This window comes from Amblyomma mixtum, chromosome 1, assembly GCF_055824585.1.
Source record: "Amblyomma mixtum isolate Tamu chromosome 1, ASM5582458v1, whole genome shotgun sequence".
NCBI classification, from domain to species: domain Eukaryota; kingdom Metazoa; phylum Arthropoda; class Arachnida; order Ixodida; family Ixodidae; genus Amblyomma; species Amblyomma mixtum.
Window position 1 is genome coordinate 250,527,769 of NC_143012.1, and position 121,896 is coordinate 250,649,664.

The window sequence follows — 121,896 nt, forward strand, 5'->3', positions numbered from 1 at the left end:
AACAATCAATTCAGTTTCGCGTACACAGCTGGAATGAAAATGAAACAATAACGAGGTTTGTGGAGGTTCGCTTGGTTGAACTTGCTGAGGCTTCCACCGATCTGGAAATCTTGCTTACTGAGGCGCCTGCCCTTTAGGAAGAAAGAAAAAATGAGAAATAAAAAGCGCCCAACACAAGAATCATTTGAAGTTTCCGGAAGTCGTATAACCTCTATCGCGAAAGAGAACTCGCTTCGTGTAGGAAAGCCAACAAGTCACTAAAAGAAAGAAGCCTTTGTACTGCAGTCGTTCTTTTACTTTTTGATCATTATTTGAAAGTATGTGATATCGTTAAGATTTCCACTGGCGGTTCCTTACCTTGAAATAACTAACGGACGTCCCGTTCTTCGCCTTAATTCAGAACATCAGTTTAGGGTCAAGCAGAAAAAATTGAAACCTTCAAGCTTAAATGCCTAAATGTCAGTGAGATTAGTGAATCTTCCAAATGGTAGAAAACTCTCCCTTCCTCCTGCGTTGACCAGGAAGTTCTGTTTATGTTTTGTTTATCGTCATCTGTAACATTGTCTATCGCCTTGTGTATAGCTGCATGCGGCATCTGGAGGATCAACGGGTTTAGCCTATAGTCAGGGCCATGCTCGACGTCGCCGCTCCAGCGCATTGCCGCCGCTGGTCATCTAGGAGACTAAATTATGGTGCGATCCACTGGTTTCCTCGTTTTATGTAGTGTACTTGAATGTTCCAAGACGAACGGCTGTTTAGGCTAGAGTTCAAACTTGCTGGAGGTGGAATTAGCTTACACAAGACTCGAACCAGATGCAACTTAGTCGCGGCTACAAGTATGCGATGTAAACCTTGAGATCGAGTATTTTGCTATAAAAGTTGTTCCGGGAAAACGATTTCTGTCACATTTGCATCTTGTCCGCTGAAATAGAACGCGGCTCATCGATGCAATTATTAAAGTACTTAATTTAAGCACGACAACATTAATTTTAGCTGCTGAACACCACCTTTCGTGAAACGTACTGGTCATTCTACACTTATGAGCACGTGCAAGTCTTCCCGAATTAAATTGTCACTTCCCGAGAACGTCTACAGGAGAAATCAACCCGTAAGAAGAAAAGAAAAATAATAAAGCCTTTGCTTGATTAGGTCTAATGGAATGCAAAATATGAAATATGTAAAAACACAACTCTGCGGCAGTATTTAGCCTGTTGTCACCAAAAAAATGGGTTAGGCTGCAATTTGAGACAACCTGAGGAATGAAAATTGGAACGAATTATGTAATACCAGAAGAAATATCAAACGTCTTCTCGAATGGCCTCAGGTACTGACCATTCACCCATTATTCGTGGTTCTCTATGAACCAGTAAATCAGTTGTACCTTACGCTAAGGTGTGCTACCCGGCAGCCTTTAAAGTGGAGTCAGCACCAACAGATAATAGGATTTGAACATTTTTTAATACTGTTGCAACATAGATTCAATGCTCTACTACCGTTTAGGCAAGCATTTAGCTGGTTAATTTTGGTTAGATTGTTTGAAATCGGCATTAAGAGCGTTACAAATAAAACTATTCCTAAAACGCAATGCGTTTATGCTCACTCTCCTCATTAGAACAAAATGATACGAGCACAATGCATCAAAGACCCTATGTGGAATTTGTCCCCTATAAATACCAATTAAAAGTTTCAAGTCATCGTGCGCTCAAGAGAAATTCGCGGCATAGTGATGATACCTGACTGGCGCTCAAAAAAGCAACGCTGGGCTATGTGGCCGCTAATTAGAAGCGTCAGGGATTCGAAAGTATGCTCACTCCTTCAAAAAAAAACAAAAAAAAAACAGATAATTTCGAATGTTGTATGGCAAGCAAATCCAAAAACTTGTCAGCATACGTCAAACACGAATCCATAGCATTACCTTTTTTATGACAGATAAAGTGAAGGAAGTAAAACCTTATTAGGTGTCACCGTCGGTAGTAAAAAAATTTAAATTATGACAAAACGAGGTTGTTTATGATAAATAAAGTATTCGCCATATATTTAGGCTATTGCAGCACGACGAAAATGCAAAAAATGGCTTTGTGCTCTTGGGTTTCCTTTGTGCAATGCACTGGTTGTCTCTTTCTTCTCGTCAGCACACGGAAGGGAATTGCTGGCGAGGGGAAGCGAACCTTTCTCTTGTAACTGCGCTTCATTCGTTAACGAACATAGCACTTCAACTATAGCTAGGAAAGAGAGATTATTAGTTTTTCCATGTCGCTGTCTAACTATTAAATTCTCTTATAGTATTATTCTGGTCGTAATGATTAATGTAGCATAATCAGTGGGCGCAAACTGGCTAAAATGTGCCTTTGAGCGCTTTCATTTCTGTACACACATGCTGAAGCACATATTTTAGAACGTCCGCCATTCAATGAGCCTAATTGCAAATTCCAAAGCTACATGCTATCCTTAAACCCCCATCTCTTGTTCTGCCAGACCCCTTTCTTTTCCCGGCTTAGCTCAGTCAGCCTGATACGCTGTCATGTTTCTTAGTCTGTTTGCAGAGCAAGATTTTGCGGGGACTTTTAGAGCCAGCATCCTCTCTACAAGAGTCTGAAATGGCCGAAAAAATGCATTAGCATAACTCGTAACATGCCGGCATGTGATGTTGCCAAGAAACACAAACGTATTCGAAATATCTATATCAGCATATCTACAATGAACACATACGCACAAACATTAATGTTCTAAAAGTTATTCAGCCAGTTAAGCTCAGTACAGACCGCGATCGATCGCGAATGTGGCTGCAGCTGATAGCTGTGAAGGGATGAAAACTAAGAGAAAAATGCAAGCCAAACATTAATTTAATTTCTCCTGAAAATCGTTAAAAAAAACACCCTTTTACGTAAGTCCAAGAACACAAGAAAACTTTAAAAAATGAAGAAATATTTTTGTTCCCGTCACGCACTGGGTCGCTTTAAAAAACATTTTCTTTCGAGAGGATTTGTTGACAAGCAAAACTGCTTAACAGTAAAAAAAAAAGCAACTGCGAGATTCGTTTAGGAACCATAATGATCTGACCTGAAAATTTTACTGGGGAAAAAAAGGGCGCATTTCATTTTTACGACCTGAAATTTGGAAGTTTGAAGTTTAACCGGCATAGTCAACTAGACCTCAGCGGTGATCGTGAAATATGTTTAGTTTCAGCGCATTTTCGCGAGTATTCTGAACATTTTGCAAAGGCTGACCTATATAAGGTAAGAAACGAAATGAGAAACGAAATGTTGACAATCTTGGGTTCTTTAACGTGCACTGACATCGCCCAGTAAACAGGCCTCAAGAATTTCGCCTCCATGGAAATTCGATCGCCGCGTCCGGGATCAAACCCACGTCTCTCGGGTCGGCAGCAGTGCGCCATAGCCACTGAGCGACCGCAGCGGCTCGAGCGTACTGCTGTTTGTACACGAACCAATGGCGACGGCCCTGAAGTCTATAGCTGCAAAGCTGGCTCCGGGAATCACGTGACCATGGCAGGGGATAAACAGTGTAAACAGGAATGCTAGTCGAATGCTGATCCTGGTCGAATTTCGGTCGAACATTTGATGAAACTTCATATCATAACATTTGCAAAGAGTAGCAGCTGGTTTGGCATGCCGCCTGAGCTGGCTCCGCCGAGCCCTCGGGGGTTGGTAGGGAGGATCGGTGACACTGTTTGCGCAAAAAAAAAAAACATGCTCCACCTCATTGTTGACTAAGGTGGCGGTTACAGGTAAATCATTCTTTATTTTTTATTCAGTTTATACCCCGCTTAGCCCGAAGGCGTTACAGCAGGGGGGTTACAGTGTTGAAAAAAACAAATCTTCATTCATACAGCACACTTGTTGACATGAAAGGCGATTCCATTCACTTATAGAACGCACAAAAAATGCATTTGCGTACATATTAGTTCTGGTACGGTATTCCAAAATCTTAAAGCAATAATCAACACGAGAAGAGACATAATGGGGCGTGTGTAAATATTTTTCCTTTTGAATGCCGGTTTTATCATGAAATATTTGATACAGCAGTTTAAGGCGCAATTTTCTTCTTCGAGAAGAAAGACTTTCCCACCCTAATTCGTTTTTCATGTCGGTGCAGCTATCACCTCTGTAGTATCGACGTAGGACGAACCCTGCAGCTCTGTTGTGGATTTTTTCCAGCTTATCGCACAATGTTGTTTGCCATGGGTCCCACACCGCAAGTGCGTAATCGAGCATGGGTCGAACGTATGTGACAAAAGCAGTTGGTTTTAGGTGAGGCGGCGCATGACCCAGATTTCGTTCTAAAAAGTTTAGGATGTTTGCAGCCTTCGCGACCACCGTGCCAATATGAGCATTCCAAGGACAATCAGCTGTGAATGTCACACCCAAATATTTATACTGCGATTTTTGCATCACTGTATTGTATCAATACAGTATCATCTTGTATCATCACTGTATCATCTTGAAGCATCAAAGAAAAGTAATGGTGTTTTTTTTTTAAATTTTGAACACTTGGGACGTACGTGATATTGCGACCTAAAATCGTCAATTGTTTCTGTGTTCATAAGTTCTGAGCCTTTCTCGTGTACAAGGGCTGCTCCTGACGCTGTTTGCTGTACAGAAACACTGAAATTGACCCTTAACGCTCGACTAATAATCAGACACTGCGGACAAACTAAAGTTACATCTTATTGATAGATCATGGCGTTCTAACGAAAAACAGACCACCCTCACTGAAAGCGGAACAATCATGAGTTTTAAAGGCCGAGAAACGAAACACAGGTGTCACCGTCACCGGCTAATTACGGCAACCAGTCGTTCTTGGTGTAGACGGCACGAGTTCTAGCTTGAAGACGTGGAAATATAGAAATTAAATCTTATCATTCATCAAATCAAATATCAAATCTTTTACAGCCGATCGAAAGTTAACGTAGTAAAAAAAAGGCTAAAACACAGCAAGTACCCATTTTTGCGGAAGTATACGGTACCCACTCAAAACCGGAACATATTTCATAAAAGTGTTCGATCAGCAGCTCCTTTGTTCTAATCTCCGAAGTATTTACCTTTTAAGCTGCAGTATTATATAGCTTCAAAAGGCTTTTATTTCTTAGAAATTGTTGAACAATAGGGGGAGTGTCGCTTATTTTTACTACCATAAGAGAAACTAGCAAAGCCTGTAGGTGCAAGCAGCACACATGAACTGTCGGTAAGAATAATTTTTGCTTCTTTAATATCAGTGGTTATAAACGATCATGCAAGAAGAATGGGAAAAGAAGCATAAAAGTAATTGTGAGCACCTAAAAAAAAAACTTAAGTATGTTGCATGCCGGCAGTTTATAGTAATACAGGCAGGTTCTTGAAATGTGCAAAGAAGTGCATGTCAAAATAAAACTAGCTGCGCTGATGTTCCAGCTCTGGTAGGTGCGCTTAAAATTGCATTCATTGTTCAGAAATAATGAGAGACAAACCTTCATTGCTCAGTTAACGTGATATACAAAAAAAAAAGCAAGTATTCAAAAGCGCGAGTGCCCGCCCTGTGCAGAATTACTGAACAGTACAAGATAACGTTCAGTGTTGTAAGCATATTTAAAGTGACAAGCGTCGTGTCCACAACAAAAAAATTGTAATAACTGGTTAATGCATTTTCTCTTGACATGGTAATGGCATCGACTACGAGGGACGCCGTGATTGAGAGGTGTGCATTACTTTTGACCAGCAGGCCTCTTTAGCAAGCACCCACATCCAAGCATACATGTTTCGCCTTTCACTTCTAAGCGAAAGGGGAAGCTGCCCTCAGACTGGACCCTCCGCTTTGATCGCAGGTATTTCGACACTACTGCAATATGTTTATTGCGTAGTATAAACGTAGGACGTGATAAATTTAATAAATCACACAATGCGAAACAGGGTAAATGTTTATGTATTGTGTAATGTCCTCTAGTGCAGATTTAGTGAAGACCCCTATGCAGTGCCTGATATGATAAGTTAGTTCTCACATAACGACAGTTATTCAAGATGTTGCGCGCAAAGTGCGCCAAATAAGCGCAGACACATTGACAGCATATACGAGTTATCGCAGGATTTCTAGGTAAGAGTCTTTAATTATGCCAAAAAGTTGAAGTTATGGAATAAATTACTGTGTCAATTATTCCGCACAGAACGCGGAATCTTTGCTTTGTTTATTTCTTGACAACCATGCATTCTTGCCTACAATTTGTTGGGTGAGGCGGCGACACTAAATAGCCTTTTGCTGGAACTATGCTGAACACTGAAACCGGCATACTGGGACAGTAAAGTATGGCTATTTTATTTCTAAATAAAATGCATGATTTAGTTTAAATATATGTGTACATCTTGTCAAGTTGGTTGTTTCAGATATGAAAAACATTTGAGTGCCAATTTTTTAAGGCACACACCAATGAGAAAAAGACGGGATGCCATATGATCTTTTACTTTTCCCTAGTTTCTTCTGCCTCCTAAGAATTTGGCCTAATGCATGTTTTAATATTTTGTTTATGTTTGTTCGCAAAATATTCGTACCCAGTAATTTCAAGATTTCATTATTATAGGTCTTGCACTAGGAATGCACTAGGCATGGGAATAATATAGCTGTATTACCACTGTATTATCTCTGACGAGAATTTATGTAGCAATTCGACATTTTCGCGAGCGTTAGCACAGTTTGGGAAAAATGATTTCCTTCTGAAAGAGGCATTTGCAGATGCGAAACATTTCTCGGTTACTGTTGCATGGCAGCGTTTTGAGGTTTTCTAACATGACGGTATTGGTCGGCCATTGGTTTTGGTACTTGATGCTGCAAATCTATGTTTGATTCGAAGTCTTGATTTGGCAGAATGCAGGCCACACATTTGTAGCGTACAGATAAAGCTTGTCAATTCAGTGCCGCGATTACCATGCACTATATAGACTCTAGAACAAATGCGAAAAGCGTCCTGTCAGGCTGTCAGAAGATGGCGCATTATGGAATGCGGGATTCACACCGATAAGTTGCTCATCTAAACAAAACGGCATTATGGAGGTCTTCGAATTAAACTTGACCTTTTGGTTATTTTCAATGTGCAATGCAACCGCAAAGCCCACGGGTTAGAAAGAGAGCATGAAACCCTGAAAGTATTCCACAAGGTGGCCTTGCTAAGTATATCTTTTAGCATATGCCAGAGTCAGCTTTCACAGGTCCAGAATCCACAACGTTATATTGCTCGCTGAAAAAATGAATTCTTTCGACGAAGGATTTCAAGCTTAACAGGCACATTATTATATCCGCAGGCGACAAATGACTTAAATTCAGCTATTATGTCACTGTATATTCCTGAAGATGCGTACGCACTTATGTCGTTTTCGAACGCGTATATTATTATCAGAAACGCTAATTTATCATTAATTTGTTTACAACAGTACTGTGGATCATGACAGGCCCATCACAATGTGCATTACTTCGTACAGGATACTAGCACATCTGCGTAATAATCAAGCAAGCGCATCATTCCTTTCAGTGTTAAAAAAAAAGTCTTCCGCCTTACGGAACAGAATAGAAAAAAGATTCTAATGCCACAGAGATTTTATGCCATCTTTTTTTTCTGTAACATACTAGCTGTTTTGAACCGCAACAGCAAGCTAGCATTTGAGAACCTCTGTGCAGAATTTTGAAATTTTACTGCATGAATTTTGAAACACCTGGTTAATACTTTCAGCAGGCAAAAATGCATATCAAGCACAGGTGCTTCACACCTCCTTCTCGAAATGAAAAAAAAAACAAGGGATAAAATCTAATAAAAGAAAAGTCATCATTGTCACTACAGTGGCTGGGCTCATACAGCGCAGAGCTCAATAGCGTAAACGCGCAAACGAGCTTCGCTAAAATGTTTGTTTTCGTTTGAGAATAGTTCTATTCTGTATGTTAGCCAATAACAGTTCTTACGGCATTTTTAAACATGTTTAGTTATGAACAAAAACTGTTCAATTGCTTCATTTTGCCGCCTAATTGACACCAATGGCAGCAACCTAATCAGGTGGTACATCCTGCCTTCACAGGAAAACAGCTGTTCTTTAGCTTCAGCACCATAAACATTGCCCAAAAATGTAGGAGAGTAGTGTTTACTTAGAGATCTAACTTTTTTTTTTTGGCTGCGTGAAGGACTGAAATAGTGAAAAAAATTGACGTCTTCTTTTGTTGCGCTTGCAGTTATGAACATATGAACGTTATGAACGTGAAGCAGTTATGAACGTGAAGGAACATTATTTGCAGCCAAAAAAGCGAAAAAGAATGGCCAACCCATAAACTTAAGAAAGTGATTAGAAAGTTTGGGACCTACCTTGGAAAGGTGCCAGCAACTTTTTTCTGGACGACGTAAATCCCACTCGAGACGGGAGACAAATACAACAAAAACATGGAATAAAGTTGCCCAGTTCCCGTTCACTGAAGTCAGTCTTATGTCAACGCCAACACCAGTGCGACAGCAGGAGGTGTATGATCGAAGCGAAGATGTGGAGAGCCGCTGGTCTGCCGACCACCGATCCGCGCGCGTACCAAATCGCTTCTGAGGTTCTCAGACCCTGGCACGGCGCGGAGGCGGCGGTAGCGGTGGCGCTCTTTCGCGCTCTTGATTCGCGCGCCAACGCAAGTGGCGCGCAGGTCCGGGCAGCTCTGTTGCCATGGCGACGTCAAGGAGCGTGGACGCTGAATTATGCTGGTCCTCACTTGACTTTCGCTTTCCGTGGTCTATGTCATGGCAATCATCAAGGCTTTATAATGATGTGCCTGCAAGGGAAAGATAATTTGCGAAATTTAAACTTTTTCAATGTCAATGTGTAATTACTGTCAATGAGTAATTCATTGGCGATGTCAATGGAAATGTCAATGAGTAATGAGGCGATGTGAATGAGTAATTACTCCCTTATTACAAAATCTACTCCACCTTGGGGGATTCCCCTAAACATTTGACCAACACAGTTCCCACTTCGAGTTATTGATCAATTCGCTCTCGCCCTACCATAAGCTTGCCGTCCCGGTTAGCTCAGTTAATAAAGAAAAAAAAGTCCCGGTTAGCTCAGTTGGTAGAGCGACTGCTCCGGTGAAGCGGTGGTCCCGGGTTCGAACCCCGGACCGGGACGAATTTTTCTTTAACTGCGAAGTTTCTGAGAAAGCTGTATAGCTTTTCTTTGTAGCCTTATGGCTGCGCTTGGGTGGATGTCAATGAGTAATTACTCCCTTATTACGAAATTTAAAAGAACAGCCACGGTGCTTGTAAACTACTTTGTTTCAGAAAAAACTACCTAAAAGATTTGCTGTGCTGCTCCCCACTTGACTTTCGCTTTCCATGGGCTATATCGAGCCAGTCATGAAAGCGTTGTAGTGGTGTGCCTGCAAGGGAACAATAATAGGGACTCGAACAGGAGAGCCGCGGGGCTCGCAAACTCTTTTATTTATGAGAAACGATTACAAAACACGTAGTGCTTCTTCTGACTTGACTTTCGCTTTCCGTTGGCTAGATCGTGCCAATCATTAAAGCGTTGTAATGGTGTGCCTGCCATAGAAACTGACGCGCGAAACATAAAAGAGGAGCCACGGTGCTTGTAATCGCCTTTATTTGAGAAAATTATTCAAAGAACCCTTCGAAATGTGAGATGTGCGACAACCTATTAAACTTCACTGGTAGCAGTGCTTCGCGTTTTCGGATTTCTGCTGCGTTTTTCTTAAATACATATTTGAGCTAGAGCCATGAGGTCATAACTACGCGTCCCGAGATCTACTGAAAAGGAAACAGCTGTGTCTGTAAGAGTCGTGTTTTGATTTCGGGGCATTTAGTACGTAGCTTCTTGCTTATTCCTCCCGCTGTGTAGTTAGCCACTTAACTAATGCTTTCATGATATTTACTACCCTTTTCTCGACCCCTTTTACACGCCGTTTTGTGTTATGCCTACATCCTTGCACCTGTGGACCCAAGGCAGCGTCTTTCAGTTATAGGTTTATTATCTTTGAAGGCACGAAGAAGGAAAATTTGAGCTGTGCACGGATGAGTCAAGTTTCATAACCTTCGCAATTTTACAGAAGTTTAGAGAGAGAGAGAGAGAGACTCTTTAATGAAGAGCAGAGAATTTAGCCGGCGTTTAAAAATCACTGGCATGCTACTCTGCGTAGGGAGGGGAATTTGGGAGATAAAGACAGAAGGAGAGCAGTGTGGAAGAGGTAAAAAAGAAAAAAACGAAGATAAAATGCGGTCATGAAATGGGTACTAAGGATGCAATGGCGAGTATTGATGTAACCTATGGAGTGATGGAGCATATAGTCCGTCAAATGGGCTGACGAAGTACACTGCATGAAGAATGCATGAAGGTGACGTGCAAGTGAATTTAAAGCTTATCGAGATGTCCAATGTCTTTTAAATATGTGAATAGAAAGTTCATTGCAAGTCTCTGTTGCCTAAGGCAGGCTAAGGGACCTAAAACTTTGTCCATTGTTAGGGGCACCGAGCAGATCTTCTGCATGCAATGTTCATAGTACGCACGCTCGTTAGCATACGCAGGGCACTCAAGCAAGATATGTTACAGAAGTTTAGATTTCGGTTCAGGCACTAAGGAGACCTGTGACTTTAATTATGCTGTTCAGCAATAACGATCATCAATTTGTGCGTTCGCATCACTGAGAACCTGTTCTTATCGTCCATCTCGTAAAGACCTTATCGTCCATCTCATTCTTTACGGGGAAACCATCTGGCAGAAAGGCTTTTCCAGCAGAGAGAAAATTCTTCAGTTTCTTCAAGAACGCGGTTCTTTATCCTCTCAGCTCCTTGAAAGATTATTACAAGAAGAATTGAAAGTTACTTAAGCTACGGGCGCCTCGCAACGAAATGAACAAAAGCGGTATAATTTGTAACTTTCTGTACGAATATTTTTTCTTTATGAAAAAATGACCACATCATTCTCTGTTCATTGTTATCTTCTATGGGCGAGTAATTCCCATAAAAGAATAAAAGCGCCAGCGTCGCCTTGTTGCATGCAGCTTACTACCATGTCACTTTATCAGCATGATGATCAGCCTAACTGCGTCCACTGCAAGAAACACCTCTACCTTATCCCTCGAATTAACGCTGTCTTGAACCAGTTGTACCCCCCTTGTTCGTTCAAACTGCTTAATATTATCCGTCTACCTGACCGTCCGCAACCCCAGTCCACCTCTGCCATCTCCTGGAATCAGCTGCATGTACCCCAGTAGATTATCGTTTATTTTTGCTTTGCAGTACAGTTGCTGTTTACGTTTATATTGTTACGAGGTGGCAAGCCTAGGAAAAGGACGACATGATGACAGGTGATAATATGGTTTAATGGCTGCGGGCCTACCGCGAGCGCTCCGTCCCGCGTCACTCCCCTCTTCTTCGTCTTCGTAACATGACCCGGGTACTCCGAGCGATCGTCCCGACCGATTGCTAAAATTTTCAATGATGAGGTGGCGATGACCATGATCACAAAGGATAGAAGAAGATGAAAGGCTTGCCATCAAGATGAACGAGATGACCTGGTGAACGGTTGTCCTTGGAGCTTCAGGTCCAGCGGTTGGTCGCCCACAGCCGAAGGTCAGTGATTAAGGACTCGTCGGACAGCTTGGGCGGGGGTGGCATCTTGATTCGGGTCGTCGTCGGGTCATGCTGCGTCTGGTCCTGGTCGTCCTGTCTTGTGGTCGGGGCTGGGGACGGGGCTGGGAAAGCGGCTGGTCGGTTCTGGTCAGGTCGGGCTCGGGTTGAGCTGGCGGCGGAGTCCAGGTCCCCTCGGCCAACGACGAAGGCGAGCAGAAGGCGGCGATGCTCCAGGGACCAGGATGACGAGGAGGAACCCGCACCTCACAACAAATGTTACGAGGTGACAAGCCTAGGAGAAGGACGACATGATGACAGATGATAATATGGTTTAATGGCTGCGGGCCTACCGCGAGCGCTCCGTCCCGCGTCACTGCCCTCTTCTTCGTCTTCGTAACAATATATTCTCCTTGTTTTAGCTAGGCGATCAACAACTACCTTTATTCTAAGACCTATTCAACTCTCTTCGTGGCTCTTAGTGTTACACGTATAATTTTCCTTTCTTTTAGCTTGCTGCTAATTCTTTAGCTAGGGTGGAAGCGTCATCGATAGCCTCCAAGTTTCTGGTCCGCATTTGATTACCGGCAAGATACGCCAGATTTATACGTTCCTCTGGAGGAATACTGGTAATTGCTGTTCAGCACCTGCGACTACCTGCCAGATGCCCTACGCCAATTTTTAAACTCTTTTAGCCCAGATCTACAGTTGCTGTCAGCCCTAACCAGATGCATTCCTTTACCACTAATGCTTCACTGCCCACTGGAAACTTTTGTTATCTTGCCCCATGGCCGAACATTACGTGTTATCTTCTAGAACGACTGTACTGGTATGTTGTTTGAAGTCTCAGTCCTCCTCTGCAGTTTGTCCCTTATTTACTTAGCAGGCCAATGACGTGCTGATCGCAGATTACGCTGGTACGTATTCTTAGTTTTCTTTACCCGGATCCGCTTCTCTGAATATCACCGGTAAACACGCTATGAAGAGTAGAACATATAATTTGTATCCATGTCTGACACCATTTTCAACTAGGGTTTTACCACTTCTCTTGTGGAGAATTATGGTATTTTTGCAGTACTTAAAAATAAATTAAGGATGAATTAATGTGGTCATGTGGAATGCTAATTAGGTGCACTCGCACGTCGATTTTCACTTCGGCTTCGGCTCGAGGCTCGATTTAAGAGGGAAATACGATAGCGGCGTGTTCTCGATCCATTGCAGACGGATGAAAGCTAATGAGGACGACGACATCCAAAGCACAGTTCGAGAGACTGGAAGATAAGCACGCTGGATTGTCGGCTGCAGCGATGACGTAGCGGTCTACTGCAATTTCCAGCGATGCTGTTCTTTTCGCGCCGCGGCGCGTTCGGAACCACTTGCGACCATAAAGTGTTTTGCCATAAAGTGTTTTGCATAACCTGCCATAAGGCCTGCTGACAGGTTGGCCACCACCCGATTCGTAAGTTGCCACCTGCCCGCTGAGTTAGGCGAGCCACCTGCTAGAGGCTTCAAAGATCCAAGCACCGGTGAAATTTGAGGTTAAGGGTTTGTTTTAGTGCGAGAACACTAAAATATTTTATTGTAAGCTAGCATTTGTCTCTTCTACACCCTGGCTATCATCTTTCGACGGAATCTATTGCTTTATGGTAATCTATGGAGGCGATATATGGGGATAGGTTATATTCAGCGCATTTCCCTGTCACCTCAATAACGTAATTAAAAAATGGGGAATAAGAATTATTGCCTCCCTAATTGGGTAACTCAAATTTTAAAATTTCTTGGTCATCTCCTTGGTAGTCTGTAGAACTGACACTAGTAGGAAAAACGAATACTCCTCTAACAACATGACAGTTTCACTATTAATAGAAAAACCGTTCAGTCTTTCACCTTTGCCGGACCGAAAGGCAACAACCATTTTGCCCTTGTAGCCTGGTTTCGGTGCCGTACGCCGCTATCGGCTTTGCGAAAGAGTAATGTCTAAACAACATTCTATTAAATTTGTGAAGCTAGGCTGAAGTTACGTGGGGTACTCAGCATACGCTTTAATGAAGACTCATAGCGCCGGAGGCTAATCCAAGAGCGGAAACACTTAAGGTCGAGGCTATTGTTCCAGTGCACAGAGCCTCGTCCGAAGTTATCTGGGTCCGGCAACCTTTCTATTACATTTTGGCCTTTTATCTCATGAGTTTGGCGTCTGTGTGCTCAGGTAGCATTAGTGGAACTGCCAACCCAGTAAATACCCCGCATTCAGAATCCGGTTCTTATTGGGTGCTTTTGTGGAGTGCTGTGCCCTTAAAATTGAAAACTGGCTTTTGAAGACAGGTAATGACGCAGTATCTGTCGCACATCTCGGTGGACACCTGAACCGTGCCGTAAGGTAAGGAAGGAAGCTGGGAGTTCGAGAAGAAAGAGAGAAAGATATAACGTAGTGGAGGGCCACGGAATAATTTCGACCACCTGTGGATATTTGGCGTGCACTGAATCGCAGACCACACGGGCGCCTTTTGCGTTTCGCCTCCATCGAAACTCGGCCTTGCTTCGGTGGAGGCGAAACGAAAAAGGCGCCCGTGTGCTGTACGATGTCAGCGCACTTTAAAAAGACATATGAAAGTTTCATGGTGGCGATACTGCTTAATATTTAGAGCTTTGCTGACGTAGGCAAGCATTTGAAACTGCTTAGTTTGTCTTCGTTATTTTTAAGGTTATATAAGTTTTAAGGTTTTAAGTTTTATACATTATGTAATGTGCGTGTGTGTACAAAGTGGGCCTGTCTGTCTTACGCACAAGCACGTGATGTTAAATAGAGCAGAGCAACGAAAAAAGTTTTCTTGCTTTGAAATAACAATTGGAAATTTAAAGTTAGTGAGGTTAGTCATTAAATGCATACTGATATCTCGTGAAAAGGAAATGTTTTTTACTTGTTTGAAAAGAAGAATAAACAGCATAAAAGGAGGTGCACTGTACACAAATCGCCGGCCCCGTATTTTTTTCTTCTGTGGAGTCTTTGAATATATACTGAATCTTTCCAAGGTTGCGTAACCTCCTCCTAGGTCGTTTAACCAACGACAGAGAATAATTAAATCTGCTGATATGATGATTTATGATTAAGATCCCCTATTGCGTAACCTCCTCTTAGGTCGTGTAACCAACAGAGTAATAATCCAATCAGCTGATATGATGATTTATGATTAAGATCCCCTAACCTTCATTATTCGGCTTAATGGATCCACATGGTGTTTATTACTATCTCCTTGGCGACCAGCCATAAACAAGTTTTACGCGATGACGCGCAAAAACGAGGGGAACATCGCTGAGGCCGCGTGCAGAATAAGGTTTTAAGCTGACGAAGTTTTACTTCCCTTGAAGGGTGTAAAGAAGTACCAGAAGCATCTTTGGCATGCTCACGTAGCTCTGCCTTTTGAAGTGCGGTTAGAAATTTCATACTCGCCGCATAAAACGTCTGCCTTGAGCTTCGGGCTACCACTAACCCTTCAGTGAAGAGGGAAGTGAGTCATAGGATGAAAGAAAGGTATAGAGAACTGAGAAAAGAAGAGTAGGTTTAACTTGGTTGTTTTCTTGTTCCCGCCGCGCGACGCTGAAAAGCCATCAGGGGTGCAAGAATGATGATGGCGACGGAGATGATGAATGTTGTGGACCTTGTGTACATGAAGAGAAATGGTTCTTTTTATTCTGCCGGGAGGAATCCACTGTGCCAAAGAAGTAGTCAGTAGCCTTTAACGCCTGGCTGGCGTAACCTTAGCCTGGTTGCTACAAGAGGATAATTAATTGCTCTGGGCGACGAGTGCTTGTCTTAACACCCCTGTAAAGCTTTCAGTGATAGTCTTTTTCGTGTGGATCGAATGATGAAGCGTGGTACTTCGTGAGCAAGAATCGTATTTCATTATTTGTGGACTCTGGCTTGTATATAAAAATAGGAAAAATGTAAGAGGCTGAAATGGCGCTTAGTAAAAAAATCTCTTAAAAGTGGCATCAAAGAATCTATTCAACCCTACCTCGTTTTCCTTCCACCCGCGCCAAAAGGGGAACGGACAAACGGAGGTCACGTTTCAGCAAGATAGTCGTTCTTACAACGACCACTTTGCCGCATGTGCGCCTTTGCTGATGCCCTTCCTAGGTTCTTAACGCGCAGGCAGTCAGACCTGTCTAGATCTAACGTGATAACCAGAGTTAGTTGCTAGCTATTAGTGATAAAAGCATGAACAAGGCAATGAAAAATGGCAGAGAGAGAGAGACAACTTTATTTTCCACGGGTGTCGTGAAATAGGGTAGGTAGATCCTGTCTGGCCCCCAGGTGTGGCCGACATCCTGCCCATACAAAATGAGTGAAAGTTGAGTTGTCTTGTCTGGTTGGGTGAGGAGTTGACAAATGACAGAAGATGACGACACGAGCTGCTGAGAGCGAAGGTGTGCGATATGATACACTCAATCAATCAATCAATCAATCAATCAATCAATCAATCAATCAATCAATCAATCAATCAATCAATCAATCAATCAATCAATCAATCAATCAATCAATCAATCAATCAATCAATCAATCAATCAATCAATCAATCAATCAATCAATCAATCAAAAGTCAATCAATCAATCAATCAATCAATCAAAAGTCAATCAATCAATCAATCAATCAATCGATCGATCAATCAATCAATCAATGAAAGCGTTTTAAGTTCTAATAAATGGAAAGGAAAGAGTGAGAAAAAGTCTTACAAACAGCCTAACCAATACCTCTGCCTCCAAGGGAACAGGGAAAAAGAAACAAACGAAATCCAGACTGGTGAGGTAATCACCAAATCACAGACATACAGACGCACCTACAACAGATGTCAGAGAAATAAAAGAGAAATGATATTAGAGGCGAAAAATTATTCATGCATTATGAGCAAGCCTAACACGATCTAAAGACACCATACATCACAAAGCACACATGGGCACCCTTACGAGGGTGAGTCCTCATTAGGGCGTCCTCATATTGAGCTCATGAGGGCTCCACTCGGTGATGTGCGGGGGAGGGAGAATTGACGCTGAAAAATATGTAAGGGTGAGGGAGGACAGAGAGTGAGGGAGAGAGGAAATGATGCCCGGGCTGAGGGTGAGGGGCATCTCAAGGTTCCTGCCCACCCTCGCTTTTCTTTTAAGGGGCACCGTGATGTGGTCCTCCATGCTGATTAGTCTGAATATGGACGGAAAATTTTACTATGCAAGCGAGTTTGGACCCTTCAACGGCTGAGAGCCACCGCACAGCCTCACATAACACGCATGTGTCCAGGCCACGTGTGGTCATAGCCTCCCATGTTCCGATGGTGGGTTGTCCCTGCGGGGGGGGTGGGGGGGGGGGGGGGAGGAGGCTGATCGGCAGCGGGCAGCCGAAGAGGATGTGGTCCAGGGTGGCGTGCGATCCTCTGCAGAGAGTGCACTCTAGGGAAACAGGGCGGAAGTAGGATGGAAGCTGAGGGGTTGGAAGAATTCGGGTCTGGACGATTTTTTCTGAGTAGGATAAGAGGGGGTGCGGAAGGGGAGAGTCGACGGCCTAAACGTGCTTGTTATGAGCTTCAGTTCGCCCATTTCACTCACCCAGTGCGGAGAGTGGGCGCACCCGATCAGACCTGAACCTTGACCACACACAGCTGAAACTGGCACACAATTGTTGCATTGCCAGGACAGCCCTCTTGCGCACGTTTTGACGGCGTCGTCCCTCCGCGTACGCGCTCAAGACAGGGCAGACGTGACTAATGCAACCAAGAGAACCTCCCGATGTTTCTTTGCTGACTAGATTGGAAGCAGAACATCGGTCTCCCGCTCCCTTCCCACCCCTTTCCCAGCCTCTTAAACTCACCTCTTGTATGCTTTCTGTTTTTTTTTTCTTGACATTTCAGAGCAAGCTGCTTCGACCGGCTCTTATCAACTGTGCTCGCCTCCACGAAAGTCTGAAGCTAGAAGAGAGTGTTGGCCTCAGTGTTATTCATATTAGTTTTCTTTCGGTTTCAGTGCTTCGGTTCGGTTATTGTGGCATGCGAAAATCTGACAGCGCTCAGTGACTTCATATTTGATATCGATTTCTGGAGTTCAAAGAAACTAGATTGAAAATCTAACCATTAAGAAGGCAGCGGCGAATCTGGATGGCACCTCGTATTCGCTGCCGAAAGTCGCCACTGGATGTCGACACCATCAGCCCGAAACAGTTATTTCTGGAGAAGGTTAAAATACCAAATCTTTATTACGGTATCGGCGATCTCTTTGGGCTTTCAGGCATCACGCTGTTCTATACAAAGAATGAAAACCTCACATTTAACTTTGCAGGACCCCTTTAAGTTTTCTGTTCGAGGCGCAGTTTATTCGAGAACATACGTGGACGCGAGGACGATGACTAAAGGAAAGAACTAATTAATTAAGAGCCAAATTCTAAAGGTGGGCTGCACGATCTACACGGCGCCTTCTGTCCGAGATGCGGACTAATAAATGCGAAACGGGCGAAGGCTTTCCAAAACTTATGAGAACAAAAAGCAGCAGATTCTAGAGGCCCATGTGCTGTGCGATATCAGTGCACGTTAAAGAACGCCAGGTGGTCGAAATTTCCGGAGCCCTCCACTACGGCGTCTCTCATAGCCTCAGTCGCTATGGGACGTTAAACCCCATAAACCAAACCAAAAGCAGCAGAGAAAAAGATTCAACAATGGGCGAAGGACAAAGCACGTGACACCATGTTTCTCGACAGGAAACCAGTCGCGACAGAGGAGAAGCGCAAGATGGGGCGAATTTACTGAAGCTCTTATATCACCGTGGGAAAGCTTGTACAGGACTTCAGAAGGGTGGCGAGTTGGCCTTCCTGGTTTAAGATCATGATAGAAACACGCTGACACAGGGCGAAGCAAGAACACAACACATGCGCTGACTAGCGACTAGCGTTTATTTCAGAAATACAGAAATATATACCACAACCTCGCAAAAACACAAACAGAATGAAGTTGCTGCACAAAAACAGGGCGAACTTAAAGGCACGTGCTCAGCTCATGTGAAATAAAGCCTGACAATAGATGAACCTGCAAAAAAAGGTGAACGGGAGTACCAAAAACGTGAACGGGTGAAAGCAAACAAGAAAAAAACAAACACAACCGTTAGAGAGTTTAACTTGCCGCAGGCGCGTGTCAAGGATGAATAGATTCATCCTTGACACGCGCCTGCCGCAAGTTAAACTCTTTTGCTCTTGTTTTTGGTTTTTCTGGCAGTGGCGCGGCAGCTGGAAGTGGCGTGGGACGGAGCGCTCGGCTAGGCCAGCGGCATTAAGAATCATTTCACTGCCATCGATCATCGCGTCTCATTCTTCGGCTGGCCGCAGCGCAACAATATAAAGTAACTGTCAATCAGGTCTTTATTTATTTAAATGGACATGTAACGCAACGTGCGAGCCTTGACAGGCACCGGCTACATCTTTTTGCAAGGGGCAAGTGTATTGTCCCCCAAAAGTATATATATATAGCGCAAGTTTTATATGAAGCGCCCCGACCACTACGAAAGCATGTGCCCCAAAACACTGAAGAAATTCCAACACAGTATCTGAATGAAAAGCAGCGCAGCATGGCAGAAATGCTGCGGCGGCCTTATGGCTGCTAACAATATCAGAAACCTAATTAATATTCATTAACAAAACTTAAAAATTAGATGGCACATATAGAGCATTAATCGAGGACCGTTTACAGCTAATATTTGAAACCTTCGACAGCTCGCCATCACTCCCGACGGCAGAAACTCTTCCACTCGACCTATACCACCGCACCAACGACGACTTTCCATTCACGGAAGGATAATTTGTCATCCACTAACTGAAAGAAAGAAACACTGCCCCAGGCTCAGAGAACTTAACAGCCGAGTAGTTCAAGTACTCTACAGAAAACAAAAAAAATATTCCTCCTCATATTCAACACCGCATTCGAATTACGTCAGTTCCCAACGAAATGGCAAGATTAATAAATTACCACATTGAAAACAAAAGAGATTGAAGCCGCAACCAAACCAAACCCGACCGCTTCAAGCGTAGTGCCTTCAACTACATGATAGAAAAACTGCCGAAACTCTCCTCAAAAACCATCTATACCATCTATGCTATCCATCTGTACCACCTAGATAATCTACCAACGAGCCGCAAACGAAATTAAAATTCTCTACCAATGGGCGAAAAACAAACGAACAAACCTCATTCAGGCACAATAAGTAAAAAAATCTTCATTTTGGACACCAAACACCAATATGCACTAGACGCGTAAACCATACCTGTAGTTACCCCCATATATCCATCTAAATTCTACTAAGAGACAGGGGTATGAGAAAAGAGACGAAAAATCAAAGGGCCGGCAAAGGCAACTCAACCATCGCCACAGCCCGCAAAAGTATACCCACTTTGCTGGAAGCATGGACCGGCATAACAACGACAATCTTTGACTATCAGTGACAGTGAGGATGTAGTCAGTTAGGACCGCTCATGCAGGCGTACCTGGAGACTCCGACTGAGTGCCCCACAGAGCAGCCTGCCTTGGACAGCACATCGAATGCCGTCTCCGAAACCCCGTTGCCCCGTATTCACCGCCGGCGCTTAGTTTGGGTTCGTCTTGCAGTATAGTCAGGGGGTCGTGTAGCAGCCCCTTCTGGCTACGCGAACAGCGCTGCCAAAGAGTGGCCGCACGTACAAGAGGAGAATAAAGACAGCGTCTGGTTGTGGCACGTGACCCCTCGGCACGGTAGTTCGATTGTGGCCTCAACACGTGTCGGAGACTTTTTCCTTCCAGCCTGTGGCGTAACCGACAACGCAAAAGTGAAGTTATTGCGAGATAGGTTTCGAGAGGTGCTCCGAGGAGGCCTGTAGAAGAGCTTGTAGAATTGCCGTAAAAGCGAAAAGCCGGCCTGCGTACGGCAAGGCCCAATTCTAGTCGCCACCAAGGATGCAGTTGCCTTCAGAACAACGAAGTCTGGAGGAAAACGAGATCATAAAAAGGTATGTAACGAAGCCAACGACTTGTTCGATGGTGCCCTCCTACCAAGATTCAACTTCGCCTGTCATTGTCTTAACATGCTTCGCTGAGAGCTCGGGGTCATCGAGACACTGCGTTTAAGAGCTTGCAACTGAGTGTTTTGGGACTAATGTAGGATGGACACCCCTGTTTGACAAGGATGAAGGCGCTTGCTTGATGTTACATTTTGGTGAACTTCTCTTGACTGAGGAGATCAGAGTGCCGGTCCACTACAAACGTCGTCATATCCGACTAGAAATGGGTAACGCGTTCCCATTGATTACGCCGCCAAAGACAGTCCCACTCTGTTAGTGTTGCTCGACGCCTACTAGAAATAGATTGAGGAGCCTTGTTGCTTTTACCAACCAGTTGAAAGACGATGCAATCTTTTAACATTATATGCGCATCCTACCCTGAGGTGTTCGGTAACGGCCATGATGCCAGCTCAGCTATTCTTGCAGCAGTCGCCTCGTATAAAATTGTCTCTGCTCATGTCAGTCTTAGCTAGTGGCATGGTGAGTCGTCAGAAAAGAACTGCTCAGTGAGGCAATAAAGAAATAGCCTCACATAGTGCCTTACAGTTGGCGTCAAAATTTATCTGAAGACAATGAGAGGTGAAGTGTAATCTTGGCAGGAAGGAACCATCGGTAAAGCCAAGAGCCACGCTACAAATATTGTCAGGATGGTGCATCACGTATGATTCATTTATGCTGACGACTCGCGAAAACAATGAAATATTTCGTCGAGCTCGCATAGTGCTCAATCGGAAGTAGTTAAGCGTCCGTAAACCGAAGGAGCTGAAACGACAAGACCTGGGGCATCGGGCCGTCGTCAGAAAAAGCCAATCCGACTCAAAGCAGTGGGCCTGCTGAAGACATCTCCTTCTCGTGGATGGCGCTGGAACCACAGAAACAACAAGGTTTCCACTCAATGATTGACAGCGCGGAGGGGACCAGGGCACATCGTTAGCAGCACGCAGCCATGACGAGGTCTACGTGGGTTAAGATGAGCCTTATTGCAGAAAAACTGAAGAGACAGGGCCCAAATCACCTAATGACTGAGTAGCGGCTCCAAGGCTACGGGGAAGCAGCTGTACTCGAAGGCCTCCCGCAAGGTATATGCCAGAAGCTTGACAGAACTGGAAGTTTAGTAGGTTTACAAACCATTGTTTTATTAAAGGCGGAGGTGTATTCTGTCCCCAGAAATAACATTCCCGTCGCTATGCCGTCAAACTGCCAATACTGCAAGCTGTAGAAGAAGCGCGAATGCGAATTGAACGCCTGCTCATGTGCACCTGTCTCGGACACGACAGAACAGGGAGAAATTGCACAAGAATTGACCTAAAGTAAAGAACAGGAGCGCTACGACACACAATAAACAATGCACACGTCAGAAATGGTAGTGGTACATAAAAAAATAAAGGCTAAACATTCAGCAATCCTACTTCCAAGAAATGAAAAAAAGCAAAAAACACAACTAATGAAAGATAAACAATAAGCAAGTAAATAAAGACGTATCAGTAAGGTACTGAACACAGACGCAAGAAGAAAATATGGATAATAAATCACCAGACAACCACTGCATGCTTGAAGCAGTGATTCTGGCACAGCAGAGAAAACACTAAAGCACGAGTGGAAGCTGGCAAGTAGTGAGTATAAAATATACGCATAGAGGTCATTCTCATGGATTCTATTGTTCACTATGAAAGAACTGAACACCATGCTCGCTCATTTTTTAGTGTACGCGCCGGCCACAGACATAATAGCATTTGAAGAAAGAACTAAATTTTTCAAGGGCAGTAAAGAGTCTAACCAATTGTGGGGCAAAGTTTTAAAGCTTTGTGCATTCTAATAGAAACTGAGTTCCATCCTCATCGTTATGACCTCTGTGAGCGATCGATTCTATGTAGAAATTGTTTCCTGTAGGTTGTTTCCAATCTCAAACGGTGAATAAAAGTTTTAAAACTTCTCTTTGAAATGACAATTATGAACATGGAAAGTGGAACAATGCAATAAAGGTCAGTAAAACATAATATGCTCAAGGCACATAATTTTGTTGATAACACAGCACACGCATATTGATTAAAACATGCCGTATTTCTCATCCAGTGATGGGAGGGCCAGAAGTGCTTGTAGTGCAAAAGCGTCCCTAGCTGGTATCTCGGTTTTGGTGTTTTTAAAGTTAAGGCGAAGCTGGCGTATTTATTGGAAGATTTACTTCTCAAATACCGTGTGCCAAGCAATGTCGCAGTCTGCACAATATTGTTGTAGCAGGAGGCGATGAGGAATAAAAAGGTGCCGTAACTGCGTCCGAGTGAAAACCGAGCAGAAAGAGACAGAGAGTCGTCTTACTAATGAGCTCAGAGCAATCGCTCGATACATCTTGTATCTGGCTGACCGGGACAGCTTACTTTTCCGGCTGCGTCGACAGACAGGAACTCCAGAGGAGGGGGGAGGGAGAAGAAGGGAGAGGACTGGTTCACAGTTCGATAGATCGGCATAAGGAGCAGAGCAGCACAGACAGCATGGGCCAGAATGTAATTGCAAAAGGAAGGGGTAGTGAGGGTGCTTGCTTGAATTGTACGTGTTTACGTAGAATGAATTCATCAATAACGTTAAAAGCAGACAGGAACACGGTAAATGTAATTTCAGTCCAAGAGCATTGCCTCACATCACAAGTGGGATGTCGACGTTACTAATAACACCGGTGTTGTGAGGTTGGATATGGGGGATTAAAATAGAATTACAACTGACAGTATGGATCGGGGTTATAATAGAACAAAACACGGGCTATATTAGAATATGCTGTGGTTGTATGAATTCGCTGACCGAAAGTAACGAACTGAAAGTAGTATACGCCGAATGCAAAGGAACCCGATTGGTTTCTAGCTATTAGAGATGGAACATATGGCAAAAGCGCTATTGCAGAGTGCGGGACTTGAATAGTGGGATACGGGACAATATGGCGACAGATTAAAGCTATTTTACTTGTACTAGCATAAAAAATAAGAATAGAGGAATTTACTTTAGCTGAGCACGCCGCTCGGCTTCCTATATTTAAAAAATTAGCATTTTTGTGTAAAACGAAAGTTTTAAGCACTGGTTTTTTCCTCTGGTCATGGCTGAAAGGAATGATCTTCCTGTAAACTTGGTCACTTGTGAAACAGTGAACTTGTTTCTACAAGCCCTGAAGAAGCAATAGGACACATTTATTTATTTATATATTTAGAATACCCCTAATGACCCTCATGCGAGGGTATTACACAGGGGGGCGGTACAAGCATTAAAATACGGCACAGGCACTTGAAATAAAATATATGTAATAACAAAGCACGAAATAAAGCTAGTAATGTATCTTATGTATCTTAGTTTTCGGGAAGTGTTTCGCTATGTTCATGATTTTGTTATTTTTGCACACAATTTTGCACTAGGGACCTGCCTTTGACTCTGCTCACTTCTTTTGTTGCAATTTTTTTTTCTGTACTTTTATAGTCTCTGTACGCCATTCCTGCCTAAGGCATGAAATTATCTTTTTGTTCATTACTTTATATGTTTTGTTTAACTTGTAGTTTAACGAGGACGGATTGACTTTATTGATGCAGGATTTAACAGTTGTCCCTTTATATGTGTCTTAGCTTTTTATGCGTTTGTCTGACTGATTTGTCAAAGCTGATAATGGGAAGCAGGAAGTACGTACGTGATGCTTTTAAATTTTGTTTTCGGTGACATAAAGACTTTAAGCACTTGTTGGTTTCTACTAGAAAATACAGTTGCATAAACGCATCAGTGATGCTTATGGTGAATATGATTACTTATTGGACGCTATTTTGGCCTGATATTGCACCTAAGCTTGATGATGTAGTTTTATTTTGAAGAAATTTTAAAAGCGCAGAGAGTGGTTTTGAAATTCATTGGTTAGTTAAGTATTTGTATAGATTGCACGGACGTAATATACAATACCGTGCAATAATTAGTTTCATCTCTAATTCATGCAGCTTCTCCTTCAACCTGCATTTTATATATTCCATGGCGGTGAAGTGAACTCTAAGCACTGCGTAAAAAAATTATTTCTTTTAATCTGTCAGCTTGAAGCAATTTTTCGCCGCATAAGCTAGGACAAAAGACGGAGGGTTTGAATGAATAGGAAGTTAGCAGTCACTTTACATTTTGAAGGCATGAAGAACCTAGACATTAACGAAGCTTTTCCGTAACAGCTAAGATTTCAGAATTTTCAGAAGCTTTTGCACTTTCCACAAATCGGTTCCCGCCATCCTCCATAAGTTTAAGACAGGTAACCTCTCTTATGTAGCCTATTCCTGGAGGCTTTTTTTTATTTGCGCCAATCTCCTCTGAAAATATACCATTACTGCCTTCTGATGAAATGAGGACCATAATACAGAAGTTATTAAAAGCTCGACGAAGCCAGCTTAAGCGGAAGTAATTGAGTTTCTTTTGGCAAGTTAAGCAGTGTTCTGGCTTTTGCTGAGCAGTGTGCTGGCTTTTGCTGGCTTTTGCTTCTGAGCGATCCGAAAACTGGCTCCAGAAATAGGCGCCACACGTATTGAGATCTCTCTTGGAGAGACAAATGCTTTTTGGGGAACATATAAATGTGAAGCAAGTGACTACGCTAAGGACATTCTGGTTGTCTTCTGTGCTGGAGTAAGTGTCAGCTTGTATCGTATTATGGTTGCGGAGTAGCTATTATGGAGTCGGAATGGTTTAGTGCTCATTACAGTTTTCAGGGGTTCTGGTCTGTAACGGGGCTTTTATGATCTCTACCACTCCAAATGAACCTGTTCTTTACAGATCGGAAAACTTTGGATATCTTCAAAAGCCCGGTGAACATTGCCATATGCACCATACTTAGCTGAAAAGCTGTCGCAAATGATGCCCTTATATTAAACCAATCGCCATATGCGAAAATAGAGACGTAGTTAGAAACAACCAGAGTTTAACTTGTCGTTTTTAACTAGCCCCTTCAAATGAAACTGAAATGAAACGGGTATTTAGATTCCGGTTTCATTATATTCACCTGAATTTAGTTTGATATCGGCAGAACTTATTTGCTTAGGTTTTCGGAGCGGCTGTGATGAAGACGAAGAGTGGTTGCGATTTTTTTACACATAACGCCATTAGCAGGCACCCTTTTCATGTTTTTTTTTCATTTTAAATGTGCCTTTTCTTTCTACTATGTTCTGCTAGAGCGTACAGTGGTGAGCAGCCTTGTCTAGAGCGCTCGGGCGGTGCACTTCCTTGCAAACAAATCCAGATTTTGTGGCAGCCTCTAGGGTCCAGCTGCAACGCTTGCAAGGAAGTAGCGCCAGATAGCCTCGTAAACAAAGCAGGCAAGAAAACTTTGCCCTGTAATGAGGGGCTGCTCTCTAATTTCGGTTTTTGTTACCAAGTGCGCACTGCTCAAGCGCTCTAGACAATGCTGCTCTCTAATTTCGGTTTTTGTTACCAAGTGCGCACTGCTCAAGCGCTCTAGACAATGCTGCTCACCACTGTACTGTAGAAGAACTTCTTGCTGGGCGAGTTGGTGCATAGCTTTCTTGGGATGGCGTTGCGCACACGAACAAACGTACACAGGAAGAGGCAGAAGACAGAAAGAGCGCAAACTATCAACTAGATTTATTGCTTTCGCAACAGAATTTATATGCAGCATACACACGTGCAAAACAGAATAGGGAGAGGGAAAAAAAAAGGACTGGGGGGAAGGGGATATCAAGTCAGGCCTGCATAGGTCAGCAAAAGCTACGTTTAAAATTTCTTTCCCTATCATATAAGGTGACCGAGGTATCGCTAATACAATTTCCGCCTTTTTCTCTGATGTGGAAAGCTTCTAAAAGTTCGCGTGCTATTTTACTGTACTGTACGTGTGCAGTTTAGTAGGAAACTTAAGCATTTTGATGTACTATTTTAAACTTATGAACGCTTTCATACTTAACGGCGCTGTAACATCAAGCAGTGCATAGTGAGTAATACAAATAAATATAAACACAGCAAAAAAAGGCGTTCTAGTGCGCTCTCCTCGCCAAGGGACTCTTCTGAAGAACGAATTTTGGACACGAGTGATCCATGCCTTCAACGAGAAGCGTACAAAGTCAAACACTACCTAACTGGCATGTGTGGTCGTAGGGCGTTTAGATACAGCAGCAATAACGAAAAGCACTTTAACGCTACAGCACTAAGGGTCCCGTGTCGCTTGAAAGCCAGCGTCGTCGTCGGCTTTTCGTCAACACGGTACTCAACGCTGTCGTGTTAAAACACTATCGGCTATTGCTGCTGTATCTAAAGGCCCTGCGACCACACCTGCAAGTAAGGTGTCGTCGGCGTCATTGGTCGTGAGTGAAAAATTCACAAAAAACCCCATCGAAGCAAAGAGGATGGCAAGTGAGCCACCTATGCCACACGAGCTTGTGACGTAATCACGACCCTACCTTCGGATTTTGAGAAAAGTGCACATCGTGGCAGATGACTTTTAAACTAGTGACTGGCAGTGACAGCGCAAAGTAAAAGCCACCTGGGTCTCACGTGCGCTACCTATGGCAGCATTTGCCATCGAAGGGAAGTGGCGCATCGCTTAACCGCTCCATCACTGGACCAAGGGTGGTAAGAGGACATGTAGAGCTCTATGAATGTAAACCAGATACTGACCGATTCTCCACACATAGTCTTTAACTATTAATGCTATCACGCCATACCCTTCAGGCGGGGCTTAAGTGTCGCCTCCAATTTTTTAAGATTTCAGTCATTTCAAGCACCTGTTTTTTCGACCAATTTTCAACAGCCTTTTTTTTAAGAGTGCCGTTGCTAACGTCCTGTAATTACACGATCTTGAACTGATAAAGCTCCTACAAGTTATTATGCATTTTCCGAGTTTTTAGAAAAGTGTATTTTTGTTTAAAGTCACGGTGTAAAATTTGATTCAAAGTAATAGCTTATTCTAAGAAAGATATTGTAGCTGTAAAGGAGATGAAGACGACGACCGATAGTCTGCTACCGGCAATAACGTGGCTGCAGTCAACTTACCTAGACACTGACTACATCATCCTGCCCTTGCCGCCGGACTACGTCAATCCGTGACAATATAGCTTGTAAAACGCGTCGCCGATGTTAGCAGGGAGAACACTGATGCTTTGGCGTACACAACATAGAAAAAATTGTCCTCGCATGCCAAGAAATTCATTATTTTATTCTTCTATGCTATGTGCAAGAAGAGTTTGCGCTCGTGGAGATGGTGATCAATAATTTTGAAAATCTTTTAACTTTAGATTTGCGCGCGCTTACGTGCGCTAACCGAGAGCTGCTATGTATAAGATTTACTAGTAAGCGTTCAGCAAAATGTAAGGCGGGCAGCAGTTTATAAGTGCTGAACCGGGTGAGCTCCGATTATTTATTAGAGGAGGCATTGTTTCTTCAAACTAAACCGAAATCTGGATCAGCAAGAATGCTTAGAAAATAAAAAAACAACTACTTCATAAAACTTTTTTTACGGATCCACTTCCAAGGCATACTTTACTGCAGTTGGACCTAGTTGAACCTCTACTACAGTAGAAGATATCTGACAATTACTTCGTTGTAGACCGTGTTCACCGCGCTCTTAACGGGAATCGTCATCTTTCCTTAAATCGATTACTTCGTTATAAAACGTTTCGTTACAACGAAGCTCGACTGGAGTTTCAGCTCTCATGCTCCGATTACTTGTCTCTCGATTCCTTTTTTTTTATCTCGAAACCTTTACGTGGATTGAACTATGCACTAAAGCTGCTACAGTTCGGAGCTAAAGGTCACTGAGTGTTAGAAAAAAAAAGCGATAACATTCACCTCTGAATCATCACGTAAAATCAATCAAGTTTCACTAGAACGGCGAGAATGCACACTTTAGCCTCAAAGTGGAAAATGTTTTCAAAGTTTCAGAAAGTTCCATCTTTTTGCGGAGTACTACGTGAAAGCTTTCCTTTTTAATCACAGAACAAATCTGCATGCTTTGTCCACTCTTTAGAGTGTGTACGCATTATGGCGCTCGCTGTGTGTGTCTCCCTTAATTACCCGATCTCCACTAGACAGGCAGCCTTCTGACCACACAAGCACTTCCACTAGCATCAGAAAGCCGCTAACAAAGTATGTTTATTGCAGACGCATCATGAAATTTTATAGTTCGCTGCTCTAGTTCTAGCCACTGTTCAGAAACTGTTTTTTAATGCAACAGATGCTCGAATGAGCTACGAACCACTACCCGCACAAGCCCTTTCGAAAAGTCTCTCGCCTCTCCTTCTACTATCCTAGGTGTAGGACTTGTGCATAAAGCATTGTGGGTTTGTTCCGAGGTCTCTTTTAACACAGTAGGTTCGTTCACATTTGTCTCCGCAGGTATAGTATTTGTGCAGATTTTTAGGATAGCAGTTATTTATACAAATGCTCTACCTAGAGCTGTTCCGCTATTATCTGAATGCCATCTTCGCTTCATTGTCTTGACCACTACAGTGGGCATACTTTTGCGAGATAATGCATCCCAGAACTCTGAGAAATAATATCGAAGTTTTCCGAATCGAAGTTTTCCGCAGGCGTTCATCATAACAAGCCAAATGTCTGGCAATCAAAAAGAACCCTTTGGTATCACTCGTATGCTCGCATCGGCATCTTCCGTGAAGAGTCTCTCGCCTCCTTTGTGCAATAGACTGTAGAATTCAGGGGCATATATGGTGGCTGTCCTGAATTGCCAGGAAGTCGACTGCAGAGGCGAGATGAAAAAAGTGATATTACTGACGAATACTTACCGACATTTCTGCATGACATCAATGACAAAATTGGTAGGATCAGGAACTACGGTAAGTAGACTACGAAAGGTCACTGGTGTTTCAGGCACAACAGGCGTAAATTGGGGCGCAGCAATAAATTATCAATTGTTACATTGTGTGGTTGAGACAATGGGCGTATTTGTAACATAAATGGAAGTAGGGACTCGCAGGCGCCGAACAAAGGCATAGTGTAAAATTTCGCCCTCTTCATGTAGCCATTATGGCGAAAAGTTTCGTATTTCTGGGCAAGTTAAATTTATTGCTATTTATTGTCCCAGTCAGGACCTCAGAATTCTTAATGTTGAAAATAAAAAAAAGCATGCTGTCATTAAACGAAACCAGTGATCCTGCAACAAAGCCTCACGGGCGCTTGCCTGCTGACGACGTCCACACAATAGTGGAAACAGCTCGTCAAGCTCATTAGAGAGTCCAGAATAAGTTTTCGCGGCAAGTTCTATTGTTTTTTTTCTAAAGCAGGAAGAAACGAGCTTTACGCGAGATGTCGTGCCCAAAGCCAGTGAGAAAAAAAAAACAGGGCAGTAGTTACAGTTGGGAAAGTACTTAAGGCGCACCGCACCTTAATGGCATAGCTGTCGCCCACTCGTTAGACTTTAAACTTTTTTCACGCCCACTCTTGCCGGGTTTTAATTACATTCAGCTGGAACAAAGCTGTGTAAGCAGGCGACGCGTCTAAACCACTTGCAATCAGCGTAATCTCCAGGTTGACTGGAACTCTTTTGACTCCCTCATTGTTAGTGTCTGTGCTGAACCTCGCGCGATAGGCTACTATATATGAAAAAAAAAAGCGCCCACTCCAGAACACATTAAAAAGTGGAAGTAAGAAGTGCGACCGCAACTAATGAATAAGAGGATAACCTGTTTCAGTGTTTTAAAACGGCAGTTGTTGATTCACTTTAAGTTCGAAAGAATCTTGCTGGTATGGAGATACAAGGTAACTGAGGACAAGTAGCCAGTCTAGGCCTACAAAGTAGAATGAGAATGTAAAGGGCGGAAAAACTCACATCTATGAACAATATTTTAAGATACAGAGAGCCGGAAGGTGAGGAACGGAGGTGTACTAAGGGAATCATTTATGACAAAGTAAAATGCTGGTGATTAAAATATTTTAGTGCGTTACCTGTGATTAGCTTTTCCTCAATTTAGCATCGTCGTTGTCTGCGTCCACAGCGGCACACATGCCATCTGCCTCGGTTGGCAGGCGGAAAAGTGCCTTGGGCGCTTGCAAGAGCCTCTAAAAACCACGCTGCGCACTATCAGAGGAAAACTCAGCTTCGAACGCATCAGTACAGAACATACTTAAACCCAGTTTAAGTGTGTACTTAGCAAAAAAAAGAACAGAATATGTCTGTGAAAAATTCTTCGCCATCACAGTTAGCGCTCGAACAGTCGCATTACACACTCGAAACCCTCGCGCAATTTTTTTCGGTTATTTTATCCGAAGACTACTTTTTTCACGCTGGACAACACCCCTAAGGGCGAAAAGAGCGCTTTTGCTAAGCTGACTGCTTTGAGATTAACCAATTTAATTAAGTCACAATTCTGAAAACTGATAGTATGTGAAGAAGGCCGACCAATATAGTTGTTTTCCCATTTTTGCTGAAATGGAGTGCTTTTACAAGAAACGAAGTGGCAAGACTTTTGTGGCACCTAGCCAACGTTAATGGGTACTAAAATAAATAGAACTGTTTAGCAGTCACTGAAGTGTAGCTCAACGCGAGCCTTGGATTCCCAGTCACAGAGTCTCGGCGCCTCCTTTGGACAAGGCCAAAACGTTTTCGCTTTCCAAGTATATAGTGGGGTGTAACGCTGTTCTTTTAATGAGGGCATGCATTTATCGCCTACATCTTTTCCTTGCCGCGTCCGCAATGTTTAGCTGGTCCATCTGCCACACTGCTCGAAAAGTCCAGAAAGAAAGAAGACCCAAATGAATTCTGGCTGTGGCCGCGTTACGAAACTACGACCCGTGGGGGTGCAACAGGGAGCGTGTGGGACGCTCTAAATAACTCGGCTATCGGCGCAGCGCACCTGTGGGTGCTTCGAGGCGGCATTTCCAGCCGGAAAAATTGCGTATACTGAGTGTTGTGAAACGACGACTTCATGGCGCGCAGAAAGTAGAAACGGAGCCAAGAGATACAAACTCAGCATGGACTCTAAGAACCGCACACACAACAAACAAGCTGGCTGCATCCATTAACGAAGAAGTAAGGGTCAGAAGAGGCTAAAAGAAGTTCTTGGATTCATATCGGCCGGCGCCGCGAACGTCAGGACGCAGCAACAGCGTGGAAGAGCTTCAGCTGTGACGAAGCATTAGCAGAATCGCCTTCGCAAGCAGCGGACGAAAGCCCAGTAACGTCGACCATCTGGTATAGTTGTGTGTCCTGAATGATATTTATCTAGTCCTTCACGACACCCCTGGGAAATCAGTCGCGAAGAAAACTTTACCGGCGGGCGATCTCTCTCTTGAATTGGACGTTCGTCACTTGATCGCCGTCTTCGGCGACGCCACTGAAGGAAACCAAACCAAACGAGTGCATGTTTAGTGGCAACGTTCAACCTGTGTGCTTGGCATCAAAACACGGTTCGTCACACACGCATTCGTGCAGTGGGGTAGTCCAGATGTATCCATCAACTACCTCATGCCCTCAATGTTCGAGTGTTGATCCATGCTCTTCTTTGTATCAACTTTTTTTTTCTTTATGTGTGCCACTACCAAACTGCCTCTGTAGGGTGCGTCGGCCTCGTCAAGCCTCATCACTGGCTTTTTGCCGGCGCACCCAACATCCTGGTGATGTTGAATAAAGTATTGATTGATTGATTGATGATTAGACCGCTAATTGCGTGCCTGTAAGGAGTTACCAATCATGAACTGTCTCCCGCTTCCAAGGATTTACGAAGTGAAGAGTTACTAATTATTATGAACAGATATGAATTCAACTAATGAGTAGTTTAATTTATAAATAATAGTAATATTGTCACGTCGGTGTAAGACGCGCTAACGCTCAAGGCGGTTTAGAAGGCTCCCAAGAACGTCCGGTGCCGAGTCCGATGGTGGCGAACTTCGTCCTTTTCGCTTAATGTCCTCACGTCGTCGTCTTCAGTAGCGCTAGCGTCATTAGCCCCCCCGTTCGAAAAGCATCGTCCCGATGCTAAAGGAAACCAGCGTCAGAGGGAGTGTCACGGTGTCCGTGCGTGATACGGTTTCAGGCGAACGACGTGGACCACCTCGGGGCGCGCGTCGCGTCGTGAGCGTGGTGTTTGATCAGGAATGACTTCATAGTTGAGATCGCCGATGCGCCGCAGGACTTGGTAGGGGCCGAAGTAACGACGTAAGAGCTTGTCGCTGAGTCCGCGACGTCGGATTGGGGACCAAACCCAGACAAGGTCGCCTGGGAAATATTCGACCGCCCGTCTCCGCAGGTTGTACCGTCGGGCATCTTGGTCCTGCTGAGCGCGAATTCGCACCCGGGCTAGTTGACGAGCATCCTCGGCGCGCTGTAAAAAGTGGGCAACGTCGGCATTTGGGTGGTCGTCGACGTGGGGAAGCATAGCGTCGAGTGTTGTGGTCACCTGTCGTCCATAGACGAGACTGAACGGTGTCATGTTGGTTGTTTCCTGGACGGCGGTATTATAGGCGAACGTGACATAAGGCAGGACTTCATCCCACGTTTTGTGCTCCACGTCCACGTACATCGAAAGCATATCCGCGAGAGTCTTGTTCAGACGTTCGGTCAAGCCGTTCGTCTGGGGGTGGTATGAGGTCGACCTGCGGTGGCTCGTGTGGCTGAAAGCAAGGATATGCTCCATGAGCTCAGCAGTAAAGGCAGCTCCTCGGTCAGTAATGAGAACCCGGGGTGCGCCGTGGCGCAGGACGATCTTAAGCACAAAAAATTTGGCCACATCGATAGCGGTTCCACTCGAAAGAGCGGCTGTCTCCGCGTAACGCGTGAGATAGTCTGTGGCGACAATTATCCACCGCTTTCCGGAGTTTGATATGGGGAACGGGCCGAGCAAGTCCATCCCGATTTGTTGGAATGGTCGGGACGGCGGGTCAATGGGCTTGAGGAAGCCGGCGGGCTTGGCAGGAGGAACCTTGCGGCGCTGACAGTCACGGCAAGAGCGAACGTAATGCGTAACGTCATGTCCAAGGCGAGGCCAGTAGTATTTTTCGCGAATCGTGGCTTGCGTTCTAGTGACGCCAAGGTGGCCGGAAGCAGGTTCGTCGTGGCAGGCATTCAAAATTTCGACGCGTAGGTTCTCGGGCACGACGAGCAAGTACTCGCGACTGTTAGAAGAAAAGTTCTTTTTGTAGAGTACGCCGTCACGGAGGCAGAGGGAAGACAAAGCTCGCCGGAAGGCGGCAGGTACTCTGCCACTGGCTCCTTCAAGATAATCAATGACGTCTCGAAGGTCCGGGTCGGCGCGTTGTTGGTCAGCAAAGTCGGTCGAGTTTAGGGCGGTCACAAAGGCGTCGTCGTCCGCAGCGTCGTCAGGAGCTGGTTGTGCAGGGGCACGGGAAAGGCAGTCGGCGTCCAAGTGTTTGTGGCCGGATTTGTAGGTTACAGAAATGTCGTATTCCTGCAGTCGGAGACTCCATCGTGCAAGGCGCCCTGAAGGATCCTTTATGTTGGCCAGCCAGCAAAGTGCGTGATGGTCGGTCACTACTTTGAAAGGTCGACCGTAAAGGTATGGTCGAAACTTGGAAATTGCCCACACGATGGCGAGGCATTCTTTTTCGGTGGCAGAGTAGTTTGCCTCGGCCTTAGACAGTGCACGACTTGCGTAGGCAATTACACGATGTTGATTTTTCTGGACCTGAACTAGGACTGCACCCAAACCGACATTGCTGGCGTCGGTGTGTACCTCAGTGTCAGCATATTCATCAAAGTGCGCCAGAATGGGTGGTGACTGTAAGCGGCGTTGAAGCTCTAGGAACGCCTGTTGTTGCGGCGCTTCCCACTGGAACTGGACATCGGCCTTGGTCAGGTAGGTAAGGGGCGCCGCGATTTTAGAGAAGTTTTTCACAAAGCGGCGATAATACGCACATAGGCCAAGGAAACGCCGAACTTCTTTCTGATCGCGTGGCGGCGGGAAATTCGCGATGGCGACGGTTTTTTCAGGGTCCGGAAGGACCCCTTCTTGGTTCACGAGGTGACCCAAAAACTTCAACTCCTCGTAACCGAAGTGACACTTCTCGGCTTTTAGAGTGAGTCCAGAGGATTTTATGGCCTGCAGCACCGCCTCGAGGCGACGAAGGTGCTCGTCAAAAGTTGGGGCGAATACGATCACATCGTCCAGGTATACGAGGCAAGTGTGCCATTTCAGGTCGAGACGCGCCTCAGCAGTCGGGAAGAGCGGACGTGTCTCACGTCGGCTCCGCCGAATTTTATGATCCTTTCCCGAAGCATTTGCCGAAGCGCTGCGACACCATCTGGCTACACTTCCAGAACAACGAGGAGACCACCCACCCTTGTTCAGGTGGGACCGTTTTCTCAAATCCTTCGAGAATTTGAAGACCAAGCGGATCGCGCGAGTTGCTAAGCCTAACAGTTAGGCCACGACTCAGCTGCCCGCCGCGGCTCCGCGGGCAAATTCTGCCGCAAACCATGACGACCCTGATGGGATACGACCCGGAGGGGATGCAGATTGTCACCATGCCGCAGGCGAAAACCCCAGTTTTCGACAAGGTTACGGAGGCGATTATCCAACGCAAGATAGAAGAGTGGGAACGCGCATCAGCCCGTGACAACCACTCGGCACGGCAAAAAGGTCGAACGCCAGATGGACGCGTCACCGCGGCAGGGGATACGCCGCTGCAGCAGACGCCCCGCACGCAAGTCAAGCGTTGGAAGCCTCCTCCGCAGCCGCGTCTGGACAAGCAAGATGCAGTGATCATAATCAAACCTAAAGGAACGCTGGATCTCAGCAAATTCAGGGGAAGCAACGCGGTCGGAAACGCCTTGCACATTGCTGCTGGCGTCGACAAGGGCTCAGCCGAGCTCAGCGTTTGGCCCATATGGGAACAGAACATCATCGTCGTCGGGGTGCGAGACGCCCAAATAATCAGAAAGATCCTGGCAATTCACGAAATTCAGCTTGGGGACAAGGCACAGGCAGTGTACTCCTACCTCCGCCCCTCCGACGACACTTGCAAAGGAGTAATACAAGTGGACCCGAGGGTTTCCAACGAAGACATCACGAACGCGCTTCGCTCCCCGGACGCACCAGTGGTGAGCGTGAGAAAATTAGGTTCCTCCAACGTGGCGGCCATCACGTTTGAAGGAAGAAAGGTTCCGTTTCACGTCTTCTACTATGGTGAAGCGGTTCCAGTACGCCTATACAAGAAAACAACGCCAGCCTGCGCACTGTGCGGGAAACTTGGACACCGGGCGGATGTTTGCCCTTGCCCTTCGAAGTCAAGATGTCCGCAGTGCGGTCAGCAAGATGTTCCAGAATCCCACGACTGCCAACCCAAGTGCACGGTCTGCGAAGGTCCACATCCCATGGGGTCGAATCAGTGCAAGTACAAGTACCGAACATCACAAAAAACCAAGCCCAAGACAGGAGAATTCAACCACCGGTCAAGATCCAGGCTTCGGAACCGGTCCGGCAGCAGAGGTCCATCGAGCAGCGGGGACCGACTGACCCACCAGGACCAGTCCAGCAACAACTCAGCACCACCCGGCTCACGCTCTTCAAGCAATGGACCTGGGACTACCGATAATGTGTCGCACAACAACGGCAGTCGTCCAGCCGAGAAGACAACAGGACCCCATAACAAGGAGCAGCGCAACGGCAGCAAGGTGAGCTGGGCAGATGTAGCTGCCTCCTCCCCCGAAGCGTTGGCTTACAAACGACTTAAAGCAGAGATTGAACAACTAAAATCAGAAAATAGCACATTGAAACAGCAGTTAGTCATCGCAGTCAATCCAAACAACACATTACCTCCATCGACGCAACAGGCATGTCCGATGGAAGAAGATAGGGCAGAGCTACACCCTCCGTCTCCACACCAGTTAGATGCTGGCACCCCCGAGAGGCAAGCAACTACACCAGACGCACCCCACCAGGCACCAACTCCGCAGGCACCACCATCGCAGGCACTAAAGCAGCAATATACAGAGCACCCCCAAACCCAGGAACGCATCACTCGCTTGGAAAAAACAATTCAAGACCTCATTGAAAATAAATTACAAATTATGATCGAGACGACAATCAAAAGTATGTTCGAATCAGTTATTAAACCCATGATGGAAAACCTCGAACCAGTTTTAATAAGGATGCAATCGCAGGAGATCAGAATTGACCGCAAACTTCAGGAATTATCAGATGGTTCTCACAACAGAGGCACAAAGCTGCAGGGTAAAATGGGAACTCGTCGTCTGCCAAGCACTCAGCCAGATCTACAACCTGAGGGCGCACCACATGATGAGGCACAAGTTTCTAGTGTTCAGCATGGCTCCACAACGTAGACATAAACTTACTATCCTACAGTGGAACTGCAGGGGACTAAAACGGAAGAGGGAAACATTACAGCAATACATAGACTCTCATCCCGATACGCCGCAAATAATAGCCCTGCAAGAAGTGAATATGGAGGCTAAGATCAGAGGATACTCAACACATCAAACAAATCCCTCGACATGCATCTTGGTCCACAAATCATGCACGGCAATAACTGTAGACCTTAATCTAGACAGCGACATTGAATATACCTTCATAAAAATACTGCCACAGCACAGAAACAGCAAGGGCACCTATATACTCAATATATATAGTCGCCCCAAACAGCACCGCGTAGCCTTCGACGTGATCTTTCTTAAAGCCCTAAGAGAAGCCCAAAAAGCTCCCCTAGCTATAGTTGGCGACTTTAATGCTTCTAGCCCCCTATGGGGATACCCCAGGGAAGACACGAAAGGCAGAAAACTAGCATCCGCCATCGCTGACATGGCCCTGACCCTACTCACGGACCCGCAGCACCCGACGCGAGTCGGCACCAGCGTAACGCGGGATACTTCTCCCGACCTCACGCTCGTCCGCAATGCCCGCAACTATGAGTGGCTCAATACAGGAGAGACCCTAGGCAGCGATCACTACGTGCTGCAGACCATCTTCGAAAGCAACATGCACAGCAAACCACGAGGGCAAGCCAGAATTACAGACTGGGAGACATTCAGAAAGGACACCAAACTAACCACATCCGAACAAATAACCAGCTACGAAGATTGGGCGGCTTCCATTCTCGACCTTAAAGAAAAGCTCACAAAGTCTCTTGCCACCACGGAGGACCACCCAGCTGTTGACAACCACCTCCTACACCTTTGGGAAGCAAGACGTAGTCTTATAAAACGGTGGAAAAAACAAAGACACAATCGGAAACTAAGACTTCGAATAGCCAAGCTTACTATTCAAGCAGACCAATACGCATGGGACCTCGCTCGCACCAATTGGCTAACGAAGTGCGAATCCCTCAAAGGCCGCCTAGACACCAAGGCTACATGGAACCTTCTGCGATGCCTAATTGACCCTCCGAAAGCGAAGAGTGAACAACACAGAAATTTGCATCGAGCCCTACACAGCTTTCAAGGCACGGATCATGAACTCGTGGATGAACTCACGCGTCGCTATATCTGCACCGCGCGAGACCCACAACCCTACAATAAGGAGTACCGTGGGGAACCGAACGAAGACCTAGACAGAGATTTCACTTCAGAGGAAATCATTGCAGCACTAGCAGATATGCGCCGAGGCACAGCCCCGGGACAAGACAAAATTACTGTCGGACTTCTGGCCAACCTCGGCACGGAGGCTCTGCAGCAACTCACGGATTACATAAACGAATGTTGGCGTACCGGCACCATTCCACAAGCATGGAAAACAGCCAATGTACACTTTATTCCCAAACCCGGCAAGAAAATCAGCATTGAAAACCTGCGCCCCATATCCCTCACGTCGTGTGCAGGCAAACTCATGGAAAAGGCAGTCCACACCCATCTCTCCAATTATCTTGAGGACAATGAGCTACTGCCACACACGATGTTTGGATTTCGGGCACACTTGTCCACCCATGATGTGCTTCTGCAAATCAAACGTGAAGTCATTGATCCCGCACGCACAAACAGTAACCGAGCGCTTCTAACACTTGACCTCAAGGGAGCGTTTGACAATGTCAAACACTCCACAATCCTCAACAACCTCCACAGCATGAACTGCGGACAGCGAGCCTACTCGTACATCTGCGATTTCCTTACGGACAGAACCGTCAACATCAGCACCGGCTCAAAACACACAACGCAAGTGAAGATGGGCACGAGAGGCACTCCGCAAGGGGCAGTACTATCCCTACTTCTCTTCAACATTGCACTCCTAAATCTCCCACCTCTTCTCAATCAGGTACAGGGCATACGCCACGCCCTGTACGCTGATGATATAACCATCTGGACAACCACGGGAAGTATGGGAATGATTGAAGAACAACTACAAACCGCGGCGACAACAGTTCAAAATTATGCCCGGGCGTGTGGACTAACGTGCTCACCCGAAAAATCCGAACTGCTAGTCTTCCGTCAACGCAAGAATCAAGACACCATCAATATCCGCGTAGACAACTCACCCATCAAGGAAGTTCAGACCATGAAGATACTGGGTCTGTACATAAATAACAACGGCAACAACCTTCTTGCCCTCCAGAAACTACGGCTCGTGAGCGAGCAAGTCGCCAGGATGATCGCCAGGATAACGACGCGCAAATCGGGGATGCGAGAAGACGATACTCTGCGACTGGTGCAGGCTTTCGTTGTAAGCCGCGTCGTCTACGTAGCGCCCTACCTCCGCCTTAAGAAGCGTGACATCAAAAACATCGACATCATAATCAGAACTGCCTACAAGAAGGCCCTGGGACTCCCTCTTGCGACATCGACGGACCGGCTCTTGCGACTGGGTGTGCACAACACGATCGATGAGCTGATAGAGGCACACCTTACGGCGCAGGTGGTACGGCTCTCCACAACTCGAACTGGCCGACAAGTCCTGAGTGATTTAAACATCAATTGCCCCCGACAGCTAGACACCAAAACCGACATCCCAGCCTCATGGAAAGGACAACTCAAGGCAGCTCCACTACCCAGGAATATGCACCCTGATTTTCACCAGTCAAGACGACAAGCACGAGCCGAAGCCATGAAAAGACACTACGGCGGGCGCGAGGGCGTGTTCTATGTCGATGCTGCGGGTCCCGAGCAGGGAATGACGGCCGTCGCGGTAGTGCACCAAAATACAACAGTCGACGGACTAGTACTGGCTAGCCAGGACATACTGGCTGCGGAAGAAGTGGCGATTGCTCTAGCTGCAACACACACTAGCTCAATATACATTCTCACAGATTCACAGACAGCGTATCGCAATTACCTCAGGGGCAGGGTCGCACCGCTAGCAGCTAAAATCCTGCAAGATAGCTACATCCGTGGCTACCAACCCACACACAAACACTTAATATGGGTACCAGGTCACCAGGGCATCCCAGGGAACGAGAGCGCACATGCCTCAGCCCGAGCATTTCTCCCCCGGGCACCCAGTGCGGATGCCGTGGAACCTCCTACCCCACTACTAACTTACAATGACATACTTCAGCACTTAAGTTTATCCCGTCGGGTCTACCCTCCGCCGGCTAAGACACTAGATAAAGGGGAGGAACAACACCTCCGAAAGCTACAGACCAACACTTACAACAACCCACGAAGACTGCATGCCATAGACCCGGAGTCATTTGACTCACAATGCAAATTCTGCGGGGAGAAGGCGGACCTGTACCATATGGTATGGGCCTGCCAACGAAATCAGGCGATCACTGTTAATAACCAGCCAACGCAGGAGGGGTGGGAGGCAGCTCTGTCCAGCTCGGACGGAAAGAGTCAAAAGCAACTCATCGAAAGAGCCCGGACAGCAGCCTACGCCAATGGGGTTCCGGACTGAGAGCTCCAACCACGGCTACAACCTCCTAAACCATTTCATTAAAATATTTTCACCACCACCATTTCAGGTCCACGAGTACTGTGTCCATAAGCCTCTGAAAGGTCGCTGGGGCGGAGCAAAGACCAAATGGCATGACCTGAAACTCGTACAACCCGTCTGGAGTGATGAATGCCGTCTTCTCGCGGTCCCTCTCGTCTACCTCTATTTGCCAGTACCCAGACTTCAAATCCATGGAGGAGAAATACTTGGCGTTGCATAAACGATCCAAAGCGTCGTCGATTCTGGGCAAAGGGTAAACGTCCTTTTTAGTAATGTTATTCAGTCGCCGGTAATCAACGCAGAACCGCAATGTTCCGTCCTTTTTCTTTACGAGCACGACAGGTGCGGCCCAGGGGCTCCGAGACGGTCGAATGACGTCGTTATCAAGCATTTCCTTTACTTGCGTGCTGATGGCGGCGCGTTCTCTAGAGGAAACACGGTAGGGTGACTGTCGCAGTGGTGGCGTCGTGTCGTCCGTAATAATCCGATGTGTAGCAAGGTGTGTCCTGCCGACTCGCGGAGACGACGCAAATGTGTGTCTGTAGCGATTGAGCAGGTCGCGCAGCATGCCTTGTTGTTGTTGCGGCAATGTCTGATTAATGTCGTACTTGACGTCGACTATGTCCTCTGGATCCGGTCGTGAAACACGAGTCAGGCTTTGTGCGCACTTGGTATCAGTGACGGCATCTATGTAAGCGACAGTCGTCCCCTTGTTCAGGTGCTGGTGCTCATTGCTGAAATTAGTCAGGAGTACATCAACTTTGCCTGTCTTCCAGAAACACGACCGCCTGAGGTACTGCAATACCGCGGTCTAGAAGCAAAAGTTGTTTACTCTCGACTATACCTTCAGTGTCTCGAATGGTATGCGAACCGACAGTCACGAGTAGACTGGAGCGGGGAGGCACGGTCACTTGCTCGTCAAGAATATGGAGCGCCGACGGGAGGGCATCTGTGGTGTCAATGGCATTCTCTGTCGAAAACTGGACGGACTGAGACTGCAGGTCGATGATGGCTCCGTTGTCCGTTAGGAAGTCCATACCCAGGAGAACATCACGAGAGCAATCAGCGAGGACAACAAACCTTGCAGGGAACGTTTGCCCTTGCACCGTGACCCTAGCCGTGCACATTCCTATCGGCGTAATCAAATGTCCCCCAGCGGTACGTAACTGCGGGCCGTCCCAAGCTGTCATAACCTTTTTGAGCACAGCGGCGAATTGTCTACTGAGCACAGAATAATCGGCACCAGTGTCAACTAAAGCAGTTACGGCTGTGCCGTCTACTGAAACGTCTAAATCGGCCGGTGGTGGCGTCTTGCGGTACTGTCGAGGAGTCCGATCGCGGCTTTGGTGCGTCGAAGGGATGCGGCGTCGAAGAGAAGCGTCGTGGTTACGAAGAAGTGCGGCGGGTTGTCGGCTTGTCTTAACATGCTGTCGTTCGTGGGTCGTCGAGGACGGTGTGTTGCACGGCATTGGCGATGTGTCTGGCGGCGTTGGAGGGTCTTGTTCTTGTCGTCGAGCAGCCGCACCTCCAGAGGCTGCCGCGTCTAGTTTCCCCTACGGGGACTTCTAGACTGGCCCTGGTCGCTGGGTCCCGGAGAACTGTAGCGGCGCGGAGATGGTGATCGCGAGATGCGACGCTGGCCGGAGTCCGCATGGGAGATGTAATCTGCGATCTCCCTTGGTCGCTCTCCAGGCAGCGGACGGGGAGCACCGAAGGGGTACCCTCGAAGCCCCATCTCCTTATATGGACAGCGGCGACAGATGTGCCAAGGTGCCCCGCAATGGTAGCACAACGGTCGATGGTCCGGGGTCCTCCAGACGTCAGTTCTGCGACGCCTAGGTCGCTGGACAATGTTCGACTGGGAAGGTGGAAGCTGAGGAGCGGCTGGCGTAGCTGCTTCATATCGTTGGGTCGAGGCCGGAAGGAAACGGCTTGCGGCGGCAGCATAACTCAATGTTTGTGGCGGCGGTGGAGTGGCTGCCGGAAGCTGCGACGTACCTAATGCTTGTTCGACCTCCTCGCGAATGACATCTGTAAACGACGCAATCTGCGGCTGAGCAGGGGTGTGCTGCAAAGCCTTCGCCACCTCTTCCCTTACAATGGCTCGAATGACCTCACGCAGCGATTCTCCTGAGGTCATGGAGGTTCCCTCAGTACGGGTGCAGAGCATCGATACGTTAGTGCGCTCGTACTGTCGTGCCCGCATGTCGAGTGATTTCTCAATGGACATTGCTTCCTTGACGAAGTCGTTTACTGTTGCGGGTGGACTCCGAACAAGGCCTGCGAAAAGCTGCTCCTTTACACCCTTCATCAGCAATCGCACCTTCTTTTCCTCCGGCATGCTTGGGTCTGCGCGACGGAAGAGGCGTGTCATCTCTTCCACGTACACCATTACACTTTCGTTCGGAAGTTGGATGCGATTCTGCAGAAGAAGGTCGGCCTTCTCCTTGCGAAACGTACTGGTGAACGCCTGGAGAAATTCTGCTTTGAATGTCTCCCATGTTTGCAGGCAAGACTCATGGTTTACGTACCATGTCCTTGCAGAGTCTTCCAGAGCAAAATAGACATGGCGCATCTTTGAGTCCCCGTCCCATGAATTGAATGTGGCCACCCGGTCGAACTGGTCCAACCAGTCCTCGGCGTCCTCATGAGGTAGGCCGTGGAAACGCGGCGGATCCCGTTGGTGGTGGAGAAGGACGGGCGCAGTTGATGTTGGAGGATTCATTGCAGCAGCGCCGGTACTCCTTGTTGACTTGTGGTCAGGGAGCAGCCCGAACTCGGGAGATAGGCCTTGTAGTCGGCGGCTGCCCTGGTGAACGGGCGTGTCTACCGGGGGTGGTCGACCTCTGCTGGAATCGCGGCTTGATGGGGGCGTCCGGTACATGAAAGATGTACCCAGCACCTCCACCAGATGTCACGTCGGTGTAAGACGCGCTAACGCTCAAGGCGGTTTAGAAGGCTCCCAAGAACGTCCGGTGCCGAGTCCGATGGTGGCGAACTTCGTCCTTTTCGCTTAATGTCCTCACGTCGTCGTCTTCAGTAGCGCTAGCGTCAATATTATAAGAATAATACACTATTTTTTCCTTTTGTTTCGTGTACATAGCCAAACATTTCTTATTACTTTCCAACGCTTATTTTTCAGAGGTGATCAGGGCTATGAACTAAGAAGAGCTAGGTATAATAGTTAATTGAGGGATGCTTATTAATCTCATATTTGCTCATGACAAGTCGTGGGTTTGGATCCTACCGGCAGCATGTGGCTGTTCTTTCTTCAACTTTAGACGTAACTTCACCAGAGAAAGAACGAGACACGAGGAGAAGAACAACACAGGACAACGCTGGTTGTCCTGTGTTGTTCTCCTCGTGTCTCGTTCTTTCGCTGGTGAAGTTACGTCTGATGTACACCAACTAGCCCACATGGGTACCTTGTTCTTCAACTTTCTCAACATTTTATATGTATAAAATAATCAAACTAATAATTTCTTCCCGATCAGCACCAAAAATTATAAAAAAGGAAGGTAGAAACAATCGCCTGTGCTCCTTGGTTTCGGTGACCGTTGACTTTTGTTTACTGCCCCGCTATATCATTCATGTGATGATTTATACTGCGTGATTTAGGACCTAAACGCAGAAACTACGATAGTATGCTTAACAATTATTGGGAAGAAAACTAATAACTAATGTTCATGTCCATGTGAGGGCACAAACAGTCTATAGTGAGTAGGTCATTGGAAGTAGTTGGGGGGGCACATGCACTTAGGTCAAGTAGTGACTGCATATTTGTACCGTGAGAATGAAATCGCTGCGGTATAAAAAGCGGTTAGAGCTCATTTTGCAGATCGATCCAAGTTAGAAACAAATGCTTACCAATGCCGCTCAGAGAAAAATTAGATAACATTTGTGGGATGTCCTAAGTGCACCAGTGAGGTCTAAATTGGATGCTCATAAAAAACTCGAATTTATGTTAAGGGAGCGTAGTAACCCATCAGAAAGAAAAACATTAGGGATAACTTTAAGAGTCAGAAAAGAGTAGGATGAGTTAAAGAAAAAATTAAGGTAGTGTATCCCAGCAAAAATGACACTTATTAAAGTGATCTTGGAGCGCGCGTGCAACGCAGAGATGGGACAACTAAAAATATATTTGATAGTGGGGAGAGAATACTGCAGGAATCCAAGTGATATGATAACGTTAAAGAGTATTATACGATAGAGCGACCATGGGTGGCTCAGAGGACGGTAAACAGCAGATTAGAAAGGTCCAGTGATTTCGAATAAAGAAAAACTGCCCAAATTTTGTGTGATTTAATTTCCTGGACTGTGGTTCTCGTGTTACTGCGCGGGAAAAAAGAAACAAAATTCATTAAAGTCACGATCTGCCGCCCAAAATTATATTGGGAAATAAGGTTGTATTATTCCTGAAAACTGGCCAGTGGGCTTTGTATTAAGAAAAAGAGGAGGGCACTTTAATCTGACAATTTTAGATGGCCTTTACACCACGCTGATGGGTTGTGGAAATTCTATTTTGGTTAAAATGTGTACGTTCGACCACGATCCTCGGTGAATGAGAACAAGTAAAATACTGTGGGCGTTCCATTAGTTGCAGAATATGAGGGAACATTTATGTCTCTATTAGGTCCATAGAGCTCCAAAACACGGTACCCGTTTAGTATATGAAGCCTTTTTGACAACGCCGCTCTGTGATAGTGCGTTAGATTTTGAATTAACTTTTTTTCATCTCCACGCTCACTATAGAAGCGTTTTGGATATTTCGTAGAACGTCCTAATATAACCACTTTTTTCAGCAGCCGTTTCACTAAATTGCTTGGAATACCTTTACTGAATAGGGCCTTCTTTGTTTGCCATTCACTAGGTAGTTTTTGCTCGTTTTTTTGGCCATCTGGCTGGATCATATATTTACTCGTTCAATTATTACGAGAGGTTACCTACCCACGGCTGGAAAACTCAGGTTGCACTAGGATAGTCAAGCTAATTTCAAGTAGCATTTTTTTGGAACCTGCCGCACTCAATTTAGACTGTCCCGCCTTTGTCAAAACTCCCCAAATGAAAATCAGTGATAATTTTAAATCAGCCCGCACGCGCCAACCTTTCATGTGTCGCACTTGCGGCCTAGGGGCTGACATGAAGAAAAACATCATGAACGTTATCCAACTTGCCCAACTTTCGGCGTTGCTAAAGAAAAAAAAACAACTGAAATTTTGTACATTGAACAAAAACCATATTAAATCACTCTTTATGCGTAGGAAACTTACGGGAAGCACGGAGCATAGGATGGGAATATTAAGTGAAACCGACTAACTCGCCTCGCCTGTGTAGTTAATATTGTATACCGCAATAGGTTGCCTTCAGTGGTGCACTCATGCACACAGAATACGCGGGATAAGATGCTTCACCATTGATTACTGCTCTGTATGTTAATAAGGAGTGTTTTCTGCTCACACTTGGTGCAGTCGAGTAGAATGTTCCGAAGGAAAGTTGGGTTGTCCCGGTTGAGAGAAGCGCATTTTTCAGCCAATGGTCTACCGGTATGGGGCACTGACGCCATTTTAGGTCCAATTGAAATGCTCCGTCATCGCCATCATTGTCGGGAAAGCATTCACCGTTACAATCATCCAGTGCACATGCCACGTACACTAAGCTTAAGTTAGACAGCTAGGCAGTTAGGCAGTTAGGCACCGAAGGAAGAAAAAAAATTTCAGGCGCTTACCCGAATGGGACGAAGAGTAAATTTTTTTTTTTAATGCCTTGTTCGTGAAATGTTGAATGCAAAGATGCCGCCACCCATGAGTTTTCGGTGGTTGTATGTCTGGTTTGGGAGGATTACAACGATCGCTGTATGGCGGGAAAAATGTGTGGGCATGGAATTGAGGAGGTTGTTTTGTAGCGCTTTGCGGGCAACGTGCAGAGATCGTTTAACCCTTGTTCGACCATCTTGTTTGTGGATCTCGTCTCCCACAAACGTGCAGCCTTCAAAGCACGACGCTGCTCCTCGGCTGCGCCCATGGCGCTCCCGCAACTTGACTGATGTGCCACATCATAGCTGGCGTCTTTATCATAACTGCGGCGGCTGTTAATGCGCTGGCGCGCGGAATGCCGCGCATTGCAGTCATGTGAAGGTTTTCATGAGAGGTGTTTCAAGCTCTCTGGAACAATCTTATTGACAATGTGTGTTCTGCCTGATGACGACGACGCTAGTACGAGGCACGTGGCGCAGTATATGTGCGCAGTATTGTCATGTGATCGTGGGCGAGCGTGCTCCACCTGACGACGAAGGTAACGCGAGGCACGAAGCGGATGGTTTGGTGTATACACGGACGACTACACGAAAGTCGGAGAGTGAAGCTAAGCTCTTTCAGGGTTAGAATGCAAACACAAAGCTCTAGCAATCTATAATTGCCGTTCTTCTGTCGCAAAATAGGATTCAGGTGTGCAAGAGCAAGTTTTAAAATCGAGCTCTGCACGAAAAAACTAGGTCGTAAGATAGACCAGAGTGTTTATGTATATTTCTCTGGCACCAGAATAAAAGAACACGTAGCCGCCGCGGTGCCTCAGTGTTTATGGCTCTTGGCTGCTAACAAGAAAGGCGCGGGTTCGATCCTATAGCTGCGGTGGTTGAACTTCGGTGGAGGCGAAATTATAGAGCCCCGTGTACTCCATGATGTCAGTGCAAGTTAAAGAACCCCAGGTGGTAAAATTTCTGGAGCTTATCACTTCGGTGTCCCTCACAGCCTTAGTCGCTTTGGAAGGCTAAACCCCCTATATCATAAACCTTAGAAGAACTTGTTAGCGCTCGTACTGTGCGGTCGTCGCCGCACTCTACAGCGCTGTTTTCAGTCTAGCCTGAATGCATAGGTCTAGTTTAGAAGAGAGCGCTCGAAACTGGATAAGGTTAATGTGAAAAAAGAACGCTTGTTATAAGAACAGTGTAGCGAAGAATAGTTTCTTCATTGGGAGCTAATTGTTAGTTCGTGAGTGCAATGTAGCATTAAAGGTGGTACTAGCTAAGAACGTCTATTGGGAGAAGGACGGCAGATCGTAGGGCATTTCTAGTCATGCAGCAATGACTGCCGTTATCCGCTTGCATTACAGGTAACATAAAAAAAACAGGGCTTGAAAAAGTGAACTCCATAAGCACAGTGCTTAGACATCACTGACCGCTAAGGAAAATAATATGAAAAAGATCTTGAGCATAAATTTAGGATGATCCTTAGTCCTACTCGCGAATGATTGTGCTGGGGATACGCTGGATTACATGTTCTGACATAGTGTTTATCAAAACGTGTGCACTGTGTGCATATGTGTCGGAAGCAGTAATTAATGAGGGGACCTTTCGAAGGAACAACAGGACTATTCCCTCGGCTCCTTTCCGCTTAAAATGAAGTTCATATTTGAGTCAGCGAACGCACTTTCCTTGAAGCGCCGTTTGTAATGATTCCTTGAACACGAGAAGCGGGTTTCATTTACCTTTGCCTGTTACCGCGCGCGCGTGCAGTCCTGCTTTTCTGCTGTTAGTGTTATTGCGGCACGCCAGGTGGCGCTAAGCAGAACAACAGCTACAAAAAGAAATTTAACGAAGAAGATGACACATGTGCAGTGTGTGGTAGATCTGTGGAAACAATTGAACACCTCATAATGAAATGTGATGGTATCCATCCGGATGTCGATGCAGGCGCCGTAACTCTTCCTGAGGCCCTTGGGTTTAAAGATAACAATGGTCATGTAAATAAATCTGCAGTGGGAGTTAGCAAAAAATTGGCTGAGGCTTAACTTGGTTAAGCCTGGAGAATGCGAAGCATCATCGTGTCGCGTAATTTGGAGGCGCACAACCACAGCGACGGCGCGAGGTGGGCCACCGTTTCTCCACTGTCGTGACGTCATCGTGTCACGTGGTGTGGAATCATCGTGTCACGTGATTTGGAGGCGCACAACCACAGCGAAGGCGCGAGGTGGGCCCCCGTTTCTCCACTGTCGTGACGTCATCGTGTCACGAGGTGTGACGTCATGTATCACGTGATTTGGAGGCCCACAACCACAGCGACGGCGCGAGGTGGGCCCCCGTTTCTCCACTGTCCTGACGTCATCGTGTCACGTGGTGTGACGTCATGTATCACGTGATTTGGAGGCGCACAACCACAGCGACGGCGCGAGGTGGGCCCCCGTTTCTCTACTGTCGTGACGTCATGTATCACGTGATTTGGAGGCGCATAACCACGGTGAAGGGCTGAAGTGGTAGCTGAAGTAGTATGCTTCGCATAACAGCGATTGGAGGATTGGTGGCTGAAAAACAGAGATGTGGCAAAAGGTTAGAATTGTAGGAAACCGTGGGTAAAGATGATGGTGATAGTTAATGAGAATTGCCAACATAGTAAACAAAAAAAGAAAAAAGAAAAGCTCAGCATGCTGGCAATTGCCACCACCCCGTTTCAAAGGGGGCTCTCCCATCCATCCATCCATCCATCCATCCATCCATCCATCCATCCATCCATCCATCCATCCATCCATCCATCCATCCATCCATCCATCCATCCATCCATCCATCCATCCATCCATCCATCCATCCATCCATCCATCCATCCACCCATCCATCCATCCATCCATCCATCCATCCATCCATCCATCCATCCATCCATCCATCCATCCATCCATCCATCCATCCATCCATCCATCCATCCATCCATCCATCCATCCATCCATCCACCCATCCATCCACCCATCCACCCGCCCGTCCGTCCGTCCGTCCGTCCGTCCGTCCGTCCGTCCATCCATCCATCCATCCATCCATCCATCCATCCATCCATCCATCCATCCATCCATCCATCCATCCATCCATCCATCCATCCATCCATCCATCCATCCATCCATCCATCCATACATCCATCCATCCATCCATCCGTCCATCCGTCCATCCATCCATCCATCCATCCCGTCCATCCGTCCGTCCATCCGTCCGTCCGTCCACCCGTCCACCCGTCCACCCATCCGTCCGTCCGTCCGTCCGTCCGTCCGTCCGTCCATCCGTCCATCCGTCCGTCCGTCCATCCATCCATCCATCCATCCATCCATCCATCCATCCATCCATCCATCCATCCATCCATCCATCCATCCATCCATCCATCCATGATGAATGATAACGCGGACTTGGGAAAAGCTTCTAAATCATACAGTTATGCCGAGAATATTTAGAAAATGCAGAGCACAAGGAACCTGTTTTATGTGATCGCCTCGGCCGCTGTATACTGAGATAGACGCACAGGTTACAAGAGCTCGCAATATCGCTACAGCGCCTTACTTTGCAGTTTTCAGAGACTAATACCATAGTCCTCCAATGGTTTTACGGTTATGAAACTTTTCCGGAAATCTATGGAATAGCTTCATATGTTGACTGCGCCTTCCATTAGGCGGCGCAATGGGGTCAACGACTCGAGCTAGCAAGCGTCTGCATGGCCGCGAGACTAAAGGCGTAATGGAACGCCGGCTGTGTTGGCAGCAGCTATTTTCGGCTCTGATTTGGCCTTCGTTCGTAAACAAGTACAGTGCACGTGACGTGCAAGCTTGCAATGCAGAATACTTGCAATACTTGCTGCGTGACGAGTTGCCGCTTCGGCTACGGAGGTACGCAGGAAAGGTCTCGCTGTTCTGTCTGCCGAGCGACGTCGAGCAGCGTGGAATATGGAAGCTGGCGATAGCCCTAAATAATAGGTAAATAGATTTATTCCCAGTGTTCCTCTCCCCTTGTCCTTTCTACTATCCCCTAACCTCTTTCATTTCACATCTACACACTGCCTGCTATCCTTTATTTCCGCTGCTCCAGCTCAGGTGCTTCCAGCAGCGATGGCAGATGCCGGGGCTAGCAAAATCTTTTCCTTCCATTTATGATCTACATTAAAACCACTTACTAATACTACTACCCCTAAAGGAAAGCGGTCGATTTAGGTTCGACTCCAGGCATGTCCGTGCTTGCGAGAGGCATTTGGCCCCAGAGATTTAATTCGGCCTGACGAGTCTGTGGTCAACGCAGATGCACTGTAGCTGCAACTCGAGAAGCTGAGACTCGGGCCCGGCGCTGTTCAAGGGATATCCGAAGGCCTACCAGTGTGCTTAAACAATTATCTCTGACGATGTTGTATTTCAGACAGCTGTACTCTTCAATGTGCTTATGGTTTTTGGTGCGAAAGGACTACTTCACGGGGTCAAATTCAACGAAAAATCATGTGGTGTCCCTGACTTTGAGGGCGCAGAAATTAAATATGCCGCGGCTGGGTTTCGAACCCGCGGTGGCGCGAGGAGATGAGCTTCGCTGGCAACTGCAGGAGAGCACTACGCTACGCCGCGTCCGATTACGCCTCATGTTAAACTGCAACACACACTAGCGTGCCGCATGGCATGTCGTCGTCTTGATCAACTTTCACCTGCGGAACTAGCAGTTTAGATTGGCTTAACATTGACCAGAGGTTAGCCTGAGTCTAATATCGTCACTAGACATGTCGGCAACCCAGCAGCGCAAAAACATCAGCCAACCAGGCTAAACACTTGCTTTCTTAGGTCTACTCGGTTTAAATGCGTTAAGCTCCTACCGCTTTTTTTTTTGTGCATGTTACTCTGTGCTTCCTATCATTGCTCATTTTTGGTTTATTGTGTGGCCGCTCACAGCTTGTCTCTCATTTTGGTAGCGCAAAGCCTACACATGAGCAATGAACAAAAATTTCCCAAATTTTTTTGCACTCACAAGCGCCTCATGTTCTTAAAATGCCGCCATAAGGTCTTGCTTTCAGCATTACTGAGATTTAAGTATTTTTCACAAGGTGAGCGTTAACCGTCAGCAGTCTTATGCACTTCGATGAAAGCAGGGACTCAGCCGAGGCAGCCGCAACCCAGACAAACTAAACATGTTACTGACCGCTACGCTAGATCTTCCAGAGTGGCATTGCAGGGAAGTTGCAGTGAAAATGAAACCGCAGGCTGGACCCATGTACAAAAATCGCCGATTTATAAAAAGGCAACGAGAGAAAGTAAGTGCGTTAATTGTTGGTTGGAAAACAGCCGCTAGCAAGGTTTACTAGCGGTCATCGTCGATCGCACAAGGGTTTTTAGTGTCTCGATATAGCAGCCAAACATTCAGGTGATAACCAGTAAAGCAGCGTTTATGCTAAGCACAAATACCAATCCCCAGAAAGCACGAATACCAAGGGAATGTGAGCCTGTTGGCCTGAAAACACCTCTGCGAGCTGGGCTTGAGCAGCCATTTTTTCCCCCTCTCCGACAGCTGCGCCGCTCGCGGCGAGAGCTGTCTCTATATGAAATTGTGGCTGGAGTTTCGTGACCAGAAGAAAACATTGAGGGAATATGTGAATGCTGAGTAGTGAATATACTGAGCAAGGCATAGGACAAGGTACCGAAACAGTGAAAGATGCACACGAGAACTGAATATAAACTAAATTTTCTTTCGGAGGCAAAAACTCTATTTAGTAAAACAAGAGTGTGGTACATGTAGAAAATGAGGTGTGGTACTCAGTATTCAAAGTAGTCAGGTCCATGAATAAAACATGAGTTAGCAGTGATGAGCACGATAAAAGTGATAAAAGCCATGAGGTGTAAATGGTCGTCCCGCGAACAGCAAAAAAAAAACAGTGAAATCGGACTGTAGGGGGTAAAAGTGGCGAAAAGGTGCTTTGAGAATGAAAAAAAAGCAAAGTGGTGGTGTTAAAACACTTCTTAAGAGAGGTCAAACATCACGAGGGAGATGGCCGCTTTCAGAACGAATGCTCAGAGGGTTGCTACAAACTTGAGCTCTTTTTCGGAAAAACACAGAGAAGGTGTGTTTGCACACTGATGCCTGGCAAGAAGAATTTGGAGGGCTTTGATTGACTTCGTGGTTTTATGATCTCGTCCTTTTCCGATAATGACATTTCTTCGAATGCCACAGGGCGTTTTACGTTTCCATACCTTACAGTGCTTGGCAAGATTCCCGGCCATCGCAATGTTTGCATGTTCTTGAAGTCTGATTTTTATGCGCCTTCCAGTTTGACCAAAGTACCTTCTCCAGTAGTAAAACTGGCCCCGGCTGAACATGCGTTATTAGTGCTGTCACCTTCCTTGAGACGTCCAACTTTTCTTAAGAAGTAATTTCTGACTAACGCTTTTTTTTCAGTTTTTATGCCTCCTTATTACTACTTTTAACCAATTTTACTGTTTTTGTTGTCGTTTGCGTGATGGCCCTTTAAAGCTCACGGATTTTATCGCTTTTGTCGTTTTCATCATTCGTAACTCGTTTTTACATTGACATTACTTGTCTGAATTCCGGTGGCCGCAAAGCCTTTTCAACATCTAGCGCCCCTCCTTTGAACACATAATGTTTGTGCTTCGGAAGTAAAATTCAGTTCATGGTCAGAGCCCGTGTGTGTCTTTCAGTCTTCCTTTCTCGTGCCTTGCGCTTTGTATTCGGCATGCATAACCAACTATGTCGTCGACTCGCTCGTGTAAGGTATTATCGTAGCCGAGATGAACGCGCTTTACGCTGCAAAACATTCCGGCACTGCTCACGCTTCCGAATTCGTAGGAGCACACAAAAGCACTGAATCAAGCTTGTGCTGTTCTCTTGTAGGTAATGAATACTCTACAGATGCGGGCAACTTGTTCTTCAGGCAATATGAAATTTGAGCGTAATATGAGCTTATTGTTACCGCCTTTTTACGCCCAAAAAACGCATTTCGAAACACTCGGTCATTTTTTCAATGGCCTAGTATTTGAAAGGGGTATGTTGAAAGGGTTTCTCTGGAAGCCGAGTGCGCACGCGATTACCCCCTGAAGCCTAACACACGCACTCCTTGCATCATAGAAGGACAAGTTTCTTGCGACAGCACAGCGGTTGAAGATGTGGAGCCTCACCCGCATGAAATTGATGTTTGCACGGCTATTCAAAACGGCTCGAACGAAATTTTCAGCGCATTCTGAGTGGATAGCACAAAAGCGTTTTCAAGAACTGGCCGCTCTTCAATTTATCGATTAAGTAAACAAAACAGCTGCAAAAATTAGAATAAATTTGGCGCGGCGCTTTTAAAACCTCACTCCTTCTTTTACAAGCTAAACTCTTATTACGTGATTATCAATATCTCTTCCACAATGTCGTTTCTTGTGTGTAATAAGAACTTTTGTCTGATACTGCTTGTACACCTGTGCAAAGCTGCAGTAAGAGCCTTCATTTCTTTTACAGCGTTCTGCTAGGTGCTATCAGCGTCAAAAGAAACGCGAACAAAACACCTGAAACGCGAGCACAAAAAAAAAATAAAGCATAATAGCGGCTGTAGATGAAATACAGGCGTGGCCTGAACACTTCGGAAGAGCGGTCTTATCCCCATCGATGGGAAAATCAACTGCTCTTGTACTTTGCCTCCCTAGTTATCTGCGAGTTGTGCTGTTTGCGTTTCAATTCTCTTATTTGCGTTTCATTTGACGCTGACAGTACCAGTGCGCCCCAGTACAGCGGAAGGCTGACGGAATGGCTGTATGTAGAGGATATATATTCATGACAGTTTGTCCATGTTACTGGCATTGCAACAATAAATTGTGTACTCATCTGTAGGGGATTTCAGGTGTTGCAAATCATACCTTTGTTTTCTGGTGCTGTTATGCTGGCGCCTCATATATGCGAAAATAGAAGTCTGGGCGAGTTGGGAGACACTCATTCTGAAAGAGCGCAGACAAGAGAAGGACGACGGAAAGAAATGTGCGACACGGTTCTTTCCGTCGCCCTTCTCTTGTATTTTAGAATGAGTGTCTTATATACGTATATATGCACACATTGCTACGGCAGTTGTATCTCGCAAAAGCTTTTTGCTTACCGTGTGTTCTGAGTGTAGTCGAAACTAGGCTATACTAGCCCCGTTAATATGAACGTTTTGATCGCGAAAAATTTGCCTCGAGACCAAGTGTTTTCTGTGCGTTTACGCCTCGTTAATTTGGAAACTTGCAGTTCGGAAAATGAACTACATGAAAAGCACGGAGCCCGTTCGGGCCCACGTATTTTTCTTTCGTTGATATGGATGTTGATAAGGACAAGAACTGGCCTGTTCCAACCAAATATTTTCGATTCTTCATTTGAGCGCAGGACACCATTGAAATGCAGTTAAAAATGCAAATGGCTGGGTGATGACCCATTTGTGTTATGGTTTCACGCTATACAGTTTTCCAACGATGAGATTAACCTGTTTTCGAATTGCATGAACGGCTGAGAAGAGAACTTCGCCCTCAGTTTGTGTCACGTAGAAGGCAGCATTCAGCAGCTGTCAGCCGAATGAGCGCAGATAGGTGGTAGCTCGTGAGATGTGAACCGTCGTAGTAAGTTAGATAACTTAGCCATTGGTCGCCATTAAGCGTATCATAGACCACTACGCGCGTCAAGCCGCAGCACATTATTTCAATCTTAGTGGCGCCCAGGATAATGGGCTTGTAGCCCCCATTCTGTGTATTTCAGCTTCACTGGCCACCACTATGAGCAGAAGTCGACATTAAGCGCAGCGTGTTTTTTTTGCAGAATTTTTCCTCGTGATTTATGGAAAGTTTTTCTCTGGAACTAAAGTGTAGATCTACAATCACCATCAACGACTACATTTTTTTTAAAGGATTGTTAATAGTTGGAAAGAGTGTCTCAGCTCCCAAGACGTTTTCGTAAAGTGTGATAATGCGCATATAAACAACAAACAAAGGAGGCCCTCTCGTGACAACGGAGCTGTGAGACGCAGTGCTATTGATCTACTCATATAAGCCGCCGCGATGGCCCAGTGAGTATGGTGCTCGACTCCTGCCGAAAAGAACAAAGGTTCGGCCGTGGTATTGGCGGTCATATTTTGACGCAGGCCACCACCAACAGAGGCCAACAAAAACAACAACGAGAAGTAAATCAGAGAGCTGTTGGAAGATTAGCACTAGGTGCTAACGGCAAAACCCCAGTTGAGGCAGTACAGGGGAATACGGGCTGGGCATCGCTCGAAGCACGGGAAGCTCAGAATAAAATACAATATGAAGAACGCCTGAGGAGATTGAACGGTAACAGGTGGGCAGCTAAGGTATATAAATACTTATACAGAAAGAGCGTTGTCTCACATTGGCGGAAAAGAACTAGAAAGCTAAGCAGTGATTATGCCGAACATGAGGACGGACAGGTAAAAAACGTGGAAAGTAAAAATTTAATTAATTCAATAGACAAGAAGCGTAGTGTAGAACTATATCGATACTGGAAAAGGCAGATCAGGAAAGAATCGTTCTATGATAACTCAAGAGGTAGTGCCCTACTCTTTGAAGCTAGGTCAGGGTGTCTTAGAACGCACAGCTACAAAAAGAAATTTAACGATGATGATGCCACATGTGCTGTGTGTGGTAAGCCTGTCGGAAGAATTGAACACCTCCTACTCAAATGTGATGGTATCCATCAATTTGTCAATGCAGGCACAGCCACTCATCCTGAGGCTCTAGGTTTAGAGATAACAATGATCATGTAGATAAATCTCAGGTTGAAGTTAGCAAAAAGCGATTGAAAGATTCGTGGCTCAAAAGCAGAGAGGTCACATAAGGTCAGAAGCGTAGGAAAGCGTGTTTAAGGAAAATGGGCAATTTTGATAGCAATATACAACAAAGGTAAACAAAATTACAGAAAAAGAGTCGAGCATGGCGGCAACTGCCACCACCCTGCTCCACTCGCCCGTCCGTCCGTCCGCCCACAGAGGCGGGATGCTATAGGCCTGTGTACTGCGCGATTTTAGTGTACGTTAGTAGACTCCTGGTTGTCGAAATTTGCCTTAGCCCTCTACTACTACGGCATTCCTTATAGCCTTAGCCGCTTTGAGACTTTAAACCCTATAAAAACAACCAATCGCCTCATATTCCACTGTGCGCTAGATTTCTCGCGATTTTTCAGCACAGCCATAAGTATTCTCATATTAATTGCTTTGGCGTGCACTGAACAAGACAGCCCAAAAATGATTTAGCCCCTTGTGAATTTTAGAGATGCTGGCATCTAGTGTTTGTCGCTGCGGAATGTTTTCCTGCAGAGGTAATCTGATATCGTGTTCGACATTCGGCGGCTTTAATTTAGACCTGGAGCCTTCAAGCTTTGTCAACCTGTTTTGTCTTGTGTAGTGTAATTTTTTGTGTAACGTGTAGTGTGTTTTATACAAATGCGTTTCTTAAACTTCTTTTTCCATCATTTACACTTCTTGTCTGAGCACCAATTTTCTTTAGGCACTTGCCTGCGTTAACTCGAAACTAAGTGAATAAATAAAAGTTTTCTTTTGAGATTGTTATTTCTTTCCTACAAAAGTAAAACTACTGGATAGTGGAACCAAGGGCCTTGCTATGCTCGGGTGTTTTGCTCGACCTGTTTATTACAGTGAATTTTAGCAGGCCACCAATGAATGTTATTTGGGATAAGTCAAAGCTAAGCTGCTCATGGTCATGTTTTCTATGCAACGTAGTGGGCCTATCTGTCTGCTCTCTTCAGTGAGTTTAAGCGTATCGCATATATAATACAACTAAAAAGCGCATAATCGCATTTTTAAAATATAGTAAGCTGTAATCTGATGAGCGCTGTTAAGAAAAGAAAAAATATTTGGTCTGGAGATTCCCAATGCGACTGGCAACGAAGAACTTCTTTGTAGGTTGAGATAACCAAAAATGAGCGACGATTTGGGCTCTCTATACGACTACAGTCGTAGAAAATCAGCGCAAAAATTGAACGGACACTATGTATGCGCTGACAAGCTCATGGAAAAGTAACACATGCCTCGGCTTTCTTTGAAGATTGATTCATGTCTCTATGCATAACAATAATCTCTCCGCATGAAAGTGAAATTTTAGCTAGAAAGGGGGGAAGTGTGGCAAAACCTATGCATGTAGGATGCGTCATCCTGCTTACATAGGTCATGAGCCACGAATTTTGAACTGCTGTTTCCTGTTAAAATGTGAAGAGCCAAGCAACGAAAAGCCACCTGCGGTCCGTATGCGCTGTCAGAGCTCAGCATATAGAATAACTGAGGTCGTCTCCGGGATCACCGGTGTTGGGACTGAGGCATCCCACCGCTGCCACCACTGTTGGGACTGGGAGTCCGAGCCAGGAAACGGTCGAGGCGACGGTGAGTAAAGGACGTTTATGTACAGTATGTACAAGGGCTTTTACATGATACAAGGGTCAAGAGCACCACGGGCAGGCACACAGAAGAAGGGCGGCCCCGGCGGCGAGCGTAGCTCCGGCGTGATGGCTCTTCTGTTGCCCGTCTGCTGCTCGGGTTCAGCGCGGCTCCGTTTTTATAGCCGCTGGTAACGGTTACGGCAGCCAGCCGTTCAAATCCTCCAATCACTGGCCACCGTTCAAATTAGACCAATGGTCGAGAGCCGGCGAGCGTTGGAGGAGTTCGCACCGACGGAGAGGAGGACAGGAGGAAGGGTCCGTGTCGGCGCCGCGGCGACGGGATGAGTCACGCTGCATGTCGCGACTTGTCCGAGAAAGTCTGGCTCTGCTTTGAGCGCCGGCGGGCGCGCAGCGCTGGTTTAGACAGGCCCGCCAGCGAAATGCGGGCTCCGGCACTACAGCACCACCGCCGCCAGACAATGCGCCACGAAGACGAGCTACTTCCGCGTGGCTCGGATGCGGGGCGCGCTCGTACGCCAGGCTCCTCCAAGTTCTCGTCCGGTGTTCAGCCGCAGGTAGCTCCAAGCTCCTTTCCGAGAACAGGTCCCGCTCGTCAGGACAGGATCAGTGCTCCGCAGCTTTGTCGCCCAGGTGACTGGATCAGCTTCGCTCGGTCCTTCGGAAGAGCTTGCTTCTCAGCATCGGTCGTTGATCGTTCTGCATGTTGCCAGGAACCGACCGACAACAGGCAACACCCAACACAAGCAAGTGCCCTCTGTCACCCGTCAAAACACCAGACTCAGTCACAAAACTCTGCTGGCTATATTCCTGTCCCCTTTTTGTTCCCTCTTCTACAAGAGACACATGTGGGATACAAGAACTTTAAAGGAATTAACTCAAACAAAGTGTCAAACACAGGAAACACTTGGAATGAAATGAATGCAAAATAAATTTGCTCTCTTGAGATCACTCGGCCAGGAAAACAGTCAGCTGAGGCCACAAATGAGGACATAAATTTTGCCCCGATTTACGAACTTAACAGCTGTTCGCGAAGTGGCAAAATGTAAACCAAGAGGAGGCGAAGGCAGCGTTGCTTAGAACACACGGCTTAGTGCGTCTACGTTCGCGTTTCCCTCGCCTCTAACGGACGTTAAACGACACCCGCTACAGCGGAAACTAATGACTCTGCCTCCTTCGCTGTAGCTGCGCTTTTCTCTCTCTCTCTTTACTACGATGGAAGCTAATGCCTCTGCCTCTTTCACGGTAGACGCGCTTTTCGTTCTCTCTGTACTTGTCTTTCCAGTTTCTACGGGCGGTACAGTACGAAAATGATTTGTTTTCTCTCACTGACGACTTATCCCGTTCTTTGCGCTTCGCGCGCCAGTTGCGGCGTTCAGTTGCGAGTGCGCAACGCTTCCGGTGCGACCGTTGTTTCTTTCTCTTTGTTCGTGGTGGCAAGTGAAACCTTCCACGAGTCTTGACTTTCTCGCGCATCCGTTTGCCTCTCCGCTCGAGGTCAGGTTCGCATCTACACGGCCTTTTGATTTCACGCCTACTAAATGGTGTTATCCTGACACGCGGCTTTCTATCGCGATTGCACTTGGCCGAGCGCTTAGACGGTTTCTTCTCTCTAACTTTCCTGCCCCTGTCACTACGGCCCCGTACAATCTTGCACTTTTTGAGCCGTACACGCGTTTTCCTTGCGCGCGCGTGCCGCTTTCTGTGGGAGCGCGGTTTCTCCCGTGACTGAAGCGGAAAGCGAGAGCCCGCATGAAAGCACGTGCCTTTGCGCGTCTTGCTCTCTCTGTGCTCGCGGCAAGATTCACCCCTGCCTCGCTCCTTTTTTTTGAGCTTCTTGACCAGCGCTCTCTTGAATATCGGTTTGCTGCCTTGGTGCACTTTTCCGCACGAATGTTTGTACGATTTCTTTTTGCGGTTTATTCTACTGCCCAGATCCATGAGCGTCGGCACACTTATGCACCTCGCTTTGCGCGATAGTGATGCTTCGCACATTTCTTTAGCTCTGATTGCAACTCTAGTTTCAGGGCTAACAGCGTGACTGACTTTACTAGAGTCATTTTGCCGGCGACGTTGGCGCTTCCGATGGTAGCAACCCGTTTCCGCGCGCTTGCCCCTTCTCTCTTTTCGGCAGCGCCCGTCTTTCTTATGCCTGCCTTTCATCTTTCGGCGGCACCACTCTTTCTTTTGCCTGCCTTTCATCGTCTTTCGGTGACAGCTGTCTCTCTTGAGTTTGCCTTTACTGTTCTTTCGGCGGCAGCACTGCTTGTCTATCACCTTGTGGTGATAGCTCTCTTTTCGGAACTGGCTGTTACTTTCTTTCCGATTGCAGCTTTCTTTCTTATGCCTTCCTTTCATCTTCTCCTGAGGAAGCACATTCTGCTTCCGTCGCCTAGGTTTCTGCTTTCTGACAATAGCACTTTGGTTGTCAGCCGATTCACGTGTGCTACCTAGATCACGTCTATCTATGGCGCTTTTACTAGCCTCGTCCAAACTGCGCTCTTCCTGCTCAGCGTCTCTGAGTGCGCATTCGTGCTCATCTCCCTCGGATGGAATGACGTCTACAGCCCCCATGTCGTCTGGAACGTTCTGTACTCCACTGTCGTCCAGCACCTTAGTTTCTTCAGGCGCGGACGGACCAGTGTTTTCAACTGACATGAGTGCTGGTACACAGTTCTCGTCATGCTCCTGACGCGTTTCAGCCAATTTCGGATGAGGATCGGCTCTGCACTCAGTCGCGGTGTTCCCGCTACTGCAGCTGCTTTCTGGAAAGTCGCAAAGCTCAGAGCAGTGCGAAAGCACGGGACTCGTTTCGCATCCCTCGCCAGAGACACTAACGCACAACTCAGCGTCCGCAAACTCTCCATGCGCCTGCTTCCGTTGATCGTAAGTTTCGGGTTTCTGCATCTCTGCCGAACGCGCTGCACAACACGGTGTGCCGTCCTCATTTACTTCGCTTGCGTCGGCGCAAGCGTTTTCATTAATGTCCAGACGGACGTCCTCTCTGCCCTGTTCGGCAACTTCTCCTGCTTTCGACACGCTAGGAGATCCGCTTTCCGGTAACTCCGCCACAATCTCAATAAGCGCGACCTCTGTGATTTCACCGTCCGATGCTGTGGCTACCTTATCCGATGGTAGAGAGGTTTTCTCAGTTGGCGAATGCGGGGCAATTCCCATTGTTACAGCAGAAGTTACATCTGCCACGTACGGACTACGTTCCTCTGTGCCGCACTGGCAGGGCTGCTCTACAGCGACGCACTATACCTCTGTGTCACGATCTTCCGACCCTTCAGCATTTTCGAGCCACTCTAAAATTTCGGCTTTAAACTGGTAGGGAAAATCGTTAAACGATGGGGTGCTATTCTCTCGCAGGTACCTTTGGCGAAGGTCCAGCGGTGACACGTTATATCTAGCCAGTAAGAAGCTTTTCAGCTCATTGTAGTCCGCCAAGCCGTCGTCCAACAGGCGCTTGACAACGTCATACGCTTCGCTGGAAAGCAGGGCTACCAACTTCTGTGCCCAACCATTCCGCTCAACGCGTTTTCTCTCGCAGACGCGCTCGAAATCCGCCAAACATTTCGCCATATCTTCGGCGATCACGAAGGGCTGCGGCCTGTCTCTCAGCTGTTGACCGTTAGTCTCATGCACAGCGGACAATGTTTTATATCTCTCGAAATCGATCTCATGCGCTTCAAGCTCCAGGTCCATCAGTTTCTTAGCGCGGGCATGCCGTTTTATCTCAAGCTGCCTCCGTTTTTCTGCCTCTTCGCGCTCAAGCTGTTTCTGTTTTTCTGCCTCCTCGCGCTCACGTTCTGCCTGTTCGCGCTCAAGCTGCTTCTGTTTTTCAGCCTCTTCTTGCTCACGGCGTTCTGTGATCTCTTCCCAGGCCTCATTGGCTTCCTCAGCCGTTACATTCTCCTTTCGCATGATCTCAAGAATCGCATGCTTTCGTTTTGCGGGGCCCAAATCAATGCCCAACTCTTCACAAATTTCGATGAGTTCCTTCACTTTGAAGTTCTCCATCGCGCACAATAGCCTCTTGTAGTTTGCCCTTTTCTTAGAATTCCCTTGCCGTTCACTACTATAGCGCTACTAGCATGACACGCGCAAGTAATTCTTTCCAAAACGCCTCGTTAACTCCCTCTGCACCAGCTTTCGTTTCAAAGCGCTCCGACTTGGCTCGAAACAGCAAAGCTTTCTACAGTGCTACACACAGCCCTACTCTAAACTACAGTAAGGTGTGCTAGAGCAGTCTGGCGAATTGAGGGGAAAACATCAGGCACTCACCGCGCCGAGGTAGCTGACGCCGGTCGATCCCGCAGCTGCCATCCACTGTTGGGTTTTAGGCATCCCACCGCTGCCACCACTGTTGGGACTGAGGCATCCCACCGCTGCCACCACTGTTGGGACTGGGAGTCCGAGCCAGGAAACGGTCGAGGCGACGGTGAGTAAAGGACGTTTATGTACAGTATGTACAAGGGCTTTTACATGATACAAGGGTCAAGAGCACCACGGGCAGGCACACAGAAGAAGGGCGGCCCCGGCGGCGAGCGTAGCTCCGGCGTGATGGCTCTTCTGTTGCCCGTCTGCTGCTCGGGTTCAGCGCGGCTCCGTTTTTATAGCCGCTGATAACGGTTACGGCAGCCAGCCGTTCAAATCCTCCAATCACTGGCCACCGTTCAAATTAGACCAATGGTCGAGAGCCGACGAGCGTCGGAGGAGTTCGCACCGACGGAGAGGAGGAGAGGAGGAAGGGTCCGTGTCGGCGCCGCGGCGGCGGGATGAGTCACGCTGCATGTCGCGACTTGTCCGAGAAAGTCTGGGTCTGCTTTGAGCGCCGGCGGGCGCGCAGCGCTGGTTTAGACAGGCCCGCCAGCGAAATGTGGGCTCCGGCACTGCACCGGATACGTCTGTGGAGGGTGCAGGAAAATATTGTCCTTGCTGTTTCGCCACCTAGTATAGGATAACCTGTTATGTTCATGTTCAAAAATAGCACGAAAAAAAAACAATGGGCAGGCACAACAACGTAGACAAGCGCTAAATTATTTATTCTTTTCTAATCTGGTTTCTAGTTTATGGCGCTTGTCTACGTCGACCTGTGCGTCCTTCGTGTTTCTTCGCGTTATTTGTCATCATGAACGTCCACCAACTTGTTCGACTTTCGGTTTTATTTGATATGTTGTGCAATAGTGCAACCATGTGCAATGGAGCTCAATGTTTTGCCGCTTGCACGAGGTGGTTGTGGAACGTACTGGTCTTTAAAGAGGAAGAATTCAACGTAGCGGCTAATTACAGTGTTTGATGGGAAGGGTTCGAGAGTTTCCAATCTTGTTTAAGTAACTCTGACGGTGAGAAAAGCGCTATTATGACATGGCGAAACGTTGCGATCTTGTACTAATCAGAACGTGATGTGCGCGGCACTAAGAGAAATGCCGGGGAAAGTTTGCATCCTTAAACGTTCTGTTCTCTCGGGTGCACAGACAAGAGCTAGAATGCCCAAATAGCTTGGGCATTGCTCAGAGGAAGGTATTGCTCAGAGGTCTAAGAGCTTACACTGTACATTTATTGTTTCAGGGTTGATTGCTCTCACCGATGGGCTCAGCTTGATCGGGCTCAGCTTGACGTGTTTCCTCTGCGCACATTTCTTTATTAGCGTTTGCCAATTTGGCCCGGCAGTCAAAGCTGACGCTCAAGGATACTAAGTTTGATTACGCCTCCATAAACTCATCCAGAATATACGAAAGCACGAACACGCACATGAGTCTTAAATTAACTTCTGCCATGCAGATGACATATTAAGCCGATATCATAGGCATAGTCTGCAGCTGTGTTGTCGTGTTGTCACCATCTCCATTGAGCTATGAGTCTTGACACAATTTTCTTGAAAACTAATTCAACATGCGGCCATCGCGGCCAGCTTGATGTTCATACACTTTCAGCCAATCGCCTACAGGACTCGAGGAGGAACTGATCTTCACGCGGCCTTTTACTCTTTAAATGAGTAAAGGAGTAAAGTTCTGGTTTTTGCTTTGAAAGAGGCATACAGGCGTAGTAATCACACAGATGAACTCAAAACACCAGTGCGCAGCCCAAATAGACAATTACAATTTATTTTGTACTGACAATTGCGATCTCGGCCGGCGCCAGCTCTGCGCTGCACTTGACGTCACGGTCGAACAGCAAACTTGTGCCACCACATTCTGGAGGCGTCGGCGTGCATGAAAGCTCGGATTGTTTCTGTTAACAACCAGTGAGTTCGAAGTGGTCACAGTAATTGAGGCAAGTACATGTCTACATCACTCGATTTGGGTGGAAATGCCGAGCGGGTGCCCGGGCAACGTTCAGAATTTTATTAAAATATGTTCTACTTCAAGCCTGAGAATGAAAATTGCTGCAAAGCATCTCCTTGACCCCACGAAACAAATCACCTCCTTTGTTTTCGTTCTAAATTTTGCGTCTGCATCCCTCTAAGGCGACTTCATGCCAGCAGCTTTTTGCCTAAAACTTCAGTTACCGTAGACTCGAATCTACATAGAGCAACGAACACAGGTGTTCGAACGCCTGTGCACTGCGGTAAATCAGCATAGCTTGCGTATTCTGAGCACCGGCGTAGCTAACGTTGGTTAGCGTCGCTTTTCAGGCTGCTTGCCCGAGTTGTGAGAGCTGTTTTCTCGATCGAAGTGCTGTGCCACGAGTGGTGGACGAATGAATGTCTTGGGCTGCCGGTAGTTAGCAGCAGCCTCAACCTCGCTCGAGCAATCTATTGAGAACGAACAGAGAACAAGAGTCGCTGGCATGGTAGTCTTCAAGAAACGAAGATAAATTTCTCAAACTATATATATGAATTTGGTCGCTAAGAGAGTATATTGTTGTTCTTAAAGTCTTTGTGAAACTGCAAGAAAATATTCGTGTGTCCAGACGAATTATACAAAAGCCCAGGGGCACTGTTAATGTTTTCTCAGTTTTCGCACCGTTAAGCCTAGTATCAAGACACAACGTGAAAAATGCATACCAACGCGATGAGGTTGGACGAATGAAATCCACCATCCGGTCAGAGTATTGCCTCTGTCACCGATGCGCACTTCTTGCGCACGCTCTCAGAAACCCTTTGAGCGAGTAGGGGTAGCTTTTCTGGTGTCTGCGGAAATGTCGTCGACACGGCGTGTGAGAGAGTGAGGAAGAAAGAGAGAGAATAAACTTAAAGTAATTACTTCAGTAAAGTAATTAATTACACACACACACACACACACACACACACACACACACACACACACACACACACACACACACACACACCGCCGCCGCCGCCGCCGCCGCCGCCGCCGCCGCCGCCGCCGCGGTGGCTCAGTGGCTATGATGCTCGGCTGCTGGCCCGAAAGACGCGGGTTCGATCCCGGCCGCGGCGGTTGAATTTCTTTGGAGGAGAAATTCCAGGCCCGTGTACTGTGCGATGTCAGTGCACGTTAAAGAACCCCAGGTGGTCGAAATTTCCGGAGCCCTCCACTACGGCGTCTCTCATAGCCTCAGTCGCTTTGGGACGTTAAACCCCATAAACCAAACCAAACCAAACACACACACACACGCACGCACGCACGCACGCACTCACACACACGCTCCCACACACGCACGCACGCACGCACGCACACACACACACGCACACACACACACGCACGCACACACACACACGCATGCACGCACACACACACATATATATATCAGGATCACATCACTGACCACTGTGGTAATAGGTACATACGCATGCATATACATGATTATTTTTGCCATTCAGTCTGCAATTTTCTCAGTTCCTGGCAGTATTCATTGAAGTCTGTGAAATGTTTCCGTGTTCCTAGTTAAAATGCAGGCTTTCATTTTAATATAACGAATCTTTGGTGAGGCATAGTGTAGCAGATGGGAAATTTGCAGTCCCGAAGCAGAGGATGTGCGCCGGAAATGCGTACCTCAACTAAGGTTAGGCGAACATGTGCACAGTTCACGAAGCAGAACTACCACTGTTGGAAAGCTAAATATTCAACGTAGCGCATATTGTGCACCTGCAGCAGCCGTGCGTCATATTAAAAGGCTCGTTTTAACCACAACTGTTCTCAAATGGCAAGGTGAAAGCGAATTTAACACATACGTGGTTGACTGATCAAGCCGGGTCTACGATTTCTGTCGTCCGTCTCGTGGTGAGGAATCACTTTCTCCTGTTATATTAAACTATAATCTCCAGCATAGTAGCAAAGATTTAAAGGTAATGCTGCGCTCATTATGTGCAAAAAAAAAGTCAAGGTAGAATATAAGAAGTCTCCTGGGAGCCGGTTGTTATCTGTGGTTTGACTATGTGCTGGCTATGTGATGAAGATTAAGGAAACTTTGTTTGTGTTAGTGTTTAGGATTCGATCGTTTGGTAAGTGCAGACTGCCATGCACGGGTTTTAAGGCACTATGACCCAAGGAAGGACAGGTGGCTAAGAATTTGCCTCGAGTATTGGTCAGCCTGGGCACTCAGAAACCCTTCGGCTATGTTTAAGATGCAACGTCATGGTGAAGCTGTAAGTTTTCCTGGAAAAGACTATGAATCAACAAGCCCAGCTTGGAATTTTGCTACAAGCTTTTATAGGGGCGCGTTGACTAATTTCTAAACCTGATGCTGAGCGGGAGTGCCACGAGTTTATATATTCAGTAGCTTTTGCCCGTTCCACTGAGTCTGAATAAGCACCCTGAAGACGTTCCCATTCTAGTCTATATTTTTTATGAACAAATTTTGCAGTGAGGACCAGGTGAAGTTTAAAAAAATTTGAGCTTTATTATATGTAAACTGTAAAAAATTGTGTGTGCTATTAAACGCTGACACACAATCATGATGCAGGTATGATCAGAAGATTAATACGCTTATATTGTTCTGCCCTGAACAGGCAGATAAAATTAGCAGTGAGGATATTTGATATCCTCATAAAGGTAAGAAGGCGACATGGGCGAACTATTTAACTTGCATGCAGTACTAAACTGCTTTAAAAGAGACCCGCATGAAACTGAATAGCCTGAGCGCGAACCACTTATGACTGTGCAAGTGCCTTTTCTTTCTCTTGAAGTCCATTTTGTGCCCTAATGCAGCCATGCATCATCAATACTCCGGCATCGGTGATGTGCTGTGGCATCAATAAAGATTTTCATGTGCTTGGACTTGACTGTGCAGCAAGCCGAGAAAGCGTAAAGGTCGATAACAGTTTATTTATTTGAAAATACTGCAGACCAATATATTAGCCCATGCAGCAAGGGCCTATACAAGACATTTTAAATAACAAAAGCCAAAAGAAATACATGGCGTTACAATAAATGAGGAAAACAATGAAATACAACGCTCATTAACCCAAGAAAATGCTTATTGAGAGCTTTACTGAAATTGGAGGACTGAAAAATGGCCACGGGAAGCGAGTTCCAGTCGGAAACAGTCAGTAGAAAAAAACTGTGCTTGGAGGAATCAGTCCTTTCAAAAATGGGTTCGAGCAAATGAGCACGTGAATGGTGTGTTCGGCGCGATAATTGCTTGAGAATTGCGGGGAGGGGTATGTTTAATTTATGGGTTAAAAAGTTACGCATAAACAATAGACAGGAAATTTTCCTGCCTACTTCAAGTAGTGGAATATGGTTGGTTTTCATTAGCGTTGTAGGTGAGTCCAGCCTCCTATATTTGTTATAAAAAACCTAACCGCTTTCCTTTGCACCATCTCTATCTGGTATATGTCTTTCTTAATGAAAGGGTTCCATAAAATCGGAGCGAACTCTAACTCGGACCTAATAGATGTTGAGTATGCAAGGAGTTTGGCTTTACACGGGGTATCTTTAAGCTTCCGCCTCAATTAGCAAAGCTTAGAACAAAACGAGGAGCAAATGTTTGCAATGTGGGAAGACCAGCTTAAGTGATGTCTTAACGTTACTCCTAAATATTTATAATGTGTAACCTCGTGGATTTTATGGTTTAGCAGGCAGTAAGAGAACAGACTAAAATGTTTTTTATGTGAAATTCTCAAGAGAACAGTTTTATCAAGGTTTAATTGCATATCCCATTTTACAGACCACTGATGAACCGCTAAAAGCGCATTTTGCAAGATGTAGTGATCATTCTGATTATTTATGGTCGTAAAAAGTATGCAATCATCTGCAAAAAGCTTTAACGCCACATTCTCGGGGATAGAAACCGACAGATCATTTATATAAATTAGGGAAAGCAGCGGCCCCAAAACGATCCCTTAGAGTTGTGGTTGTCCTCTCCGTCAAAAACACGCTTTGAAAGTACAAGTTAAAAACTTCTGCTATCATTGTGCAGTCTGTCGAAACATCACTGTTAATTCTAACTTTACTCAACTGTTGATTATTCGACCTAAAAAATTCCGAAATTTTTGGCGATTACTTCTGATAAATTCGGGGAGCGTCGTGTTAAAATAATAAAACTTCGTTGATTTTAACTTTAAGGCAAGTTTCTGTTTCAATAGTTTGAACTGTTGTAAGGAAGACATCTATTTCTTCCTACATCGCTTCACTTTGCGTTTCAGTTGAACAATTTCTCGAGTTGTGCAAAGATTGCGACGGTTGGTGTGAACTTTTCCAAGTAGAATAAAATGTTCAGTACAATACTGCACTGCATTCTTAAAGTGATGCCATAAACTATGAACGTCATACTCGCATGACCTGCTTAACTGCGATTGTAAGGCGTCCATAACTGCATTATCATCCGCACGAACATAGTCCTTTATCATTTTAACTGGACGCCTCCCGGAAGCAGCAGGCGAAGTACAACAAAAGTATAATAGACAATGATGTGAGATTCCCGGTTCAACGTCAAGGACTCAATCGAATAAGGTTTGGCTAACAAAGAATAGGTCTAGAACAGATGACTGTGTGGCGTATTCACGAACAGCTTACTTAAGGTTTAACGAAAACATCAGATCTAAAATATCATCACATGAGGCACATAGGCCATACAATGGTTTGACCCAGTCGATGGCAAGGAGGCTGAAATCACCGGTAAGTTTTAAATTTCGATTCTGGTGATGCATTAAACGATCGAAAAGACTAGACATAAAATAATTCATTGCATCAGGTGGACGATACAAAGCACTAAGGTAAAAGGTGAAGCCATGTGTTATTAGGTGCGAAAACAAGCTTTCATGCTGATCAATTTGATCAAGAAGCGTTACATTCACAGTGGTATTTTTCGTCAAAAATACCACTGTGCAACCATGTCTCGGTTATAACCAGTACATGGGGATCATAAGAAAAGAGCAGTACTTCAAGGCTATTTATTTTATTCACTATGCTCCTGGCGTTCAAAGATATGACACGTAGTTGGCTACTTTCAGGTGGTGGTTTCATCTGACTGCCAGTAGAATTTCTAGCGATATTCTCTGCACATGATGGTATCTGTTTAATTTGATGATAAATATCAAGGGCATTGAAAGAAGGCTGAACTGAACTGGAGGCTTAAGTAGAAGAAGCGTGAGCACATTTCATTCGCGGACGCCCGGCATTTTCCATTGATTCAGAGGTTATTGCTGCGTCACTCGGAGAGTTACGACCAATATCACTTGAAACGGCACCACTTACTTTATACCTTTGTTTTTTTTTCATTCCACGCATACACCACTTCACTGACAACTGATTTGTCATACTTGAGGTACACTTTATCCTCAGGCTTCTTAACATCCCTAACAGTAGCCCATAGTCGCTTCCTCGTTTTCCGTAGCCTAGGCGAGAAGTCCTCTGAAATGGCCGTGTGGGAACCCTTCAATTTTGAAGCAATCCGGAGAACCTCTTCCATTTGAGAGAAATCAAAATACCTGATAATCACGGGTCGTTTTTATCTTCAGCTTTTTTACCCAAGCGGTGTATCCTCTCCAAACTCCCTACTTTGATTTCAAGTTTATTTTCAAAGATTTCCGTCAGAACATGCTTCTTAAGGTCATATATTGTTTCAGTTTATTACTCTTCAATGCCATAAATGAGTAGGTTGTTTCGACGAGAGTGATTTTCCGATATATGCAGGTCAAGCTTTGCTCCTAGAGATTGTAGTTGGTGTGAAGAAACCTTTTGAGTCTCAATAATTTCATCGAGTTTTTTTGCTACCTCTGGGCCTGGATTGAACTCAACGTCACCGCTAAGCAAAAGTGCAAGTAAACAAAATGAGTGAAAACGCTCTGCAAATGTTTCAAGCAAAACACCTGGGCAAGGCAGCACGACCAAACAACGAATATCACTTTTCAGTTAATAGGAGTAGCGATATCTACTAACCTGCATAAAAAAGACGAACGGGTTCAGCTGCGACTGCAATCCACCGGTACTGCCTTGCCCACTGGCAAAGAAAACCTCAGGGCCGGTTCCCGAAGGATCTGATGATGCCGATGTTCCTTGCGACAGCCAGTGCAGACGTCGAAAAAGTTCAGGACAACGGCCGTCGGTGTCGTTTAAAAAGCCGGTGTTGGCGGGGAAAAGCACTGTCGCTGGCACATGCTGATATCGTTCGTTCCAAGAAGCAGCACATTCGCCGCCGACGAGCTGAACAGAAACAGGATCGATGCACGAAGTAAGGACCTGCATAAAAAAGGCGAACGGGTTTTGCTGCGACTGCAATCCACCGGTACTGCCTTGCCCACTAATGACTAGAGCGCCATAAAAATATGATGAACATTCGTTTCAGTGCCTTCGCTACTGCCATGCGTGTCGTTGCTCGACTTGGCTAACCTCGTAATGTTTTCACCGCTGCTCCCGTTGTCCCCGTTCCTTTCGATAAACCTCAGTCTTACAGTCGGTAGGCGTCCTGGGTAACAGCTTCGGCCCTGGAACTCCACAGCAGTACTCCCCCAATACTGGTGATGCCTGAGGACGTAAATACAGCGAATAGTATACAAGTTTCAGTCAACGGCGTTTTTGTCACGAATGTTGCTGTCACCGATGATAGGGTTTCTGTAAGGGGCGCAAATATTTGTGAATTCCTGCGGGAAGTAAACACGCGAATTGCTGCACTCTCGCTGCGCACCTGCAGCGCTTAGCACATTAAGCTGTTAGCAGTGTGTACTACTGGAGTCGTCATCAAGCACTTCCTCTATGAAATAGAGTTCGTCGTTGTACCTTCCTTGTTGGGAGTACCTGCCGCGCTATGGCGCTATAATCAGTTGTTCGCGGCCGAAGTCAAGTTCTCTATACCGCCCAGTCCACTGCAGGACACTCTTCTTTCTGCTCTCTGCGTTCAAGCGCCTGTCACCACCGAAGACATCAACCTTCCTCCACGCTCTTCAGTCTTTGTAACACTCTCATATGGTTATCATAGCGACTACGCTGTCCTCTTTACACCAGCCCATACTTTTCTTCTCGCAAATGTCATTCTACTGCCTTACGCCGTGCTCACTATATCCGGTGCTTTTGGCCTCTAACCCATCTTCCTGGCCGCCTGCTTGATGGCGTAACGAATATCTCGCCAGGGTCTAGCCCATGGCGCCTGTTGTCATCCGCGAGGAGACTGACTGTACACCACCTCTCACCATGTCTGTTCGCAGCCCCTTCTTCTGCGCCAAATCCCTGCTTTACTGTAGTGTTCCTTTGTCCCATAGACGCCGATCTTGCTCTGCCGCAGGGGACACAGTTTCTGAACCTACTTACCTGTTCCGTGCCGTTTTCAACTTGCACCAAAGTTCCTTTCTTATATAGTTCAGTACATGAGGGTTTTAGTGGTGATAATTTCTTTATCGACGTCCTTCCTTCTATGGACGCCCAAACCTTAATGCAATGGTTAAGCAACGAAAATAAAACGTGTGGTGGGTGCGACAACAAGGTGTCCAATTCAAGCTGGTGAAAATTTTTGTTCTTCGCAGAAAATGTTGCCGGCTTGTACGGGCGGGCTGTACGCCGCAGCTCTGACGTCAGTGGTAGCGGCACTTCTGGCAGTGGTGTTGCTGTTTCGGAACAAGCGCTACGTTGAAAAGACGCCACCTGGCCCCCGCTCTTGGCCGCTGCTGGGAAGTCTCAACATCTCAACAGCTAATATTGATCCAACAAAAGCCGTCGAATGGGCAAAGAAATACGGCTCGATTATCGGGTAAGTGAGCATCAGTGTTGATGTTTATAATCCAATCTAAGTATTAACAATCATCCTCGTCGTCATCACCTGCCTTGCCGTGCCCTCAACAAAAAAAAAAAGGCCTATCTGCAATCTATACCTGCCATGCACGAACCGCGTCCTGCATATCTCGGGCAGTCTTCTAATCTTATCTTCCCCCGTTACTCTCTGCTGTTCCTGCCTATTTTTCTTTCCTTCCTCTTTCTTTCTTTTTCTCTCCTTTTTCTCTCTTTCGTTAGCGCAAATGACCATCGGTTATATTTTAATCGCATTACAGCTCCTGCTGATGCTTATTAAATCTTGATAATGTATGCTAGGAAATTGTCGACTTCAGGTCTCCGCTAGGCTGCTTTTCTTCGTGTCATTAAACTCTCTCCAACCAATTTTTTTCCACAGTTCACTGTGCTGTACTCAATATAATTTCCAGAAATTTCGTTTGGCTCTAAATTGAGTCTTTCTATGTCAAAACCTAACAGGTGTGTAGAGTAACTAGGCAGCGAATGGACTGCTAGCATTGTTTGATTTATTGGTTTATTGGAGTTTAACTTCCCAAAGCAACTCAGGCTATGAGGGACGCTGTATTGAAGCGCTCCGGAAATTTCGACCCCCTGGGGTTCTTTAACGTGCACTGACATCGCACAGCACACGGGCCTCTAGAATTTCGCCTTCATAAAAATTCGGCCTTCACGGCTGGGATCGAACCCGCGTCTTTCGGGTCAGCAGCCGAGTGCCGTAACCACTGAACCACCGCGGCGGGGCTGCTAGCATTGTACGGTTATTTTTATTTCTACTGGCGCATATTTGAAGGGCGCAGATCAATAACCTGGATGTGCGACATAAATGGCTTTCAATCAACTCTGATGAGAGCTTTGGTAATTATTGTTCGCATAGTGGGGATCAGCGGCCACTACATGGCTGAGATAAATGTATTCCCCTACAGCTTCTGAGACTTCTTAACCAGTGGACTGTAAGGCTTATCTCACCTGTACATTTACACCAACCCCGCCACCATCTTATATTGTGTTGTTTTTTTATAGACCACTGAAAATTTAGTGAGGTTTCTTTGAATGGGGACGCGGGACATAAAACGGCCAATTTTATAACAATTTTTTATTTCTCAATTTATTCTTTTAATAATCAGACCTGCTTGTGTCTCGTGATGAAAGATTTTAGCAAAATATGCAGTATAAATTTTAAAAAATTATGGCTCATTTATGTGTGGTGGCCGAAAATTGTAAGCGGATCGCCCTTCTTATGGTCACAGGCGCATGACGGATTGCACTGGTTTCCAATGACGGAGCACGACTATCTTAGTATTACAATAAAAATGAGGCATCAGCGATTCCGCTCGTATTAATTTAGGATTTCTATGGCTCAATGTAAAACGGAGGCGATGTGTGAGGCCAGAGAAGAAATAAACTTTCGAGATAATTTTCTCGGATTCTGGATTTGTGCGATTGCTATCTCTCATCCCTTCGGCATTCAGTAACGAAGGGCAGTAGAACGATTATTTTGGTTGCTCTTGTAGTCTGAGTTGTCGAAGAGTGGTATACAGTTTTCGGTTTTTCTCTGTGTATGCGCAAAAATGTTACTGAAAGTTAATTTGTAAGAAATGTTTTTATGCAAATATGCTTATTGTATTTCAAGGTTTATTTCATATTTATCAGACATCTATACGTAACTATTAGCTTTACTGCACAGAACAAAGCTTTGCGTCCGCGCTGGCTGAAGCAACTTGTACATATTCTCCATAAATATTTAAAGCCGACAGGATGAATTAACGAGGAGGTTAATTGTAATGGTTCAGCACCTGTAACAATTAACACAATATAAATTCTCTAATCCGCTTACAAACTACCCATTTTGAAAACTTTGATTAAACGTCCTATTAAAACTCGAAAATAGCTTAAATTGTGGCATCCGATATGAAACGCGTCCCGCAAAGAAACAGTGAACACAGAGCTCTGTGAGAGCTCAGTGCCATGTGTGTGTTGGCTCTTGCATGGATCTTCTCTTCATGTTATTTTATGCCATGTTTACTATGCACCAACTAGCCTGACTCAAGACAGTTATCGAGCTTTCTTAACATTTTTTCAAAGCCTCCCATTGTACTCTGCGTGCTTGGTCGCTTCATGCTTGATCGCCTCACATACGCAACAATTCTGGAAAAAAAGTATTCTTGCAAGAGAAAGATTTTATGAACGCCGTGATTTCATATATTGCGTGATTTCAATATAACAGTCAATATACCCGCAGTCTTCCCGTCTAGGGGCATTGTTTGCTATTAACATTTTTGATATCGTCAAAACCGTCCCTCATTCGTTTTCTTGGCACTCTTCACTGCGCGATACGAGCGACAGAGAAAATTTAAAACAAATATATTGCTGCACATCGGAGGAATGGGCCATTACTTTCAATATTTGTAGAACAGTGCCTTACAATTTTCAATACTGGAAATTTTTGTCCATGAATGGTGGACGTGCTCAACATTGACTATCGTACACCTTGTCAGCCCTCAGTTTACATTCTGCACAATACCGAGATCAGGCACACTGTGGTGCTCATTGAAACTTCACGCATGTAATTCAGCACATGTCCCTCTCCTGTTCTTGCGCTGCTGATGAGATACCAATGGTCCTTTGGATATTTCTTTCTGCACTATCTATTAACGATTATACCGTTATTTCTAGGAACATAGCTATTGTGCTTTAGTGCTTGCTTGTCTTGCTCTAGCTTTCGTTTGTACTGCAGTCGTCCATCAGTATTACATGCTGTGGTTTTACCTAATTATCGCACTTAATCATTTTCATGAAAGCTTTTTACCATGTAGTGTTTTTACTTGATCTCTCTGTGTATTCCTGCGCTATGTTCAGTTCGTCTCTTTCCTCAGCTTGTTTAGAATGATCGCTACTCTCTTTAAAGATGAACAATCTTTCGATGGTGGCAGCTACCACTCAATTCATCACGAATTATATGCCGTATTTTCTTGCCTGATAGCTCCTTAGATGTCACAGTTCGGCTATCGTCAATCGATTAAGTTTTAATGTTAAAAAGTGCCATGTCGAGTTTCTTTGAAGATCCTTCCCTTACGAAGAGAGATCCAGATACTACGCGAGATGATTAGCGTCATAAAATAGCCAAACAGTATTTGACAGATGCCAAGTACATATTTTGCTTACATGGCTTTGTTACTTCAGAAACTGTATTCATTCCAGAGTTACTCGTGGAATAGTTGTATGCATTCAGTTTCTCATTAAATACATATTCATGCAGTCCCATATTGCCCTCCGGTGTCTATAAAAGCAATATATTGGAATGAATAGAGTGCTAATCGAATTCATATGAATGCCTTCAAAAAGAGAATTGTTGTTAAATACAAAATTGTTATACATCGAAATTGCGGGGAAACTCAATGTGGTTCAGCGTTATTTGAGCTTCTCTGTTTCAGGAGGGAGTTTCTCTATTTTAGTGAGTGCTGTTCATTGGACGTCAACTTGTCACATGACTGCGATGTGTGAAGGAACTACATGGACCGATTTCCTCTCTTTCGCAGCGCTTCTCATCAGGTTGTTGACGTCACACGCTGTCACATTCACCACAACGACGTGTCCTGTTGATTTCAGATTTTTAATTTCTGATGAAATTTCCTGAAGTGGGCGGTAACCATCCTCGAATGTTATCTGTTTCTAGCATAATGTCGAACCGGAATTTTTTTGGTTCGGTTGTGGTTCGAACAACAGATTTCAATTTCTGGTCAAGATTCAGAGCGGCATTTCGCACCGGTCTAGATAGTTCAGTCTGTTTTAAACTGGTTCGGACCTAGACTGTTTTTCTGTGTATCAACCCTCTTTATGCTTTATCTTACCTTGCGTGCTTTGTCGGTATGTAAAGTGAAGAACTAGAAAAGCGAAAATTCGCTTCACTTTAGATGTTCTTACCTCACATACTCGAATTTGCTGCCAATGCCAAAAAGAATAAGAATTTGTGGCGACAGGCGTGAATTCAAATAAACTCGAAATATGTACTGGCTTATTTTGTCCTTAGCATATTTTCAATTCACCACCATTTCTCCTAATTCTCAGTTCGGTTGCCTCCTGCGTTCTACTGTCATATAAAAACGGTTTTCGAGAACTTGCCGTTGAGAATAAGATATGTGCTATAGGCAACACATGAAACGCGAACAACTAAATTAGAAGATATTTGCCCTGGGAAGCTCAATCATTTTTCCCTTGAAAGGAAAGGGGGAAGGTCACTTTCACTTGAAAGGAGCGAAGTTTGCCGTTTAGAAACATTTATAAATCCTGCTTGTGTCAACTCTCCAGGGTCCAATATGTCTGAGATCTGGTATCGGGAATTCGTTTTCTTATTTGCGTTTTATTTCTTGGTGATAGCACCTGGCTCTTGATTAATAATGTAAGATGAGATTCTGAGGCTGGAACAAGAAAACAGCACGATACGCGCCAGGAGGATATACGTCATCGAGACCACGTCCCTGGTCATGACGACGTTGTGATTTGGGGGTCTTTCGCTGGGTTCCATTTCTGTGTGCAAAAAGGTGAACAGGGTTATCATAAAAAGTGGGAATAATGGTATTGTTTGTTCATTTGTTGGATTTTATTGCGCATATGGAATGAAGGTAATCTTGCGCAAAACACACGGTTAAGTTTGTTGCTCTGTGAAAGATGAAAAACATTTTTAAAATCCTAAGGAATGTTTGCTTATCTTATAAATGCGCTAACGCAAGAAATTTCAGCGAGGGATATTTATTCTTGCAGGAAGCTTGAATGTAATGAGATATGATGATTAAAAAACAGCGTTTTTCTTAGTTTCTCAAGTTTTGTGCACAACATAAAAGGATGTGGTTGACAGTCAGCTCGTCTCTATATGCTTCAAATATAGGTTTATCGTGTTTCAAAAGTTTGAATCTTTGTGTCACATGAGGATGACATATGCGAAGGCGGCACAAACTTACTTTTGTGTGTCGTCTTGTTATACACACCAATTACATTACTCGATTATTGGTTTACCTAGGCAAGGTTCTGGATTATTTTAATTGAAGCCTCCCATTTAGCTTTTAGTTTACTCTGCGCAAATATCATGCGATCTTTGTGCTGTGTGCTCACGGATCTAACTTTCCCGTTCTGGGTATGTGCGTATGTGACTGGGCATCTGTGTATGTGACTGGGCATCTAGCTAAAGCTATTTTAGTTTCTTTGTGTTTCGTATATTATTACATTATATAGGATGTCGCCAATTAAGGGCTGAACTGCATTTCTGGAAAGAAAGTAGTGCGATGTTTGCGATGAGTGAATCAGTGCAGATAATACTGTTGTTAGCCCTATGGTCCGTTATTTTTTCCTTTGCTACAGAGACGACGTAACTCTAAGCAGGGGAAATCGATGCATTCTCAAGCAGCCTTAATGTTTTCTCGTATGTTTTTTTCCCACATACCTACGAAAGCAATAAAGGAGTAATTACTCATTGATGTCCACCCAAGCGCGGCGATACGGCTACAAAGGAAAGCTTTACAGCTTTCTCAGAAACTTCGCAGTTAAAGAAAAACTCGTTCTGGTCCGGGGTTCGAACCCGGGACCATCGCTTCACCGGAGCAGTCAGTCTTCCAATTGAGCTAACCGGAACGGCAAACTTATGGTAGGGCGAGAGTGAATTTATCAATAACTCGAAGTGGGAACATGGTTGGTTCTATTCCACCTTGGAGGATTCCCCTAAACATGTGACCAACACTGTTCCCGCTTCAAGTTGTTGAGCAATTCGGTCTCGCCCTACCATAAGCTTGCCGCCCCGGTTAGCTCAATTGGTAGAGTGACTGCTCCGGTGAAGTGGTGGTCCCGGGTTCGAACCTCGGATTAGGAAGAATTTTTCTTTAATTGCAATGTTTTTGAGAAAGCTGTAAAGCTTTTCTTTGTAGCCGTATGGCTGCGCTTGGGAGGACGTCAATGAGTAATTACTCCCTTATTACAAATCTACTCCACCTTGGGAGATTCCCCTAAACATTTGACCAACCTGCAAAAGCAGATTGCACAGCCGTTACCGTAGCTCAGTTCGTAGCGCACCCGACACGAAATTCAGAGGTTGTGGGTTCGGATCCCACCGGAGGCATGTGTATGCTTTTCTTCAGCGTTCTTTTCAATTATTTGTAAGCGCTGAAATATCAACACTATTATTCTCCCTTTGATGAACACCACAAATTAAAAAAAAAACGAACATACATTTCGTATGCTCTCTGGTTTTCATGACTTTTGTTAATGTTGGCTTTCTTCGTGTATGTCAAAATAACCTGGTATTTTGTCTTCTCTTCTATGCTGAACTGTATTAGCGCTGTCCTTTCGACGTAGAGAGCGGTTTTTCAAGTTTCCATACCATGGTGTGAATTTACCGTATTTTTCTTTAAGTGCATGGAATTCTCGCAGAATATGTTGCTAGGGGGTTTGATGTTTCTGCATATTGTTGTAAAATTTCTTGTAGCGAGAGAAGCGTACCCAGGTGTCAGGGAATCAGGCCTACGGGAAAAATCAGGCAGCAGGTCTAGTAGGCATTATGCCGGGCATTTCTCTTCAGTGCAGAGGAGGGCTGGTCCCATTGTTTGGTGTTGGTTATTGAACAGTGTTTGAATGGGCACTTCGTGACGATGTGGCAGCAGAGATGTTTGGTAGTGAACGGCCCTTCAGGATGTACCCGCAAGTGAGCATTGTTCTGCAATGTGTAAGTGGTGGTCATTGGCATTTTACGTAGACAATTTTTGTGGCTGATACTGTGCGATGTCAGTGCGTGTTAAAGAACCCCACGAAGTGAAAATTATACGAAGCCATCCCCTACGGCATACCTCATAGCCTGAGTCGCTTTGGGACATCAAACCCCATAAAACAAAGTCTATTTATGGCTGACATCCTGTGCGTGTCACTCGAGAAGCACAGACTTGAGTTATGTATTGGGTACAGCCGTTTTAGGAAGGGCTAGCTGAAAAAAAAACACTATGCTCTTAATGTCGACAATAAGGTGCTAGTGCAATAAATGTTAAAAGAAGTTCCTTACGAACCGGCAAAGTGCTCTTCAAAACGCCCTGAGGATATTGTCGGATCCGCAAACTTTTTTTTTAGGTTGTTTGGATGTCATAGAGGAGTGTGAGCTTTTTCAAAAGTAAGGGCTATAAATTTCTGTCTTCGTTTTAATGGCAGCGTGGCTTCATGTAGGTACAGCGGGGCGAGGATGGGGAGGGGTAGTTGGTGCGTAAGCTCCGCATTAGTGAGCGCTACAGAGCCATTAACTTTTGTGGGCCGAGTTTGAATCCATTTTTGTCTGTGCACGGAGCCAATTTGTTTATAGCCATCTGTGCCTGTTTCTTGCTAGTCAATACGTTGCAGGACGTGTATACAATTTCGAGGTAATTTCCTTTAAAAACTGTACATAAAAGACATTGGCAGTGTTTTGTTTTAGAATTCATTATGACTGTTATGACCATCGTACTGAAAATACACCAGAGGGTATGCCGCTTCATTGGATGCAGTTTATTGGTATGGTAGCACACTGTCGTACTTGGGATGAACGGCTGACCGAGAAATTTTTAATAGAGTATAGCATCCTGGGGTGAGCAGCTAGGTGTTCTAGGCCTCCTAGGATGCCGAACCCTAGGTGGCGTCTTCAACCATCTTCATATGAAATACAGTAAGACTGTTGTTCATGTATGAACGCCACTCGAACCATATTTCTGCGGTGGGCTAGATGATCAGTTGTCAAGCATGCTTTCTTGAAACGGCGCTGATGTATATCGTCGAGTTGGTGGGACGGAGAAAAAGCCGTTGGCCTGATATTTAAAAGGCTTTCAAATGATCTAGCAGTACAGCTTGTAAGTGTGACGCGGGCTGTTAATATTAGGACTGGATGGCCATTTTCCGAGCTTTAGGAAAGACACTATTACGGCTTTTTTCTTTCTCAGGAACTTCCCTGAGATTTAAATTATTTCAAGGAAAGGCGAACAGTTACTGTTGATTCTGAAATTTTTTTGCCAAGGAATTTTTTTGGCAATGACGCTGATGCACCGTGATTTAGCCTAATTAACACTGAACTCCTCGCAAAATACCTCTATAAAGTTGATCTAAATAGTGACCAGCAGGCCAAATTAGCTTTCCATTGTCGTGATGTGGTTGGAATGATAGGTCTCGAGGAGGATAACTTCATGATTGAGTGCAAAGAATCACTTCCCCGTGGGTCGTTTACAAAATCCCAAATAAAATCGCTAACAGTGGGCGGTAATCTGATTCCTAATAGAAGGCAGTGATTTTTTTTGTCGTTTTGTGCAGTAATATGTGGCCTTATTGTATTTATAAGCATAATTTGTTCGCAAAGATCCAATGTTAAAATTTTTGGCTTTATCGTCAGTCCGTTCGCTTCACCAAAAAGAGTGAGCATGAATACCGTCAACTACAAGGTAAGGTTTCGGCAATTGCACCAGAACATTTTCTAAATTTTCGATTGCAACTGTTAGCTGGAGAAGATGTTAAGAACGCTATTATTGTTGTTTTGTAGCTTACGATGATGAATGCAACCGCCTCAAAATTTTTGTTTAGTTGGGTGTCTTGAGCAGGAATGCCACTCAGGGTGATAATTGAGATACCACCTGAAAGTCTATTTGCCCGCTCTGGGTCGCAATAATTGTTTTTAATGCTGCAGGATATTCATGCGTTGCGGGCCAAGGTTTGTTTCCTGAATGCTTAAGGCTATGGGCGTCATTGACCCAAGTGTGTCTATAATGCCACTGTAGTCTGCTGGTTTACGATTAGTTTATGGGATTTAACCCCTCAAAGCTATTTAGACTATGGCAGGATCTGTAATGTGGGGCTCGAAATAATTTTGACCACCTGGGGTTCTTTGCGTGCACTCACAGCGCACAGAACACTGGCCTCCATCATTTCGCCTTCATCGAAATGCGACCACTGCAGCTGTAATCGAACCCGCATCTTTCAGGTCAGCAGCCAAGCACAATATCTAATGAGCTACCACGGTGGCTTTCGCTGTATTTCCTCAGTAGTTCTCTACACTTTGAAGCTGTTTAAAAAGCCACTTCTAAATGTTCGTTAGGTGAAACGCTCCCAGAACAATTAAGCGTATTGCAACGCGAATGGTGCAGCGAAAGGAGAGTCACAGCATCATTCAGTTGATGCTGCCGGGAAATTTCTAGAAGAGCATCGGCTGTTGGGGTACAGCCACGACACAATGAGAGCGCTTGACCCACGACCGATCGCACAGAGATTAGCTGCGGTCAAACGGATTCCCCAGAAAAATTTTGATGATTGCCTTGGCTGCTGCCTGTGAGTAAATTGTTGCACCAGCTGGCCAGTTCTGTCGCCTAGCTTCTGCCTCGGTCGCTCAAACTGCAGGGTCCTTTAAATTTTTAAAACTAAATTAAAAAGAACATGAACAAACTTTAATTTGAAATATTTCATTTGCTTTGCTCTTTTATCTGACTGCAATATTGAAGCAATGGAAGAATTTTGAGCGTTTTCTTAATTGAGTAATAAAGCTAAAAATGTGGCATTTTAAAAAATTGCTTACATTAACGTCGTTAAGGTTAAGCCGCAAAATTTGTTCTTCTTCCGCATGTTAGTGTAGCTGATGCTAAAAAATAAATCAAAATAGTCAGACAGCGTACTTTTACAGAAAAGTTTAAAGAAAATTACTTGCAAAAGTCGCAAGAAGTTATTTTTTCTGAAATTCTGAACTAATATAAGAAGGCTCTCCATATAAAAATACATGATATGGCTGATAATACACACAAACTTCATTGTTTCTGACCTTAAATTTTTAATTTATTTAAAGCCTGAACCAGCCTCCTAGGTAGTAATGCCGAACTGTGTCTACAATGCAAACATGCACTATTGTTCTCAATACTAAGTGCAGCGCACAATGTCAGAAGGGGCTCAGTTTACGGAGCAGAGTGAACATAGTGGTGCTAGAAATGGGTTGAATTAGATGTCGATGTTAACAAGAAAGTGCATTGAATTCTTATGCTTGTCAGGGCTCTTTGACATGGACGATTGATTTACCGTAAAGTCAAAAACTCAGTTCATTTCCGTTGGATGCGTTGCAAGCTATATTGAGCGCAATAGCATGTGCCGCCTATTTTTATGGCATAAATATGCACTGTGCCTCTCTGCGACGCGAATATGTTCTGCCACATCTTGTGCGCTGCGTTACAGTTTGTACTGAGCAAAATAGTATGTGTTCTGCAGTGAAGACACACTTCGGCAGCATCTACCGAGGAGGCTAGTTGCGTAATTCGAAAATTTTTTTCTCGCCTCAAACAAATTTGACTCGAAAGAATTTTGCCTTGATGGCCTTGCTCCTTAATATACGTGCGAATCTTTGAAAAAAATTAACTTTTTCGGAACTTTGCAAGTTGTTTTCCTAAGAAATACTCTCATTATGATATTAATTTAAATTTAGCATATGTTAGCAACGCTTTAAACAAGAAAAAAATATTGTGGTTGGAACGTTGACGACGTTTTGTAAAACGTTTCTTACAATTCCATGTTTTGCTCTCATTATTGAACGAAGAAAACACAGAGGAATTCTTTCATGGGTTTTTTATAAAGCCTTATGAGAGATCAATGGAAACGAAATATCCCCAAAAAATTGTCATGGGATCCTGTTTCAGATTTCATTTAAAATTTTTAACTCCAGGACACTTTTGCTTTTTCGCGAAAACTTTAAAGAGCGCTCAGGCATTAAAAATTTTCCTACGAGAAAATACTTCGTGAAACTCCATTCCAATAATCAGCACTCCTCCAATTCTTTTCAAAACAATCGGCGGTGGTTCTTGTGCGGTCAGGGGCGTTTCGTATGGAGTGACACTGGTAGAACTTGTAGGCCATCGGCACGCGCTTCGCTTGTTGTTACTTATTGTTTCAAATACGCCTTTAAGACAACGCCAACAAAAACAGTAAAACAAGCATTGCCAAACCGTCATAGGAAGGGTGCTACACTGGACTTTCATTGCACTCAAGACGAAAACGTGCGGTGGACCGAACCGCTTCCTCCACCCTCCACGATTCGCAGCTTACGAAGCACATTACTTATTGCTTTTGTGGTACCACGAACCGACCTCTGCAGACTGCAGTCGGTAATGTTCAATCCATGCTCATTTATACCCGCTCTTCCCCGCTCTCAGTGGTGACGAACGCAAACAGGCAGCGCTGTGCGTTAGGCTAACGTAACCATGAGGATGCCTTTGCGTGCTCTTGACTAGGTTTGAGCGGCGACGTGCGGCATTTGCGAGTTCGGTGCCCCAAACAGTGCCTTATACCCCGATTCTTGGGGGATGCTCGCAACGCGTGGACTTCAACCTGTCTACCGAATATCCGCAGAGCACATAGCCGCAGTGCAGTTGCACTGGAACAATTCGAGCCAGCAACAAAACCGCATCTCTAAGTGTGACGCTGGCTCACGATTTCATCTGCAATCTAGGGTAATGCGACGTCAAGCGACTCTATTCCACCGGTTACTGCTTGGCGTTGCTTACACCAAACACTACCTTCAGAAGATCAGAATCGAAACTAACCCATATTGCGTACACTGCCACACTCCAGAGACTATTGGATACCTTCTTTGCGAGTGCCCGAACTACACTGATGAGAGGAGAACATTGGAAGCGACCGAGAGACAACTGGACTCTCACCTTCTCTCTGAAGATACTCTTTTAGGCGCCAGGGCGAGACGTGGTGATTGGTGGTGTGTGACGAAGGCCTACTCAAGTTTTTATGTGAAACAGGCCTGCATACCCGTCCGTGACCGCCTGTGCACTGCCTACAGGGTTTACACGGTTTTAACGCTTTACTCAGTTTACGGTCTGACATGCGTGAGAGTGCACATTTGTATTTTCATGGAGCCCCTACTACAGTATGTGCTCATGACATGTGTTGGTGTGTGTGTTCAAGACACGAGTTTCAAGTGCGTCTACTCACTGCGATGAGAGTACATCTCCCATGAAACTCATTGTATTATGCCATCATCAACCTTCATTCGCACTTTCCCTTTCCCCAGTGTGGAGTAGCAGGCCAGGGCCGTGTTACCACCGGCCGACCTCTCCTTCTTTTCCTCTCATTAAAAGTTCTTTATCTCTCTCTCAGAGAACATCCCAACTTCAGCGGACACCGGCTGTCTTGGCCGCGCATACCTACTAAATTCTTCCATAACTCTACAATGGCCCAGGCTTGCGACGTTTTTTCCTGCTTTCAAGGAGACCTATGCGGCGTACGAGAAAAGAGCTTTGCCTACACAAAGGACCGTGGTGCATTAATGAGAGTAATTTCAAAGACAAGTAATTTTTAATGGAACTAACTGCCGCAAACTAATTCCTTATTTTACTAAATTACTGTGCCAGATAATAATACATGACATTACATAGTACTGAAAAAGGCTAATTAAAAATTTCAAAGTTTTTACACTTTTGTGTAGTGTGCAGTGTTCGCAAAAACCGAGTTTGCTACTTATGTCCTTAGTCACTTGCTCAAAAAATGCCCGCTGCGAAGCCTCAGTGTTGACCTCATCTTTTTACTATTTCTCTTTTTCGGTGCCCTACACGCTGTGTGAAGCCTCAAGCAGGGTTCTGTGGACGTAGTGATCTTAAGCGACTACGAGGAGATCAAAGAATTCTTCAGCAGACCAGAACTCCAGCACCGTCCGACAACGTGGGGCCTGCATGTTGTTGAAAAAGGTCAGCCACGTCAAAAGGCGTACGTTGGCAGGCGTTTCACGCAGTGTCAAAAAAATATCATTGCGTTAACTACCTCAAAAGTGGTTTGTATCGTTTGTGTAAGCAAACGCAACTTAAGCTGTTTCAAGATCACAACATTTTATGCATATTTAAACACGTGCAGTCACATCAAAAGCCATCAGTACGAATCAAGATATAAAATGTCTAAAAAGTGCACATTTTAACGTGCGAAAAAGTGTTTTATTTTTTCACTGCTGTGCATTTTTACTCTCATTATCACAGCTCGATGCATCAGCTCTCGTGAGAACCTGCGTGCAACAAGACTGTTTCAGCCTGTTTGATGAAGGGTGCATAGGATATTTTTTGGACTGCATGTATGATAGTCAAGGTGTATCAGCATGTAGGTGCCGCCGAGCTGTCGCATGATGCTTTTTTGGTAGCGAGGGTTTATTGCGTGTAGTTACCAACTTTCAACAGGAGTGTTATTCAGTCGATATAAACTAACTTACCGTAACAGAACAGCTTCAGCGTTTCCCAGCAACCTTTGAACCAGGGATGGTGCTTAAAAATCTACATTTTAACTCTTCTTCACCCCCAAGACCCGTACTGAATCGGGCAGTATTAAAGGGCAACTGCAGCACTTTTTTGAGAATTTCGCGATATTCAAGGATTCAAATCTATGTAGGCTGTAGGTAAAGCACGCCGAGTGTTTTTGCACTAGCGTTCAAAATAGTGGCGCAATCGACAATTGATTTTGGCGCTTCTCCTCAATGCACCAGAGGAGTGCAGAAAAATTCAGCGGGACGTCACGGAAGGTATTGTTTCAAACTACCGCTGTCGTCAGCCACACCCTGGCGTGACTCTTTAGACGCTGCCATACAACTCTCGGCAGGGTTTGCCTTCGGTGGCCTTGGTTTTTTCCTTCGAAGCAGGCGTTTGTGCGTTGGGAATATACCGATACCTTCAATGACGTCATCATGCGCCTCCCACTTGGCGCTGTGCGCTGCGGAGAAGCTTGAAGGGCGTCCGGATTTTAATCGGCGATTACTTCACTATTTCAAGTGCTAGCCCAAAAAGACTTGACATGCTTTACCTGCAAGTTTCACACATTCGACCCTCTTAAACTCATTGATTTCTAAAACCTATGCAGTTTCCCTTTAAAGATACTGCTTCCCTGAGCGTGGTTTTCCGGTGATTTAAAAACCAACGCCGTGTAGATGAATAATGCTACTCTATTATTCTCTCACCCTCTATGCGCTTATATCGACTGCAGCGCTGAGAGACTGCACAAGCCTTCTCTCTGATCGCTGCGCCAGTAGAAGTCCCTGCCAGCCAAAGAGCCGCTGCTTCTAACGAAAAACTTAGGTCTTGCAACCTTTTACAGAAGTCATAATCGCAGTCAGAGTATATAATTGCAGTGCCGATAGTTTCCGTTTTATTCCGCCACCCTGAAACTTCGAAAATATTTGCGTACTTTCGGGGTTTAATATTTAATCAGACAATTCGAAGTGTCTGCAAAAAACAGAAATTATTCGAGTGTGGTTACGCAATTAGTACCGATAATGGACCCGGCCTAAGAAATCGTCCTCTGCTTCCATGGAGTACATTTGAAAACCCATGTCAAAGACGAAGGTACGTACAAGCCCCAAGCATTGTTCAGTCTCTCGCTCCTGCGTTTCCGCTGAGCTGATCTCGAACTATGTCACCAGCCATGGTTCAACAGCTTTCTCTTTTTCAGTTTTTGAGAACGTCACGCAAGATTTCGGGTGTACGAGTATATTCCTGAAAGCTTTACATTCTCTCACACTGCCACTGACTCTTCCCATGACTCTTGCTGCCACACTTGTTCGCCGGCAGGAAGGCACTGCTCCTCTGTGTTTCGGGCTAAAGCATAGTGCTCCTGATTTGACACCTTCAATTGATAAATGTCTTGCGAATTTGCGAACCCCGGATGATGCACCGTCTTCTGGCCTAAGATATTGTACTTTCTTCCATTTGCAGCGCATCCACATTTTCGTGGCGTTGAATAATCTGGCAGAGCGCCGAATGTTTTACTGATGCTATGATCATGGCAACAGCGCGCTTCACCTTCTATAGGTTAAAACACCAACGACATCATTTCTTTTGCATCTTAAGAGGTGCAGTACTGCGCTACCAAATTAGCTGTTAACGCATTTTACTTTGCAAATTTGTGGGTAGTCCTCTATATGCGTGAGGTTCTCCTGTCAGACGTATATCTGCGTAATGCCATTACATAGGCACCCTCATTTCTTATGTGTCTCTTCGAGCTCTTTGTGAACGTCAAACTACTGCTTTATTGTCATTCTCAAATAATTGGATAAGTTTATTAAGCCCTGTTGAAGGTGATTTTGGAGAGCATAATTAATTTTCGAAGCAATTTTATTGCAATATCTTTAGGTACACATTGCGGCCCAGTTTTGCCTTGTTGTATGCAGCCTGTCTTGGAGACTTTTTAGTGAAAAAGTTTCAGGGGTTGCTTACTGTCAGCTTTAGGGAACAGCGTGTTTAGTTTCTGAGATATTACTTTCTAACCAGCCTGCGCAATTCCTGATGGAGAAATCTAATGAATGAATTTCTGGGGCACTGTTTCCACTAGGCCTTTTGTGTAGTTATGTTTTTTTTTTAATTTAATGCGAAACAAGATTCAACACTTGCTGTTTCTGAGAACATTTTCCACTTCGCTTGAACTTTCTAGGCATGACGATCTTCAGTGGGGAAGAATGGAAGCAGAACCGTCACTTCTCCATGCGGGCGCTGGCGAAGCTCGGACTAGGAAGCGCAGTTATGTGTCAGCACATCCAGGTAATGGCGAGCGCAGTGTATAAATGTTATCAGCCAGTCGGCCACTGTGGAATTAACAATAGCTCGAAATGTAGTGACGGCATGGGGCAGCATTCCTGCAGCTGCGGGAAGTTATGTTGACCAACTGAAGGGAAACGACATCATTGACGCGCCAAAAAACTGTTGTTGCTAGATACCAAGGACCATGATGCGTGATTTTAATTTAAGCTTTCGTGTCTTACGTTAACATTACGCGCTCGTAAACTTTGACTTTTAGAGGGAGGTTCGAGAAAAACATACGCCAGTATACTGCGTTTTCAGTAGAGCACCGTCTTTTTTAGTCGCAATTACTTCTTCTACTTCCAGGATGATCAGTGGTCGCCATAAATGCCAATGGGAGATATCTGTCTGCGGTATATTCCTTACTTGAAATGAAGCAACATAAGTCAAATGTCATTCACATCTTCGAGTCCAAGCGTCACGGTCGTGCCTTTAACTTTTTCTGCCAGGAGGCTGTACAAAGTGCAACTGAACTACTCTGTATATTTGTGCCTTTTGTTCTTGTGCGTGAGCAAAAACGAGAGGCACAGGGAAGAAGGACAGGCTGGCAGAGGTGTATGTTGTGCTCCCTATCTCAACCGGGTGACAACTCTCGCATCAGGCTCAGAAAAAAAAGGTACTTCTGTTTATTCTAGTCAAGGAGATACACAGTGAGCGCAGAATTTTTGGGAAGTACGAGAAGCAACTTAATTAATTCCGGATGTGTGGCGTGACACATGTCAGTGTCAGCAGCCGAGCGCCAAAGAACCTAACCTGCCGCCAGTGAAATTGCCAGGAGCTCATTACCTAGCACATCTTTAAAATTTGATACTTAAATTAGGGCGTAATTACAGGAATTCACTTAGACCGAAAGAAAAAAAACAGCAAAGATGGGCCGAATGATATAGACAAATATAAGCTTTGGGTTTAGTGAAGAAAATTACGCGATGGTGTATTTGTTTCTTAGTATTTTATATCATTCTTAAGTATGCCATTTTGTGCCACGGTATTCATTACAAGCTTCTGAACATATCACTTTAAGCTACACGCTACAGTTCGCCTCACGCTGTTAAATGCATACCATTAAATGAGATTTAGATAATTATCACGTAACAGAAAAACAATAATATAAACTGCTGAAAAAGTAATGCAGTCGGGTTCAGTCAAAACTGCCCATGTATTGGTGCTCGCGCCATGGAAGTATATGTACGTCAGTACTCAGTCTCTGGATTAAAATCTCATTTTGCCGCTCTCGATTCACCTGTGTTCGCGTTCCATTTGGAGATGAGAGTGCTCGGGTTTAATAATCCCGCATCTGTTTTTTGACCATTTTAAAATAACTGATCACTTAATAGTTGCAGCGTGTTTCTCTCGCCATATATTTTTTTCTATTTCAAGCATTATTAGCTACCTAGAATTCGCAGAAGCCTCAACACAGCATGGCCCTGACGCTCAAAACGCATGGCCTTCTCGAGCAGCCACGGACGTTCTGCTCGCAGCACATGGGTTTTACGTTTTTCTAAAGTACTAACTCTTCTTGGAGCTGCTGCAAAAATGCATCCGCAGCGGTTGCCTACAAATGACCCTGTATTTTAGCCAGATTCTCTCCTTTGTCTACCACCACTTTTCCATCTTTTTCTTCATAGCTTACCTGCATATCACGCATAACCTATAATTGGTGTCCAAAAATATATTATAGGTTTTAAGTGGTCATGTGTAGAGCAGTCCTTGTTGAAATGAGGCTATGAAAAATCCCGGCTGACATGCATGATAAATTCGCATCATTACCCTTCGTAAACCAGCGCTCATTGCTATCCGCGCTGCCAAAGGGTACACTTTGGCTAAAATTTTATTGCGGATTGCTTCCCCTCCCTCCTTTCACTGGGGGTTTCATATCTTGGCGCGCTCACCAAGAGTGATTTTTAAGCATTCTTTGAGATGGTAGCTGCACTTGTCCTTTCATAATACCATATCATGCTTTGGCGGGCGCGAAAAATTGCGAATTCGAGGCCAGCGATGCTCTCAAAGATGACCTCAAACCACTATCCTTTCTTATTGTCAGGTGGCAACAGCGTGTTGGAATTAGTTTTTAGGGCAGTAAACTTTTTCAGATTGTGTATAAAAAATTAGCGCCTGCGAAGCGAATAAAACTGAAAAAAGGTGGCTTACCCCATTCGTATTTTTGTGGTTTCTGCGCCTGCTCAGGAAGAAGCCCTGCACCTGGCGGATACCCTTGGGTCTCGTCATGGCTGTTCCGTGGCTTCTCGAACCTACATACAAAAGACGTACGTGAATACTATCTGTCGTTACCTGCTGGGCTACCGGTACGATCTGGAAGACCCCCGACGTAAAGCTCTGGACGACGCCGTGTCAGGATACCGGCTGCAAAGCACGACGGCACCAGCAGAAAACTGCTCTGCGTGGCTGCCTCGAGCCCTCATCAACCGCCTCTGGCCCAGATCCACAAGCGCTGAACGGCGCTTCTTGACGACTACCCTCAACTCCGTATGCAGGTTGGGGAGAGCATTTTGCTCATTCTTCGCATTTGGTCTCTTTTGTTCGTCTTGGAGGTGAATTGCATTGAGAGAAGGCCCTTCAAGAGTTGCCAAGAAATATGCAATCTGGATAAAGTGCTTTTTTTAAATCTCAATCAGTGGTCACCAGCAGAGTAGCTCCAAGAATGCATAAAACTTTTGTTAGAGCAGGGTGGAAGTGGTAAACCGAATCGTATAAACAAGTGTATGGCTTAGTTAAACGATTCGGCGAGGGCTGTCTTTGGTCGCAAACCTGACGCGGAGGTGATGGCCGCTTAGAGCTGTTAGAAATATCGCTACTGCGAAGGTCCACCCTATTCTGCGAAGAACAGACGTTATGTGTGTGGCGGGCACCATGTTATGTGTGAATCTGTGTGTGCGTGCAGCGCTCACTTCCCAGTTACCTGACGAGATTGCAGCGGATCAGGGCAACTACCGAGCACTCATCGGCCTAGAAATGTACCTGCCCCGGAGTACCCTCCGGTGTATGCATCTCCGGCCACCTGTGAAAACTTACGGGCTTCATTCACGCGAAACCCCCGGGTGGGCTCCGTGTAACTGCTCTAGAGGGAAAAAGCTTTAATTGCACAGAGTGTGTAGCGGACGATGCAGGTAACATGTCTGTGGCTCCAGAACAGCTGCTAGAGAGAAAAAAACATAAGAAAGAAATAAAAAAAAGTTACTGTGACAGGTTACGGTGCGTCTCGTTTGTTAAGAAGTTTATTTTTGTCTAGTTCAGGCATACCTATTTCAGTTTATAAAGAAGAAAAAAGAGTTGAATGAAGGCAGGTAGCAACGTAAGCTCAAATTCCTTCTTGAGGGCATGAAAAACACTACTATTCCGAGTGCCGATTCTCCGGTGGCATACACTCTTGTGCGAGGATGCCGATATTTTTTAGGCACTATTGGTGATTTAAAAGCCTTTTGGCATTTTGAACCTGGATGGCATGAAAGTAGCATTATTAGAAACCAGATTGAGTGCGCAAATATAAGGAACGTGTACGTGTCAAATATGTTCATGACTAGGCTAAACAAAGATCAGAAGCTGAAAATTCAATAAGCTTAGCTACTTGCTTGGTTAAATTTTAAAAAATTAATTGTGATCTTTTGCCAAAATAATTATGTACTATGCGTGAAATAAAGGAAATGTTCCTCTCCTTTAGTCAAATTTCATGAAGTGAAATTTTTTATGGGTTGTTCCACTAGTCAGCTTAACGAAAATAGCACACTACCAGTCTCTCATGAAAGATGCAGCTCTTTCCAAATACCATGATCAGTAATTCCTCCCGTACTCGTTATCTCGAACAATGCGTCAAGTCCAACGCATCATTTGGTCTCTGTAGGTTATGTCTGTGAAGACTAGACCTCCAACGAATTTTATTGGGGCAAAGTGATGGATGTTGCCCTGGCATGAATCTCAGAGAATGCACAGTCATTTATTTGGCTCGAGGTATAACAAAACTGACACGAAGCTCTGACACATCGCTATGACATGCTTCCAAAATAAAATAACTCCACATGGTGCAAATACTGCGTATATACTAATTTATAAGCATAGATCAGGAAAAAATGCATTTTTTTCATGACATGGAACATATTCTCGGCGCCACTAATGCATCCATGCATGCCACCGTCCCGTCGGGATATGGAAGTGGCGGGTGGAAGCCGTTTTGGATATTGCTGCCATATTGCTTGCTGCCTTTAACAAATCCGCTTTGTATCGCCCTTTGTTACGCCTGTTATGAGTTCCGTACAGAAGGGAAAAGTTAGTTCATAGAAGTTCATCACTGTGGGTTTTGCGCTAGAGAGGCAGAGTACTTTGGTTAGTGTTGACTTAGTTCTCGAAAAGAACGGTCATAACTCGCTTTTCAAATTGGGTATCACCACCATGGCAGCACAATTAGACACAGATGTGTGACATGACATTTTTCTTTATTTCTACCCTAAGATGCGACGAATAAAAGCAGTATGGAATATTGAAAAACTACAGCATTTATCACTTTGACCACTGTTAAGCGAGTGAAATTCTGCACCTTCTACTCTTCTGTTGATAGCGTGAGCACCAATGAGAAATATTTTATATTTTTCACCTTATTGTATATTAGGAGTTAATAGAGCCATCTGGCTACTGTTAACGAGTTGGACGAAAAACTGCAGGTGACTCTTAAGCCCCGCCTTTAAAGCTATGACGCGCTACCTTGAATGGGTAAAGACTCATAAGTGTGGAATTGCTCATTCTCTAGATTCATATATCGCTGGAGGTTGTGAAAACATTCAAAGCACGCCGCAGTGCAGCCGTTAAGCGATGCGCCACTGTTTCAAACAACTAACGGTGGGGCTGTGAGACCCAGGTTTCTCATGCCGAGCACCTTGAGGAGACAAAACAAGAACTTAGCTGCACCTGCCATGGTGGGCAGGTTGCGCTTATGTCACAAGGTCACGTGACCTAGGTGGCAGGAGGCACCTGCTTTTTCGCTCACACCGCCACCGACGTCGACGACGACAGGGGTAGCAAAATTTCGATAATTTGGTAGGAGGAGGAGAGCTGAGAATTAAAGACGAATAATTCGTGCACGCACACAGAGAGTTTCCTCAATTAATTCGTGCACACAGTGCACGAATTATTTGAGGAAACGAGATATAAAGCTTCTTACGTTTCGACAGAGGTTTCGATGCCGTTCCTACGACAACTGTACGATGCTGCGTTTCGCTTTCGTCCAGCCGCAACGACAGCTATTGGCGTGACGCGTAAATTGGCAAGAGAACGGTATATACAAAGCTTCCTACCCACAAAGACGTCGCAAGGTTTTTTGTTGAACAGGGCCATTAACGCTGTCGCGTTGAATTTACAAAAATTTGTGGTTTTTCTTTTTAGGCAATTAATAGAGATTAACAACGACTCCAAAACTGATCAACGTGAACGGAGCTACATCGACCTTTATATGGAAAAATTACATGAAGCCGAGAAAGTCCAGAACCCTTACTTCAGAGGTGAGCTGTGAACACATTGGACACCGGCATCTTCCTCGTGGGTTCAATTCATGTAGTCATGGCCAGAAGGACATCTTCCGCTGGGAAGAACATCTCACGAGAAACAGTGTCTTATCTGGCAAGCGTTCTCCACAGGCAGAGTAGCCAAACAAGCACTTCCCCGAAAACATGAACCAAAAAGCAAGGTTAGTCGAAGCGTTTTCCCGATCTATTGGAATAGGCTATGTATTTAAAACCTAATAAATTTATGTATTTAAAAGGCTATGTATTTAAAAACTAATAATAAATAAATACAATTGACATTGTTTGGTTTTTGGTTTATACCGGTTTAAAGTCCCAAAGCGACTCAGGCTATAGGGGACTCCGTAGTGAAGGGCTCGGGAAGTTTCGGCCACCTGGAATTCTTTACCGTGCACTGACAACGCACAGTGCATGGCCTTCTAGGATTTTGCCTGCAGCGAAATTCGACCGCCGCGGCCGGGATTGAACCCTCGTCTTTCGGTTCAGGAGCTGAGGGCTACAACCATTGAGCCACCGCGGCGGCTCTAATGACATTGTAAAACTACAGCATTATTTATATTCAGTGGTTAATACTTAGGAATAAAATAATATAAGCTAGATCCCCTGCTCTCAAACTATAGAATCTCTTGCATAAGAAACTGGTGCTTCGTTGCATGGTTGCCTGTCATTATTTTGCAGTTGACGCCCTGGTCGGGAACATGGTGGACATACTCACAGCCACAGCCGTACTTGGGCCCCAGTATCTGCACTGGAACCTTCTCAACCTAGCCATCCGCGCGGACACGCTGCAAGCCGAGCTGCATCGAGAGATTGACTCTGTGGTGGGCTCTGACAGCTCGCCAAAATGGGAGGACCACGTGCGCATGCCGCTCACCATGGCGACAATATGGGAGATGTTCCGCTGGAAAGTGGCCGCCCCTTTCAACATACCTCGAGGGTGGGCTACTCCATATTCTTGTGTTCGCCGAGTAATATTGAGAACACCAGAACAAAAGGTGGTAAAAATAGAAATCACGGGGGAGTACTTACTATACCTGCTGTCATCGGTGACCATGCCGACACACTTTGGATGTATATGTATTCTGGTGCTCGATAAAGTAGCTCATTAGCTCTTTACGCACACTCATACTTCAGCGCGGAGAAGAGGAATTTCAGAGAATGAAAACACAGCAAAGGGGAAGATAAACATTAGGGCATAGGAGATTAGAAAATTTGCAATTATAGCAAAACGGGAGCTGGTGCCGAGCAGGGTTATTGCAGGGCAATGGAAGGGGCTTTTGTCTTGCAGTCGATGTAAGTCAGCTGATAATACTTCAGCGAGAAAGCGATGATGACGCAAATATTTAGACCCAGGCATGAAGATATTATTGTTGAAGAGGTCTTTCTTAAAAATGTGGCAAAGAGGGAAGCAAATGAGGACAGAAGAGAATGGGGCTTTTCCTATCCGGGTTGTTGAAATAGAGAGCACTGTGTCACACAACTTCCATAAGGGGGCTCTGAAAGGATTTTAAAGGACTTCGCGTCACAAATGTCCTCCAACAACAACATTTTTAATGCGTTGTGTCGAAGCTGAGTTATCTGAGCCAAAATTTGGATTTCGGCGTCTTCGCGCTTTTCCCTCTTCTCATGAATTTTTCTATGCGGGAACATGGCTGCTTCACCGCAGGCCCCAACCACTTGGCTAATCAGCCGACACGCGCGGAAAGCTTCCTGACGCGCCGGATTGGCCGTGGCCATGGTAGCTACGCGACATCTGAAAGAGTTGGAGCGGCGAGCCAATGATAACCTCCATCTGGAGACGCCCCTTGCACTATAGGACGACGTCGTTTGCCACGTTTTGCGCGAAAGCCCAGCCCAACTGGACGTCGCAACAGGCGAAAGCGGAAATATTTAAATGAATATTGAAAATTATCAGCTTCTTTTGAGATCCCGTACACAGCATAAACGCTCAGTGGCCAGTATTCTACATAATTCAAGCATTTTATAGCCAACCTCTATCACCCTATACAGGTACACTTTATTATATTGCTTGGCTGGAAGGGTACAGAGCCATAATAAGATCCCTTTCCACAAATCCGCAGAGAGCGGAAAGAAAGGGGCAAATATATCTGTAGCGACCCGCGTGGCCGGCAGGGGCGGAAACCCGAAAAGGAAGAAGTGGCTGGCACACGCTGGTCGACCTCTGCATCGTGGTGACCCGGCGAACCACTGCTTTTTCACCACTGGCGTTCCAGGATGGCGTATTGGCAGGATTCAAGGCAGGGCAGGCAGGGCAGGCGTTCGTTTTGCTGAAGCCTGATCCCGTATTTTTCTTTAAAGGCATTTTGTATGTCGAATGAATTGTCAGATATCACTGCTTTGAATTTATGTTTTTCTGCACCTAGATATGTGGATATACTTCCTTGTATGTCCAAGGTTTTTTTTTTCTAATCGCATCAACTATCGCACAACCCGTTCATGATTAAACTGCGTGAAAGAACGGGGACAGAGACAGAAAACACGTACACACTCAGAGCGCGTGTTTTCTGTCTCTGTCCCCGTTCTTTCGCGCAGTTTAATCATGAACGAGAAGCACTAACTAGCCCGCCAGAAAACCCTTTTTGGCATGTCCCACAAAGAATGCGGTTGTTCGATCGAAAATGTCACAAGACCTGCAATACTGCAAGGCTATCTTCCTTGTTTAAAGGCTCAGAACACACACAGATACAAGGAAGGAATATGAGACTGAGCGCTCAGTCCCGTCTGCTTTGGTTCTCGTCTTTAACGATAGGTTAGCAACGACCAACTAGTCGAACAAGACTTTCTTTTAAATTGCAAAGCTACTCGCAAAACCACACATACGAAAGGTCTGTAAAACTATTCATCTCAACAGAGGTTACTGAGGCTCCTTAGTCAGGTATAGATTTTTGTGTGATGGAAGTCTACAGGGTGCCTGCTTGATTGGTATTCTTTCCTGACGAAATCTGCCCCTCCATTTCTCTGGAAAACAAGTACACCCTATCTCATAGACACGAGTCGCGGTATGCATGCAAGGCACAAAAGGTGTACCTCTGATTAGCATTTATTCTGTGAATTGCATACTCATCAGCATGGTATCAAGATTTCAAATATCTGGGCTCTTAAGCAAAGTCAGAATATATTTCCTTGCAGAAGAAAAGTAAGTAACAAAAGGGTTACCCTTCTTCGTCTTGTGGCCACAGATAGAGCACAAATTCTTCTGGGCCACTATTGCCCACGCACCCGTTGCCCGCTTGGTAGCGGCTAGCAGTCACTTATCTCTTTCTGCAAGTATTTACTTCCAGTTTCAGTGAACCGGCGTTTTTGTGTGCGAATGACAGGTAAATTCATTAACTCTCTTTAAGTACGAATGAAAGAAAGAGCTACTGACGGAGAAGAAAAACATTGATTTGTTCTCTTCAGGGTCGCACGAGACACCAAGTTCGGAGAGTACTTGGTCGTTGAAAATACGATGGTCCTGCCGAACCTTCTCGCAGTGCATAGAGATCCGAAACAGTGGAAGGATCCAGATACATTCGATCCTTCCCGCTTTTTGAAGTCGGACGGGACTGCCCAGACAGCGAGCCCCAAAGGAATGCTTACCTTCTCTGTTGGTGAGCCGCATTCCTTAACCATGACTTTTGGCTGTCGCGAGCAAACTTACTACGAGCATAATGTAAGCGATGCGGTGTACCGACAATATACGCCCTTTCACAACGTGCATTTCTTCATCACCTTTACAATGACATCACTTTTGTAATGATTAACAACATAGCTTTTGACTAAATTTCACCTTCATGACCATGGCGTGGCACATTGAAGGAAATAACTGCTTCAACCCACGCACCGTTACAACACTTAGCTGCAGAAATTATAATGAACTGCTCCTTTACCATCAATACACAAGCGTGTCAGAACTGCGTTCATCCAGGCAGCTTGGGCCTGTCGCCGAGATGCAGGTTAAAAATTCAAAGAACTGAAACAAAACAGCAATCCAGGAGCTTTTATTTGCTTCAAGCATAAAGGCCAGAAGCAGAAACTGCAGGTAGTTTTAGTTTATTAAATTAACGAATTTTTTTTCCTGTAATTTCCGATGTTTCCAAATTTCTTTACTGAACTTTCCCGGAGGGATCGAGAGAGAGCCAGAAATTGCTTTCAAATGTATTGTTCACAGAAGCTCAAGAAAGCAGGTGGCGTTATTCTTGTAGATTTTTCTGTTCTGTGTGTGTGATCCCAGTTGAAAAATACACCAGGATGGCTTGGTGTGTTCTGGTGTTTCCTAGTGTGAACACCAGCTTCTGTAGTGTGTTCTGATGTTAACACCAGACCGGGCTGGTGTGTTGTAGTGTGCACACCAGCCCGGTTTGGTGTGTTGTAGTGTGCACACCAGCCCGGTTTGGTGTGTTGTAGTGTGCACACCAGCCCGGTTTGGTGTGTTGTAGTGTGCACACCAGCCCGGTTTGGTGTGTCGTAGAGTGCACACCAGACTGGGTTGGTGTGTCGTAGTGTGCACACCAGACTGGGTTGGTGTGTTGCAGCGTCCACGCCAGACTGGGCTGGTGTGTTGCAGTGTGCACACCAGACAAATTGCACTTAAGTGTGGATTGGTTAATTTTGGCATGAAAAACACTTTGAATAGGCATTAAGGTTTGGACACCAATCAACCACATTCTGGCTGACACACAGAGGAAGTTAGTGTGCTGTTGTAAACGTATACAACTACACTGCAGTACCTAATTTAGTTTACTTCAGTTTGGGGGCATACACAGCCAAGACAAATATTGGTAGAGTGCATCCATCCTAATCTGGACTTCTTGTCTAACGCGCCGCACTGATCACAAAGTGCAGTATAGAACTATACCAACCATTTTTCAGGTAAAGCGAAGGGCAGAAGTGTTTCATGCTTAAGCATGCCCTAACTTTGCTTCACTGGATGTTATGTGCTGATGCAAATGCCTCAACATACCAATTCAAGCAGAACGTATGCAGCAGAAGGTCGCCCTTCTAGATCTAATCGCCTCTGTGAAACAATGTTGAGTAGAATGATAATTAAGGTAACCTCCTAACATGTTTTCATAAACATATGTGAAAATTATATATCAAACATCATAATTCTTTATTTACACAAAAATGAAGCGCTATTTTAACAAACCTCACATAACACACTAACAATCTCACATAACAAACCAAAACACGTACATTTGAGCCTTAGGCCAAATATGGCATATGAAAAATGCGATTACAAGCCACGTGCATTCAACTTTAGTAATTACAAACAGGACTACACACTGGACATTAGACAGAATGCTTCTTCTATATAAAATGACCTATAACAGTGCAACACAGAGATGCAGAGATGTTTCACAATAATCGAGAACAAGGAAATAAACTTCAAATGACATATGCAGCAAAAGGTGCACACCTTCCATACAACTGAGGCAAATATTGTCACAGAGTGGTGACTGCAGTACGGAGAGCAAGAAGACAGCGAAAATTGCTTCTAACCGAAACTCTTTTTGTGCTGACTTGCACAAGCAAAGAACTGAATGACTCCGCGGCGGTGTAGCAAGAAGCGAACTCTGCGGTCGGACAGAATACCTGCCGCTCTTGGCCATGCTGAATTTAAAGCTGATAGCGAACTTTCGAGATAAAGCGTGCAAAGTTACTAGAACATTCTGGAATAACGTAGAAGCGGCTCCGCCTGGATGTGATCAATCGAGATAAATCTGGTCGCGTCTTGCATCACAGCCAAAGCAATAAAGCGGCGCACCGGCAACACTGAAGAATAAACAAACACTACAGAGGTTAACAGAATTTCTCCCCTTTCAAAGAAGCATCGACCCAATGCTTTAAAACATAAGACTACAAACAAATAAAATGGACTGTGCAAAAAAAAAAAACAGAGCGGGAACAGTGTCCTTCAGCATGCATAATTGGGCTCTAGACGGACAACATAGAAAACTTCTGGTCATATGCAGCGTCGCAGGGATTGGCTATAAGCCAATTTAAATTTGTCCCTGGCATCTGTTCCTAATCACTTTCATAGAAATTGGGCACCTTCACAATATGTGACTGGTCGCTCTGTGCCACAAGCACACAAGGTGAAATAACTTTCTGCTCACAAATTAGGCACAACCCAACATCAGTCGGAGGGTGTTCAGCAGTGAACATGAAAGCCATAAAGCTTTCCTCGGTAATTAGTTCTTGGCAGAGTAAGAAGATACTGTTTTCCACTAAAAAGATTTTGATCACTCGCAAGAACTTGCCATCATCTGTTAGAATATATTCAGAGCACGTTTTCTCGGTCCTGTTGTAATTGGCACTATGTACGTGAACCCTTTAATACGTGCTCTGAGGTATTCACTCATACTGGGCACAGCACCAATGGTCTGGCTGATCAAATCCAGAATATGGCATTCAAGACTTCCAGGCTGCAATGGCGAACCTAATACTCCTAACTGGAGCTTATTGCCTTGCTTCCCCGAGATCAGCTTTTGCTGCTTGTTCAGGTAGGGTGGCAGTAGCACCAGACGCTTCAGGGACTTCTGCACCTCTTGCATGATGAAGCGCTCTGCTATTTAATGTGGAACACCTTTCGCTGCAGAAACCAGCTTGAGAATGTCACCATTCCCTCCTTCAAATGGGAAGGTAGAGGTTGCCCACAGTGGCCCAGTCATGCGCACAGATTTTGCAAGGTGCACAAGTTGGTGCACATTGAATGTCAGGGTGTGTTCACCATAGAGAATTGACATCTGCTCAACAAACTCCACAAGAAGCCTTTCGGCACAAAAAATCTCTCTTCAACACTTGCTTGTAAGAGTAAAAATAAATTCTGTGCAAGAAGGCAGAAATGCGTCAAATATCTCTGCGGGAGCATATTGAAGAGGCAAGGTGCACTGTAATAAAGAAGCCAATATCTCCACTCTGTAGCTTTCCAAAACGAGCGCTCAGTTACCAGTCTTCGCAATCTGGTGAAATTGATGGCCGAATTTTCAACAGGCGGTCATTCAACTCCCTCACATGATTCCCAATGTGCCAGGCACTTCCTGGTGAACACAGCCAAAGTTCCATTTGCTGCGATGTGACACCTTCCAGTACGCAGTGCACGTAGTCCGGTGGAAAGCCCCACGCCAGGTCCAATGTGCTGAGGGTTGCGACGGCTGACAAGCCCTTCATACCATCCACAGGACGGTCTCGCCTGGCTGCAAGTTTCATTGTACTGTACACAGTGCCATGGCATCGCTCGACCATATCTCGCCCCTCCATGATATATTTCAGGGTGCCTGAAAAAAGAAATGACAAATTTCTCATAGTACTATGCATAATAAACAAAGAAATACATGCTAAAGAACAGACAGGAGAGTACGAATGCACATGTAAGTGATGGTTATGAAATGCTACAATAACTTAAACTGCATGCAATGGTGCCACATCTACCTTTAATCAATGCACAAACCCATTTTACAAAATTAGGCTTTTCATGTTACACTCAGAATATGTACATGGGCAATAGGTCAACATGTGGAGCTTGCATGCCCTATTTTTCACTGCAGAACCCAACTTCCAAGAGGTAGACCTAGGCTATGGGAGATGGTAATGAAAAGCTCTGGATTATTAGGATCACTATAGAATCTGACCTGCACAGTCAATCTTCCTGACCTTTAATGTGCATAGCTTCTGCAGGAAGAGGTACAAAAGTTTACAAGAGTGCTTGTGTAATATAGAACTTCCAAGTGACAATTTTTTCCATTCTGAATCCATACATGTGCACCACAGGTGACAACTGTGATTCCAGTCTTCACACCTCGTACGTCTTGGATCACCAGACAATAACTTATCACAAGAGTTTAAACAGACAGCACAGACATTTGCTCACATAATTAACAGCGCCCAATCTCCTCGTAGCTAGAAATAAGTGCCCTGTGCATATCTGCACATATTTCTCACAGTAAACACAAAGCTAAATGTAACTGCTCACCAACGCGCAAAATGTCCTTCCTTTGTTATTATGGCTGCTAGAGAGTAAACTAAGCACCCCACAACAGCCTTTTGTTTCAGAATACTTATGAGGAGTTTTAGAAGACCTGTGATCCCTATGGTCGAAAACAGCTATACCCTGGCACTTGTCAGGCTCCATCTCTGGAATATGTGAATAGAAAAATTTCTTTAAAAGACTAAGCAGCAGAGTTACAGCTGTCACACTCAAGCAACTTTGCCATCCTTTTCTCTGCCATATCATCTTCGAGTCTCTCTCTCCCCCATATGGGTGATAATCCTTCCCAAGTGAAATTTCTTTCACTGCTTTTATGGGGAAGCACAGATTGTCACGTCATCACCATGGCCCTCCATCACCAAGTTGCTGCAACACCAAGTTGTTTTTGTATTAGAACATAACCTTGTTCAAACTGATATGAACCAGTATTGTTATACCTGGTAACAGTTGATACCAACCACATGAGATACGAGTATGTTGCTTGTTGCATGTGAATGCATTTAAGCAACAAAATTATGTTCTTAGAGCTGTACAGTGTGCAGAAAGCAGACGAGGCAAAGCTTGTAATATGACTGAAACAATTCTTACCATCAACAAGCGTTTCTTTTTGAAGGCACCAAGAACAGCCATAGTATCCGTTGTATTGCTTAGCATTCAGCAGTGAAGCGCGAGCTGGCGAGTCAACACAAAAGCACAACACATTCACTGTTGACTGCACAACTTTGCTGGCAAATGACCACGTGAAGCTGCCCATAGTGTGGAATTTCTCAACAAATGTCTTCAAGTAGAGGCGAGTAGGTGGGTGACCTTTGGCAAACCAAATGACGCCGATGAGGATGTTCTTCCAACGATAGGGAAGAGGGAGCTCATTGAGCGCTACTTGAATTGGCCAGACTGACCCTTTGCTCGACTTAAATACTGGCGATCCATCGCTGTTAGCGGTAACAGTCAGGTCACTCCAATTCATGTTCCTTTCATGGCGGACCTTTCTGTACAGTTGGCCATCTGTGACATCCTTATAAGCTCCCTGATGAGTTTCAGCTGTCAGTTTCTGGAGGTTTGCGCCAACTATATCCCCAAACTTCTTTAAGAGACACTGTAGCTGATGCTTCAGGTCGACAGTTATGAAAAAGCTTCCTTTTTTTCACCAGCTGTGCCATAGTCATTGTGGCTGCACAATTAGTGCAGTGCTGGAAATCTAGGCCGCAGCTTGATGTCAGGCACTCACACGTTGGGCAGTATGTATGGACTTCCACCATCCTTGATTTGTGCAAATCCCATAACTTCCTAAAGCCATATTTTGTCGATGGGAAGACGTTCTGGCCAAGAAATGCATTCAACAGCTTCAACAAGCTGTCCACTTGTGTCCAAGGAAGGCCAGCAGCAACAACAAATGTTAATAATGTTAATACAAGCAGCATCGCCTGCAGGTGGGTAGTGTTCTGTGTGGAAGTCTCGACTCAGAGTTCACTCTGATAAATTCCGACAAGTATTCATCGGGGTCCTCTAGCACATGGTTGTCAAGCCCATTGGTGTCCTCATCAAGCCTTGGCAGTTGTGCATCAGAAATGCTGTCATCAAGATGCAGGGTTGAAGGCTCATCATCCAAGTTGGGATGACTTGTAGAGGCGTTGTCATGCACCTCATCTTCAGCTTGCTACAAACAACAATGGAAAGGCTACATCAGCAACAGAAGAAAAAAACATCAGTATCGAAGTGAATGACTGCAACCTGTTCATGTATACCCCGAGTTGGTATCATTCCGCATGAACATCATTCCGATTCCCTTCACATTTTAATATTTTCATCACAGGTCTATGTTTTTTTCTTTATAATGATCCATAAGAGATAGTATACATGGACCACCATGTGACATTGACCTACAATCACTAAATAATTTATAATCGAATTTCGTATCTCACCTGTTTCAGCTTCAACAGTCAAGTAATGGCTACAACGTGAAAGGTCAGTATAAGTCAGGTGAGACACAAATAAAAAGTGCAGCATAATCACTGCTTCATAATTTTAATTCACTGTGATGCTAAATACAGCTTGCCGCAAGAGCTGGGATGGCAATGGGTTCGGTGCATGGTTCATGGGAGTTGTGGCGTCCTAAAGCGACCCCGGCTATGAGGGATCCCAAAGTGGAGGGCTCAGGATAATTTCACCCACACCTGGGGTTCTCGAATGTGTATTGACATCGCGGAACACATGAGACTCTAGCATTTCACCTCATTGAAATGTGATCATAGTGGCTGGGACTGAACCCCCGCTTTTCAAGTCAACAGTCGAGAACCATAACAACTGAGCCACCACAGCAGCAGAATCGCAATGAGTGAAGCAGCAGCGATTATATTGCAGCTGTCTTCATGCCTCATGTGACCTATAGTGACCTGACATCGTAGCCATCACACTGCTTTTGTAACAGAAGCCGAATCAGGTGAGAGATGAAATTTGATTATTATTTGGCAGCTGTAGCCAGATACCTCATGGTGTTCCATGTATAGTAATGTCTAACGCACCATTACAAACAAGAAAACATAGGCAACCAAAATTTGGTATCTACACTCCTTTAAATTTTATATGGGAAAGTGTTAAAAAGGTAGGACCAAGAGTGAAAGTGCGACAAGCCGCCTTACAGTTCAGCATGGCCAGTTCGTTGAGTATGATTTCACAACAGTCACACAAGGCAGACAACAACAAGAGACGCTAATATTTTTAAAAAGAGAGTTGCTCAACAGCGGCATGAACCCATGCATAGAACAAGCATTAGCACAACTGAGTGGGCAGGAAACATAGGCAAATAAAATAATACATTTTCTCATAATACCGCATCTGCCTGGTTCACAGGCAGCTAACATTAAACTATCAAAAGGGCACACAAGAAACCAAACGGGCTCAACTGCCAAGCACCTAAACACATAGTCACCACAGCAAGTCTACGTGCACATATCTATGTGGCTTCGCTTGAATTCAAGAATTGCCTCTGAACACCTCAACATTTACACGAAAATTTAGATTCATTCTGGGGCAAAGGGCAGTAGGGTAGTACATCAGTGTGTGTGTGTGTGTGTAAGGGGGGGGGGGGAGGGCAAACCACTTAAACTGTGTACTGCTTGGAGATTTTTTTTTCTTCGGAAAATTGGGATAAGCAAAGTTTTCTTATGCAAAATTTCAGGCTTGTGGAGGGGGATAGATTGTCCCCCTTCAATGGGTGAGGTGCGTTTCCAGAGTCAGCGCAGAGGCTCATCGAAAAGTCGTCTGCTACAGCTACTTCCGGTTCCAAATTTCTCCCCCTGCTCGCTTGCTTCACGGCAGTCGCTGTGTTAATTCGCTTCTAACACTAATTTATTTCCACTGCAACACCGCTGATTGTATTGCATCATCGCAAGACCAACCAGACGTCGGCTCTGTCCTGCTTCGTAGCGTGTACTCGCATGAAGTACAACCACAATAATGTAAATGGTAGGATGCTTTCTATGCGTACGCAGTGGGACGTGTTGAGACGCGCTGCGCGCACAGTTGCATGTATGTGCTAGCCCACTGGCAGCTTTTACACGCTTTGAGGCAAATACATCAATCGTTTGCTAAACTGTGCAAGCTCAGCCTTCGTTGCCTTCGTGATGCAGCAAAAAAAAAAACAAATATATAACGACCAACGCGTTAAACTATTTCGCGCACACAGCCGACTGCCGTGCATACACTCGAGAAAACACTCGTACCTTTCGTAATTGTCATTTTCTGCGCTCAGGACGCGTTCATACACAGCACGCGCTGATCTTACGGTGCAATACGCAATGTCGCAGCACAAATAGATTAGCGAATGAACGATGCACGAATACAGGGCATTTGCTATGCAGAAGGCAGTGCATGGGAGAAATTTGTAACCGGAAAAAGCTGGCAGACGATTCTTCCATGGTTGTTTGCATTCACTTCGGAAACACGCCTCACCTATTCACCACTGCCTGTTAAATCCGCCCCCATCCCTCAAATATGCACTCGCCTCGATTCGGTGCGGGCCCCACGACACGCTAGAAACAGGCTTACTTGCCTCTGCTCATCGATTTTTTTTTTTCGTAGAAGCCCAAGGTACAGCCCAAGGAGTACGGGGAGAAATTGGGGGGTAGCGGGCGTATTTGGAAACGTGCCATGCGCAACGGCTCACCTGTGAAACTTCATTCGACGGTTCCCTTTGCCGCTGGCTCCACACGGTTTGCCGCGGAACTTTCGCTGACGACGCACCGGGCTCAAAATAAGCAAGTTACCGTTTTTTAGGAGGCATGCTGCGATAAAGTGCACGGCCTGCTGGTAAAAGAAAGCCTTCGAACCGAGTACCAAAAAGGCGATACAGATTAACAGACGCACTCAACGAAGGCGAGGCACGAAGGAGCGCACCATGGAAAAATAGACTGCGCTATTGGCACGCGGTCTCGGCCTCCACAGTTACGTAACCATCACGCCGCCGCTTTGCACCACTGAACTCTCAAAACAATACCTTTTTTTTCATTAATACAAGCGTAAATGACCGTTTTTCACAGTTCTTCTTTCTTCGCGGTAGATACTGTAGATCTGTGAGCAGGGAAATGTTTTGTCATGCTGTTTCGGTTTCGGTTTTTAACAGCCGAACGATGACTGTACCGTCAAAGTGGCTTATAGGTCAAGAAGCGCGAGACATGAAAAAACTACAATATAATCTCTGCTTCTACATTCGTTGTCATTCCGATTCTTGAAGCAGACTGCATTGTAGCGAAGTAAAACGACTAATCAACGTATCGCAGTTTTTTCATGTCTCCCGTGACCTGTGAACCATAAGCACGGTAAACTGACACAAACAGCACATGCACAGAATAGCAACAGTTATCAGTATCAGTAAGCGCGATATCTGCACTATGAAGGACCAGCTTTAGGCACCGCTCTTGCCTTGTTAGCTATAAGCACACGTTGGCGTCACAGCCATTGCTATAGGCTGTTGAAACCGAAATAGCACGAGAAAGAAATTTGATTATAATTATTTAGCGCTCGTAAGAGAACACCACGGAATAATCCATGTACAGCAATGTCTTGCGCATCATTACAATCAAGACATTACACACCCAATTAGATGCATATACCACTGTAACCACCACAGCGGCTTTCCTTTAATTGTAATCAGAGATGTCAATCCCTTTTGCTTCCGCGACCAGTACCATTTATTTTGGCTTCCTTTACTGAGATCTTTGTTTCAGTTGCTGTTAACTGGTAAAAGTGAAGAAATATCATCGGCAGTAAAATTAAGCGGCCACAGAAAGATACACCATTTGAGGGGCCTGTAATTTACGAGCGAGGGCTCATTTCACATGCGTATACTTCTTGGATATTTTTCGCCGAAAAAGTGGAGTTCGGCATGGCCTTCCTACGTAATTTTTTTTTATTGGCGGGGGTTAGAGAGCGCCATATTTCTACATATTTCTACCTCCTTGCTTAAATCATGCCTGAGTTTCTGGGTTTGTCATACGTACGGTTTATTATTCTTAGCTGTTCACATAAAATGATCGCGAAGCTTTTTTTTTTTACCAAAGAAGCTTTTCTCAGTCTAACTGGATTATTTTGACCACATTTTGAGTTGCATAATGCGCGCAGTTCCTTTTTATGAGATTTCTATAGCTTCGAATGTGACAGAATGTGATACATTCTGGTTCATTGCAGCCTATATACTGCTATAATTACTCGATGGTGTGAAGCTGGCAGTGAATTTTTTGCAGTGCCCTACACAGCTGCCTATAAATATGGTCGACGTGTTCATTCTGCGACCACTATTCTCAATATTCGCGCTGGACGTGGCGCTTTGGGCTGCCTGGGATTGAGATTCCGTTATTAGCGTGATTATTTATCTGGAAATCATGCCCATCCACCTGGAAACCGGTCGATTCCAACTAGAATCGCATGTATATCCAGCTGCAAAATGCCATTCACCGGAAATCATGTACATCTGGCATTATTTTTTCTGAAAAATTTACACTTCCAGTTCACCCCATCTCCAACTCTCCCAGTGCCAGGGAGAAAATGTCACTCCAGGAAGAAATTCAACCGAAAAAGTGCTTTTCAAGCTGGAATGGGCGCCCGAGACGAAAGTCCGCCCTGTCTCCATTTTCATCACGAAACACCAGCCGGCAAAGAAGCAATCGCCGAATAAGTGACCAATACATTAAATAGCTTATTTTGCGGTTTGATTTCACCCGAAATCGTGAAGCGGACATACGGGGCGTTGGTGGCCGACAGGAGCGTGTGAAGAGCTTCTGTCCAAGGTAGACCTTGTTATGTCTTTCTAGACATTTCCAGATAATGAAGGGAAATGGTGAAGATAATGTCTTACAGTACCTGTTAACCTAAGATCACAGAAAGAATTAGAGCGAACATATCGTAATATGCTGTTTTGTGCGCGGATAGAAGTCTTACGGAATTCTTTGCGTATCTGACGAGATACAGCGCCACCCCTAGCAACCTAAATAATGAGCTATCCAGCAAGCCTAGGCGACGTGGGCGCATCGAGGAGGCTCGCGCGTGGATCTCCGTCGTTTGTTTTGGCAGCGTTAATCTCAAGTGGGGCTGCCCGGACAAATCAATGGAGTATTACTATAGTGCCTAGAATATATTCTAGGCACTATAGTATTACGTCTATGTGAAATTCTTGGAAGACAATGTAAAGAAAATCGCGAAATCTCGTCATGTGAAAGGGATCCGCCCGGCCGATGTGGACGATTTTAGCGCCGGGGAAATTTACAGCGTATTTTGGGAAGGCGACGAAAGAACCAGTGGAGGGTATTACGACGCCAAAGTACTCCGCATGTCAGGTAAGCAGAACTGTCCTGAAGACCCTGATGAAAGTTTTTTTTTTTATCCCTGTGCCATGAACCATTGCTGCAAAACATGTCGGCAGGCATATGCCGCCTCTCTGCTCACATGGGTTTGCTCGGGGCACACGATTCAAAACAAAGGGTGCCCTTTCATGTCCTGTGTCAGCGCTGTTTTCTCTTTCATGTTGTCGAATCTGCACCGACTAGCCCAACCACACGTTGTGTGCGTTGTTTCTCGAACATTTTTCGCCCTCTTTCACTTTCTTTTTATCGCTTGTGCGCTCCAAGTGTACTGCATGTTCGATGTACCGAAATCCCGTGCCCATTAATTTGCCGTGGTTTCGGGGAGACGGCAGAATGGTTAGACCTGTTTTATTTTTAATTCTGTGTGTTTACATACACTGTATAGCTTTGCAGTATTTGCCTATCTGGTGTTGCAGTATTATGAAATACACTGCACAGCAATGTCAGCTATTTATATGCTGCATTCCTTGCACTCATGTTGTCTTCTCATCTTTTCCGTGCTTTTAAAAATGTTAGCTGATCAGTACCACCAGGCTGAACATTAATTATGTGGATGCTTGAGAAAAACACTGCAGCGTGCGAGTGTAATTATGTGGACACTGTACACTTGGTGAAAACACAAGCATACGAGTGCGAGCACTGAGATGCATGTATCAGCATGAGTGTTGTGTGGCCTGGTCGTTACTACGAGAAACAAGTGTTCATTCAAATTTATTTCAAATTTATTTCAACAAATTTATTTCAGAGTCCAAAGAAGACATGGACTTGTTCTTAGCAGATCAGGCACAGCGTGCAAAACTGAAGCGGCAGGGGCCACCAGAAAATGTGCGTGTTGGAAACTGCATGTTCCGTTCAGGAATTGTCATGTTGGTAGTATGTATACATGGGTTTCATGAGATGTCATGGGTGCCACAATACAGAGTCTAACGGAGAGCTTCTGCAGTGCAGATTGGGACAGGTAATGAAAAATGGAATGGAAAGTTGGGCGAGTTGGTATACGTTCATTTTGGGTGGAAAAAACAGCGCGAAAGGGACGGAAGACAAAGATGAAGGAAACCACACGGACGAGCGCTCGTCCGTGTGGTTTCCTTCATCTTTGTCTTCCGTCCCTTTCGCGCTGTTTTTTCCACCCACAATGAAAAATGGATTAGAAAAATTTGCAGGTTTCTGGTATGCATCTAATCTCAAACATGGCAACAGCTATGATTTCGGTGCAACCCATGTATAAGCAATTTTCTTTGATGCCACTGCTGGGCCCTTTGCTATCTCCCTGGTCATTCTGAATATGTTTACTCCTTTTGTATATTTTATGGAAGTGTTGGCTAGTGTTGAATTATTGAAACGTGCGAGTCTTAGAGCAAGCAGCATGTTGCCATGCGGGCGCATGTATAATCACAGCCATGGTAAACAGAGCGTGCAGTTGTAGGAAAAGCTTATATGTGCTTATATGAGTGATGTAGTGCATTTTTCTGGCATTTGTTTAGTTCATGCATCTAAACTTGGAAATTCATATGCAAAGAATTGTATGATATAGCTGTTTGCTCTGATGTACCATTTAAGTTGCTGTTGTAAAGAGCGACCAAGTAAGAAGCAGCTTTAGCTCAGAGTCGTGAAGGACTTGACATTGACAATGCCAGCTTCAAAGTCACATCGAAGCACTGCTGAATCTTTTCAAGGAGACCTCTGGACAGGAACTTGGTGCAGGTTCTTAGGCTTAATGCAGTCATATATACAGTCATATGCACTCCTGGCATTGCTATTATTCCTAACATGTATCAGGAGCATGAACTGTCAAGCACAAAAGCTTGCCGGATCTGCAAAACTGCATTGCCGTGCCATCTGCCATCACAGAGCGTGGTGTTGAGGTTCACATGAGCCTGGATACTATGCTCTGTTATGGCAGATCACGCAGCAATGTTGTTTTGCTTCGCCTCGCCACGCATCACAGATCCTGCAAACTTTTGCGGCCAACAGTACCGTGTTATGGGTGAGGAAACGCCTAATGTACTTGTGGCAAGTGGGTGAATCTCCTTGCAATGGTCAAACAAATGCCAGTATGCTGATTATATACGAAGTGCATGATGACTTGTGCATGATACACATTTGCTGCATTTATATTGGTTATGCCTATGCTTTAATTCTAGTCAACAAAAAAGGTGAAGAAGTTGAGAATGGCTGCGAAAAGAAGTGCCAATGAGGACATTGTGGCACTCAGAGAAAGCAATGCGCTAAAAGAGGAGCTGGAAGCCCTCAAGAAAGAAAATTCGAAGCTGTGGCAGTTAAACATGAAGTTGCAGGAGCAGCTTCTGAAATGCCTCTCAACTCCAGGTTAGTCTTGTATAGCAGTATGCCTACTTCTTAATTTGGATACCGCTTGCTACAGCCTTTAAGTTATTACTTTTTTCTTGTAAGCTCCAGTGTGTTAAAAATACACAAGTGCATTATAAAAAGGACTTCTTTTTGGGAAAGCAAGTGTTAAAAATTTTGCATGTTTATTACATTCCTCATTGGTTGTAGAAATGCAGTTTTACACTAACTCCATGGCTTTAATGATCCTAACGTCTGCATCACAGTGGAAATGTGAACTTTAGCTGCATATGTTCATGTTCTTAGTGGAGCTTAGATAAATTACCTAAAAAGACCAAAAACAAAAAGATGAGAAAGTATGATGAAACAAGAAAAAATGAACTTGCTAAACGGGAAGTCTAAAACAGCAAACATTTTTGTCAACAGCTGCTGAAGTGAGCAATGTGGCTAGCATTGCACTCGTTGAGAATGCCGCTGAAGACGCCCCTCCAAGGGCGGTGACACCATTACCACAACAGTGCCACCCCATCCTGTCACAGGAAGGCCCCACGCTGCTGTCATCTGAAGTACGCAATGCGTGCTTATCAGCTGAGGAAGGTATGGAAAGTCATCAGCAGCACTCCGGAATCATGTCTATTATCTGTGCCCTGCCGCGGTGGCTCAGTGATTATGGCGCTCGGCTGCTGACCCAAAAGACGCAGGTTTGATCCCGGCCGCGGCAGCCGAATTTCGATGGAGGCAAAATGCTAGAGGCCCGTGTACTGTGCGATGTCAGTGCACGTTAAACAGCCCCAGGTGGTTGAAATTTCCGGAGCCCTTCACTGCGGCGTCCCTCATAGCCTGAGTTGCCTTGGGCCCCAGTAAACCAATAAACCATGCCCACTATCTATAATTGCCAGTGACATTGTTGCAGAGTCCTTAACCTACCGCTGGGCACATTTTTTTCAGTTCGCAGCAAGTTTATAGCCCGTTTTTCAAGCTGCAAGGATAACCTAATGACGGAACGAACAGGGAAGGGTATAGAAATGAGGAGCTCGTTACAGCATAAATAGGAAGGTAGCCAACAGTCATTGAAACCAAAGGAAGCATACGAGAATGCTGTTTTTAAATCACTATTCATGATGCTAATGGGAAATTGATCGGCACGGGCAGCAGCCATGTTGAGAAGGCTTGAAATTAACCTCAGGACAGCGCAGTGCATGTAACATTAAGAGACAGAAAGAGAGTAGTGCGGTAGTATATGGTATGGAGGACAGGTGGTGAATGGTCCATTACTACTTATGAAATAGATTCCAAAAAAAGGTAAACATTGCAGACGAGATTAGGAAATCTGTGGGCTGTAGGATGGCTGTAGCTGGCCGAATACTAAATTGGGGGTCAGTGGGTAGTGCTTTTAACCTGGTTTGGGCATAGGCAGGATGATGAAGTTCACCACCAGAAATAACTGCATTTTGCTTTTCTTTGTTATGCATTAAACGCAAGTACTAAGGGGTAGCTAGCTGTCTTGCCATAAGTATGGATAAAATTGATTCCATATTTCATGTCTGCATAACAAAAGAATAATCTAATTATTTATTTGATATGCTTCGAGGCTGAGGGTATTGATTTCAGCGTAAATTGTATGAAATATTGTTCCTACTGCACTAGTCTGAATTGTGGCTTAATCTCTACTAGGTAAATATCAAGCTTGTGTTGTGCCGTATTGCGTGCAGACATGCCGGCTTTGGAAGGAGGTGAGGCATCTGTGATGTCTTGAGAAGTACACCTTCCAGCAGTGCCTGCTGGACCGCCTGCAGCAGAACCACGACCAGTCCAGGGTGTTTGTACTCTGACAGACAGTGGAAAGGTGAAAGCACCTAAATTTCATGTCTTATGAAATGTGACTTTGAGAACTGCTTGCTGTTGCATCAGTGGGGGTAGCATGCACATATATTCATTCACCCGTGTTGAATGTTTAGCAAGTTGATACTTGTCTATACTGGCTATAGCAGCATAAATAAGACGTGGCACCAGCATTCACTTGCATCTGTAAATTTTTATTCAAGAAATACAGATTATAGAATGAAAGAAAAAAAAGAAACAGAAAAAAAGGTCACCATCCAAATCAAGCAACATTTGTCCTGCGAGAATTTACTAGACGCTCATGAAACGAATTTCATCTCAACATGTAATTGTTATATCTGCCCTTTTATTCCCTTAGGTAATCTCTGGCGTCGCAGTACAATTAACCAACTCCTATAAATACTTGGGTGTAACCTTAAGCCAAGATCTAAGCTGGAATGCGCATGTCACTAACATTCTATCATCAGCTAAGAAAACCCTTGGTTTCCTGAAACGTCATTTGCGCCATGCACCGCCAAACGTTAAGCTTCTTGCCTACAAGTCCCTCGTTCGAACAAAACTAGAATATGCATCCCCCATTTGGAGCCCTAACCAAATCTATTTGTTAACATCACTAGAATCGCTACAGAACCGAGCCACTAGATTCATTCATTCATGTTATTCATATGATATCAGCATATCATCTTTAAAAGCAGAGTTGAGCCTAACAAACCTTGCCTGTCGTCGTCGCATCGCCAGTATGTGTTTATTTCAGAAGTTTTTTTACAGCTCATTGCGTATTCCACCCTACATTAGCCCTCCAGCACGCATTTCACTCCGCCTTGGTCAGGCCCTGCAAGTTTCCCGTCCACAGACTCACACCACAACGTTTGCTGCATCATTCTTTCCTCGCTCAGCCAAACACTAGAACGGCCTTCCACACGACGTCGCTGCAACCACCTGTCCATCCTCATTTTTGAATTGTATAAGCGCCATATTTAATGAATAACATCTTTGTACACAAAATTTAATTCTATTTGTACCCACCCCTTATGTAATACCCCCTAACTGGGCGGTCTTTAAGGTAATAAAGTGAAGTGAAGTGAGGTGAACGGAGTGGATACCAAGAGAAGGCAAGCGTAGCAGGGTGCGGCAGAAAGTTAGGTGGGCGGATGAGATCAATAAGTTTGCAGGGATACGGTGGCCGCAACTGGCAAAAGGACAGGGTTAATTGGAGAGAGACACGGGAGAGGCATTTGCCCTGCAGTGGGCGTAGTCAGGCTGATGATGATGCATGTGGGTGTCTTATATTTTGGTGTATGCTTTTCAGCTGTGCACTCTTTCTTAGCATTGTCATGCGTAGTAAACAAGCTAGACGCTTTACAAAATTTGTCTATTAGGCCAGTTGGTTTAGCACACTGAATTTTGAATGCACGAGTAAGGACAGAGGAGAAGTGCTTGTCCCGTTCACTTCTGTCCTTCATCATTACCAGTGCTTTTAAAATTCAGTAAGCTATATCCATTTTATTTTGGTGGTTTAACGACAGGTATATGGGACTAGTTTTGGTCAGGCGTGAACAGTCATATGTTTATTTCTTGCGGCTCGTGCAGTTACTTTACAGGTTCAGTTTGGTCCACAAAGGTAGCCCATATAGTATTAATGATCACTAAAATTTTTCCATATGATCATGCTTAGTGCTGCTTTTAAAAAGAGCACTGGCAGCTAACACATCAATGAGATGTTAGGGGTCAGTGCAGGTTGAGCAGTAGAAGAGCCTGTGTTGCAGCCATGTGCCCCACAATGACAGCAAAAGGGGAGGCATGAGGGTGAAGCATGAGAGGCCAGCTCAGTGTTAGAAGGGTAGCTTGTCTTTGCCGCCGCGGTGGCTCAGTGGCTATGGTGCTCGGCTGCTGACCCAAAGGACGCGGGTTCGATCCCGGCCGCGGCGGCTTGAATTTCTTTGGAGGAGAAATTCTAGAGGCCCGTGTACTGTGCGATGTCAGTGCACGTTAAAGAACCCCAGGTGGTCGAAATTTCCGGAGCCCTCCACTACGGCGTCTCTCATAGCCTTAGTCGCTTTGGGACGTTAAACCCCCATAAACCAAACCAAACCGTAGCTTGTCTTTGTGTGTGGTCTTTCGCATTGCTTAGTCATCATGACATGTCTTGAGAAGGGCATCTGGTTGCTATAGAAATTTCGTGATCATTCCACTCTACAAGGGGCACCATATCATGTGAAGCACTAACAGCACGGCTTTTTTGTGTGCTGTTCTTATTTTTTTAGCATTTGTAACTGTGCGCACATACTAATTGGCTATGTCCAGCAAGGTAGAGCCATTTTTCTGAAATTATTTGCAGATAGCATTCCAAACATGAATTGAGATTAGCATTAGCCAGTTACAAGCACTGCATGCAGTTACCTTTGATACTCCACTGCTCTTAATAAGTGCCACTAAATGCCCGTCGCACTGTTAATGTCCACGCTTAAGTTCTGCAGTTATTTTAAAGTTTTAAATGATTTTGACCTTGGTGCTGTGGCAAGTGCTAACACTGAGTTTTAAGTCAGAATGCACTCGGTAAACAATGATAATTTGTACATTATGTACGTCCCTTTCAGTTCGGCATGCCATTTTTCTTTTTCCTGCAGGTACACCTGGCATATGATACTCTCATGGCGCTGCCAAAAGATTCACTGTTTGTCAAAAGAGCGGCAACCACATTGTGGTCAACAGAAGTGCTGGCTCAGCGCAGCTTCACAGGAACGCTGTCCAACAGATTCCTGGCAGAGGGTGCGGACAAGGCACCGCAGAAGCCACTGACGCCGCTGAAGGTGGAGACGATAAGGGGTAATTATTGTATTCTACTTTGGTTAGCACATGTGCATATTGTCATATTGCATTAACATATGAAAGGAGGCTATCTCGACCTTGGCAATAGCTCATGAGAAGGTAATAATTATCAAACACTATTTGACACATATTAGAATGGATCAATTCATTGCATAGCTTTTGGTTGTGCACGAGAATTCATGTGCAGTTAGCTACTTGACAGGCACAATGAGAAGCATTTGGTAGAGATAAGAACTTCCTACAGAGCTGAGCTGCTAGATGAGTGTATGACATGAGCACTCCACATCTGTGGCAACAACCAAAGAACATAACTTGTTTTGTGATGCTAAAATAGGCTGTTGTCACATGACAATGTTGCGCTGGAAAGTTAGGTTCTTAAGAGCTGCGCATTGTTAAAACCTTTAAATGTGCACTGAAGAGGAATCAGAACTCGTCTTTTTGCCACGGGAACCCGATCTACACGTTCCAAGCAATCTTAGAAGGTTTGAATTATTGCCCTGTGGGGCTGATTTCCCTCATCTAAATTGGATTAATGTCTGGCTCCCGCCTTTTTTTTTAATTCTCCGCAGTCGGGGAGGAGTCAGCCAACGCATGGAGTGCCTTGCAGGCAGTCACATGGCGGCTTTGCTTTCGTTTTTATTTTGTTTTGTTTTTACATTTCCGTGGATAAATAGATCTATTCAGAGACTACATAGCTGCAAATTAGGCCCACAGAAATAAAAATACGCGTGGACACTGCTTTCGCCAATCACTCCGTATCGCTCCGCCGATGGCGGAGCGGCAAGCCGCCACAGGACTGGTTAAAAGATTACTCGACTCCTCCCACTGTCTGCGGGGGAATTAAAAAAAAGGCGGGAACCGGGTGTTTAATTCGATTTAAACTAGGGAAACCGACTGCACAGGGAAATAATTAGCAGTTTCTAAGAACGTTCGGAACGTGTAGAACGAGTTTCATCGGTAAAAGTATGAGTTCAGATTCCTCTTTAGTGCACCTTTAAGGGGGGACCCTGGTCTTGAAAAAAAATTTTTATTAATCTAGATATAGTAATGAAATTTTCAGGCCACATGTATTTTTGTGTGCTGATTTTAGATATGTCATTTAATTTTGTGTAAAACAATTCCTTGAGCACTTGTGCAATTTTTATGCAAGTCTTTTGGAGAGAGCATATAAGAAAATTTGCTGCAGGAAACTCGCTGAAATGCATGCCATTGGGCTCTCTTGACACCAAGGAATGCAATAAGGGTAAAATTATCATCCTGGCTATCATAGAACTTGAGTTACAGGGTACTGAAGCTGCCACTTCGCAAACAGGAATACACACTTTTCTTCTCATTTCTGAAGCGACAACTTCAAAACTCTATAACTCAAGTTCTATGATAGCCAGGATGATAATTTTACCCTTATTGCATTCCTTGGTGTCAACAGAACCCAATGGCATGCATTTCAGTGAGTTTCCTGCAGCAAATTTTCTGCAAAACTTTTCCCAAAATACTTGCATAAAAATTGCACAAGTGCTCAAGGAATTGTTTTACACGAAATTAAATGGCATATCCAGAATCAGCGCACAAAACTACATGTGGCCTGGAAATTTCATAACTGTGACTTCATCAATAAAAATTTTTTTTCAAAGACCAGGGTCCCCCCTTAACGCAAACGCTGATGGTATCATTCTTATGTATCTTCCTGTCCTTTTTTGTTATTGTTTCGTCTTATTGCCTTAGCAAAGGCACTAATTATGGGATGGTTTAGCACAAACATAATCTCGGGAAATGTACGCAGTTCGACCTGTTGTACACTTCGCATACATAGTAATGCAACTGAGCCTTTACTTGGTGTTTTTTGGCTTTGTGTTCCGGACCATACCATGTATGCATGTGCTAGGGCACTGGGCACTGCCTGCATCCTTACAATTGACAAACGCTTTTTTCTGATGACCTTAGTCATTTTTCTGCTTTACACTTGGCGTGAATATTAAGGCGACATGCTCATTTTGATGATGTAGGCACTGCAAAGTGTCACAGCAGCTGTCGTGCATGCAGTATTGGCACTCATGGCCTTTGCACATGCACAAGATTTGGCAACATAGCTTTGTGCAACCTTTCTAGAGTGGAGAAAGTGATTTGTTTACATATCTGCTGAGATTTACCCAGAATCAGAACACCTTGTTGCACTATTACTCATATTAGGCAGAAGTCTTCTAGGCTTAATTCTAGGCTCATTTACAACTTTCTTTTGATGTGCTGTGTTTTAGGGTGTTTCGCTTAAATTTGCTCACCATTACTGCTGCACTGTTCTGTTGAGATTGCACATGCTTCTACACTTACTAAGAAGAGCAGAAGGAATGGCATTGTGCATCGTCAGAGCTACAGCTTTGTGCCCTAATTGTGTTACAGGTGTTGAAACATGGACGGTCTCACACCAGGATTTGGCCCTTTTCATGTGTGAATCGAATTATGTGTTCATTTTCTAACCCAATTTTCGCAGCAATGAATGACTCTGCAACATCAACATGGCCCCAAAGCCATACAATTAATTTTTACAAAGAACTAAAGCTGGATGAGGTTGTCCTCTGTGTCCCTTTGATATGATCAGGCGAATGAATTTACTTATCATGTAGCATACTGTTCTTTGTTACAACAAGCCGTGGCGTTACAAGTAGATGCGGCAGTTTTTGTAGTGCTGAGCTAATTGTCAGGCTAAGACTTACTGTATGTCCTAGAAATTGGTTCTACAACAACAATTCTGCCGAAGCCAGAATAATAACAAAGCTTGCGCTGTTTTTAACTCTTATGCATGATTTTCTTTCAGCGTTCTTCAGGCATTATGCCCGCAGTCGGGGAGTGACGGACGAAGCAGCCACGAAAGCTGAAAAAAGCATAAGACTGTGGCTATCACAGAAAACTTGCGATCTTCGCCGAAAGAGGCCCGCTGCTTCAAAGAGCTAAGCGAATCAGAATAAATTTTGTTTCTTTCTTCTTTTCTGCATGCCCTTGCAATTTCTTTTGGCAATCATACGAATTGAGTATTGGCGTATGCGTGCAAATTTTGTTTCATTTTCTTTCCCTAAACTTTCTATTGGTAGTATGTGTAAAAATTGAGTGCTGGTGTATGCATGCTGTTATGTGTATCCTAATGCACTGCATCGCTATCAAAGCACATTGAATTTGCGTTTTTCTCACGGCCACTCTGCGTACACCCAACTCTTCTCTTTGAGCCCTCCAGTGATAGTGAACAACTGCGCAAGCATTGCAGAAGCTGGTGGTTTAACTGTACTTGTGCAGTTTATATCAGCAACAGTACCAATGACAGAAGAGGGCAGCTGTCGAGCTCACACTTGCCTCCTCACGTGTGAAGTTGGCGTCTTGTGGAGCCACACCTTGCCTGCTTCACCCACGTGCGCTTCTTTTCAACCTGTTTTCTCGGTACCAGGTATGCTCATTATGCTCCACAGCGGGCGGCACATATCGTGAAACAGGCAAATTGTTCCCGAAGGCTCCAAACCCGGTCAGCACGGCACCAAATTAAATCACATCAGAAAACACCAGACCGGGCCACACCAAAAACACCAGACCGGGCCACACCAAAAACATCAGCCCGGGTCACACCAGACCCGGTAACACCAGACCCGGTAACACCAGACCGGGACACACCAGACCGGGACACACCAGACCGGGACACACCAGACCGGGTCACACCAGGCCGGGTCACACCAGAACCCGTGTCTGAATTTCCGGTCTGGTGTAAACACCAGATACGGGCTGGTGTTTTTTTCGACTGGGATATCTTTTACGGTTACGTTTCATATTGGGCCAGCAAACAGTTGTGAATGTGTAGTCTTAGCTACCGACCTACGTAAGCTGATCTAGAGCGCTTGAGGCGTCTGCTGCAGGAAAAATAAATAGAAAACGTAGCGCGGGTGCCTAATTTGGCGCCCGGCAATTGCATCTCAGTTGCTTCTATGAAACATGACGTGGATGTTAAGCGCAAGCTATCACAATCGAAGCAAATATCGTTTTGAAATGTGGCCCATTTAACGCGATAGAGTTAAAGGCCCTGTTGTCCAGAAAATCCGTTGTCGGCGTTGTCGTCGTCGCCATTGTCAGGAAAAAATTACGAGCATGGCTCTGGCAGGTGGGGCCCAGAGAGCAACCTAGGAGGCAGGTGGGACACCTAGGTCACGTGACCTTGCGGTATGATCACAACCTGCCCACCAGATAGACAGCAAACTGCCTACCTTGGCACGTGGCAGTTAAATTAATGATTGGTCGCTCGGGAAAAGCAATCTTAGCGCCCAAGGCCTACCACTGGGATCAGCTGCCATCGCAGGGCGGTTGCGCATCGCCTAACCGCTGCACCAATGCGCCAGGAGTGCTATGATATATGATTGTAAGGGATATATGATTGTAAAGCACATAATGACCTTCGGTATATATGGACATTAACTCAATACCCTATCGGGTCATACCCATAAGGTGGAGCTTAAGCATCCCCTCCAATTTTTTTCTATAACTCTAACGCTCCTTTCGATGAAGGCGAAATTGTAGAGGCCTGTGCACTGTGCGATGAGAGTGCACGTTAAGGAACCCAAGGAGGTCGAAATTTCTGGAGCCTTTCACTACGGCATCTCTGATAGCCTGAGCCGCTTTGGGAGGTTTAACCCCATAAACAAAACCAAACCAGTTCTAACTCTGCAGACAAGCCTGCTCACATCTGCACGGAGGAGAAATAAGCATATTTATGGACGACTTTGTGAACATAAATCACACGCTTTTGACCGAACTTAGCGCTCGAGACTATCATCTTCAAATTCTCATGCTTTACATCTAAATCTTACAGTCTATAGCGGAAGAAATTTATTGTTCCTCTACTGTCTTTCAAAACTATCAGCGGTGGTAAACTTAAAATTAATTCATTGCTTTGAGTAGGCGAAAGAGTTTATGGTACTGCGAGCCGCCGCCAGTAAGAGCACGAGGCCAGCTGTACTGTCAAATTCTTAGCTCGTAGAGTTTCCCAACGCCCTTGCTGCGAAGCGACAAAAGCACCCCGTCGCCGTTGGTATTTGTATCACTGCGCCGGCCAGTGCAGCTCAAGAGATCACGCTCAAATACTGATCACACGCGGCGTAAGATAATCATGGCACCGCGATGAGCAAGAGCCACCTCTCCGGAAGACGTGTGTGCGGGAGCAACTGGTCTCTCTGCTCGCCATTACGTGTGCTCTGTCATTGGCGCTTTATCTTTCTACTCCTCTTCTGCAAGTTTGCCCTCATTTTCTCTCGTTCTCATTTCGCTCTCTCTCTTCCTTGCGTTGTCCCGTCTGGGAGAAAGAGGCAGAAACCATGATAGGAGTGAACATGGAGATAATAGCGACGAGTACTTGAAATGGGCGGAAGTAGCTTAGTAAAACTAGCGCTGTGAAAACTGAAAATGGGGTTGAGTCGCAACAGTTTTCTGGGGTTTCATCACACTATTACACTGAAAAAGTTAGGAGTATTTAAGGGAATTTTTTTCTTACAGTTGTTATTTTTGAGAAGATTTATTTAAGTGAATGAACGTGTTGTGAAATGGGGAATATGGGACATGTTCTTGTTCATAAAAATAGATTATTTATTGATTAGAAATTATAGCCTACAAATTCTATTTTTTTAGAGTGATTGCTAGGGCGGTGCTTTTCTGTACTGTGTTAGGAAGGGCACTTCATCGGTATCACTTGTTCCTAAATTTCACGGCCCACCCTTTTCCCCTTGTATTTTGTCCAGATCCCAGACCAAGGAAACTGTATTTTCGAAATCCCTCCAATCTTTATTGGCTCTTCAAACATAACTGAGCTGTCTGCTAGAAAGTGTATACTTGATCTTAATTTAAAGGCAGTCTGTAAATGATGTTGCTTCACCATCTTTATCTTTCTATAGGATGACAAATGTTGAAAAAAGCACAAAGTCAGGAATGCGGACAGCAGAATAAACTCATGTTAATGATGTCCTAGTCGAAGTTACAGAATAAATTTTTAACTGTGATTTACATCTATTCCAGATGGCGGATGATCGATTAGATTTCTGCTATGTATTTTATTTTAAAGTAAGCAAAACGCGTGTGGAGAGGTCATTAGGAAATTTGCTAAGATTCCCTGTGTAGGGAAAGACAGGGGCAATGTTAGAGTCCTGGTAAGGGCCGCTGGTCTTAAATTAAGGTCATAGCTGCTGTACTTACGATGATTGGTCTATAGGCGAAACTTCCTCACTGCATTCGAGAATTAACAATTTTTTGTCTTGTTAAAACCTAAGAACGGCTGTTGAGCAAATGTATTTAAAGCCGCTTAAAGGTTTCGAATAACTATTATATCACACCGCGATAAACATTCTAAACAGGCCATTATTATTCTTTTGCAGGAAAAAGGATGTGTCCAGAAGAAGGAATGGCCATGGTGCAAATGTTTGTGCTCTTGACGACGCTGTTACATCGGTTTCGCATACTTCCCGAGGAAGGCGAGGCAATCGACATTTCGCCTTTAGGCCCGTCTTTAGAACTCTCAGAGAGGAAACTGCGGTTTATTCCACGCAGAGTCCAGTGACTACAGTGAAAGAGAACACACTTCCTTGAACACCTCGTGTGCTAGCTGCTAAGTTGGTAGCTGGCTTTCCACACGACGGCCAGTTGATCTTGTAGATAGACCGATGTGAAGGAACGTAGGGGTCAGGAAGGATAAGGGGTTGACTTTGTTTAACGGGCATCGAAGTAAGCACCGGGAGAGGTTCATATAATTTTCTGGACAGTTGACTATTCGTGTAGCTACGCGATCAAAGTAACAATGTAGTAACTGGTCAAGAAAAATTTTGCTTGACCAGTGACTACATTGATGCATTAATCACAAAACCACGAAGGATAGCTTGCGCATACAAACTTATACTCTTCCAGAAGTCCGCCCATGGATTGATGCCGTTTCATGCAACATCACATTGTACGTATTACAAGACAAAAATAAACCTTGCAGGCACTTACAGTATCTCACTTGTCGGCTTCTGTCTGAGTTCTTTTTCCAGGCATGGAGCATTCAGAAAACTGAAGCCATGTGGTTTTACCACGTTTACTCTGTCTTCTTAATATTCTATGAATTTCATTATTAGCGCAGTACAACGCCGTGAATTATCTATACAAGCAACTCTTCGGCGAGGTTTTTTTGGTTTGCGCGATTTAAGCGTGGTTGGTCAATTCGATATTCTGAATAAAGGGCTGATGAGCTGTCTAGAC

The 121,896-nt window shown here is 45.1% G+C and overlaps 2 protein-coding genes, 1 long non-coding RNA gene and 1 other non-coding gene across 4 annotated transcripts; 3 read left to right on the forward strand and 1 right to left on the reverse strand.

Annotated features, from left to right (window-relative positions):
* Nucleotides 1-9,056: 9,056 nt before the first annotated feature.
* Nucleotides 9,057-9,130, forward strand: TRNAT-GGU (transfer RNA threonine (anticodon GGU)). The gene has a single exon. It is a non-coding gene; the product is annotated as a tRNA-Thr (tRNA).
* Nucleotides 9,131-71,081: 61,951 nt separating this feature from the next.
* Nucleotides 71,082-121,656, forward strand: LOC149371470 (cytochrome P450 2H2-like). The gene is made up of 9 exons (XM_089580211.1): nt 71,082-71,138; nt 71,462-71,685; nt 84,315-84,436; nt 87,153-87,259; nt 89,483-89,790; nt 92,687-92,802; nt 93,502-93,760; nt 96,244-96,434; nt 121,038-121,656. The coding sequence occupies exons 1-9, from the start codon at nt 71,082-71,084 to the stop codon at nt 121,217-121,219; spliced, it is 1,566 nt and encodes a 521-aa protein (XP_089436337.1). The 3' UTR covers nt 121,220-121,656.
* Nucleotides 97,896-105,212, reverse strand: LOC149371471 (uncharacterized). The gene is made up of 3 exons (XR_016286885.1): nt 104,979-105,212; nt 101,402-102,470; nt 97,896-100,103 (listed from the first exon to the last, which is right to left on the reverse strand). It is a non-coding gene; the product is annotated as an uncharacterized LOC149371471 (long non-coding RNA).
* Nucleotides 107,346-114,580, forward strand: LOC149371472 (uncharacterized). Its single transcript, XM_089565702.1, has 6 exons — nt 107,346-107,643; nt 108,416-108,495; nt 109,815-109,998; nt 110,404-110,574; nt 111,690-111,823; nt 114,447-114,580. Exons 1-5 carry the CDS (start codon nt 107,637-107,639, stop codon nt 111,731-111,733), a joined length of 486 nt encoding a protein of 161 aa, XP_089421828.1. The 5' UTR covers nt 107,346-107,636; the 3' UTR covers nt 111,734-111,823; nt 114,447-114,580.
* Nucleotides 121,657-121,896: the final 240 nt, after the last annotated feature.

What these genes read in the sequence shown, in the direction of transcription:
- LOC149371470 (XM_089580211.1), top strand. Translation starts at nt 71,082, where the DNA reads ATGGCGCCTGTTGTCATCCGCGAGGAGACTGACTGTACACCACCTCTC. An exon ending in CACCACCTCTCACCATGTCT is followed by an intron (nt 71,139 to 71,461) that starts GTTCGCAGCCCC and finishes TGTTCTTCGCAG; the next exon opens with AAAATGTTGCCGGCTTGTAC. An exon ending in AATGCTTACCTTCTCTGTTG is followed by an intron (nt 96,435 to 121,037) that starts GTGAGCCGCATT and finishes ATTCTTTTGCAG; the next exon opens with GAAAAAGGATGTGTCCAGAA.
- LOC149371472 (XM_089565702.1), top strand. An exon ending in GGCAGGGGCCACCAGAAAAT is followed by an intron (nt 108,496 to 109,814) that starts GTGCGTGTTGGA and finishes CTTTAATTCTAG; the next exon opens with TCAACAAAAAAGGTGAAGAA. An exon ending in GTGCTTATCAGCTGAGGAAG is followed by an intron (nt 110,575 to 111,689) that starts GTATGGAAAGTC and finishes TATTGCGTGCAG; the next exon opens with ACATGCCGGCTTTGGAAGGA.